Source organism: Pyrgilauda ruficollis, unplaced genomic scaffold, assembly GCF_017590135.1.
Source record: "Pyrgilauda ruficollis isolate IOZ18807 unplaced genomic scaffold, ASM1759013v1 scaffold148, whole genome shotgun sequence".
NCBI classification, from domain to species: domain Eukaryota; kingdom Metazoa; phylum Chordata; class Aves; order Passeriformes; family Passeridae; genus Pyrgilauda; species Pyrgilauda ruficollis.
Genome location: NW_024513432.1, coordinates 476,791 through 614,962, shown reverse-complemented (window position 1 = coordinate 614,962; position 138,172 = coordinate 476,791). Strand labels below are relative to the sequence as shown.

At 51.3% G+C, this 138,172-nt stretch overlaps 5 protein-coding genes across 10 annotated transcripts; 3 read left to right on the top strand and 2 right to left on the bottom strand.

Moving 5' to 3' along the window:
* Window positions 1-17,569: 17,569 nt before the first annotated feature.
* FEM1A (fem-1 homolog A) lies at window positions 17,570-21,575 on the top strand. The gene has a single exon (XM_041460695.1). The coding sequence runs from the start codon at window positions 17,716-17,718 to the stop codon at window positions 19,708-19,710; it is 1,995 nt and encodes a 664-aa protein (XP_041316629.1). The 5' UTR covers window positions 17,570-17,715; the 3' UTR covers window positions 19,711-21,575.
* Window positions 21,576-23,826: 2,251 nt separating this feature from the next.
* On the bottom strand, window positions 23,827-27,427 carry TICAM1 (toll like receptor adaptor molecule 1). Of its 3 annotated transcripts, none has more exons than XM_041460692.1 (2): window positions 27,370-27,427; window positions 23,827-26,629 (listed from the first exon to the last, which is right to left on the bottom strand). In XM_041460692.1, the coding sequence occupies exon 2, from the start codon at window positions 26,106-26,108 to the stop codon at window positions 24,051-24,053; it is 2,058 nt and encodes a 685-aa protein (XP_041316626.1). In that variant the 5' UTR covers window positions 26,109-26,629; window positions 27,370-27,427; the 3' UTR covers window positions 23,827-24,050. The 3 variants fall into 3 exon arrangements, with proteins under 3 accessions (XP_041316626.1, XP_041316627.1, XP_041316628.1); XM_041460693.1 differs by having other exon boundaries at window positions 23,827-26,428; window positions 27,370-27,410; XM_041460694.1 differs by having other exon boundaries at window positions 23,827-26,277; window positions 27,370-27,400.
* Window positions 27,428-28,824: 1,397 nt separating this feature from the next.
* Window positions 28,825-41,939, bottom strand: LOC121349901 (perilipin-3-like). Its single transcript, XM_041460736.1, has 10 exons — window positions 41,666-41,939; window positions 33,257-33,333; window positions 32,657-32,852; window positions 32,001-32,083; window positions 31,640-31,714; window positions 30,713-30,838; window positions 30,499-30,595; window positions 29,891-30,090; window positions 29,578-29,706; window positions 28,825-29,385 (listed from the first exon to the last, which is right to left on the bottom strand). Exons 1-10 carry the CDS (start codon window positions 41,937-41,939, stop codon window positions 28,825-28,827), a joined length of 1,818 nt encoding a protein of 605 aa, XP_041316670.1.
* A 1,658-nt stretch (window positions 41,940-43,597) lies between these two features.
* On the top strand, window positions 43,598-55,895 carry UHRF1 (ubiquitin like with PHD and ring finger domains 1). Of its 2 annotated transcripts, XM_041460769.1 has the most exons (16): window positions 43,598-43,781; window positions 46,274-46,537; window positions 47,285-47,454; window positions 47,849-48,064; window positions 48,803-48,909; window positions 49,079-49,265; window positions 49,969-50,092; window positions 50,167-50,274; window positions 51,044-51,148; window positions 51,633-51,739; window positions 52,241-52,403; window positions 52,494-52,631; window positions 53,001-53,112; window positions 53,223-53,380; window positions 53,637-53,735; window positions 54,494-55,895. In XM_041460769.1, the coding sequence occupies exons 1-16, from the start codon at window positions 43,629-43,631 to the stop codon at window positions 54,638-54,640; spliced, it is 2,358 nt and encodes a 785-aa protein (XP_041316703.1). In that variant the 5' UTR covers window positions 43,598-43,628; the 3' UTR covers window positions 54,641-55,895. The 2 variants fall into 2 exon arrangements, with proteins under 2 accessions (XP_041316703.1, XP_041316704.1); XM_041460770.1 differs by lacking the exon at window positions 51,044-51,148.
* Window positions 55,896-66,132: 10,237 nt separating this feature from the next.
* On the top strand, window positions 66,133-128,753 carry KDM4B (lysine demethylase 4B). Of its 3 annotated transcripts, none has more exons than XM_041460713.1 (22): window positions 66,133-67,662; window positions 69,096-69,271; window positions 70,606-70,720; window positions 71,978-72,171; window positions 86,947-86,996; window positions 89,210-89,313; window positions 91,862-91,999; window positions 101,413-101,609; window positions 102,075-102,107; window positions 105,033-105,202; window positions 109,916-110,367; window positions 111,207-111,327; window positions 113,640-113,818; window positions 115,094-115,316; window positions 118,108-118,184; window positions 118,366-118,421; window positions 118,896-119,004; window positions 124,264-124,449; window positions 124,889-125,053; window positions 125,752-125,871; window positions 126,691-126,783; window positions 127,464-128,753. In XM_041460713.1, the coding sequence occupies exons 1-22, from the start codon at window positions 67,522-67,524 to the stop codon at window positions 127,647-127,649; spliced, it is 3,285 nt and encodes a 1,094-aa protein (XP_041316647.1). In that variant the 5' UTR covers window positions 66,133-67,521; the 3' UTR covers window positions 127,650-128,753. The 3 variants fall into 3 exon arrangements, with proteins under 3 accessions (XP_041316647.1, XP_041316646.1, XP_041316649.1); XM_041460712.1 differs by having other exon boundaries at window positions 109,913-110,367; XM_041460715.1 differs by lacking the exon at window positions 102,075-102,107 and having other exon boundaries at window positions 109,913-110,367.
* Window positions 128,754-138,172: the final 9,419 nt, after the last annotated feature.

Genomic DNA, 138,172 nt, shown 5'->3' with positions numbered 1-138,172 from the left:
CGGCACCGGAGCGGCAAGCCCGGTCACCTGCGCGCAGGTACCCGCGGCCGGACACGGCTGTGCCCATCCCTGCCCCAGGCGGACACCGGGCCGGAGCCGTGCCGCTGCCCCGAGCGCCGCACTCGGGCTCTGCCTCCGAGCCAGGGCCGGGCGAGGTGGGAAGGGACGGTGGGATGGGTGCGTTTGCCAAACATCCCTGCCGGCCTCAGGTGAGACGCGCTCACAGCCTCGGGTAGCGCAGGGAATGAAAACGTTTGGGAAGCACGGTGTGATTGCATGAATCCAAATGTAACCTGCACTTCACAGCTGCTCGACATCAAAGCTTTATGCTGGAAAACCCAGCACTCGTGTTTTGAAAATGTGTCTGACTGGTAGTTAATGTGTAAAGTTGCTCTTAAAATTCCCTAGTTTGTAGGAAAAACAAGACATTTCACCAAGGCACTGTTGGGAGATGATGCTTCATGAGCAGTTATTTGGAATCATTTTTTCTCCATGGCTGATTCTATCTGACTACTCAAAATCTGCCTTGCAGTAGTGGCACACTTTGGGTCCATTGACACATTGTGTTATCTCGAAGTGCTTGATGGCTAAATCAGAGTAGGTTTTTTTCCCACAATGCTCACCTCCAGAGAAAAGAAATTAAAAATTGAGTGTGATCAAATTAAACAAAGTGGTTGATTTTTGGTTTTAATTTTGACAAAATTAAAACAAAGTATTTATCTCTGGCTCACACTGGAATAAAACATTATTTTCTCTTTAGATTATTTAACCAAGGATCTAATCTAGAAAATAAAAAAGATAAAATGTTCAAGTGTTTGAGCACTTTGGAAATTAAGCATTTCACAGAGCTATTGCCAGCTGAAGTGATTTACTGCATTTGTTTTATCTCCGTGTTTGGAAGCTGGGATATTCCCTGAATGCATCCCTGTTCACTGGAAATTCTCCCCCAGCTCTGCTAAATGTGTATTTAAACACTTTGCTGAACAGAGGCTCAAGGTGATTTAATCCAGGCTCAGCCTGGCCACATCTCCTGTCCTTACACTTGTATTTTTCCTGAGTGATGTTGGCCTCTCAGAGGAAAAGGAAACAAACTGTTCTCCATCCTGGAGCCACTCCTATTTTTTTTTTTAATTTTTTTTTTAATTTTTTTTTTTTTTTTACTTCAGAATTAATTATTTTTGGGGAAAAAAGAAAAAAAAAACACTTGAAAAGAAAGTTATTTCCTTTCAGGCCTTGACTATCCACAGAGCCTTTAAACATATTTTTATAGACACTGAACAAAGTAAGGGTGGTAATATTTCCCTGTGGAACTGGAGTGGAGAGATATCTTTGTTATCTCTCTGTAAATCTTCCAACATCTCCCATCAGTTCTGTGTGCACACAGTGACTCTGATCTGTCCTGAATGCAACACTGCTGAGGTTCAGTCTGGGCAGTGCCTTCTCTCTGCCAACACCAATATCAGGCTTTTCTCCTTGGTGTTCAGCTGTAAAATAAGGGGAAAAAAATCCCTTATTGTTCACCTCCTGCCCCAAAAAACCGTGCAGAAGAAGCCAGAAAATGATATTACAACAAATACCTATTCCTGCTTTTATGGGTTTATCCCCACATTCTGGGAAATTACCTAATCAATTTCATATTTAATATAAAAAATAGTAGGACAGATGATATCATATCCTCAAAACTAACTAAATTTTGTATTGTGCAGTCTTGCTTAATCAAAGTTTCATTTCCATTTATTCAGGCCATATTTTGTCACTCTTTTTTTTATTGGCAATTTTCTGTAGATCTCATAGATGGATCCAACCCAGAGGTCTCTGAAGAACAGGGGACTCAGGGTAAGGTCTGAACTTAATTCAGTTTAATTCCTGACCCTTTAAGTATTCCTCACAATGAGTAAACTGCAAATGAATTTGGCAGAAGGGTCCCATGTCACCTGCTGGAAACAAATATTTGAAGTTTTGCTAGAAACAAACACCATGCAGACATCCAGATTTTTGTTGTTTGAAATTCAACAGAAATAAAGCCTGTTACAGGCAGGATCCTTGTTGCCCTCTCCCCTCCCAGCACACAGACAATGTTCCAGGCTCCTGGCTCTGTGTGCCTTGCACAAATATTTGTCTGTGTGTCGCTGCCACTCCACTGCAATCGTGGCATCTGGTAGTAGCTGGGAGACTGGGAGGTGCTTGGGAATCTCAGCAGGAAAAAGAGAGTGGATTTCAGACACAAGATCTGCGGCAGCTTTAGAGCCTGGATAAACAGGGTGAGGTTGTTGTGCCTTTGGCAGGGATTTGTTCTGCCCCAGCCACCTGCAGGGGTTCACCTCCAGCCTCCCTCAAACGCTGCACTGGGGACACAGCCCCTGTCCCACCTACAGCCACCCCAGCCCTGCAGGCTTCAGCCAGAGTGAGAGCTCAGGGAAGTCTGAGCAAAGGATTTGGTTTTTCTGCTCACACAAATCATAGAATCACAGAATGGTTTGGGTTGGCAGGGACCTTAAAGCTCCTTGGGACATGGAAATTGTGTTCCACGTGTGTTCAGCTCTTAAAGATTCTGACTCTGGGACTCTGGCTCAGGGGTTTAGGAAGGGCAAAGAAAGATCTTTCATGGCACACAGAGTCTGTGGCTCTGCAGGTGAACACATGGACCTGCAGCAAGCCAGCAAACCCTGTGTGTCCTCGAGAAGAGAACTTTGCCTTTTGATTTATTTTAATCTGGAGACTCGGAATTTTTCATAAACCTACAGTAGCTTACACAATGTCAGGCTCCACTTCAGGAGAATACAAATGCACTTGCACAAACTTCAGCTCTGAACTCCCTCAGGAATCAAACTGAAGTCAGGCACTTGGCTGCACTGAGGATTAAAGGATGTTTCCATAATGTTATGCAAAGATCTCTTTATCCTGTGTTACTTAAGGCTGTACATTCTTCCCAAGTCATGTTCAGAAACATAACTCCCTCCCCTGTGATTTTCCAAAGCATTTGACTGTTTTCAGGTGCTCAGCATGACATATTCCAATTAATCCTGATTTTCAGGGACTTCTAAGCACCTGCCTTTTGTAATCGGTCCCTTTCAGAGTGTCTCAAACACAAACATAAGGTGTCCAAAATTGCTAACTTCTTTTGAAAATCCAGAGCCATGATGAACAGTCCACCTACCAGATTCCAGCCCAGGTGAAAATTGCATGGATTCAAGCCCCCCAAAATCAGAGGCAGTAGTCAATACCTGCTCCTGTGGGATGACAATGCACCCTGCCATTAGAGCAAAGTTTCTCTTAGAAAGGAGAAAATTGCACCATTCCCAGTGAGAACAAGTGCAAATCTTTTCAGTTCAGCTCACAAAATTATTAATGCTGTGGTCTGTAATTCTGGCTAATCAAATATTCCGTTGCTCTGTGTTGCCAGTCGAATGTTCATGGAGAAATCAATGCCACAAAGAGATTGAAAACTTGTCCTGAGCTCCTCTCCTCAGACAAGGAGTCCCCATCGGGGCCAAGGGCTCCAGCAAAGGGCAGTGCTTTGCAGGCTCAGACCTTGCATGCATCAGGAGCAATGGGAATTTCTCAGGAGCAAGGAGAGCAAATGCCAGTTCAGACAAACCCTTTCCCAAGTGGGAAAGAGCTCAGAATGTTTAAAGAGTTTTCAGTTGCTCCAAAGGGTTGTTTAGATCTGCTCAGAGGTAATCTGTAGCCTGAAAGCAGAGGGGACAGGAGGACAGGGCAGGGCTGAATCCAGATGCCACCAGGATCTGGAGCAGCAGCAGAGCCGTGCCCTTGCACAGTGCCTGGCCCTGGTGACAGGGACAGGGACAGCCCTGGGACAGGACAGGACTGGCTCCCACTCTGGCTCAGCTGGGAAAAGGTGGCTGCAGCTCTGGTTTGACCAGCTCCTCCTCGGCCCTGCCCGAGGCACAGCGAGAGAGGAGAAACTAAGAAAAGGCAATGGTCTGACTGACTTTTGCAATCCTAATCAGAAACCTGAAGCCATTCCTAAATGAGGCACCTCAAATCCCTTGTCCATAAAGGCAGACCTAGTGATCCCCATTTCCAGGGTACCAGAAAACCAAATTGAGTGATATCTGTAAAGCTGTGGTGATCTGAGAGCACATGGAACCAGAGAACAGAAAAAGGTGATTATCCTGTCAGGTTTGGCCTGGGAGGAAGATTATCCATCTATCTTGCCAGACCTATTTATCATCTGATTTTCTCCTGGCTTAGCTTTTATCACCTTTCTAATCCTCCCCATCTAATTCAGACAACATTTCATCTCAGCAGTTCTCAGCCAGTGCTGACCACGGTGGGCTTGGAGCTCTGGGCAGGTTTTACGTGACCTCACGAGGGGCTGCACAGGTGGGTGGAACATTAATTGCCAGCTAATGAGTTCACAACTTTCAAAAATAAATGAGCTGGTATATTTTTCTAGAAGAGCAGTGTTACATCTCTCTGCAGGTCTGTAAGTGAGGGAATGGGTTTGGAAGAACTCCTTTTCCAGAATTTTAAAAGAATGGACTAATTCCATGTAACACAAATCTAAATGTGTGTGTGTGTACCTATACCTGTTGTACAGTGTGTATTTAAGTGGATGTGAGGTATGAAATCGGTTTCTGGGATGGGAAGTCCTGGGATGCATCATTTGAATCAAGCAGGACTCAAAGATAAATTTGAGGCAGATGATGTTTTTTGAGTATCGCTCATGGTTTGAACCCACTCAGAGAAAACAATGAAATTCCAGGGCTCCCAGTCCCTCACAGGGCTCAAGACCCAAATCCCAGTGAGATGGAGGTTTCTCTGGATACCACAGCCCTTCCCCTTTTCCCTTTGCATCCCAAATCAACAGGCACTTTCCCCACCTTGTTGCTGGTGAATGCATTAGGGGCTAAACTTGATCATGTCCGCAGCGGTTCCTGGAATAGCTGCAAGCTGAGCACTTGGTTAGGGCCAGCCAGGAGGCTGGGAGAGATGATTACCTTCAGGCAGCCTCCGTGGAACATCCCAGGGTTCCTTCAGGCACAGCCTAATGCGGGATTTAGGATGCTGAACAGACTCCCATTACAGGGCCAGCCATCTCCACACTTCCACACGGAGAGAGCTCCTCGTTAACATGCACACCAGTGGCTCCAGAACACAGCAGCCCAGTCGGGGCTCATTAAGGGCAAAATCATTCCAAGGGACATTGTTTCAGAAAGGAAAGAATTTAATTTCTCTCAGGGCTGGGGCCGAGTTGCAGAGAGCCTGGGGGTTTTGCTCAGGGTTGTGTTGGAAGCTGTCTTGGGGTGTGGAGCTTGGCTGTGCCAGAGGCTGTGGTGGGGTGACCTTGGGAGGGACCCACAGCATCTGCCCCACAGGGACCCTGCCTCACCTCAGGGGCACATGAAAATAATTCTTGGTTAAAAAGGTGACTTAAAAGCCTGCGTGTCCTCTGGGAATCAGCAGCTGAGGTGGGAATTGCTCAGGTGAGCCACAGGCTCTGCTGATGGAGGCTCTGTGTGCCTGGTTCTGCTCTGTCCCTGCCCCAGAGCTGCAAAGCTTTGGGACCAGGAGGGGCACTTGTGATGGGGAAATCTCAGTCCACTTTTATCAGCAGGTATTAAAAACCCCTAAGGATTATCACTAGTAGATACAAATGAGTCACTGCACAGCTCAAATGTCCACTTTCCTGTTTACCATGGAACAATCCACTAGAACACACAAGACGTCCAATGCTTTGGTAATACACTCCAAATAAACATCTAATTATCAGGTCTGAGAGGGGAAGGACTAAAAAGCAACAAGGATGAAGCCATTTGTCATGTCAGTTTGATTTCCTGTACAGAGTCCTGCACAAGGTGTGCTGGTAGCTCTCCTCTCCCACGTGTGCCACTGTTCCTCTGGAAGAACTCTGATGCCTGTTCTTTCAAAGCTCAGCTCTATTTTAAAAATCTACTCTCTCTGAAAGGGCTGTCTTTAAAAAAACCAAAAAATTGTACAGGAAAAAGGACAAAATTGCTTCTCAACAAAGGGGCTTATCAACAGCCTGTCAATAATGTGCCAAAGGCCAGAACCTGCCTTTCAAAGAGGCTCTGAAGCCTCGACGTGTACTTTGAGAGCAATTAAGGGATGTAAGCAACATGATTATTATCTCATGGGTGACATTTTCATCGGCTCTTTGGGAAAAAGAAGAGATGGGCTTGAGATGGCTGTGATCAATGTTCATCCCAGTCCTGCAGAAATGGCAGGAAAACATGTGGTAGATGGGCCTGGAAGTCAAAATGCACAAGGAAAGAAGGGTGGGAGGAAGAGGTGATGAAGGCAGAAGGATTTTAAATGACAGAAGCTGAAAGAACGAGTTACATGAGAAGGAGAGAACTTGAGAAATGTGAGTGGGAACCTGTGACTTCCTTTTCCCACCTCAGGCCAGGTCTTGCACCTCTTCACTCGTCAGGGCACAGCTCCATCCTGAGGAAAGAGGAACAGACCATTCCCAGGGACTGGTGGTGCCCCAGGGCTGGTGAGGGTTGTGGTGGGAACCTGAGAGTCCCACTGCCCGGGATAATGCCCGAGGGGTGAGAGGAGCCCGGCCGTGCCCCGGGAGCAGGGGCTGGCTCGGGGGGATGATCCCGGGTGGGCTGGGGGCACAGAGCCCACGTGGACTCTGCTGCCAGCAGCAGGCCAGGACAGAAGCCAAGCAGAAGCTCAGATCTTGCACATACCCAGCTGTTTTGGAGCTAGGCAAAATGTTTCATGGAAAACACATCTGCAAAAGCCCATTTGGCTGCAAGATTTCCCCAGTTTTGTTGAATTACTTGTTGAGGAAAACAAACTTAATTGCAGCAGAACAAAATGTTGCTTAATTTGCTATAAAAAAAATCTCCTTCCTACATTTCATTTTATGAAAAAAAAATTAGAAATGTTAATGTTGAGTGAAAGAAATTATTTTTAAATGTTTGGAAACCTCCCTTGTCCCAGAAGATCCTGTTATATTCCCAGCTCCTCTCTGCATGTATCATCTCAGAGGAGCACATATCCAAATTTCTGTGTGCATCCCCACAAGTGTGCACTCACACCCTGGGCAAACAATTCCAGGCAGTCCTGACAGGCATAAGCTGCTCTGCATTCTCCAGAAGTGCCTTTTGAAGAGGATCTTAATAATAAAAATAATGTTATGTTACTAGTTAAACACTGGGAATAATTCCTCCGTCACAGGCAAACTGTGCTGCAGCCAGGAATGAACCCACACGTTCCCTGGCAGGAATCCCCAGGGTCCCGGCAGGATGCATTAACAGCACGTCTCTCCAGTGAGCCGTGATGGGAAGAGCACGGAGCAAAAAAAAAGGTAAAGTGGTTAAAAACAACTTGTATTTTTAGAGCCCAGTCTCCCACAGAAATCTTCCGAGATGCTGAGCTCTCCACTTCTGATTTGCAAGGAATAATAGTTTGGAAGCCCAGCTGAGACTCCTGGGCTGTAAATGTTCTGTAATGTTTTTCTCCAGACCCATTTGCTGTCCTGCTAATTAATCCAGGTAATGGCTGGGTTGTTTTTTTCCCTTCAGCAGCAGTTTTCCTTTTTGTTAACATGAACAGAGAAGCGAAGAACCGATCTCTCGAAGGATCCTGGCTGGCAGCAGTATCACCATCTGACTGAAGAGAGCCCAGACACAGGCATAATCCTGGGGAAAATTCATCTCCACCTCCCGCAGACCCCGGTGAGAGCCCTTGAAGTGGTAATTAAAGTCTATTGAGTGGCAACTGCACCTGTTTAGAGAGGAGAGTGCGGGTAAGAGGTGCACAAAGGGAGATGAGCAGCGCCGAGAGAGGAGCCGCTGCAGGCGGGGAGGAAGAGAAGTGGAAAGAAGGGGGTAAAAGGTGTTTGTTGAAGTCGATCCAATCAGTTGTGCACTTCCATCCCGCCCTAGATTCGCTCCCTCCCCGCTCTCGCAGCCACTGATGGAAGCTCCGGGGGGTTTCCTGCCAGCCCCGCTGCTCCCGCGGTGGGAACCCGCAGTTCCGCAGGTCCTGGAGGGCTCGCAGCATCCCCGGCTCAGGGATACCGCTCACCCCGTCCCGGGGTCGCTCAGCAGCAGCCCCGGCTCAGGGATACCGCTCACCCCGTCCCAGGGACGCTCAGCAGCAGCCCCGGCTCAGGGATACCGCTCACCCCCTTCCAGGGACGCTCAGCAGCATCCCCGGCTCAGGGATACCGCTCACCCCGTCCCAGGGACGCTCAGCAGCATCCCCGGCTCAGAAATACCGCTCACCCCGTCCCGGGGTCGCTCAGCAGCAGCCCCGGCTCCTCGGGCTGGCCCTGGGACGTGCCGGCTCTTGTCGCCGTGTCCCAGAGAGAGCAGGTCGGTGTGACAGCCCGCAAAGCTCGCAGCAGCGCCGCAGGGAACCACAGGCGTTTGTGGCTCTGGCAGATGGGGCTGAGAGCAGGGTCCAGGCAGGAACAGAGGGACATGGAAAGGACTGGAGAGGGGAATGCCTGTTCCAGTAAAGAGGCTGGGTTTGCCCACATCCATGGCTCCCAGGTGTTCTGACACAGTGTCACCTCAGATGTCCCCACGCTCTGTAGGAGAGGCCATGCAAAATACATTTATTCATAAATTTTATTCATGGATTTTTACAAGGGCCAGAGAGCCAGAGACCAGTGCTGCAGAGTGATCTAGGGGCAGGCTCCAGAGAAATTTTCATTCTGAGACCCGTGGCTTGATCACAGAACTCCTGGCTCCTTCTGCCACAATCCCAGTGTGACCTTGGAGGGCAGCAAACAGGGTCCCAGGCTATCTGCCCTACAGATGAGGCTCTAAAACCTAAGATCCCTGCAAAAGCTTTTTATTGTAGGACTAAATAATCACCCCTTCCACTCCACACAGGCACTACTGATAGCCTTGACTCCCCTGATCCAAACCCAAAATCAGTTTTGTTTGTTTTAGGTGGCACTAGAACAGTAATGTGGGCTTTGTCCCTTGTCACTACAATTCCGTGTGTGCCCCAGAATGAACTGGGCTGCACCAGGATTCCTGGGGTGGGAACAGGAGGGGCCAGAGGTTCATCCTGAGAGCACCCCGAGGCTGAGCTGAGCAAACGAGTCAGGCAGAAGAATTCCACTGGTGCTGGCAAATTCTTCTCTCTCACTGGGCTTGATGGCAGCCAGTCCCCTGTGAATCCCTGACCTTCACACTCCACAGGCTGCCTGGGATGGCTCACAGAAACCACAGGGGATTTTTTCCTGTTCCTGATTGTCAGAGCACACAGCAATTCTGGTGTGAATGTTGTTGCATCTGCTTTGGACAAGTCCTGTCAGCAGCACCTCTGCAGCTTCCCAAAACTGTGCCAGGACATGCTTTGGGGTGTGAATGAGGATAGGCAAGGACTTGCACTCAGAGAGGCACAGAATCCCAAATGGTTTGGGCTGGAAGGACCACGAAGCCCATCCAGTGGCACTGCTGCCATGGCCAGGGACACCTCCCACTGTCCCAGGCTGCTCCAAGCCCCGTCCAGCTCCCCTGACTGTCCCAGGTGGGGTTTGAAGTTAGTTGGGTGTCTGACCCAACCATTTGGCTGCAGTTTGTGGAGACAGACAGACATCCCTGGACAACAGGATAACCTGCCAGTCAAGTCCTGTCCCAGGGTGAGAGGAATTGTTGTGCCAGCTGGGCAGGGAGGCTGCATGGCAGCACTGAAAGCCCAGCTGCCATAGAATCCTCCCTGAAATACCCTCCTTGCCTCTTCAACTCCAGTCCTGTGCATTAACCAACTCACTGGGTGGAAGGGCACCATGTGATAACTCACCTTGTTTCTGCCTTTTGACTCCCAAACACTCCTCTCTCATTTTTCCCTTTTAGCCCTTCTGTCCCTCGGCCCTTTTCTCTCTCCACCTTCCCTCTGATTGCTGAGCAGCTTTTTGACTTTTCCATCAATAAGTCTAAAGAGCATTTGAACCGCTCTGGTCCCCCTTCTCTCCTCCCTCCAGTTCCAAATCAGGCAAGCTCATCGATCAGAGGAGCTCAGGAAATATCTGGTGTTTTGTTGTCAGGCTGATAATAACATTGCAGTTGTGAATGGGCTGCTGCAGGCCTGATCATGGACACCTGCAGGGTTTGTTTAATTGCATTTAATGACAAATCCTATACAGAGGAGCATTGCCAGAGAGATTTATTATCCACCAAAGAGGCAAAGCACAACAGCTCAAAATATAATTTGCACTGAGCATTTTTCCCCCTGCCTCTCTTTAAAGCACGGTAATAAATGACAAATCGGGTAAAGTGGGAGACACGGGGCTGGGGAGGAGGTGGAGGGCAGAGGACAGAGATGGAAACCAAAGGAAATAACAGCAATAAGGCCACATTGTTCTCTCTGCCCTCCCTGTGGTCTGGTGTGGAGGAAATTCTGTTTGTTTAATTTACAGCCTGGAAGTGCAGCTGGGGATCTCTCCGTGATGAGCCTGGTTGCAGATAGCTGGAGGCTAAGAGTCCCCACTCTTTCCAGACAGGCTTTTTCCCATCTTCTGGAGCTAAGTTCACCTCCCATCCACAGAAATAATTCCCGAGGAGCCTCCCAGTGCTGGGGAGAGGGACGAGGTCCAGCTGCCACCAGGACAAGGAGCCACGTCCCTGAAATCTCTGGGACAAAGCACAAGTGGCAGATCCCTTCCTGACAAAAACCACACAGAGAAACACAGCCCCACAGAGACAGTCGAGACAAAAACCTCACGTGACCCTGAGCCTGCAATTTATGTTTCCTGCTGAACACCTCTGAACGGGGAATGGCTGGGTGTGAAACCAAGAGAGGAGCTCTTGCTCACCTGTCTCTGTCTTGATTTTTACCTGACTGTCTGGCAGTGATTTGTGGTAAATCCCTTTGTGGAGTTATGTCCCAGAACAAGGCTGAAAAGTGTCCTGGTCACCTGGAAGTCCAGTCCAGTTTAGCACTTCCCAAACTGTCTTCTCTCTCAAATTCATTCTTCTTTACAATTCATCCTCTCTTCCAGTTATCTTGGGCCAAAGACTGAATTGTCCTGAATTTCTATTCTAAATATTGTCTCACTCCCCAGATGTTTTCACTGCATACCCACTACTGTTCCACTTAAATATTCAGATTAGAATCACAGAATATCCTGAGTTGTAAAGGACTCACAAGGATCATCCAAGTTCAGCTCCTGGTTAAATTTCACCCGGGAGGTTTGGGGTGACAGCAGTCCTGTACAAGAACACATCCCCTGTGTTCAGCAGCTGGCTCTGTCCTTACACAAATAGGGTGTTGGGTAACACCTGGACCCGTTTTTATCTGATTTCCTGGACAATGGCAGTATCACTAATGCTCCCTGTTAAATAAGACCACCTGGACATCTCCTGCTATCAGCCCCAGCTATCACAAACACTCCTGCTACCTAGGCCAGCACAAAGGGCTGTTATCTCGGAGCAGCACAAATCCCCAGACTGAAACACCCATCTGGAGTTGGAATGAAGAGTCCATAGAAAGCACATCTGTTATAAAAAGGAGAGGGAGGGATGGGACTGCTCCCCATGAGCTCCTGCAGGGCACAGCGCCTGCCAGCAGCAGCAAACCCAAACCCTTCCTGTTGCTGCCCACCCTTCATCCTCCCACGGCAGGAGCAGCCAAGGCTGCTGAGGAATGGTTTTGGTTCTTTCCCTTTCCCCCCCTCTGCTTACAAAAGTACCCACAACAGCTGGTGAAGATGGGAAGAGGCTGTTCCCTGCCTGATTTCAGTGGCTGGGGTGAGCAAAGCCCTGCTGGACAAGGAATAAAATCAGATCCCTCCCGTGGCTGTGAGCCAGCACTGTCCTTCCACACCTCATCCAGTGAGGGATTAACAGAGAAAACCTGGGCAGTGAAAGAAGAGCTGGACCTCAACCAAAGATTGCTCATCAGCAAATCCAGAGAAAGGGAACAGCAAAAGGGGTTTGTTTTCCTTGCTTAAATCAGCCTCTCAGTGGGATTCCAGGAAACTCGGCACTATCTTTATCTTTCTCTTTGCAGAGTCCTTTTCTCCAGTGTTCCCCAGCATATATTGCATTTGCTGCTTGTAGTCAGACTCAAATACAGCTGGGAGACAGTTGACAGAGCACTCGTGGAGAAGCTGATCCCCAGGTAAGGCAGGAGGAGCCCCTGCTGAGCCCTGATGTCCCTGCAGAGTCTCTGGAGCCAGAAAATGGAGCAGAAACTCAGGGGAACAGCACAAATTGGAGAGATGATTACAGGGAGATTTGATGTGGTCTCAGGAGGAACGCTGCAAAGGGCAGCATCCATCCCTGAAGGAGTGACAGGAACAAGGATTACAGGATGAGAAGGACTGAGGAAGATGCTGGGAGCAGACGTGCAGGAGGACGTCCCTGAGGAGGAAGCGCTGCTCTCCTGGCCTGGCTCTGTGTGGAAGACTAGTGATTTTGTTGTTGTGTTTGTAAAGGTGACAACAAATCATAGCCTGCCATACAGCCCAGGCTGCCACGGCCCAGGTGTGCAAGTGTTTTGGGGTGCTGGAGCTCCTGTCGTGGCTTATCTGCTCCTCAGTCCAAATGTTCCCCAATTCCTTCTCTGGCCCCATTTACATCCTGAGCATGATGTCCTGGTCTGGAACATCCCTGGGGTCAGTCCCAGGCGCCCCCAGCCCCTCCCCAGCGTGGCTGGACAAGGACAGGAAAGGCCTTGGCTCCAAATGAGCTCAGCAAGAACAAAAACATCTCTGAGTTACCAGCCCTGTGCTCAGCACAAACCCAAACACAGCCCCAGAGCAGGCACTGAGAAGGAAATTCACTGTGCCCCAGCTGAAAGCAGCACAGGACCCAAGGAACCCACCCCAAACACAGCAGAGCAGGGTCAGGGCACTCGGAGCCCTGGGACTCCAGTGCCTGGCAGGGCTTGTTTGGAGAGCTGAGCCCTTTGATTCCAACAGGGCCTTCAAATATAAAATGGACAAATTTTCAACACCACTCAGAGCCTCCATTCTCAAAGGTATTTAGGTGTGAAAATGAAACTCTTGAATCCTGCCGAGGCCAGTGGTAAAAGCACTGAAATATCTTTAATAATTTGGGTTGTTCCTGCTGTCGAGCACTTTTCTCTTTTTTCTCTTTTTTTTTTTTTTTAACTCACCAGGCTCAGCATTGTCCACATCACTGGTACTATGGCAGATGTGATTTAGGAATCACAGAATGGTTTGGCTTGGAAGGACCTTAGAGCTCTGCCAGTGCCACCCCTGCCATGGGCAGGACACCTTCCCCCATCCCCAATGTCCAGCCTGGCCTTGGACATTCCAGGGATGCAGGGACAGCCATAAATCTGCTGCCAGAAGAGTTTTAAACCTGTACAAATCGCTGTCATTTGATAGTGCCTGAAAGGAAAGATCCAGGTTTCATAAACCACAACAGCTCTCCCCTCTCTTTTACTTCCCCTCTGACAGATTAAATCCACACAGAATTCGGAGGGCAGCAGTGCAGCCATCAGTGCTGCAATGGCCAGGCTGGTGGCTGATGTAAATGAAACTTTGATTTAGTGTTCCCCCAGAAGCCTCCCCAGTGTTCATCCTCTGCGGGCTGATCAAAATCCTCCCTCCCAGGACCCCCCGGCCTCGTGCCCCACACCAGCACAGAAAATAATGTCATCAGAGCCCTGCTGATGGAGGCACTTACAGGACAAAGGCCCTGCAGCAAGGTGGGGATTGGGTCATCGTTCCTGCTAATGTCACGGTGCCATTTCTCCCTATTTTTAGAATTGTTCCCTTTGTAGAGCAAATTGCTTAACTATAGAGACAATCTGGTGTTCGCTGGCTCTGGGAGCAGGACCCATCTTTCCTGCCTTCAGGAAATCACACAAACTGCTGAAAGCTGGAGATGGATAAAACCTGGCTGCACAGGAGCCTGCAAACCCCAATTTACACTGAAAAACCTGAGGAGCTGCTGCAGCCTTGACTGAGCACAAAGGAAATTTCTGCAGGTTTTTAAATGATCCACTCTCTGCTTCAGAAGGAACTCAGGGATTCAATAAATCGTATGGACTCTGCTCCTAAATTATTTTGATGCTTTTGGAACTCTTAGCACAGCTCCAAACTTCTCCACATTTTGAGGGAAGAGATGGGGAGCAATGGATTAGAATTGTGGAGCCTCTCACACTGAGGATGTTCCAAACCATCCATCCCAGCCCTTTGTTGTTCTCCACACTGCACACCGTGGTTGTCCCAGACACCTCAGCATGGACTGAAGCTCTTTGGCTTCAAAGCACAGCAAACACGAGCTGTAAATTCCGAGCCTGCAGCCTAAATAAGCCAGGCAGGCAGAGAACAGTTATTATTCCTGTGTTATTGGCAGGGAATTGAGACACAGGAAGATTAAATGACTGGCCCAAGGTCACCAAAGGAGCCTTCTGTAAAGGTGAGGGCTCAGCCTGGATTTCTGAAGTCTCTGCCCAGTACTTCAGCCATCCATTCACTTGCTCTTTAAGTACCCTGTCATTATTTCTGTGAAGGAAATTATGCTCCTCCTGCAGCAGCCAGCACCGTGTAATTCTGCTTGTCTGAAAGGGAATATGAAATGGCAGTTTCACAAAAAATTAACCCTGCTGCCACGCAGCCTGGCAGCCCTGTCACAACGTCTCACTTTTTATCTGCTCTTCCTCCCGTGGGGATTTAACTCCCCTCTTATCCCCACAACTCTCGCTGGGGCTTTTTCTGTGTTATCCCCAAAACCCTACCCAGGTGTCCCCTGTGGGGTCTGCAGGGCAGGCATGGGGGGCTCGGAGCCCCTCGTTCCTGCCCCAGCGTGGGATTCACCCAGCTCTGAGCTGCTGCTGGCACGGGGAGCATCCCGGGAGGAGCAGCAGCAGCTGGAGCTCAGCAGGAGCAGCTGGGAGCAGCCACGACCCTGGCACCCTCAGGGGATGGCACGGGTCACAGGGGAGTCCCTGGCACCCTCAGGGGATGGCACAGGTCACAGGGGAGTCCCTGGCACCCTCGGGGGATGGCACAGGTCACAGGGGAGTCCCTGGCACCCTCGGGGGATGGCACAGGTCACAGGGGAGTCCCTGGCACCCTCGGGATGGCACAGGTCACAGGGGAGTCCCTGGCACCCTCAGGGGATGGCACAGGTCAGAGAGGGAGTCCCTGGCATCCTCAGGGGATGGCACAGGTCACAGGGGAGTCCCTGGCACCCTCGGGATGGCACAGGTCACAGGGGAGTCCCTGCCACCCTCAGGGGATGGCACGGGTCACAGGGGAGTGCCTGGCACCGTCAGGGGATGGCACAGGTCACAGGGGAGTCCCTGGCACCCTCAGGGGATGGCACAGGTCACAGGGGAGTGCCTGGCACCCTCGGGATGGCACAGTCAGAGGGGAGCAGCCACACCTCCAGGGGTGAAGGGGCTCCAGGAGAGCTGCAGACAGACTTTGGCCAAGGGATGGAGGGACAGGACCCAGGGAATGGCTCCCAGTGCCAGGGGGCAGGGATGGATGGGGTGTTGTGCAGGAATTCCTGGCTGGGAGGACGGGCAGGCCTGGCACAGGGTGCCCAGAGCAGCTGGGGCTGCCCCTGACCCCTGGCAGTGCCCAGGGCCAGGCTGGACAGGGCTGGGAGTGGTCTGTAAAAGGTTTGGGGTGAGCTCCTGAGGCTCCAGCACGTTCCACACCCGGGGATCTGCAGGGAGAGGCTGCTGTGACACTTCTCCTCCTGCTCTTTATTCCCTCATTACTGAGAAATTTCTTATTAATGGAAAAGCCATTTCCAGCAGCTGCACTTTGCCCCACGATGTCCCTGAGCCCACCCAGGAACGGGGGCGGGCTCCGAGCTGGGCTTGGGACCTAAAACCTGTGCGGTGTTCTGGTGAATTCCTAATGGATTCTATGGAGGGGAAATTAATAGGAAGCTTTGGTTAATAGATACTTCAGATAAAAGAGTGAGTGCATCTGGTCACCATGGCAACACGAGAGCCAGCGGGGAGAGGAAATGTCACCGTGGCTGTGCCTTGACCTGCAGCACAAAGAGCCAGGAGCTGGGGCTGCACTGCCCGCTCACAGGGGACAGGGACACCCAGCCCTGCCACCCCCACGGGCTGCAGGCCCTCAGGTGCCACTCGTGGGGCTGTTTTGGGTGAGAACACGAAGAACTCGTGCCCAGAGTTGTGTGTCTGCACAGCCCCGAGGGACAGCCTGGACTTGGTGGTCCTGGAGGGCTTCTCCGAGCTGAAGGATTGCGTGGTTCCTCGTGCCCCGACGTGCAGGGAGCTGCCCTGGCACAGCACAGACACCCTGCAGGTGTTTGAGGGACTTTGCCCCTTTTCTTCTTAAACACAAAATCCCTGTGCCGCAGAATTCCAGGAGGGTTTGGGCTGGAGGGACCTCCGAGCCCACCCAGCCCACCCCTGCCATGGCAGGGACAGCTCCCACTGCCCAGGTGCTCCCAGCCCTGCCAGCCTGGCCTGGGCACTGCCAGGGATCAGGGGCAGCCCCAGCTGCTCTGGGAATTCCAGCCCAGCAGGGAACAATCCCCGGGCACAGACCTCGTGTGGGAATTCTGCCACGGACACTCTGCTGCAGGAGCTGCTGCTGCTCCCGGGGACTCGCAGAAGCTGCTGGAGTGAAAATTGGGCTCCTGCTGCCTGTTATGCAAAAGCAGTTTCTTAGCAACAAAAGTGATATTCTGTGTGAAGGCAACGGGCAGCAGTGGGATAATCCACTGTAATTCCAGACAAGACCTAAAACGGGTGGATGGACTGAATAATAATAATCATGACAGACAGAATAATAACAATGGAAATAATGAGACTAAGCTTATTTCCCTGGGTAGGAGAAACCCAGCTATAAATAAAATACAATGGGAGAAACCCTGTGCCAGTTCTCTGTATAAAGATTAGGGACACCTAAACTCAATTTATGCCCTAAAAATAGACTCTGGTGACTAAAGCTTGCTCATCTAAGCCGAGCTATTTATTGCTTGAGTGTTTTCCCTCACTCTGGGCAGGTATTGTCGCTCAGGGATGGAGTGAGCTGGACCTAATGCCCCGTGGGGGGATTGGAGCGAATAAACGTGTGTTCGCTGCTGGGGACGAGGCTTTGCCACCTCCAAGGCAGGAAACTCGAACTTCAGAACGCAGCGCCAGACCTGTGCAGGGCCCTGGACCGGCCTGCGCCATCCATGCGGCTCCGTTACAGCCCAGGACATTATGACTTCATAAAACCTGCAATTAAACCACGTCAGATTAACGCTGTGCAGCCGCTGTGTTTTGAAGTGCCATAACATCGAGGAATTTAAGAGAAATAAAACCGCTATGAAACCAGCACACGCCGGGAGCCACAGACACCCCGGACAGCGCCTGGTCCGCGCGGGGCGCACTGGGAAGTGTAGTCCCGGCGCTGGTGAAATCCCGTTAGCGGCGCTGCCCGCAGCAGGCCAGGAAGACTACATTACCCAGCATACCCTGCAAGGAGAGGGTGCACATCCTTCCCGCCTCTCCCCCCCACCCGCTCTGCCTTCTGGGAAACAGAGTGCGCACGGTGCGGCGCCGAGCGAGCAGTGCCGCTCCCGGGACTACAATTCCCATCATCCACCGCGCGTGCCGCTCCGCCCCGCACGGCGCCATTTTGTTCCGCGGCGCAGCCTGAGATGGCGGCCGGGCCCGGGCGGTGAAGGTCCCGCCGCGCTGAGGGCAGGGGGGTCCCGCCGCCCCCCGCCCGCCCCGCGCCGCGCTGGGGCCGCGCCGCCGCCGCCGGTCCATGGCCTGGAGGCGGCCGCTGGCGCCATGGACCTGCGCACGGCCGTGTACAATGCGGCCCGCGACGGGAAGCTGAAGCTGCTGCAGAAGCTGCTGGGCAGCCGCAGCCGGGAGGAGCTGGAGGCACTGACGGCCGGGCCCGGCGGCGGGGGCGGCCCCGGGGCCGGCAGCACCCCGCTGCTGATCGCGGCGCGGCACGGACACCTGGAGGTGGTGGAGTACCTGCTGGATCACTGCGGGGCCCGCGTGGAGGAGGGCGGCTCCGTCAGCTTCGACGGTGAGACCATCGAGGGGGCCCCGCCGCTGTGGGCGGCCTCGGCTGCGGGGCACCTGGGCGTGGTGCGGAGCCTGCTGGACCACGGCGCCTCGGTGAACCAGACCACGCTGACCAACTCCACCCCGCTGCGGGCCGCCTGCTTCGATGGGCACCTGGAGATCGTGCGGTACCTGGTGGGCGAACGCGGGGCCGACCTGGAGGTGGCCAACCGGCACGGCCACACGTGCTTGATGATTTCCTGCTACAAAGGGCACCGGGAGATCGCCCGCTACTTGCTGGAGAAAGGGGCCGATGTGAACCGGCGCAGCGTGAAGGGAAACACGGCCTTGCACGACTGCGCCGAGTCGGGCAGCCTGGAGATCCTGCAGCTGCTGCTCCGCTCCAAGGCCCGCATGGAGAAGGACGGCTATGGCATGACCCCTCTGCTCGCTGCCAGCGTCACCGGCCACACCAACATCGTGGAGTACCTGATCCAGGGGGGGCTGCAGCAGGACGAGGCTGCGGGGACCTGCGCCTCAGCTGGGAGCCATCAGAGGGGCTGCAGTGAAGAGGGCTGTGAGGGCTGCGGTGCTTCAGCTTCCGCTCAGGACGAGGTCCCGAACGTGTTCTGCACTCGAGAGGCTGCTGTGGAAGCGCTGGAGCTGCTGGGCGCCACGTTTGTGGACAAGAAACGAGACCTGTTGGGAGCCCACAAGTACTGGCGCAGGGCGATGGAGCTGCGCTGCGAGGGCGGGAAGTACCTGCCTAAGCCCGAGCCCCGGCAGCTGGTGCTGGCCTACGACTACTCGCGGGAGGTGAGCTCTCTGGAGGAGCTGGAAGCGCTGATCACGGACCCCGACGAGATGCGCATGCAGGCGCTGCTGATCCGGGAGCGCATCCTGGGCCCTTCCCACCCCGACACCTCCTACTACATCCGTTACCGCGGGGCCGTCTACGCCGACTCCGGCAACTTCGAGCGCTGCATCAACCTGTGGAAGTACGCCCTGGACATGCAGCAAGGCAACCTGGAGCCCCTCAGCCCCATGACTGCCAGCAGTTTCCTTTCCTTCGCCGAGCTTTACTCCTACGTGCTCCAGGACCGTTCCAAAGGCACTTTAGCCACCCACCTGGGCTTCTCCGACCTCATCGGGGTGCTGAGCAAGGGGGTCCGGGAGGTGGAGAGGGCCCTGGTGCACGGCAAGGACCCCGTGGCCGACTCGGCGCAGTTCACCAAGACGTTGGCCATCATCCTGCACCTGGTTTTCCTGCTGGAGAAGGTGGAGTGCACCCCGGAGCAGGAGCACCAGAAGCGCCAGACCATCTACCGCCTGCTCAAGTGCAGCCCCCGCGCCAAGAACGGCTTCACCCTCCTGCACATGGCCGTGGACAAAGACACCACGACGGTGGGGCGGTACCCCGTGGGCAAATTCCCATCCCTGCACGTGGTGAACTTGCTGCTGGAGTGCGGGGCGGACCCGGACAGCCGGGACTATGACAACAACACCCCCCTGCACGTGGCTGCCCGCAACAACTGCCCGCTGATCATGAGCGCCCTGATGGAGGCCGGGGCGCACATGGACGCCACCAACGCCTTCAAGCAGACGGCCTACGAGCTGCTGGACGAGAAGCTGCTCACCAAGAGCACCATGCAGCCCTTCAACTACATCACCCTCCAGTGCCTTGCTGCTCGCGCCCTGGACAAGCACAAGATTCCCTACAAGGGATTCATCCCCGAGGAGCTGGAAGCCTTCATTGAGCTGCACTAGGGTGTGACAGACGACGGTGCCCAGCCTGTCCCACCCCGCTGAGGTTGTGCAGCTGGAGGGCTCGGGCTGGCTGTGCCAAAGTGCCCAGGGCTGTCGCTGTGCTGAGCTTTGTCCCCATCTGTCACCACCCAGCTGGCGTGTCGGGGCAGGGGAGGAGGAGGCCCTAGAGCTCGTGGCTGTCCCTCGTTGTCACCTTCAGGTACCAGCTCTCTCCAGTGCACTCTGTCCACAGAGGCCACAGCCCCTGCCCTTCCCCAAGCCACCGTCGTGTCCTGAGAAGGAAGGAAATGGAGATTCCCTGGGACCTGCTGCCTGTCCCGTTAGTGCTGGATTAACTCAGTGTTCAGCTTTGGAGCAGCTACACATCCCCCACGTGCTCTGGCCCTTCCCACCCCACACACAACAGATAGAAAGTGAGTGAGGAATGAAACACCCTCCAGTTAATCCCTTCCCCTCCCTCCTGTCAGGTTTGGGACAGCCCATGCCCAACAGCCGAGGGGCTCGTGCTCTGCCCAGGGATGGCACAGGGCTGGGTGTGCTGAGGATGGGGTTTGTCTCTCTCTTGGTTGGCCAAGTAGCACATGGTGTTAAAGGCCTGAGATTTCCATGATTGTGCATAAAGCTGGGATGTTTTTTCTCTCGTAGAGCCAGGCCCTATCTATGCTGCAAGACTTCTTCAATGCTGTAAGATAGAGGAAGGTCAGTTCTGGTTATACAGTTTCATCCATAGATGTTGTAGTTTATGAATGGGGAGGAAAAAACTACTTTAAGAACAAAATCCTGATGTGGTGTTCAGGCCCTTGGCTTGTCCATTCCACACCCGTTTGCTCCATTCCCAGCACGTACGTGCTTTGGCTCCAGAGGGCAGCAGGGACTGAGCTGCAAGGGTGGATGGTTTGGGAGCCAAAACAGCACATTTTGAGCTATTTTCAGAGCTGAGCTCTTGCAAGCCCTTTAGGCCAGGAGGCACCTGCAGTGTGGAGGTGCTTGGAGGGGTTATGGAAGCAGGTGAGTGTCTGTGGTGGGTTTGCACCAGGATGGGCTGAAGGAAGAAGCAAGAAATGAAAGTTTAAGGTGCCTCCTTGTCCTTCTGAGGTTTTAGTGTCATGTGCTTGGGCTCTGTTACTGCCCCATTCTGAAACCTCATGCAGTGGGTTCTTAGCAGCTGGTTTGGGCTTTTGAGTCTTCTTTTTTCTTTTTTTTCTTTTTTTTTTTTTTTTTTTTTTTTTGGTAACTTCCCTGAGGATGGTGCTACTTCCAAGGTGGAATTTGAAATCTCACCTGGCTGCTGTTTGGACAAGCTCCTTCCTTTGATGAGGATCTGCACACACTTTGTTTTTAACTCTGTAGTCTCAGGGCAGGTTTTTGCCTCTGTGAGCAGACCCCTCTGTGGTGGAAAACAAAGAGTTTCCAGCAGTTTGTCCTTGTGCAGGCGGTGATGGGCAGCCTGTGGCTCCTTCCCTGGCCCTGGGCAGGCTGGGAAGCACAGCTGAGGGGGGAAGCAGCTGCCTGGAGCTCTGGGAAAGGTCCACCTGGGAGAGCAGACCCCTGGCCCCACCCTTGCTCTCTGTGCTACTGAAGCTTCTCCACTTGTATTTATCAGCCTCAATAACCACGCTCTGCCCCTTCCAGATATTGTAGATCTGCCAGTACATTTTGCAGTGTTAACTATAACATTTATTTATAAAGCGAGGAGGTTTAACTTGAATTGAGCTGTAAAGTGCAGAGTTAGTTTAGCTGCCTTCTATTTTTTTTTTTTCCTTTTGGCTGAAACCTGAACTAAACTGCAGGAATGGGATTTGTTCCTTTGTGAGCTGATGAGCGCTCTTAACTTTAAATAATAAAACAAAAAATGGCTGCTAGAATGCAAGTGCCTTGGACTTCTTGCTGATAAGCCTCTATATTCAGGTGTTTTCCTCTGTTTTCAGTTTGTTTCCCAGAGATGGGACACTGTGGGTATGGAATCCTGGGGTGTTTGCAATTAAACAGGTGTGATTGGTTCACTTCATGGTTACTCCTGTGAAAAACCGATCTGTGCTGCACTGACAAACTTCCCCTGGAAAAGAGTAACACTGACACTGCAATGACACCTCCTCTTCGATGTTTTGCCTTATATTTTGGTGCAAATCAAACAGCGTGAGAGGATCTGTGTTGACTTGGTGTTACCTGCCTTACACGTGGGGACAGGGGACACAGCAAGCAGGAAGAGGGACGCTGTCATCAGTTTGGTTTCCAACCCCAAGTCCATCAGGGATGGTAAAAACAGAGGAATTAATGGTACTGGAGTTAGTTCCACACAGGGACCTGGATCCCAAAACTGCTAGGTCTTCCCCAGGGAGGGTGGGTGGATAAAATACTGGATGTTTGTCCTGTCGTTTATTGCTCCATCCTTAGTTCTTGATGCCCTGATGAAGGATGGTGCCTTTGTGCTAAGAATGCCACAGGAGCAGTGTCTCTAGAGCCTGGGCACCTGCTCCTCCCAGGCAGACGTCCCTCCTGTGCTGCAGGTGATCTCCAGCTGTGGAGAGCAGCTGCCAGGAGCCAGGTGGCCTCAGGGCAATTCCATCTGCACCCACGGCTGCTGGCAGGAGAGAGGTGGCAGGGAAGGGAGTTAATCCAGGCAGGAGCAGCTCTGGAGCTGGGCTCTTGTGCTCAGGGAGCTGGGGGATCCAGTCAGGTGCAGCAGCCCCAAGGAGGAGAATATTCTGTGTGACGGAAGAGGCTTCACTTTTTTTAAACACATAAATAATCTGTAATTACATAGAGGGCCCAGCAATTAAATGTTGATAGTAATTACAGGGTGGAAGAAATCACTGCATGATTTAGGGGTAATTACACTGAACAGGCCTGATTGACTGTAGGGCCAGCTCCATGTGGGCAAAACACAGAGTTGTGGGGAGCAGGGCAATGTTTCAGTGATTATTTTGTTAATTCTTGGACAGAGAGGAGCTTTTTCTCCTCTGTGGTGGCTGCAGAGCCTCGTGTACCCCAGACACAGCTCTCCCTCCCCGTGTGTGATCCAAGCACGCTGGATGTGCCTGTGCTGAGGTTGTTTACAAGCTGGAGCAGCTTCCAGCTGACTAATTTTGCATGATTATTTATAGTAGGAGAGGAGCTGGGAGAGGAGGGATGTGGGAGTGCTCCCAAGGGGAGGGACTGTCCTGCACCAGCGGCAGGGGACAGGAACTGCAGTGACACAACAACTCTTAATGCTCTATGGGGGAGAGAAACCAGGAGAATAAAAGGAGTTCGAGCACTTGGAGGATGCCAGCAGGCTCTGGAAGGAGTGGATGAGTTAATCCGTGGTCACTGGGTCCTGCAGAGTTAAAATCCAATCTTTGGGAGCTGGAAGGCGAGAGTTGTGGGCAGCTCAGAGCCTCCTGCAAGGATTTAATAACATCTGCCTCACTCAGGGGTTGGCTTGGGGCTCAGAGGGCTCTGGGACCAAGGCTGCAGTCTGGAATGGGCCTGACAGGACCCAGCTCGGGCAGGGATGAGCTCGGATCCTCCTGGAACCTGCTGGGGAAGCCACGGAGTGCCACGAGCACACACAGCCCTGCAGGGACACCTGGAATGGGGTCACTTCAGGGGGCCCCAGGGGCATCACCTGAACTCCCGAGGAGCCCGGGGCTGTGCCCTGCTCCTGGCACGGGCTGAGCTCCCTCTGGGCTCTGCCCCGGGAGGGAACAGCCCCATTCCGGTCTCGGTGGCTTTGGGGTGACCTCTGCTGACGATCAGGAAAATGGCTGTGCTGGAGCCTGGGAGGAGGAGCGAGGGCCTTGCTCCAGGTGCCCTCCTGGTGTTAAAGCTCAGATCCCTTGCTCAGATCCTGCAAAATTTCCCCTCCCACTCTCCGTTCCTGGGTTTCTCCACCCTTCTGCACTATTCTGCTCACTGCTTTTGCTGTTTCATTCTGCTCTTTCCTGAAAGGCAGTTTCCCAAAGCATCCCTTGCAGATTTTCCCTCAAATCATTTGGTCAGTGCCATCTCCCAGCCCCTCCAGCCAACATGCACAATAGTTTTCCATATATCCCTGACTATCCCTTTTCTAATTCTGCAGGAAAGAAGCAGAGGAACACAAATAAATTAATTAAAAATTATTTATAAAATCTTCAAGTAGTTCCAGACAATCAGGAAAATAATTTTCTCAGTTACTTGAAAATAAGCACAAGGAAAAACAGTTTCAAGAAATCACAACATCATTTTTCCAACAAAAAATGAAGAATTTTCTTTTGTGCTTCAGGAAAATGGCACTCATGATGTATAGAATAATAGTCCCAGTCCCAGCAGAATCACTCTAATCCAGGATTTGAAATGAATTTTGTCTTTGGCTGCCCCAGTCAGAGGCTGTGCCTGGATTGCTCCTGGCTGTGCCCTGGCCCAGCTGGGGCAGTTTCCACCTGCATCACGTTGTGGTTCCCGATCTGAACCATGCGGGCGTGCTGGATGATCAGGGGTGCCATCCCTGCCTGGCCTGCTGTCAGGCTGTAGTGGCCTGGGGGCAGCTGTGCGTGGCAAGGGGGAGGACCCCTCTGAGCAGGGGGGGGGTCCATCGGGGCAGGGGGACACCAGGGCTGGGCTGGTGGCCCTGGTGGCCCTGGCCATGGCGCTGCTGGTGGCCCCCAGGGAGGGGAGCCCAGGCTCAGGGCAGCCAGCTTCTGCTGGGCTTGCTGCTGTTCCCAGCGTGCCTGGAGCTTCCTTCTCTGCAGCTGGTCCCACATGGCTTTCTTCTCCCTGATCTTCTCGGGGTTAAAAGTCTTGTGCACTTTCCTGGGGAAGAGAGGAGAGCTCTCATTCAGGGTGACGAGCACACTGAGCATCCTGGGGATCTGGCTGCTCTCCAGGGCGTTTGCCTTGGGTAGAAATGGGATGACTGAGTCTTGCTTGGAGGGGTCCAGGATGGACTGCATCAGAGCAGTGTCTGTCTGGTACAGGCACAGGTTGCAGGGAAAGTTCTTGGTCAGCAGCAGGATCATGAAGGCAGAGTTTTCCATGGCCTCCTGGAAGCAAATCATGTGGCTGCGCCCAGCAATGAAGAAATCCTCACTGAGGGTGGCACCGTTGGACACCCCCATGCTCTCCAGCAGGTTCTTGACCTGGTGGGCCACAATCTCATCTTCACTGGCGTGCAGGACAACAAACGTGAAGAACTTGGCACCATCTGGCTCTGATGGATCCATGGCTGGGGGAGCAGGAGGCCTGGCTGGAGAGGGGGATGAGTGCAAGGGAGAGGGATATGATGGTTTGGGGGGGGATTCCTGGAGAGGAGGAAGAGTTGAGGAGAAGGAATAAGTAGGAGGAGGAAGGGAACAGGTTGAAGTAGAAGCAGGTGCAGAGTTGCTGGGAATGCCTGCTGGAATGTGGGAGTCCTGTATGGACACGAGGGCAGGAGCAGTATCCACTGCAGCCCTTGAGTCAGGGACATCAGCAGATAATTGCTTTTCATCCTGCTTTTTATCCTGCCTTTCATCCTGCTTTTCTCTTGGCATGTGAGGCTCTGTCACTGTGCTGGACACGTCACTGCTTTGGGCAGGCTCCGAGGGCAGCGGTGTTGGAATGGGGAGAGGGCTGGGCTGGCAGGGACTGACCTGCAGAACCTCCTCTGCCTGGGGCCCTTGGGCAGCTGTGTCCTGCCCAGGGGGAGCGCTGGGTGTGCTGGCCCAGCTGCATTCCTGGGGGCCGTGGCTCTGTGTGTCCCCAGCACGGCTGGGCCAGGGGACACGCTCGGGGACAGAGGGCTGGGTGTGAAAAGCAACTGTTGGTGATGCACTGATCTCCAAACAGCTGGACAGGGAGGAGCTCCCCACAGAGCACAGGGTCCGTGGGCCTGAAAGGTCTGAGCTGCCCCTGATCTCCACTGGTGAGCTCCTCACCCTGGTGTGAGGAAATCCTGCATCCTCGTGGGATCTCAGCGTCCCAAACCTGTCCCCTGAGCCCCCGCTGGCTGCAGAGCCCTGCTCCTGTTCCTTGCGTGGGATGTTGTTGAGTGTCCCCTGCTGAGTGTCCTTGCTGGCGTGGCAGGCTTTGTCCCTGGCCTGAGGACTGCAGAGCTGTTCCTGTGCCAGCACAGTGTACACCTGTGCCAGCAGTGCCACGGCTCCTGCATCCAGCTGGGGAGGCTGCAGCTCCTCCCCATCTTCCCGCACTCCTGCAGCACCCAGTTTGATCTGGTGGACGTACTGGGCTGCCTGGTTATCCCTCAAGGCATCCAGACAAATTCTCGCCTCCGTTTCTTGCCCCAGAGTGAGCAGGACCATAGCTTGCAGTAACTTGCTGCAGGGCCCAGGTATCAGGTGCTTCAGTCTGAGTTTGAGGCTCAGCAGTTTCTCGGGCGGGGCCTGGGACAGAATGTTGAACACGGCCTCGAAGCTGGGCTGCAGCTCAGCGCTCTGTGCCATCTCAGCAGCTGCTGGCCCCGACCACGGACTGGAGCAGGGATGGGAAAAGCATCTTACGGCCAAGGGCTGTGTGCCTGTGGGGCTGGGGGTGCCCCGCTCGCACTCCTCGCTCCACCAGGCCTGCGCTGCCCGGCTCTGCTCGGAGCTGGGGCCTCTCAGTGCTGGGAGTCTGCAGGAGAACAGAGCACAGCGGTCACAGGGCTGCTGCGGCCACGGGGGATGCTCCTGGAGCTCACAGGCTGGCTCTCACACCTCCCAAATTATTTTTGCAGCTGTTCCGTGCTTGCAGCTGTGCCAGTGCTCTGTGCATTATTCCAACTCTGTGATTAAGCAAAGAGCACATTATTCGCGTTCATTTCACATTAATTACAACTGGTTTAAGATAATTGATGAAATAATGCTATATTTAGGTAAATCCAAGTGTCTCCTCCAGGCAGCTGGTTCCAGGGTTCTCACAGGCTCCTTGTGATGGCAGTTGAGGAGTAAAACAGGTGTAGAGGAAACCCTTTCCAGCCGATAACCTGTGTTATCAGGGAAGACTCACAGGAAAGAATTCCTTCCCAATCTCCCACCCAGCCCTGCCCTCTGGCAGTGGCAGCCATTCCCTGTGTCCTGTCCCTCCAGCCTTGTCCCCAGTCCCTCTGCAGCTCTCCTGGAGCCCCTTCAGGCCCTGGCAGGGCTCTGAGCTCTCCCTGGAGCCTTCTCCTCTCCAGGTGAGCACCCCAGCTCTGCCAGCCTGGCTCTAGCCCTGGAGCAGCTCCGTGGCCTCCTGTGGACTCTGTCCCAGCAGCTCCACGTCCTTCTTTCATTGGGAGACTTTTATATCCCCATCCACAGGTGATCCCTGAGCCCCTGCACTCACCCCAGGCCTCTGATGGGATTTTAATTAAACAACAGGAGTGTCGGGAGGGGAGGAGCGGGCTCCGCTGGGACACTCGCTGCTGCAGGCGCTGCCTGAGCCCGCTGCAGAAACTTTCCCTATTTAAAGGCAGCCCCAGCAAACGCCCCGAAATAACTCTCAACTGGGGAAAGTTTCCAAGCTCAGTTTTGTTTTCATGTCTCATGAAAACCCTGCAATTGCCCAATGGGCCTCGCTGCCCGGGCCGGGCCAGCCCTGCCCTGTGTGCCCGATGGGCACGGGGGTGGCACGGCCGGGCTGGAGGCGCTGGAGCGCGGGCCGGGGCGAGTCCCGAGCCCGGGAAGGGCAGGGGTCGGCCGGGAAGGGAAGTGGGGGATCGGCCGGGAAGGGAGGGGAGCGTACCTGCGGCCGGTGCCCGGGGCAGGCGGAAGCGGCGCGGGCCGCTGAGCGCGGGCGGGGCGGAGCAGGAACCGCGCACCGGAGGGCACGGCCCGGGCTCGGGAACCGGGGCACGGCCCGGGCTCGGGAGCCGCGGCACGGGGACCCCGGCCGGGTGAGCCACCCCAGCCCGGCCCGCTGTGCCCGCGTGAGCAGCCGGAGGTGACACAGAGCGCTGGGGACAGGCAGGGCCCGAGCTCTCCCTGCGGGCAGTGTGTTGGGAAGGGCTGGAATAGGGACGGGCAGTGCACAGCCCTGGAGCCAGGGGTGGCAGAGGCAGCTGCGGGTGAGGAGGAGCAGTGCGGCATGGACAGATGCACCCGAGCCTCAGGGGTACAGGCAGAAGTCAGGGAAACAAAATGATGAAGGCATTTTTCTGGATAAGCATGGAACCTACTAAAGCCAGGGGGGTTTTCGGTTTTTTCCCTCCAGCAAGGGCAGGGAACAGACAGGCTGGCCAGGGACAAGATTTGGTAAATGCAAGGCTTCATCACAGCTCAGGTAAGGGGAGAGCACAACCCTGCAGCTTTAGGTACACACAAACACACATGGTTTTGAACACAGGTCACGCTTTATTCCAGTGTCTGCTCACCAGCCCTGGCACAGGGACAATGCCAGGAACAGTTACCAAAATAAGTTACACTCAAAATTATTACAAAGTAGCATTTTCTGGGAAAGAACCAGCACCTGGATTAAAATCCCCCCTATTTTAATAACAGGATATCCTAATCCCATGGCAGAGTAACTCCTGGGAAAAGCTGCCTCATTTAATGGCTGTGAAGTGCTTCACACATGGAGTTACTCACAGATAATCCTTGAAGTCATTCACAGAAATAGGAAAGATTAAAGAAAACCCCACACTGCCGAGTGCTTCTCCATGAAGGAAGAAAAGTTTGGCTGATCCATGAAATCTCTTCTTGAGAAGCAGCTCCTTGCCCCCAGCTGTGCCAGATGTGCTGCAGGGCTGAGCCTCCCCAGAAGCACAACAGGCACAAAGGAAGTTGTGTCTGGAACTTGTATTTTTAAATGTGGAGAAGGTGGGAGATGGTATCAAAGGTCAAGCATAGCATCTTCTCAAGAGTTCCACAGCTTGGGCAAATTAAAAACAAATCCAGCATTAAAAATAAGTTGAGATCACTTCTCTACCACAACTTGTCTCAGCAAGATTTAGCCACTCACAGCCACAGCTGGGCTGAGTTAAAAAGCTGCAGTGCAGGTCCCATCTCCCCTTTCAGCACAGCAGTTGGATTTAAAAACAGTACATCAAGATTCAGAATCTCCCCACCTTGGTTATCATACCTCCTTACTACATCTGACTCTAAATCCAGAGAGCAGACACTCATGGCACAAGTGGGCACACAACTAGAAGATCCAGAGCTGTTCTAGCCCAGCAGCCTTGGCCAGAAGAGCTGGGATTTATCAGAGATCTTCCTCTGCTGCACTGGTTTTTATCTCCTTTGCAGCCAGGGCCACCTCTGTGTCCTTCCCTACCTTCTCCTCCAGCTTCTCTAGCACTTCACACCATTTTTCTGAGAGCCTGTTGGTTCCCTTTGGTTCTTCAGGTGCCTTTGTCACCTTCTGTGATAGTGGAGCCTTCTCCAACTTGGGTAATTTTATATCACTCCTCATCTCTCTCTTCTTGTGCTTTCTGCTGTCCTGTGCCACCTTAGCCATGGCCCTGAAGGGCCCCACAATCCAGTTCAGAGGGGTGTTGTGAGTGACATACTCAAAGAGGACATCGAGGGACCTCCGGGCCTCCGCCACGCGCTCCTGGCTCCGGGCCAGGGTGGTTCTGGAGAGGTCCTGGAAGGACACGGCCCTGGAAAAAGAGCTGTGGAGCTTGTGGATGTGTCGAGTGGCCCGAGACACAGCTTCCTGGATGCTGCTGGGGAGGCCGTGGATGCTGAGCTTGAGGCTGTGGTAGGCGGGCTGGAGCTGCTGGGTGATGATCCTCAGCATGGCCAGAGTGCGCGGCTCCACCTGCCGGGAGAGGAGAGCTCAGGGGGGCTCCGGCTGCCGGGACAGGACAGCTCGGGGAGAGAACAGCTCGGGGAGAGAACAGCTCGGGGAGAGAACAGCTCGGGGAGGCTCCGGCTGCCGGGAGAGAACAGCTCGGGGAGGCTCCGGCTGCCGGGACAGGACAGCTCAGCTCGGGGAGGCTCCAGGGGGTACCTCTGGCTGGCTCGCAGTTCTGACTTGGTTTCCTTTGGGCTGCGTCAGGCTCCAGTCCACCCACAGCTGATGGAGCTTCTCCCGCCCTTCCAGCAGCTTCTGGCCAACCTCCTGTTTCACAGATTCAATCTGATAGGAAAAATGAGAGGAAAGGTTGTACTGCAAGCACACACAGAGAGGCACAAGGGCTTCCCTGCCAGGGAAGGATCCAAGGTGACACAGAGCTGGTGTGGGATGGAGGAAGAGCTTCCAGCCAGATAGCAGGGCAGGAAGGGCTACAGACAGGAGGAGGAAGGGCAGAGCGTGTTGGTACCAGTTTTATTGCCAGCTGCAGCCGTGAGAGGGTGTCCTGGGTGCGGTGTCTGAAGCCCTGCAGCTTGGCCAGGGAGTGCTGGTAGGCTCGGTGCCGGACCCTGCCCGACAGCGAGCCCAGGCGCACAAAGTAACTCTGCTGCCTCTTCTGCTCCTCCACGGAGGCCACGCCAAAGCCCTGCACCGTGGTGGCCAGCTGACCTGGAGGAAACAAGAACAGAGTGCAGCTGGGCCCACTGCCAGCTCAGAGGGGTGGAAGAGGTTGGATCAGCCGTTGGAAAACACGAAGGCTGAAGCTTGCTGTAGTAGCAGGAGCTCATGTGTTAAAGGCAGGTTAGTCCCTGCTCAATCTTCAGGTAAGCAGACTTGGAGAGGTTGAAGCATGAACCCATATATTTATTTACTTTGAGGCTGATGGACAAGGACCAGCCAGCAAATGCTTGAACTCTGTCCCATGCCATGTGGCAATTTGGTGTTGACAGCCAGCAACTTTGTGACAAATTCAGAGCTACCTGTCCGCTTCAGAAGCTGAGTCTTGCTGTGTCAGGTGCTCTCTACTCACATGGGAAAGGACTTGCACCTACAAGCGCCAGGTAAGTATTTTCTTACCTAGTTCCTCCTCGGTCACTGGGAGGTAATGATCCACCAGATCTTCTGACATTCCCAGGACAGATTCCACACCTCCAGCCACTGCCTGGCTCACTGCCTTGGCTTTGCTTATGCTGTTGGTCACCACTGAGTTGGTCATCTCCACGCCCTCCTGGAGAACCTCCCTGCCCTGCTCCAGGGCTGTGCTGATCTTGCTGGTGATGGTGCCATAGGCAGCATCCAGAGCTGTACTGACTGTAGAGGTGACCACAGATTTGGTCTTCTCAACGCTGTCTTGAACAGCCCCTTTGGTCAGGTCCACTGCTTCGGTCACCTTGTTGGCCACCAGGTCCTTGGCCCCCTGGGCAGCCCCCACAGCTGCAGTGATGGTGGAAGCAACAGCAGACTTGGTCCTGTCAATGCTGTCCTCCACCGTGTGCTTGGTGACATCCACGGCCTCTGTCACCTTGTTGGTCACCAGCTCCTTGGCACCCTGGGCAGCCTCCACGGCATTGACAATTGTAGAGGCAACTGCAGACTTGGTCAGGTCAACACTGTCTTCTACGATGTGCTTACTGAGGTCCACTGCCTTGGTCACCTTGTCTGTCACCAGCTCCTTGGCCCCTTGAGCAGCCTCCACAGCGCTGACAATCGTGGAAGCAACTGCAGACTTGGTCAGGTCAACACTGTCCTCCACCACGTGCTTGGTGACATCCACGGCTTTGGTGACCTTGTCCACAGCATCTGTCACCTTGTTGGTCACCAGCTCCTTGGCTCCCTGGGCAGCCCCTACAGCTGCAGTGATGGTGGAAGTCACAGCAGACTTGGTTCTGTCAACACTGTCCTCCACAAGGTGCTTACTGAGGTCCACAGCCTCTGTCACCTTGCAGGTCACCAGCTCCTTGGCACCCTGGGCAGCCTCCACAGCGCTGACAATCGTAGAGGCAACAGCAGACTTGGTCCTGTCAACACTGTCCTCCACCATGTGCTTGGTGACATCCACAGCCTCTGTCACCTTGTTGGTCACCAGCTCCTTGGCACCCTGGGCAGCCTCCACGGCACTGCTGACAGTGGAGGTGACCACAGACCTGGTCAGCTTGACACTGTCCCCCACAACATTTTTAGTGAGGTCCACAGCCTCAGTGACTTTGTCAGCCACCACTTCCTTGGCCTCGCAGGCAGCGTCCATAGCAGATGTCACTTTGGTGGACACCAGCTGCTTGGTGTCTGAGATTACCTGCATCAGGGAGAGGCAGAGAAAGATTTTTTTTTTTTGTGGTTGTCCCAAAATACGTTTTCCCTCCCTGAAAAAGCTTTTCCACTTGGGTTAGTCGTGCTTGCAGTGTGTGGGAGGGCCAGGGAGGTGAGCACACCTGTACTGACATGGACACGTTCACTCCTGCATGCTGAGGGCTCCTCTCTAGCTTTCCCTGCTGCTGAGCTTTCTTTATTTCCCCGTATTCTTCTGTACCCATAACACTTCCATCAAGCCATGGCTTCCCCAGGAAAAGCCTTTCCCTTACCTTGTCTGCTGGCTGCTGCAGGAAGGGCAAGTTCTCCTCCAGCTGATCCAGACCTTTACAGGCATATTCATTCACAAGAGCGACTGGAAGAGACAACAGGCACCAGTTTATTCTTACATTTGGGGATGGGTTTTTGACCTTACAATGCCAGCTCAGGATACACTCATGAAAACAAGCCCCAGAAGAATAAATCCCCATTCTAGGGTGGGATGTGTGCGGGCATCTTGTTAAAAGTGAACAAACACTAAAATTCGGCAGGTTCAAATAATCTCCATTTTGCCTTCCCAGCTTTCTAACAGTGGACTTGAATCCAACTGCACTGTAGCACCTGCCCTTGGTGGGTAGGACATTGGGTTTAAAGGGTTGAAAAGTGTTGGGATAAGCCAGACTGAGCTCCGTTCCAGGCTGACACAGCTCCTGGGATGGTCAGAACTTGCAGTGAGAGCCAGCGAGCAGGGAGTAACTCAGCAACCTCAAGAAATCAAACTCTGCTTCTCCTGGAAGCAGTTTCACACCCAGGCAGCTCAGTGTCCGGGAGCTGCTGGGTGGGAGGCCCAGTGCTAGAGGAGAAGGTGCTGTGGGAGGTGGGGTCACCCTACAGGCACAGGAGCCCCCCTGCCCTCCTGCCCCAAGGGTCCCCCCAGCCCTGCACTTACTCTGTGGCTCGAGCTGGCTCAGGATGGGCTGTGCCCCTCCGACCACGCTGCCCACAGCCACGGCAGCCACGGTCTCAGCCACGCTGCAGACACCACTGAGGCAGGGGTGGGACTCCTTGGTGTGGTTGTAGGCAGAGGAGACCAGGTTGAAGGCAGAATTGAGCAAGGGCAGGCTGGTGACTCGGTTGACAGCGCTCTAAACCCAAGAGAAACCCTGACATTAGAGCCCAGCCCGAGCTGGTGGGTGAACACAGCCATGTGTCTGTCCAGAAAGGTCCCAGCAAATCCATCTCCTCATCCTTCAACTCATCCAGAGGCCTCCAACAAGCCAGGGTTAAGAACTCTGAGTTTCAGCACCAAACCAGGCATGGAAGTAGGACCTGTAACAGCTCCTGTTTCAGAACTACTTACATTATTTGGCCAGCCCTGAAGTTGTCTCTTGAGCAAAACAATTACCTTCTGTACTGAGGGGGTTTTGATTTGGTCACAGCTTCACAGGGCTAATCTTTCTGTCCCCCCAGCCAGGTTTTGGGGTGCTGGCAGAGGTTTACCAGCACGTGTCAGTGGGTGATTTAACTGCTGTGGTGCCCTGGCACCTACCACACTCTGCTGCTCCTCAGCCTTCAGCAGCTCTGGGGTTGGGGTCTTTCCTGAGGCCATACTGACTTCAGCTGCAGCTGGAAGGAAAAACAGGAGTATCATGAGCATTTCCTCCAAAGAAATAAAATCCAGCCAGGACAGGGGAAAAGCAGCAGGCAACAAAGCTGGGATCTGTCATTCAGCTGCTCCCAGAAAGGTTCAGGTTAGAAATAGGGAGAACTATTTTATCTGTCTTCTGTTTTCTCTGTGGGGTGGGATGACCCTGCCTGGACACCAGGTACCCACTAAAACAACTCCATCACCCCCTCCTCAGCTGGACAGGGAAAAAAAAAACATAACAATATAGCCAGTCTGGGAAGGACATGAGAATCCTGAGGAGTTCCCCCCGGAGGATGAGCCAGGTTTCCCAGCTGCAGCATTCCATGGCTACCTGGAGACTTGCCTTCACATCCTACTGACCAGCAAGGCAGGAAATCTCACTTCCTGTGAAACCAAGGCTCAGAGGCATTCTCATGACATAATGGGATTGAAGAAGTATAAAATGTTGCAATAATCTGAGCGGGTATTGGTCCCCCAGCACAGATCTCCTGTGCTATCTGGACTCTCCTGTATTGGTAATAAACCCAGGATTACTCTGAGCCTTAGTCAGGCACAGCAGGGATTTCAGCACATTTGTTCTTTGGGACAGAGTCTGCTTTTCTCTTCTTTGCCCGTTAATTCCTATTCTTAGATTTGCTGTGACATTTTCCAGTGGAAAACCCTCAAATGAAAATTCCTCCCAAACTGGATTTCCAAGCCATGCACTGCTCCAGGCTCACTGGCAGACTCTTCCCAAAAAAGCTTGCCATCTGAGTTGTGGTGGAGCCTATTGTCTTGTTTCTTGTGTTCTTTGCTTCGTGCAAGGTTTTGATTTTGCTGAGAAACAGGAACAGAGAGATGGAGAGAAGTAGTGAAACCAGCATTTGTGAGCCCTGGACTGGGCTCTGCCACTGGCCATGCACATCTCAGGAGATGACTTGGCAAAACACCAAATATTGCTGCATTAACCACTGAATTAGTCAGAATTCAGTGAGAATTGAGCAGGGCAGGGATGCAGAGTGCCACATGCTTGTAGCAAAAGTGTCACCCACGTTGTCACCTCCATCTTCTCCAGTGAGAGACTGGGAGCCCTCCCCACTCATCTGCACAGCAAAAACACCCATGGATCCCCACCAGGCTGGGAGAAGTTGTAAAAAGCTGCTCCAAAGAAAGCAAGGCTGAATGGGAGTCCCAAAGTCCAGGTTTGCTGCAGGGGCTGTCACTCCTGCCCTGCCTCAGGGCAGGTTTGTTATTTCTTTGGAGCCAGGCAGGGCTGACTTAGGGGCAAAGCACAGCTCTTTCAACACCACCACAAACAACCCCTTGGCTCAGTTATTTTACTTCTGGACAGGTGGAAAAAGCTCAGACTGTGGAGTTTGACACTGTGGTGGCCTTGGTGTCAGGGCCAGCACAGAGACACAGCAGCAAAAGCAAGAGGGGGGACTCTGGTTAGAATAATTCAGGAGTAACTTCTTGGCTGCTGTTAAAACTGCTGTAAGGTTAGATCAGCCTCTGAATACAGGGATCCCATGTTAATTATGGATACAGCCTGGCAGGGACAATACTTCAGCAGTCATGTTGGAACAAGGTTTGTTCTCCATGGTGGAGGAGAAATCCATGTTTTGCAACACCCAGATCTGCAGTGTGGGCAGATCTCCACAGCATGGTTTTATTTTCTCTTTTCTGCAAAGTGCTGAGCAGCCCTTGCTTTGCTTCAGAGATTGCAGGAAAGCCCAGTGCTTGGCAACTCTGGGTCAGGTGGTTCTGAATCCTTTGGAGAAGCCACAGCCAAGCCAGGATGGCTGGGAGTGGAAATCCCAGTGGGCAGAGGAACAGAAACAGCAGCATTTGTTTTGGTTGTGGTTTCCTTCATATGAAAGTGATGATCAGATGACTTCACACCATTGCTACATCTGAAATATTAGGTCACTGCTGGAGAAAGCTCTTGAAAAGGTGGTTTCAGAAGGATGAAACTTCAGTGCTCTTTTCTAGCACCAAGGTCAAGAGATTTTCTGGGACCAGGAGCTGAACTGATCCTTGCCCATTTGGAGTCAGTGAGGGAGCAAGGGCTGGCTCCCTGATTTCTGGCACTGGCAGTGACCAGTTCATGTAAAACAGGTTCTTTACTCCCCTTGGCTGGAAGGTTTCCCTGCAGGAAGCAGCTCAGCTCCATGAGAACAGGCTGCTGGTGTGTGCTCCTGTAGCATCTTCATGCTCAGGAAGCTCCTCTCCTGCCAAGGGATTTCACCTTGGGAGAAACTGAGCCACAGCCAGCTTGGCTGGTTCAGTGGCTTAACTGGCAATTCCTTAATGACCTCTGAGGAAAACACAGCTAAATTTAGTGCTTTAGATGTGAGCAGGGAGGGCTAATCAGGGCACAGGAATTCAATTGTGGTTCAAGCACCTATTTACATTCTTTTCGAGATTTGCCACTGATACCCGGCTCCCAAAAATGCAGAACTGGGTCATGGGATGTCTGTGGGGAATGGGCTGCAAATGCTCTGAGGACAGAATTAGTTTTAGGAGGAAAATCAAATGATTCCCAGCTTTGACCTGAGGACAGCAGTTCGGGGGCTGGCAGAGGTGCCCATCTCACCTTTCTGGACAAACCAGCAGCACTAGGAAACCTCAAAGATCAAAGGCACCCTTGCTGATGGATGCAGGGCTTCCCCACACACCTCCAGCAGAAATGAAACACCACAGCCAGTGGCCACCCCTGGGTCAGTAACTGCTTGGAACACAGACATTTTAGGAAAGAAGAGAGGAAGTTTTAACTGAAACAGCCTCTCAGTGCCTCCCAATCTTTCCATGAGGACAGCGTTCTGGGTTTCCTCTGGAAGCTGTAACTTGCAGAGCAAGCAGCTCAGCACGTTTCCATCTGGAATTTTCAGCAGAACCAGCTACAGAAACTGAAATCCTTCCCAGCCATCCACAGCTCAGGGTAGTCATGACCACATTTAAAGCCTTGCTAGTCTTGAGAAGCACTAATCCAGTTTGCCAAGGCTCCCTGTGGGGGCTGGCAGAGCCCTGCAGGGACAGGGTGCTCCTGAGCAGTGTCACTCGGCTCTCGTGCCTCCACCAGAGGATCACGAGAAACAGCCCCGGGCAGGGCTGGCAGCGCTGTCACACGAAGGGAATGCCCGGCAGGTCACCTGCGCGCTGTCCCCGGGGTGTCACCTGCCCCCGGAGCATCCACCTTGTCCCCACCATCCCCAAACACAGCGCTGTGCAGGTGACTGGTGGGAGTCACCTCCTGTGGGCCCCCCAGCAAACAAGAAGCAGAAAAGAGCTTTTAAACCCCAGGCTGCTCAATCACAGATCCACGGAGTCACCAAGGAGTCATCCCAAAGCTGGGAAGGAGCCTTTAGGGAATTGTGTGACTCCCACCACGGTTTGGGTTGGAAAGGACCTTAGAGATCAGCTGGTTCCACCCCCAGCCTCAGGTGTTACCCAAGGCAGACACATCACCACAGCAGAAAATGTCACCTTTGCCCTCAGAGAGCAAAGCCCCCCAACACACAGGAAAGGCAGGGGCACAGCGGGGACACAGCGGGGACACAGCTCCTGCGGTGCCGGGCTGCTGAAGGGCCCCGTGGCACAGCCGGCTCCCCCCGAGGGAGCTCCGAGCCACAGCCCCGGCACCCGCCCGGGCTGCAGAGCCCGGGGAGGCACCCCGAGCCCCAGGCAAGTCACAGACCCCCCGAGCTCCCACACCTTGCCCACCCCTCAGCGCAGCCTTACCTGCCTCCTCCGCGCCCGGCTCTGGTGAGACTCAGACTGGGAGCACTGGCGGCACTGGGAGCTCTGGGAACACTGGCGGCACTGGGAGCTCTGGTGAGACTGGGAGCACTGGCGGCACTGGGAGCTCTGGTGAGACTGGGAGCACTGGCGGCACTGGGAGCTCTAGGAACACTGGCGGCACTGGGAGCGCTGGCAGGACTGGGAGCACCGGGCGCCGCCCGGTTAAATAGCCCGCGGGGTGATTGGCAGCGCGGGGCTGGGGGAGCGGGGGCCGGCCGGGCCAATGGGGACAGCGCTGGGCTGGGTGGGGCCGCAGGTGAGGGGCCGGGGTCCCCAGGTGAGGGGCCGGGGTCCCCTCGGGGCCGTGGAGCTGCTGTTTGTCCCCCCCAGGAGGGACAGACCTGGCAGGGTGTGCAGGGCATCTCTCAGAGGGTGTCCCATCCCCTGGTGCTTTGGTCGTGGCGCACCCTGAGTTGGGAGGGGCCCACAGGGATCCCCTGGCCCTGCACAGCCCCCCCAGCAATCCCCCCCTGCCTGGGGGCTGTTCCTGCAAAGAGCTGCTCATGGAGGTCAAGCACTGCAGCTGCTTGGAGCAGGGTGCTGGGACAGGAGCTGTCCCCCTGTCTGTCCCCCAGCTGGGGGCACAGGGGCTGCCCTGGGGCTGTCATTGCAGGGGGTCACAGATGTTGTCACCAAGTCCCAGAGGAGCAGGACATGGTGTTTGTTTCGTGAACCATCATCATCATCATCATCATCATTCTGATGTTTTTTGGCAAAGCTCCCCTCCCCACATGGGGCTGCTGTGCCTCCCCGAGGAGTCAGACGTGCTGTCCCACCTCAGCCCGTGCCAGGCCCCAGCAGACACCTGAGGATGAGCCCTTCTGCTTCTCCTGTTTGCTGGGATTTTCAGGGTAGGACTTGATTTATGTTTTCATCCTCGCAGAGGGCCCAGCAGTGCAGGACTCCAGGGAGCTCAGGGCTTTTTAACAGCTATAACAAATACTGAAAACTCCAGTTAATGCTTTTCTTTTCTATTTGTGCCTTTTCATCTTCAGCTCTCAAAAACTGGTTTGAAAACATCAATTAAGCTTCCTGTTGTCTGTTTTCAAGATCAGCGGGGGAGGAAACTGAGGCACAGGTAAAAATTATCTGAAGTCTTCTAACACTATTACAGTGATTGAGTCACCTTGTTTTGGGCCATGGATGTAGGAGACCTTGGCTCTGTTTCTGTATTGCCATTCAGGCAGGGGGGTGCCAGTGGTTTTTGAAAAATGTGCTGTTAAGCTGACAAAAATGTAGACAATTGTCACTCCTGAGCTTTGGGGCTGGAAGGAATCCTCATCCTGAGGCTGGCTTAGCTGGGAGTGCTGGCTGGAAAGGCCTCTGGAGCTCAGGCACTCGTGGAGAGCTGGGAGCTGGCTGAGTCTGGGATCTCCCAGGGATGCAGATCTCCCACGGCCTCTCTGGCTGTTGGCCCTCTGGGTCTGGATGTTGCATTAATGGAGAAGCTGCTCCCAATGTCCACTCTGAGCCTCTCCAGTACAAATTGTGGCTTTTGTCTCTGGTTTGATCACCTGCACTGCTGGAAAGAGTCCTTGTGCATTTGTCTGTGTGACATGAACTCCATATTCATCACCTGGGAGCCTGTCACAGAGTCACAGGACCCAGAATGGTCTGGGTGGGAAGGACCTTAAGTTTTTGACGCAGTTCTCAAGTGTTTGATAGCTTGTACTAAAACTGAAGGGAGCTTTAACAATTATGATGTTTGTAAGGGAAATAAAAATTGTTTGTCCTGTGAAGAATTGATGAAATGAAGGTTTTTTTACAGGAACAGGGAATCAAGAAATGAGTCCTGTGTATTTTGGAGTGTTGGCCTGACATGGCCAGTGCTGCATCCTCAGGTAAGGTGTCAGTGATCCAGCTGCCAGGTGGCTCCTGGGTGTGAAGTGCCCCTGTGGGTCAGTTGCTGTGGGGATGGGGAAAGTCTCATGGGTCAGGTTCAATTTCATCCCCTAAGTGAGTGAAACAGCACTGTCTGCAGGATGCCCCTCCTGTGGCTGTGGTGGGGCACGGGGGAATGTGAGAAGTGATAGCCAGTAATTAAAATTAACCAGGCAGTGTTTAATATCTAATGTGTGGCTTTGATATTAGGGTAAAATGCCAGTGCTGGGATTTCCTGCTGGGTGGCAGAACTGCCTGCAGGCTCAGGACGCTGGATTTGGGGGATTGCAGTGCCAGAGCAAAGGCTTGCACAATTGTTTCTGTGACCCTTGGTGCTGTATGAAAGACACAGATTTAAATCCGAGATAAAATCGTCATAAGAGGTTTGGTGGGGTGGGAAGAGCGTGGGAGGAAGTGGAGAAACACGTTTGGGGAAGGGAGAGGAGCTGTGCTGCTTGCAGCATGGCAGCCCTGTGCAGCCCTGAGCAAACCCAGGGCAGGATCCTTCAGGTGTGAACCCCACCTCTGCTCCAGGAGCCCCTGTCCCTCAGCCCTGCTCCTTCAACTGCCTCCTGGCTCCTTCATCTGCCCCTGGCTCCTTCAGCTCCCCTGGCTCCTTCATCTGCCCCTGGCTCCTTCAGCTGCCCCTGGCTCCTTCAGCTGCCCCTGGCTCCTTCAGCTCCCCTGGCTCCTTCATCTGCCCCTGGCTCTGCCTGGGGACGAGGCCTCAGCCTGGAGCTTCTCACTTGTCCCATCCTGGTTTCTGTTGAGTGCAAACCTGCAGGTGTGTGGGGGATCTGGAGGGTTGGACCCCTGTGTTGGGAGCCATTCCTTTCCCTGCTCTTGGTGTGTCACAGCTCAGCATTGTTCCTTTGGGGCCCAGAGGCCACACGTGACACTGGAGTTCCCACTGCAAATGTTCATCTGCTGCAGAGGAAATCATCCTGCTGCTCTCTCAGGGCACTGCTGCATGAGTAACCTGCCACTGTGCCACGGTCACCTTCCCCGTGTCACCTCCCCTGGGGCAGGCACAGGCACGAGAAGTGATGAGAATGATGATTCAGGGCTGGGGCACGAGGAGCTTTGGTTCTGTTCCTCGGGGAAGCGAAGCACAGCCCTTGGCTTCCAGAGCTGCCTGGGCAGCTCTGCAGGGCCCACAGAGGGCACAGCTCTGGGTCATTGTCACTCCCTGCTGTGCCAAGCCCACCAACCTTCCTGCTCCCCCTGAGCCTTCCGAGCACTCTCCTGGGTCAGGACCTGCTGCAGGTCTGTGCTGCCTCCCTCTGCACCAGCCCAGCAGCTCCCTCCTGTCTCCTGTGCTCAGCTCACCTCGAGGTGAGCCCCTCCTGCTCCCCTTCCAGCAGCTCCCTGGGCTCCCCAGCCCCTGTTCCCCCTCCAGGCTCTGCTCCCCTTCCAGCCTTTGCACTCACAGCAGGGAACAGCCTGATGGTTCCTGGCTGCTCTCCCAAAATTCCAGTTCACCTTTCTGTTGCTTTTTCAGGCTGTAGGATGGTTTTGTGCGTGCCTGGCTGCTCCTCCCTCTGCTGCTGCTGTCTTGCCTGAGGTAGAGGTGAGCTGGGGTGGTGTAATGCTGCTTGGTTTTGGTAGATGGGAGAGGGGATGTCTCCTGGCCTGCTAAATGTGTCCCCTCCATCCTCAGCTCCTGCTTCCCCAGAGGCACAGGCCTCCTTTGCCCTCCCCAGCCTGGGCTTTGGCCAGCTTTACCCCTGTAAACTGCTGCTTGTTCAGAGTTTTGCGTGGAGGGAGGGGAACACGGGATCCAGAGAGCTCCTGGGTGCAGCATGGCTCTGGATCATCCCAGAGCTCGTGGGGCTGGAGCAGCCTGCACTGCCCCCCTGCCCTGCAGCCCCACTGCCTCACCTGGGACAGGCCTCTGGCTGTGCTGTGTGTGACGGCCTCAGCCATCACCTGTCCTTGAACAGCTATGCAGGGAGTAGTTAGTTATGCACATAAAAGCATAAATGCCAGCGCCTGTCTCCTGGGTTTGGCTGGGATAGTGTTAATTTTCTTCCCAGTAGCTGGTCCAGGGCTGTGTTTTGGATTTAGCATGGGAATAGTGTTGATAACAACCGATGTTGTGGTTGTGGCTGAGTTGTGCTTACTCCACATCAAGGACTTTTCAGTTTCCCAGTGAGCAGGGGCACAAGGAGCTGGGTGAGAGCATGGCCAGAGAGCTGGCCTGGAGTGGCCAGAGGGATATTCCATTCCACAGAACATCTGCCAGTACAGAAACTGGGGGGTGGCACCTGTCTGTCACTGCTGTGGGACGGGCTGGGTCAGGGTGGTGAAGGACTGTGTTGGGCAGCTCTGGCAGGGAGGAATCCCTGCCCAGTATCCCAGAACCCTCCCAGGCTGCAGGAAGTGCTGCGGTGGCTCCAGGTTAATCCTCCAGTACCTCCACAAGGGCAAGAAATGACTTTGTGTCAGGGCAGAGCCTTCAGCCCGGGCAGGAAACGCAGCCTGGCCGCTGCAGGCTGCCTGAGTGCCCCGACACCCCCAGCCCCCAGCCCATCCGGGCCTCCGGCCAGCCCCTGACCCATCCGTGGGGTCCATGGTGGCTCCAAGGACGGAGTGGGACGCGGCAGAGGCGCTGCCCTGCGTGTCCCCCGCGTGTCCCCCGCGGCACACCGGGGCGGGAGGGCACCGCGTCCCGCTGCTGGCTGTGTTCTAGAGCCGGGGGAGGCCGCGGGGGCGGGGAGGGGAGCACGGGAAGCGGGGTGTGCCGGGCCTTGCCGCGGCCTCCCGGCCTCGTGCTCCTTTGTCCGCGGCTGTTCCGGCCCAGCCGCGCCATCCCCGCGGCCCCGGCCCGGCCTCTCTCCCTCACAAACGCCAATGCTCGGCCTTTCACCCTTCCCTTGGAGCAGCCTTCTCTCAGGGGCCTCTTGGCCACGCTTTCCGCCATCCAACGGTTGTTTTAAGCAAATATTGTCATTTTTAGTTTCCTCACGGCATCGGTGGTTTTGGGGACAAACATCCTGCTGGATCTGCTCGTTCTGTCGGCTCACGCGGCCACGCCGCGGCCCTGCAGTGTCACCCAGGCCACGTTGTCACCAGTGGGGCCCTGCACAGCGCCATGAGTCCCCCTGGAGCTAACGGCCTGGGGGGTTAGAGCCCTTTTGCGGATTGTCCGGTTTATTTGGATGTCTTTGTTTATTCGGTTATTCGGATTATTCGGTTTATTCGCATCATTCGGATTATTCGGTTTATTCGCATCAGGGTAGAGCCTGGAGCCCCCCAGGGGGACAAAAGCCCTCCTGGAGCCCCCCGGGGGATCAGGACCCCTGGGGGAAGGGTGGCTGTCATAGGGGGGTCATTGGCGTCTCCTCTCCCGCTGGGGCTCACCAGGTTTAGGACAATACCCGGTACCGTGCCCACGGCCCCGGGGGTTCGGGGCTGATGGAGCCCTTGGGCATTCGGGGGGTTTTGCCCCCAGCATCGCAGCGGAGCGGGGGGCGCCGGGCCGGGTCACTGGCGGGGGATCCCCGCTGTCGCCCCCGGTTCCAGGGGGTGTTTTCCCGGTCCCGTTTCCCGGCCAGGGCCCCCCCGGCCCCGGGAGGCGGCGGCGGCCCCGCCCCTCCCCGCCCTGCCCGAGCGGTGCGGGAAGCGGCGGGAGCGCTCGGCGATGCCCGGGCGGTGACAGCTGGGTCTGGTGCCCCGGAGGGGTCGCGTCGCTCGGGGCTGCGACAGCGGGACCGACCCCCGCCCCCGAACGGGCCCGCGGGAGGGGGTGTGGCCGTCAGGGGCGGTGCCGGCGGCACCGGTGCCCTACGGGCCCGGGGAGTGGCATCGCCCCGGGGGCTGCGCGGGGATGACGCGGGCGGGCTGGGGCGGGTCCGGGCGCGGCGGGGGTCGCTGACACCCCCCATTCCCGTCCTGTCCCGGGCGGGCGCGGGTGACGGCCCCTTTAAGACCACGCGCTTCCCCCCCACCTTTCTCCCTTCTCTCATTTGCATGATCGCGCGAGACTTGGCGCGTGGGCGCGGCGGGCGGGTTTCAATTGTGGCGCGAGACACGGCCGGCGCGAGCGGAGCCGTTAGGCTCCCGCGTGGGGGGGCGGGGCCGTCCCCGCCACGCAGCCAATCAGCGGCCGAGCCGGCCGGGCCGGCGGCCAATGGCGGGCGGCGGGCGCGTGAGGGCGGCGCGGCCGCGGGCGGCGGGCCCGCCCCGCCGGTGCCGCCGCCTGAGCGCGGGCCCATTCCCGGGGCAGCGCCGGCGCCATGTGGATCCAGGTGCGCACCATGGACGGCAGCCAGACGCACCGCGTGGACTCCCTCTCCAAGCTCACCAAGGTGGAGGGGCTGCGCCTGCGGATACACGAGGTGTTCGGCGTGGAGCCCCACCGGCAGCGGCTCTTCTACCGCGGCATTTCAATTGTGGCGCGAGACACGGCCGGCGCGAGCGGAGCCGTTAGGCTCCCGCGTGGGGGGGCGGGGCCATCCCCGCCACGCAGCCAATCAGCGGCCGAGCCGGCCGGGCCGGCGGCCAATGGCGGGCGGCGGGCGCGTGAGGGCGGCGCGGCCGCGGGCGGCGGGCCCGCCCCGCCGGTGCCGCCGCCTGAGCGCGGGCCCATTCCCGGGGCAGCGCCGGCGCCATGTGGATCCAGGTGCGCACCATGGACGGCAGCCAGACGCACCGCGTGGACTCCCTCTCCAAGCTCACCAAGGTGGAGGGGCTGCGCCTGCGGATACACGAGGTGTTCGGCGTGGAGCCCCACCGGCAGCGGCTCTTCTACCGCGGCAAGCAGGTACGGGCGCGGCGCGGGCACTGACAGCCTCGGAGCGGCGGCGGCGCGGTGCCGGACACCCCCGCCCGGCCCCGTGCTCCCCTCCCGCTGAGGACGCGCGTTTTAATTTATTTATTTTTAATTGCGTGGAAAGGAGGGGCTGTGCTGCCATCTAGTGATCCCGGCTCCCTCCCGCGCTGCCCCGTCCGGGTCTGCAGGGAGAGCTGCCAGCCGCAGAGCAGCCTTTAGTCTTGCTTTCTTTGCTATTTTCCACCTAACGTGTTGCTCTTCTGCCTTGACATCGCCTTTATGAAGTGTCTGGCAATTACCGGTGGTTTTATGGTCTTTAAAGTGCTTCATGTTTTTGAGCCTTGCGAGTTTCACCGCTCTGAAAGCCGTGAAGATCTCATTTTCCTTTGTAAATTGGGAAAAGCACCTCGTGATTCTGAAGTTCTTCAGCTCTGATATCAAATTCTCGCTAGGTACAGAACACTTGAGTGGCTGAGTGCTGTGTTATGTTCTCAGTAATACGTTTGCAATTGCTGTCGTACAACTGTTTCATTCCCTGTGAGTTAATAATGTAACTAAATTAGCACCGAAGTCAGTCAAAACCATTTAAAAATACAATTGTTGTATTCTGCCTGGTCCTGTGCTGCTAAACCTTCGTGCTAGAGAAACTCCTGCTCTGTGTTTGGTTGGTCACAGGATTAATTTCAGGAAAAGCAGTGGGATGCTGAGTTGGCTGCAGATGGACAATTTTTCTGGCTGCTCTTCTTTCTGTTTTAGGCAGTCTTGAGCTGACTGTACTCTGTAATTAGCAGGTGTGGCTGTAAAACATGGAAATGCACCTGGACTAGCCTCAGTCTAAGCTCAGGTACCAGTTCTAGCTTAAAGAGAGGCCTGTAGGATGGTGTAACATCTCTGAAGGGCTGTTTGTAACCCACTTTTCTGTGGGGTTGTGTAGATTTGGACGCCTTGATGACCCGTTTGTGTTGTAAATGAAGTGACGAGGGGCGTTGCTTCAGGGCAGGTGCCACCTGTCAGCCTTTCCCTGAGCTGTGCAGACAGCCAGGCTTAAGCAGATTTCAGAAGTGGTGACTTCAGGGTGCCCTCCAAAGGATCCCCTCCTCCTGCAGTTCCAGGGCTCCTTGGCTCAGGCAGGAACGTGACCCAGCCTCTCACAGGCCTTGTTCCCACTGTGCTTTGTCTGCCTCTTGGAATCCCTGCAAATGTTCCATTTCTTACTCGTGAACGTTTTTCAGTGGGTTAGAAAATTAGCTGTTGGTTCAAACTTGCCTCCTTTGTTGGAGGTTTGTCCTCAGCCCCGGGCTCTTCTTCCTGGCTGCTTTGAGCTCCTGTGGTTTCCTGTCCCGTTCCTGTGCTCTTCCATTTCACTCTGCACCTGTTGTCACTCGTGTCCTCTGCTGCTGCTGTCCCCGTGTTTGTGACACTGTCCTGGCTGAGAAGAAACAACCAATTTCTGGTGTGTTCTTAGGCACCTCGAGGGGTTTTCATCTCTAAACCAGCAAAAAGCTCAGACCTCTTCCTGTGCAGCCAGATTTCCAGGGATTGTTCCACAGCCATTGGATGCCATAAATCAGAATTGAATTATCATAGTGATTCCTGTGAAGTGTAAATTTTTGTGGTTTTGCTCTGCTTCCCCCTGATAGAGAACAAAGCTCCAGGGATTGCTTTTTCTGGTGGTTTAGGCTGGAAAGGGATGATCATTTCCTGTATAATTTCTTAGTCAGACCTTAAATATGTGGGGAAGCTTGTCTGAACTTCTGACTGCTCCGTGGGCTCCAGCCTTGCATGTTAACTCTAAAATGCTTGTGCTCCTCAGAGCTCTTGAGAGGTTTTTGAGGGGCCTCTTTCTCCCTCTGCACTCCTCTTCTGCAGGGGCAGGGTCTCGGTTTGACTACAAACCGTGCCAGATAAACTCTTAGAATTAGAGAGAGTGTGAAATTAGGACAGGCCTGGCTACGCTAAAGAGCGATCGAGTAGTTTCAAGTTGAATTGAATCTTTTCTGATTTGACTTTCAGTGGAAAAAATGTGTGATTAACTCTGGCTTCTGCTTAATGCTACGAATAATGGAGATGGTGTAACAATATTCTGATCACACACAATTAGAATATGAAGACAGTCTGCATTAGGATTTGGGATGGGTATGAATTGAGGAAGAAATAATTTCCCTTTGTGTTTGTAGGTAATGTGGAATTATCTCTGAATCCTGACGGGAATGTGGGGGGTCTGTAGTTGTTTCATTGGTGTTTCTAGGGAACGTGCTGCAAACTTTTCCAGATCTCCTAGAGGCTGGGTAGCAATCCAGAGCAGCATGGAAGCCGTGCTGTTGCAGATTGCGGGTGATTGAAAAAAGAGCGTTTAGATAGCAGGACGGAGAGAGAAGAAGGGCCCAGAGCTGGCTGATAACGGTTCCAGAGCCACGTGGTGGATGTTGGCGGGCAGGGCGGCGATGGGAGGCTGACCGGCTGCCTTGCTGCTTTCCCTGCAGATGGAAGATGGGCACTCCCTGTTCGACTACAGCGTGGGGCTGAACGATATTGTTCAGCTGCTGGTCAGACAAAGCCCGGCCCTGCTGCCTGCCGGGAGCAAGGACAAGGACCCGGAGCTCTCGGACAGCGACTCCGGCTGCGGCTCCGGCCCCAGCGAGTCCGACAAGAGCTCCCACAACGGGGAGGCTGCCCTGGAGCTGGAGGGCCAGCCCGGCACGGCAGCTCAGCCCGACTGGGCCGACCCCTGCTTCGGCCTCTACAAGGTGGGTGCTCAGCGCTGGGAGCCCCAGACCCGCCTGCCCAGGGGACTTGTTCTCTGTGCTGGAGCGTTGCTGAAAATCCTTCACACTCCAGTTGTGTGGGCAGTTCCTTTCTTCCTCTCAAACCCTCCAACAACAAAGACAGAAATGCCAACCAACCCACAAACCAATTCAATGCAACATGCTGTAGGTCAAAATACTTCATTTTTTCATTTTGTTCTTTGAACTAAAACTACAATACATAAATTTTTTAAAAAAAAAGTATTCAGAGTGTCTGGTTTGGTTTTTTTTTACAAATTTTCCCAATGTTTTTGCTTGGAGTCACTACATTTGTCAAAGCTGAAACGTTCTTGAATGAACAAAAGAAAATCTTGAGCAGCTGTTCAGAATAATTTTATTCTTTTGTTTCAATGGGTTTTATTACAGATCTAGTGAAGTCTTTGCCAGGTTATGAGCAAGACACTTTGAAACTCATTACAGACTAACCAGTAATGGTTTGGGCCTGGTAACAAGGCTGGGTTTACATGTGCTGTGTAGAATGGATTTATAACCTTACAAATTCAACCTAAGCAGACTGTAGGGCTGCACAACAGGACCAGGAGGGCAGAGGAAATCTTAATTTTTAAGGTGATCAGTTAAATATCCTGATAATGGTGCAGTTCTTGAGGTGGTTAAATCTTTAAGTAGATTGGAAATGAGTGCCTTATTTGCAGATCCCTTTTGGTGAGCTGTGCTCTTTGCCCTGTTCAGATCAATGACTTGGTGGATGCTCGGGACACGGACATGGGAGCGTGGTTTGAAGCCACAGTTGTGAATGTAACCAGGAAAAAACCCACCAGTGATGCTGAGAGATGCACAGATCCTGACCAGCCCACAGCTGTCCCTGAAGAAGATGTAATTTATCATGTGAAATATGATGAGTGAGTTTGGTTTTGTTGCCCTTCTTGGCCAATAAAGTCATTCGGGTCGCGATGTTGATGGGAAATTTTATTGCAGATACTGCACAAATTAAAACAGAGCTGGGCAGTGACACAGTAATTATGTCATTGGGCCCTGGCAGCTGTCAGGTTGTTTTGCAGTTGGAATTCCAGGGGGCTGGAATCATGTTTTTATGGACACCAGCATTTATAGGAAATGCTGGTGTCCAAGTGTTAAAGGGAGGCAATAGTAGCAGAGCCAGACTGGTTCTGGCTGTGTGTGTGGGAGGAGATTTTATCCTTGATGGTGTTCTTGTGTTGCACAGCAAAATCAGCCTGTGTGTTCCTCCCCAGAGCTGGTGCTGAATCTGATTTCTGTGTGGTTCCTCCCTTCAAGCTACCCCGAGAACGGCGTGGTGCAGATGAGCTCGGGGAACGTGCGCGCTCGGGCACGCACCATCCTCAAGTGGCAGCAGCTGGAGGTGGGGCAGGTGGTGATGGTCAACTACAACCCTGACGAGCCCAAGGAGAGGGGCTTCTGGTATGATGCTGAGATCCTGCAGAAAAGGGAAACGAAAATGACCAGGGAGCTCAATGCAAAGATACTGCTTGGGTAAGCTGTTCGTGTGGAGTAAATGGAATTCTCCTGCTCTGCTTCAGCTTCCTGAGGTCTGAGTGACTCTGCTGGCAAAAAATGGTGCAACAGTAGTGCTGGGGACAGATGAAAAGGGGCCTGTCCTTTTTGGGTGATTAACCTCAGCATTCTGCAGTTCTGATTAACTTCCACTGAGGAGTTGGACACTTTAAGGAATGCTGATCCATGATTCACTTAATGCTGAAAGGATGCAAAGCCCCATATTCACCATGAGGCAAATTATTGTGTATGTGTTAATTATCCATGATGGCTTTACAAAAACTGCACTGTAATATTTTCTGGAGATAGAATGATGTAGAATGAACTCTCACTTTATAAAGGTGATGAAAAATTATTCCAGTTCTCTGCTGAAGGAGACTCTCAACTTCAGGAAGAAAAGGATATATTTTTTTTAAATTTCAGGTAATTTTCACGGAGTTGATAAAGTATTCCTCCTTTTTCCTCTCACCACACTGATTTTGACTTTTAAACTATAAAATATGAGAAGCATTAGTCTGAAATATATTTGGGGGCAGGGAGAACGGTCACTCTTGATAATTGAAATGCTGCAAGTGCCTGGATTCTCCCTGAGACAAGATGGGGTTAATTCTACTTGCATGAAAATGATTTGATTTTTAATGGCAGAGCAGTCTGATGCAGAGCTGTGAACTCGAGCTGCGGGATACTCCCAAACTCTGATCTTTCCTCAACTTCTAGGGAAGCTGGTGATTCCTTGAATGACTGCACAATTATATTAGTGGATGAAATCTATAAAATTGAAGAGCCAGGCACTGCTTCTCCCATCAGTACTGGAACCCCAAAACGTGAGTCTGATGTGGAGTTCTTGCATGTCTGAATTACCTGGTCATGTCCTGCCAGTTGTTTCTGTGAGGATCCAAGGTTTAAGGGTCCAAGACACGTTCAGTTGTGCCTCCTTTGACCATTTCCAGTGGATCTTGGCACTCGCTGAGTGTGGTTTGTGTTTGCCCACAGGACAGAGTGGACCCGTGTGTAAAGCCTGCAAGGACAACCCAAACAAGACCTGCAGGGTCTGTGCTTGTCACATCTGTGGGGGGAAGCAGGATCCAGAGAAGCAGCTCATGTGTGACGAGTGTGACATGGCCTTCCACATCTACTGCCTCAACCCTCCCCTCAGCAGAATCCCAGATGATGAGGACTGGTAGGTTCTCAGGAGGTGTGTGGGGTGCCACAGGTACATCTAATTAGGAACAGGCATATGTGTGTTTTGGGTTTTTTGTTTTGTTTTTTTTGTAAAACTTCACAGCTTTTCTTGAGCTTAATGGGAGTAGGTTTTAAGCCCATGGCTTGCACACTCCTTTTCCTGGTTTTGGGATCTAGATGCCTTTTTTGTGTACCTGCCTAAGGCCAGGGCTTGGAGCATCCTGGGATAGAGCAGGGTGTCCCTGCCATGGCAGGGCATGGAATGAGATGAGCTTTAAGGTCCTTCCAGCCCAAGCCTGGGATCCAAAGAGAACCAGATGAGAACCTGATGCTTGGAGGCTTCAGCTGGGCAGAGGCTTTTGTGGGTCACTGCAGGCAGCCCCATCACCAGATCAGGCATGGGATATGTGCAGTGGGTAGTGAAATACATCTTTGAATAGACACAGAGTTAGTGAAATGCACTGGTTTATTCCCTCTGCCCTGTTTCTACCCTCTATACAATGATTTTATGGCACAGCTGTTTCCTGACACATCTGCAGTGGCTGGTGCCAGGACAGGAGCTGTTGTAGGTTAAGTTCCAGTGTGGAGAGTGTGTCCATGTCCTGTCTGGTTTCACACGGAGGAGTTGTAACGTAACTCACTATGTTTGGAGGAAATGCTCCTAACTGAAGGCTTTTCTACTTAATTTTCACTGACTTTAGGTATTGCCCTGAGTGTCGAAATGATGCAAGTGAGGTGGTTTTAGCAGGAGAGAAATTAAAAGAAAGTAAAAAGAAACAAAAGATGGCATCTGCTAATTCCTCCTCCCGGAGAGACTGGGGCAAGGTCAGTCCAAATCTGTTTTACTTGGAATTGTGTTTGTTCCCTTGGGCCCTTGGCTGATCCTGCTCTCTGCCCAGGGCATGGCGTGTGTTGGGCGCACCAAGGAATGCACCATTGTCCCCTCCAACCACTACGGACCAATTCCTGGCATCCCTGTTGGCACCATGTGGAAGTTCAGAGTCCAGGTATGGAGCTGAACCCTGGCCTGAGCTGCTGTGGGGGAAAATGGGAGTGATCCAGCTCCTGCAAGAAACCTGAAACAGTTAATGTGGAAGTGTGTGTGTCACTGGATGTATGGAAGTGCAGAAGGAAAAGAATTCTGGCTTTGTCTGGATCAAGTGTTCCATAACTAATGCTGCATTGTTGGGCCCATCAAGTGCTGGTTTATTTTGTTTTAGTGCTCTTTTTGGTAACTCAAAAACCCCAAAGCAAGCAGATTTGTTCCCAGCAGTTTGTCCTGGAGGTGTGTAGTGTGCCCTGGCAAGGGTGTCTCAAATATCCACGTGCATGAAACAGAAAGTTTCTCGTGCTGTTAGAAAGTTGGGGCAGAAAAAAGCACTGGCCTATCCAGATCTTGCTTTCAGGTACTGAGGGAAGGTTGCTATTACAACTCTTTCAAGACTTTATACAAATATTTAATATCTGTATTATTCTTAAATACCTGGAGCCTTTAATAAGCAATTTCAGTAAGAAATATCCAAATAAGTAGATTTGCACACAAACCTTATCCATGTGCTAAATTTACTGATACAGTCAGTGCCTTGTTTTTTTAGATGCATTTTTATTTTTCTTTTTTCTGCTTGGAGCTTTTTGGAGCGTGCTGGTGAGAGCAGCTTCCCCCTGTGATACGTGCAAAGCAAATGTGAAGCAGCACAGTTGGTTCAGCCCCAAGCCCAGTGCTGTGTGGGGCCTGTTGAGGGCAGGTGCCTCCACACACAGCTGGTTTTCCTGCAGGTGAGCGAGTCTGGGGTGCACAGGCCCCACGTGGCGGGGATCCACGGCAGGAGCAACGATGGGGCCTATTCCTTGGTGCTGGCAGGAGGATATGAAGATGACATCGTGAGTGGATTCTGATTATTTATGCACAGAACCAAACAAACTTGTTAAAACTCCACACCGAACACTTGCCCACCTTCACCCATTTCCTTCAGAAGCGAACGAGGCGAGGAAAAACTGCAGTGATCTGTGCCAGCCCAACCCAGTTTAATATTCCTGTGCCAGCTTCTGATCCCAGAGTTGTGACTTTTCAAGGTCTGCCTTACACCCACAGCTGGAGCAGTCCCGTGGGCTGTGCTGCCAGCTGTTCACTTCCAGCAGATCCTGTGGCAGCCTGGGCTACTCAGGGGTGTGACAAGACAACATTGTCACCTGGCCTGTCCTGGCAGCCTGAGACACAGCCAGAGACTGGCCCAGTCTGGGAGATTAAATACAGGAAGCATCTTTCCTTTCTGAGGCTGCCCTGCTAAACCTACCTGATTGAACGACTCTCCTGCTTTTGTTGAATTCTTCCTGTGACTGTGCAAACCATCCGTGCTCATTTCAGGATCACGGGAATTCCTTCACCTACACAGGGAGTGGGGGCCGGGACCTCTCCGGGAACAAGCGCACGGCGGAGCAGTCCTGTGATCAGAAACTCACCAACATGAACAGGTTGGCAACGTCTGTGCTCCCTTCCAGCCTCAGCACCTGGCTGGCTGGCAGCACGAGGGTCGCTGGGGCTGTTTGCATCCAGGGAAGCTGGCTAAGCTTTGGGAAAAGGGCTGGAATTGGGTCTGGGCTGTGGTTTAGGCTGCGGGTCAGTTGCACATTGGGAATGCTCCTTCCAGTAATGGGACAGAACTGTGGGTGGGGTTGGTGTCACCTGCAATACTGGCTGAAGCTTAAGGAGCAGAGCAGCAAATTGGTGGAGGAGTTCTCCTTTGCAGCCAGTGGTTGCTTTGGCAGGCCAGACCATTTGTAATTCTGAACTGTTATCACAGATAAGCCTGGACTTGAGTGGAGGAAGTGCTCTGGGCTGGGTCATGCCATGAGCAACCAGCTGTCCAGAATGTGCCCGCTCAGGAGGCTCCCTGAGTGCAGTGTCAGTGTCACACAGGTTACAGGGCAGGGCTGCATTCAGGCAGACTCCCTGAACTCTGGCCTCTCCTGCAGAGCCCTGGCTCTGAACTGCAGTGCCCCCATCAACGACAAGCACGGGGCTGAGGCCAAGGACTGGCGGGCGGGGAAGCCGGTGCGGGTGGTCAGGAACGTCAAGGGAGGCAAGCACAGCAAGTACGCTCCTCTGGAGGGCAACAGATACGACGGCATCTACAAGGTAAGGAGGGCTGGCTGAGCTGCCAAAACAGCATGTGGTTATGGCCAGGGGTTTTTGCAGAGTGTGATGGACTTGCTCTGGCTTTTCCAGGTTGTGAAATACTGGCCTGAGACAGGGAAGTCTGGGTTTCTGGTGTGGCGTTACCTGCTTAGGAGGGATGATGAAGAGCCTGCTCCTTGGACCAAAGAGGGAAAGGACAGGATGAAAAAGCTTGGTCTGACAATGCAGGTACTGCCCTGGGACATCGCCTGGACTCTCAGCTTGATGGAGAGCAGGGATTTTTCTGTTATGTGCTCTTGTATGTACTGAAGATGATCCTTAGCTAAAAATTGAGACTAAGGGGGGACGTAAATGCTTCCAGTCTGCTGGGTTGTTTGTTTTTATACATCAAGAGGCTAAAAGGACAAAACTCACTTTATTTCTGGTGTGGGATTTCTATAGGCTGTGAAGTACTTCCCTATAGCAGGGATCTGTTGCTTAAAATAGATTAAAGGTGTCCCTGGAGCAGTTCTCCAGAGGTCACTCTTGGACCTGTCTTGGTCTGCAGCTCTCACCAGCGTGTCTGCACTGAGTGCTCTTTGTTTTGTTTCCCTGCAGTATCCTGAAGGATATTTGGAAGCTGTTGCAAACAAAGACAAGGAAAAAGAAAATAATGGAGATGATGAGTTTGATACCCCAGGGAAAGGGAAGAGGAAAAGGAAATCAGCAGGTTTGTGGAGTAGGCAAGTGGATATAGAAAGCCTTGGAGATTTTTGTGCATTTTACTCTTTTGTGGTGGTTTTTTGGTTTTTAAAAAAAAATCTTTGTGTTTTCTTTCAGGTGGGGAGGAAACACCCGTCACCTCTCCAGCAGGGACTCCAAAGAAAACTAAAGTTGAGCCATACAAGCTGACATCCCAGCAGAAATCTCTTATAAAAAGTGATGAAGCCAACGAAAAACTGTGGAATGAAGTCCTGGAGGCTCTCAAAGATGGGCCGGTGCGTTGGGCTTTTCCTGCTGTAGTTGTGCTGTCCCCAGGCACAAACTCTTGGCTGAGTTAAAGAACAGCCTCAGACCTAAAATGATCTTATTTTAGCATAAACACCCCACTAGGTTTATTGGGACAGGTTTTGCTTATTAAGATTTGTTGAGAATCTTCCTATATTCCAAGTAATCCCTTGCATTTAATGGTGGGGGTTTGGGTTAATTTGTGTGTCTTTCAGCATGAAGTTGATTCAGACGTTCTCTTTGCAGAAATTTCTGAACAAAGTGGAGGAGGCCTTTCTGTGCATTTGCTGCCAGGAGGTCGTGTTCCGGCCAGTCACCACCGTGTGCCAGCACAACGTCTGCAAGGTGGGCTGGGCTCTGCTGGGCTGGGCCGGGCTGGGCTGGGCTGGGCTCTGCTGGGCTGGGCTGGGCTCTGCTGGGCCGGGCTGGGCTCTGCTGGGCCGGGCTGGGCTCTGCTGGGCCGGGCTGGGCTCTGCTGGGCCGGGCTGGGCTCTGCTGGGCCGGGCTGGGCTCTGCTGGGCCGGGCTGGGCTCTGCTGGGCCGGGCTGGGCTCTGCTGGGCCGGGCTGGGCTCTGCTGGGCCGGGCTGGGCTCTGCTGGGCCGGGCTGGGCTCTGCTGGGCCGGGCTGGGCTCTGCTGGGCCGGGCTGGGCTCTGCTGGGCCGGGCTGGGCTCTGCTGGGCCGGGCTGGGCGGCTGGGCTCTGCTGGGCTGGGCTCTGCTGGGCTGGGCTCGGCTGGGCTGGGCCGGGCTTGGCTTTTCTGGGCTGGGCTGGGCAGGAATTGTTCCCTGGGAGGGTGGTGAGGCCCTGGAGTGGAATTCCCAGAGCAGCTGTGGCTGCCCGGATCCCTGGCAGTGGGCAGGGCTGGAGCAGCCGGGGGCAGTGGGGGGTGTCCCTGCCATGGCAGGGGTGGCTCTGGGGGGGATTTGAGTTCCCCCCATCCCCAGCCAGGCTGGAATTCCCTGGTCCCTGCCGTGCCCAGCAGCAGTGCCCTCGGTGGGGAGTGCAGTGCCCCTGCTCTCTCAGGTCCCTGCCCGGGAAGCTCGGGGCTGTGCCAGAGGAGCCCAGCTGCCCGTCCCTGAGCCCTGCTGCCTTCTGTCCCCAGGACTGCCTGGACAGGTCCTTCAAGGCCTCGGTGTTCAGCTGCCCCGCGTGCCGCTACGAGCTGGGCCGCAGCTACAGCATGGAGGTGAACGAGGCGCTGCAGAGCGTCCTGGCCCAGCTCTTCCCCGGCTACGGCAGCGGCCGGTGATCCCCCGCAGCACTTCTCCCTCCCCACACCTTCCCCGGGCTTAATTTAAAACAAAAAAAAAGGTTAGTCTGTGTTTCCTCCCACCCCCCGCAAAAATGGTTTGAAGTCTTCCTCGTTTTAAAAAAAAAAAACCTGTTCCAATCCCACTCCAAGGATTATCCTTTTGTATGTGCGTGGATTTTGGTTTTGTTCTCTATGTTGAACTTTGCATTTGTGGGTTTTTTTCATCCCCTCAAACCTGCCATTCATCAGCACAGAGTTATTTGTTTCTAATGGACTGAAAGTGCTTCCGGTGAGGCTGCTAACGATGAGGAACGTTCTCAGAGTGCCCCTGTGCCCCCTTTGTTTTTATTTTTTATTCCAAAAATGGCTTGGTTGCTAGAACAATCTTCACTGTCTGGGGATTTGGCCATCAAGGTAGACTTGTGCATCACCTTGGCAGCATTTTGATACTCAATTTGTACAAGATGGTTCCTGGCTTTGTACCACGAGTGGGTTTTTACTGTTTTTTGTAAGAACTGGGTTTTATACATTTGACAAAAAGCCATTTCCTGCTAATTTTGTATCTCAGAACCAGAAGGCTGCTTGCTTAGAGCCAAGTGGTTGGAGCAATATGAAGTACTACCTCACTGGACTTCTCTTAGGGCAGGATTTGTTCAGCTGGGCGCTGTCCCCTGTCCCGAAATGCCATTGTGGAATTTCCTAAAGCCATTCTTAAGTGCCTTTTGTCCTTTGCTGAAGACTGGGCTCTGAATCACCATCAAGGTCTCCTTTTTTTCCTAAGCACTGAATTGTTGGGACTTGCCAGCCGGGTTCTTTGGGAGCGTGGATCACTGTAGCTGTGTGTGATTAGTGGGGATTTGCAGAGGATCAGGTTTCCTAGTTATAGCTGTGTTATAGGGGAGTTTTTTTCTTTGTTTCACTGCATTTCTACCTGGAAACGAAAAATAACCAATTCTGGCTTTTTTTTTTGTATTGGCCATGCCTGGAGAAGGCTCCTGGGTTTCCCTCTGCCATGACCAAAGTTTGCAGTTTGATACCTCAGCAGGACAGGGATGTTTTTAATCACACTTCTCTGCAGACAGACTGGAACAAATGTGCCTAACATTGGTTTCCTCACCTCTTGCCCTTTGGAAAGTGATTATGTTAATATGTTAGGGAAAAAGACCCCGCAACATTTTATATGTTTTTTGGTGAATTTGTCAATTTTTTGTATAATGTGCAAGTCGATGTTCTCAAAATAAATATCTTTTCAGATTAATTGTTGACTGTTCTCCTTCAATTCTTTTGGTCCAAAGTGGGTTTCCAGCCCCAGTTCCTTGTGCAGGAATTTGAATTTATGTCCCTTTCTCTAAGGGCTGTGATTTTCATTGTGATTTTTCACTGCAAATTTGGAGAACCCTCATTTGCTGTTCTTCACCAGAATTGCTTCTAGGCACTAGTGAGGGCAGGTGGTAGGTTCAGGATTCCCCAAACTTTTCTTTTAACTTGCACTGGGTTTCCACTGCTCCAGAATCACAAATTCCAACTGGCAGTGGGAATTGTTTGTCCATTTAATGAATGAACTCCAAAACTGTTGCAAAGGCCAAGTCCTGCATCATATTTGAGGTGTTACAGGAGCAAGAGTGAGCTTCTCCACAAACCAGAGGAATGAATTCAGCCACTGAGGTTCTCACAAATGCAGATGAAGGAAATAAAGCGACACTAAGGTGGTAAAAACAAAATCTGTGAAATTAAGCAGCACTAGCACCATCTGCCCTCTTTAAAATAAGTTTATTTTAAGGTCGTTGTTCCTTTAAACACTTTCAGATATTTAGATGTCATTGAAAATGTCCCTTGCATGTTTTATTCTGTGTTGTGAGGGGAAGAATTGGGGGTGAGTGAGTGAAAGTGAGGAAGTGTTTCTGCACTTAAACTGCAATAACTGCAATGACTTCCTTCGTTTATTGCTTTTGTTGTTATTTGGAACTTGAAAAACAAACTCTGTTTCCTCCGTAGGTGCCAGTGCACTGTTCTGTTGGGGGCTTTTGTAAGCAGCAATTGCAATTCTCTGCAGACTGGACACTTGCTGTCCCCCCAATCCCCTCTGTCCCCCCCATTCCGCTCTGTCCCGGTCCCCGCTGTCCCGCTCCCGCCATTCCCCGCCCGGCCGCGCGGGGGCGCGCGCGCTCGCCGCTCCCCCATTGGCGCAGCGCGGCCGCAGCGCCCCCGCCCCGCGCTGTGCGGGTCCTCACGTCCTCACCGCCCCGCCCCGCGCCCGACGGGCACTGCGCGCCACCAATCAGCGTCCGCCCGGCGCCCGCCTCGCCCAATGGTCGCTGGGGGCGGGCCGCCGGTTGCAGAAGGCCCACCCCATTGGCGGAAAGCGCCTGAGCGACGGGAGCGCTCCCCGCTGCCCCGCCCGTCGGTGGGCGGGCCGTCGCTCCGCTCCACCGGCCAATCAGTGCCCGCGCTCGCCTTGTTATTCGGCGATCGGCCTCGCCACTGGCTGGACCCGCCGTCCGTCCCTGGCGGCGCGGCCAATGGGCACGAGGGCGGTGCCGCGCGCTTCCAATGGGAGCGGCAGGGAGGCGGGCGCAGGTGGTGGCCGCGGGGCGCTGCTCTCGCCTGGGCGCCCCCCCTTCGCTGCGCCCCCCGCGCCGCCGCTGCCGCTCCCTTCCGGGCCCGCGGCCCCCGCGCGGCCTCCCCGCAGGGCCCGCCGCCGGCCCCGCCGCGCTTTGTGTGGGTGGCACCCGGGGGTCCCGGTGCCCCGGAGCTCCCCGCGGGGTTTGGGCCACAAACGGGCACGAATGGCGATTTATCCCGGGGTTCGGCGCGGGGCCGGGGCTGGGGGCGAGCAGAAGCTGCCGCCGGCTCCGTGATTGGGTGCGGGCGCTGCGTGCGGGGAAAACCGGGGGCAGGAACGTGACAGCGGCCGGGTTCGAGTGTTTTATCCGTGCTTTCCTCCTCCGGAGCCTGTCAGAGTCTGGGGCCCAGCCCAAGCGCTTCCCTTCCGTTCCTCTGAATTCCTGTGGTGCTTGTGCCTGTGTGCGTGTGACCGGCGTGAGGGGACCGGCACAGCCCGGTGTGACCGGCCTGAGGGGACCGGCACGGCCCGGTGTGACCGGCCTGAGGGGACCGGCACAGCCCTGGGGAGCGGGCACAGCCCCGGTGTCCCGGCCCGGGGAGCGGCACAGCTCCGGGGAGCGGGCACAGCCCCGGTGTCCGGGCTGGGGACCCGGCACGGCCCGGTGTGACCGGCCTGAGGGGACCGGCAGAGCCCTGGGGAGCGGGCACAGCCCCGGTGTCCCGGCCCCGGGAGCGGGCACAGCCCCGGCAGCTGCGGGGTTTGTGTGCCCAGGCTCGCTCGGAGCCTGCCCCGGTTCCAGCTGCTGGTGTTGGCAGCAGCAGGAGATGGAGGGGACGCGGTGGAAGGGGAAGCCTTCAGGAAACCCTTCCTGGGGGTCTGCAGAGGGGACAGGAGCCCAGGGAGGGCTGGAGTGTGCCAGGTTCTTCCCCATGGTGCTGGCACTGCCCAGGCTCCCCAGGGCATGGCAGAGCTCCAGGGGTGCCCAGGGTGGGATTTTGGGGGTCTCTGCAGCACCGGGGGCTGCACTGGGTTCTCCTGTGGGTCCCTCCCAGTTCGGGACGTTCTGGGATTCACCCAAAGGTGGTTCTTGGCTTTCCTGGAGCTCTTGGCTTGAGGCTGTTCAGGAGCCAGGGGTGTTGCAGAGAGGCAGCTTTGGACCCCTCTGTACTGAGGAATGAAGCCACCAGGCAGGTTCGGTTTGATCCCTGCTCCTCGGTGCTGTGATGAAGCTGCTGCAGGGCTGGGCTCTCACAGGGGCTGTGCTGCTGCTGCTCTGCCCTGGGACACTGCATTTGTGCTGGGCCACTGTAAATCTGTGCTACAGCAAGCATGACCCTCCCTAAACTAAGTTTCCTTTAACCAAAAAGAGTTAATTTTAAGGAGCTCTGTCCATCTGAAACATGATAGCATTTCACCCACAACATCGCTTATTTCCTGGGAACTTTTGCTTTTTTTCTCATCACTTTCCTTTTCCTGTTTCACTGAAATTCACAGAGTCAGGGAAACCTTCAGCCTGGAGTCTCAGACTTACAGTTACATTGCAGCAATTGCATCAAGTAACTGTTGGAGCACCCAGTAATTGCTCTGTGACAGCAAGTTCCCAATTCTTGAGCTTCCCTGTAACAAGAGGAGGAAGTTGGGGCGGGCTGACCAACTCCTGCAGTGCCAGGAGGAATCCTGGAGGAATCCTGGAGGAATCCTGGAGGAATCCACGGCTGTTCCTGCCTGGTGAGAGGCAGCAGTCCCTCCCATGCAAAGGAGATGTAGGTGGATATAAAGTGATTCCTTGTTGCAGAGCTGATGTTCATGGATGAAACATTCACTGGAACATCTTTTGACAGGAAAATTCTGTCTAACACTCCGTGGTGGATTGTTCTGTTTATGCTGATTGGAAAGAGATAATTGCCTTGAGTGGCCCAGTGGGACCAGAATAGACATGATCCTGTATATGAACATGATGTATGAGATATGTAATAGATATACAAAAGGACATAAAATATATTTATATTTATATAAAATATATGGAAGGAGTCACTTTTGTCAGTAAGTCAGAACACTTTGGTAAAGACCCAAGGAACACAGGTGTCACGTTCCAAGTTTGGCTTTAGGATGAATGTGGGCTTTTATAAATAAAAATAAATGAGAGGTTCAGCAGCTTTTGATGGGAAGTCAAGAGCACAATTCTCTTTCAGGGAGAATCCCACCCATGTCCTGTAGACAATCCTGGCTGTTGCTCGTGGGAGGTGCTCAGCTGCTCCCCCGAGCTGTGGGGACAGTGCTGCTCTCACTGGGAGCTGGCCTCAGCTCCTCTCATCCACAGCTCTGCAGGTCTTTTAGATCACCCAAAATACAGACAGCTCCTGAAAACTCGGAGCTATTTCCATATGAAAGATCATAAGAAATTTGATGTGAGTTGGGCAAACCAGTCTGGCCAGCCCTGCTGGAAGGAACTCTGTGGGGATTTCACATTTATGCAGGGCTGTGTTTTATTTCCTCCTGGGATGTCCAGCTGCACTACAGCCAACAGTGTCAGCATCAGGGGGCTCTGATTCACCTTGCAGCTTTAAATCTCATTTTTGAGAGCAGGCAATCCACCTGAGAGCAGAAATAATCGTTGTGAGCTGCAGGCTGAGCCACCCAGGCAGCAGGGGAGGGAAGGCTCTTGGCAGCCAGGAGAAACTTGGTGTTCCTTAATTAATTCTGGGCGGTCAGGAGGACTCGGGACTGGTGGATTTCCCCTTCCTGACTCATCCAGGGCTCAGGGTGTGCTGTGGGGAAGGGTTTGCAGAGCCTCTGCTGCTCCACGTTCCTTCGCTGGAGCATCTGTTAATAGCAAAGATGGATGACAGCTAAATATGTCACCACAAGTGAGGGATTTGCTTAATGGGTTTGGATGCCACTGGGATCCTCCGGGGCTGCACGGGCGCTGCTGGAAATAATTATTTGTCATCTGGTAAAGAATTCAAGAGGGTTTGTCCGTTTGCAGTAGCAACTGAAATCCTGGAGCACTGCAGAATTTGGCAGAAATCCTGTCATTTCTCACAGCCTGGGGTTATTAATGACTTATCACTGTGGGATATGAAAGGTGTTTTTCCTTTTTCAGTGTTCTCCGCTAACCTGATTGTTGCTTAATAAGATTTTCTCTTTTTAACCTTTGTTCTGGACCAAATATGTTCTGTCTTGTCACAACTTAGGGGTAGAGCCATTTGCTACCATGGCTTAATTAAGGTACTTATTTTCATTTATATTTTCATAGGGTCAGTCACTCTCCTTTATAAATGAGGCAGCTCCTCAGTCATGCTCTGGTTACACAGGAGAGCACATTTGTATTCTGCCCTTCCTTGGTCTGGGTGTGCCTCACTCATGGCAGAAGTGACCTGAAGCTTCATTATTTTTATGTTTGTAAGGCTCGTGAACAATCCACAGTTCCCAGATCCTTAGAGAATACAGGATTGGCCTTTTGTTCCTAAATCTGTTAGAAATCCTGCTTTTGAACATGGCCCAAGAAGTGAATGTTGGAAGTTGGTGGGGGGCTGAGGTGATTTCTGAGTTTTTCTGATATTCCTTCACAATTTTGGATACACCCCAGGGCAATGGAGAGGCCTTTGGTGAGGTTTTGGTGCAGATGAGGAGTTTTTATGAAGTTCCCATATTTGATCTCAGGTCTGCTGGCAGAACAAGCAGCACAGCTTTGCCTGGGAGGGGTGTGTCAAGTTTGGAGCTGCAGCTTCCAGAGAGACCGGGATGGAACCGAGCTGCGAGAGATCCAAATTGTCTCATTTCACCTTGAAGCTCTGGGTTTAATTTAGGCTCTAAATTGTCACTCCTCGAGTTGCAGGTTTGGCTGAAAGGTGTGAGATGGCTGCGAGCTGGGGGAAGCCTGGGGGGAATGAGGTTCCTGGGGGTTCCTGGGGGTTCCTGGGGGTACCTGGGGGTACCTGGCCAGGTGAGCTGCAGTTCTGCAGGGCTGTGCTGGGCTGAGGTTCCTGGGGGTACCTGGGGGTTCCTGGGGGTACCTGGCCAGGTGAGCTGCAGTTCTGCAGGGCTGTGCCAGGCTGAGGTACCTGGGGTTACCTGGGGGTACCTGGCCAGGTGAGCTGCAGTTCTGCAGGCAGTGCTGGGCTGAGGTTCCTGGGGGTTCCTGGGGGTTCCTGGGGGTACCTGGCCAGGTGAGCTGCAGTTCTGCAGGGCTGTGCTGGGCTGAGGTTCCTGGGGGTACCTGGGGGTTCCTGGGGGTACCTGGCCAGGTGAGCTGCAGTTCTGCAGGCAGTGCTGGGCTGAGGTTCCTGGGGGTTCCTGGGGGTTCCTGGGGGTACCTGGGGGTACCTGGCCAGGTGAGCTGCAGTTCTGCAGGGCTGTGCCAGGCTGAGGTACCTGGGGTTACCTGGGGGTACCTGGCCAGGTGAGCTGCAGGTCTGCAGGCAGTGCCGGGCTGAGGTTCCTGGGGGTTCCTGGGGGTTCCTGGGGGTACCTGGGGGTACCTGGCCAGGTGAGCTGCAGGTCTGCAGGCAGTGCCAGCCTCGCTGCTCCTCTGCCCGAGCTCCAGGATTGCTGGCATGTGCTGGCAGCTGGAACTGGGTCAGTGTGTCACACCCAGCCCGGGCATTGCCTCGGGCACAAAACCAGCCCAGGGCTTCCTTTTGTACATCTGAAAACGGGCAGGATGGTTAAAAACTCCTCCACTGCCCCGCTTGTTGAGGGGTTTTGTTATCAAAATCTAAAGGAGCTTAGAGAAGTGGAGGAAGCTGCTGGGAACTCCAGGCTTTCTGTTCTGGCAGGGTTGTGGAAGGAAAACTGGGAGCTGATCCTTGTTAAGGGGTTATCTGATGCAGGAATCACCTTTTGGCCCAAGCACTGCAGCAGTCGAGGCTCCTGCTTGCTCTGCAAGGTCTCTGATGTCCTTTCCTGCAGGAATAATCACTGTGGGATGCTTTATTTTAACTTCTGCAGTGCTGCTGCCCTGGATTGAGGTGCCATGGGTTAAAATTGGAATTCCTGTTAGATTCAGCAGCCCAGTCCATATGAAGTGCCGTTTATAATATTGAAGTTGTTTTGGAAAGCTGCCTTGCAGTGCATGCAGTGAGGATAACAAATGCAGCAGAGAGAGCTCGTGCCATGCAGCAAACTGGGGCTCCTGCAGCCCTTGGGAAGGCTGGGCTCAGCAGTGCTTCCTGAACTGATTTCTGTGGGTTTAGGGTGAGTTTATCTTGTCTCTGCAGTCAAACTTCTGAGTTTTTGAGGTCCTGATCTGGATTTAGTCAGAAATAACCATTACATGTTAACTACCTTGCCTCAGGCAATAATAAACTGTTTTAAAGTCATCCAGATTTATTGCTCTTAAATGTAACCACCTTTTTTGTTTTCCTTTTAAATACTGTTTGTGACTAAATAATTTTGTTAGAGAAATGTGTGAGTAACTGTGCACTTCTACAGCAAAGAGGGTGTTTTGGGGGAAAATTTTATTTTCCCTTAATGAGCTGCATATGCTGATTGATTTCAAGTACAGGAGGATCTGGAATTGTGGAGGAGTCTTGTGGAGTGCAAAATTTAATAGAAAATAACTCCCAATTTGTCAAATCCCAAGCACTGTAAATCTTCATCCCTGTGCTGGATGGGAATTTGTCTCTGTTCCTCTTTCCCAAATATTTCCTCTGTTGTGTTTTCTTGGTCTTTATGGAGGATATACAAAACTCAAAGCAATTTGAATGTTAAAAATGGCATTAATTGAATATATAAATATTTGGGGGGGAAAGGTGTTAGTTTAAATCCTTGCTGTAATTGTACAGTTGTTTAAAACTGGGCTGAGCAACTGCAAACTTCAAACTTAAAAAATTACATTTTGTTTGTCTAAGTGCTGGAATCTGATTCCTGGGAATAGAGGGGAAGGGAGGAAAGTTGTCTCAGATATCCTTACACCACATAACCATTGTAGTTTTAATATATATGTAAATACATATAGCTTTTAGTAGTCTGCTTTGTACACAGAGCTGATGTCTTGCAGAAGTTTGTCTGTGGTTCTGCAAAGAGACTTTGGCTAGAGCCTGATCCGTGAGAATTGATGGAAATCAGAGTAATTTGTTGGCTTTGAGGGAAAGGAAGTGGATGGAAATAGAAGAATCTGTCCTTTGTGTTGCAGCCTCATTCATCTAAAAATGCCATGTCAGATAAACACATGAGGTTTCCATTAATATTTGTGTGCAGGACTCAGTAGTTAAATAGTGAGTTAAGAGCAAGGTTAAAGGAGTTCTTCACGAGCAGGGCTCTCATTATTGCTGGGGAAATGCCTCAGACACTGAGTGAGGCAGGAGAAGCTCATCCAGGCACGCCTGAAATCTGCATTTTGTTGGTGGCATTTTGTGGCAGGTGCCTGGCACTGGGGGGCTGTGCCCATTGCCCTGGCAGTGCCCAGCCCTGGAGCCAGAGCCATGCCAGCTCATCCCCTGGCACAGCAGAGGGACAGACAGCCAGGGGCAGGGCTGTGCCCCTCCAGGCTGGGAGATTTCCCCCTGCTCCCAGCTTGGTTCATCCCCTGGAATTCAGGTGTGGGGTTCTGCTCCCTGAGCAGGGCGTGCTGCCAGTCTGTGCCCACCTCCTGTGAGCCCACCTGTGTGCTCTGCTGGGGCTGGCAGCGTTTCCACGGGCCTTTCCAGCCCTCTCCATGTGTCTGCAGCATTTCCATGTGTCTTTAGCATTTCCATGTGTTTTTCCAGCCCTTTCCATGTGTCTTTTTAGCCCTTTCCATGTGTCTTTAGCCTTTTCCATGTGTCTTTTTAGCCCTTTCCGTGTGTCTTTAGCACTTCCATGTGTCTTTTTAGCCCTTTCCAGCACAGCCCCAGGGAAATCCTCGGGGTGCTGTGGGGTCAGGGGTGGGTTTGTTGCAGCTGGAGCTGTCCCAGGGCAGCAGGGTCCCCATCACCTGGGCACAGGTCTACCCTGACACCTGCAGCCTTCTCCAGAGGTCTCTGAGGAGCTCCCGTTGTGGTCAAACTGAGCATTGACTTTGTTTAGCAAGATCAGAAGGGTTTCGTGGTGCTGCTGTGCCCTCAGTGCTGCCAGGTGGGTGCTGGCACTCCCAGTGGTGTCCCTGGCCTGGCACTGGGCACGGGGTGGGCCCCAGGGCTGCTGCCTGAAGCCACGTTTGTCCCACAGCAGGCACTGTTCTTCACCCAGGCCAGTGAGCTGGCATTACTGGCCCTGCAGAGATCAGCAGTGGGGCAGCAGCAGGAGCTGCTCAGAAATCCCAAACCTTCTCTGGAGGAAGGATTCCCAGTCCTGTCAGTGCTGCAGCAAGCTCGATCACTGATCTCAGCTGGGTGTCCTGGGCTTTTTCTCCTCTCTACAAAGGTTTCAGTCAACAGGTGCAGGCTTTCAGTCACAAAAGTGTCTTGGTTCACGTCAGTTTTGGAAGGGAAAAGTCTCATGTAAAAGTCATTGAAATGAAAACTCAGTTCTTTGTGTGCACCGAGATCGTCCCTCTGGAGACAAGTTTTTGTGCTTCCTCACAATGGCTGAAAATTAGAAGGTTTTCATAATATTTCAGGTTGTTACTCTCCCACAAAGAAACAGAATGTATCCAGCTGAGAAAAATACCTTCACTGTTCTTTTCAGGAGCTGATGGGGGCTCTGAGTGCAGAATCCTTCTCAGTATGGAGAGAAGGGTTTGTTCCCATCTGGCCCTCGCCTGCAGCCCTGCAGAAGGGGCTGGGAGGGGCTCTCAGCGTTCTCACAACACTCAGAGTCTGCTCTGGAACCTGAAAACCCCAGATGGAGCTGCAGCCCTGTCCTGCTGCCTTGGCTGTGTGTCCTGTGTGATCCCAGGAGCTGGGACAGAGCTGGCCACGGCTCCTGGCACTTCCAAAACTTCAGTGCTGCCACGTGGGAAGAGCTTGGGAAGGAAATTCTCTTCTCCCCCAGCTTTCCCTGGGCCTGGGTGTTCCCAGCTCCTTGGGGGAAGCTCCCACATCTCCCTGAGGTCATGGACCTGGTTCCCCCTTCCCATGAGCTCTGTGGCCATTTTATTGTAATGGCTGAATTAGTTTGATTAGCTAAATGTACATTATCTAGGGTGGGTGCTGAAATGCTCTTTAGATGGGACTGCACATGGAAAAATCTCGTGTTTTGCTGTCTCTGGACTAAAGAATTCCAGAGTGCCACGTGATGCTGCTTGTACTGAGGCAGTAAACCTTTTAATTAATTAATTAAGCTTTGCAGGAAGTAGTTTTATCCTTTAATTAATTGATTAAGCTTTGCATGAAGTCGTTTTTGATCTCCCTTCCTTACCGGAGCATGTATTTTCACTCTTTGCTCTGAATTTATCGACTGAAAATTGGAATTTTGGAAAAGTGGAATTTTGTGAGAGAATCTTGAGGGAAGGATGGGCTGGAGCCTGGCTTTGCCTGTTTGTTTTGGCCCCGGTTGTGGGTAGAGCTGCAGGAGCCTCTCAGGAGCAGATGGTGCTGGCAGGGCTCCTGCTCAGGACGGAATTCACTGTGAGCCAGCTCCTGCCGGGATCCTGGCGGGCTCCCCCGGCCGTGGCACTGCCAGAGCTGCTCCAGAGCAGCCCCACCATTCCCGGGGGGCTGTGCCAGCCTTTGGGGTGCTCTCTGTCCCTGTCCCACTGCCACAGCCCAGCCCTGTGTTCATGGGGGTTGGAGCAAAGCTCTGGCAGATGGGTGCCCGGCTCCCCTGGCTCATCCCAGGGATTTCCTCCCTGTGTTCCTGCAGAACATTTGTGTAGGAAAGCCTTCCCATGGGCACGGACCAATCTGCTGCTTCTCCTCCAGTGCTGACCCCAAAACTGCAGTTTTTGTTCTCAGAAGGCAATTTTTGTTCCTTGTTTGGGAATCTCCTTGGGCAGGGCCACCCTGAAGATGGAGGGCTTGGTTAAATGGCCCTTTTGTTTCCAAACTTCAGCGATTCCTGTTGGAGATGGGGAGTGTCTTGGGGTGAAATGGTATTTTTCTCCCTCAATTGGTTTTGCTCTGGGATTTCCTGCAATACTGGGATTCATCATTTGATTTTCTTCTGGATTGGGTTCTGCATCTCTGGCTCCTGGCTTGGGAAGGGCTTTTCTGCCTGTGAGAAGCTGTGATTTTATGCATAAAACTCCTTTAAAGGCTCCTTGGGGAAGGACATAAGACTTGCAGATCCTTGTTTTGAAACAAATGTGCATAAAAGTTACTGTGTAAACTTCTGATGTTTTCTAGCTTCTAAAATTTCACTCAGAACTGTTCATGTGCCTTTGAAATGAAAAGTTTTATCCAGTCAAAATGAAACCTTGGTGCCCTGGGTGTGGAATGTGCCCACTTTAGCTGGCTTTAATTCCAGGAGCTGGGAGCACTGGCTGTGCCACACTCACCCGTTCAAACACAGACCTGGGAGCACTCCCTGCTTCGTTTTGTGTTTTCCTAACACCACGGGTACTTCCAGGAGCGTCTGCAATACTTCTTGGCTGCTTTGAAATCGGTTTAAACACACTTTAAATGCTTTTTTTGCATGTAAAAGTCTGGCAGGAGCCGTTTTCCTGCAGTTCATCCTCCACAGCCCAGCACTGCCATCTCGTGAGCACTCGGGGTGTGGAGCTGCTGCAGCTCCTGGCATGGAGAACTCCTTCGTGGGGATACGTGCAGCTGAAACGCCACTGAAACCTTTTATTTCCCTTACAGATTTCCAGCATTACCTTAAAAAAAGTCTATTTTAAAACTGTGGTTTCATCCTGAATGGTTTGAGAGTTTGTTTGGGATGTTTTGGAGTTGTGCAATTGTACAATACATTGCAAATACAAAGTATAATGAAGCTACATTAAAAAAAAAAAAAAAAAAAAAACTTAATTTTATAATTTTTGGTGCAAGCTAGCACATGAAAAAACCCCAAACTGGAGATAGCTGTTGGGTTTGAACCTAAACAGAAAATGGTGAAGCATTTTGGTGGAAAGCTCGTGGGGTGGCAAGCTCTGCACTGACAGCTGAAGGTGCTGAGAAGCTGTTATTTTTGTGGCAGGATCCTGAGGAGGCACCACTTTCTGTGGTGAGCTGGGGCAGATGTTCAGCCCTGCTCTATATTTAGCCCCTTCCGAGCTCTCGGGTGATCCTGGGGTCAGGAGTTCCTGACTGAGTGGGTTTTTGGTGGGGAGCCCCTCCTGTCCGTGTTAGAGGTACTTTCACAAACCCCCTTGCAGGAATAGAAGGAGGAAATGAAAAATCTCCCCAGGCTTTCTGTGGAGCTGCCTGGAGCTGGGAGTTAAACACCAGAGGTTTTAAGCAGAGTCTTTCGTGCCCCTTCCCTTCCCGTGTGCCCCTGCAGGACTGGAGCTATGGGGTCGGAACACCCGAGCCCGCAGAACCCTGGCTGCAAGATCATGACCTTCCGGCCCTCGCTGGACGAGTTCCGCGACTTCGGCAGGTTCATCGCCTTCATGGAGTCCCAGGGGGCCCACCGGGCTGGGCTGGCCAAGGTGAGGGCTGGGCTGGCCAGGGTGAGGGCTGGGCAGGGTGAGGGGCTGGGATGGCCAAGGTGAGGGCTGGGCTGGCCAGGGTGAGGGCTGGGATGGGCGAGGTGAGGGGCTGGGCAAGGTGAGGGCTGGGCAAGGTGAGGGCTGGCCAGGGTGAGGGCTGGGCTGGCCAGGGTGAGGGCTGGGATGGGCGAGGTGAGGGGCTGGGCAAGGTGAGGGCTGGGCAAGGTGAGGGCTGGCCAGGGTGAGGGCTGGGCTGGCCAGGGTGAGGGCTGGGCAAGGTGAAGGGCTGGGCAAGGTGAGAGAGGTGAGGGGCTGGACAAGGTGAGGGGCTGGACAAGGTGAGGGGCTGGCTTGAGGTAAAGGCTGCTCAGGGGCTGGAGCTGCCTTCCAAGGGCCCAAGATCTTGTTTGTGTCCCTGGAGCTGAGCACAGTGTGCCTTTTGGAGCACTGTGCCTGGAATCTCTGGTTTGGTTACGGAGGGAGGAAAGGAGAGGAATGTCCTGAGTTGGGAGGGACCCACAGGATCATCCAGTGCAGCCCCTGACCCCAACAATCCCACCCTGGGCACCCCTGAGGGCAGCCTCAGGGCTGGGACCATTCTCTGGGGAGCCTGGCAGTGCCCAGCACCCTCTGGTGATGAGAACTTTCCATGTGAAGCTTCTAAGTTCCAGTGCCTGACACGGAACTGCTTGGGAAACTCCAGGACTAAGTGATTAGAAGAGGTATTTCTGTGGCCATGTCAGCACAGGCTGATGGGATCATTTGCTCTGACAAGGACTTGTTAGGAGTGGTGTTTAGCTGGCCTTAATAAAGCACAGTGGAGAAATAAAGCTGTTAGGCATGAAATAATTCTTATTTCTTCTAAAACACAGGTCAATTACTGGGTTTATTGCTGCTCTAAAGAGAGCTGGCTATTGATGAAGAGCTCTCCGTGGAATGTTTCCTTGTCCACTCAAGTGTACAAGCAATTACCTTCCAGGACTCTGCTAGGGAGATTATTTTAATAGAGCTTGTTGGTGACTTCCAGATATTGTAAAGAAATTACTTGTAGGATTAATCTGAGCGTTCCAGGTCAGTTTTGTGTCTCTTGCAGCTGCACTTCAGAGCCCTGTAGGGGAAGTGGAGCCCCTCGTGCCCACCAAACCCCCAGCTCCAGTGTCTGTAACAGTTCCATGTTTTTGTTGTCCCTGTTGCAGGTGATTGTTATATGAGTTTCCTTGGGCCAGGTCTCATAAGCTCTTGGGGGGTCTATAACACACCCAAGATAGCTCAGCTACCCTTGGAGGCATAAAAATCAGCAGGACGGCTTCTGCTGCAGTGCTGGAAACAAAAAGCTTTAACAAAAGGCAGAATAACAGACAGAAAAACCGATGCAGGTGCAGGAGGTCTTTGTGCATTAGCTCACAAAAGCCGTTCATTTTCTTGGGGCACAGGTGATCCCCCCCAAGGAGTGGAAGCCGCGGCGCACGTACGACGACATCGATGACATGGTGATCCCGGCGCCCATCCAGCAGGTGGTCACGGGCCAGTCGGGGCTCTTCACCCAGTACAACATCCAGAAGAAGCCCATGAGCGTGGGCGAGTACCGGCGCCTGGCCAACAGCGAGAAGTGCGTGCTGCAGGGCTGGGCTGGGCACAGGGGGCACAGAGGGCGGGGAGGGCTCCGGGGACAGCAGGGGGCCAATTCATTGCTTTATTATGCTCTGTTATACATTCTATCTAAACCGAATCTGCCCTGCACTCAGCCTTGCTCACAACTGCACAGAGCTGCTCTCCTCTCTGATTCTCATGACTGTCCATGATAGTCCAACACACACACACACACACACACACACACACACACACACTCTCCTGGCCCTGACAGGCCAAAGGAACAAAACATCCCCACTTTGGATAAACAATCTCCATATTGCATTCTGCTTTGGCACAACACAGGCGCAGCAAACGAGATAAGAGTTGTATTTTCTTTCTCGGATGTTCAGAGAATGTGAAACACAGAAATATTCTTGGGAAGAATTGGGCCTTGCTTTTCTCTGTGAAGAGAAATGTGGCAACAGGGCAGCTCCTGGGAAGCTTTTCTTCCCAGAAACTAGCTGACAAGAAAATGCAGCCACGTTAAATGTGAGGCATTTTGGGGGAAACTGCTTTTCCTTGAGTCTCAAACACGTTTGTGGCTTGGTGGGTGTTGGTATATCTGGGATCTATTTCTGAGAGCTGGTATAGAAGGATTGTTCAAGGTCGGTATTTGGCTGAGGAGCTTCCTGAAAAGAATGGCTTGGGACCAAAAGAGGATCTCTTGGCTCTTCTGGAGAAGGTGTTCCATGGCTGGGGTAGAAATCCAAACACCTTGGGGTGCTTGGGCTGATGCTGGTGGCACGAGTGTCTTGCAGAGTGCCCAGGGACTCTGCAGGGCACTTCAGTCAGCTGGGGTGTGCCAGCTGCAGTCTCATCCTGCTTCCAGAGTCTGCAGCTCTGCAGAGTTTTAATCAGGACTGAGTTTATGCAGTCGTGGCTTTAAGCTGAAGGAGGGTGGAGTGAGGTAGGATATTGGAAGGAGTTCATCCCTGGGAGGGTGTGAGACCCTGGCACAGGTGCCCAGAGCAGCTGGGGCTGCCCCTGCATCCCTGGCAGTGCCCCAGGCCAGGCTGGGACAGTGGAATGTGGCCCTGCCATGGCAGGGGTGGCACTGGGTGGGATTTAAATTCCCTTCCAAGCCAAACCATTCCAGGATAACCAGCTTTGGAGCTTTCCTGGCACCTGAGAGCTGTGGGATAACCTCAGCTCACGTTTCCTTGGGGTGGGGATGTGGTGCTGCATGTCCTGTCAGTCAGCCTGCCCCGAGGTGGAGAAGGCTGCATTTCAGTGAGTTAAAGGTGAAATGCAGCCTCAGAGCTGCTGTGCTGGCTGCTCCCAGGGCTCCTGACACCCCTGTGTCCCTGGCAGGTACTGCACCCCTCGGCACCAGGACTTTGAGGACCTGGAGCGCAAGTACTGGAAGAACCTCACCTTCGTGTCTCCCATTTATGGGGCTGACATCAGCGGCTCCCTCTACGATGCAGTAAGTGCAGAGCTTCTCCTTTATTTATTTCAGACACAGACCTGACTTCCTTATTGCACTTTTCTCATTGAGGAGCAGGAATTCAGGATTTCATTGATGTAGCCACCCTAAAAAAACCGCAATACTTTTGTGTTTGTCCCCTCTTTACAAAAGTGGGACTAAACTTCCCCTGAAATTTGGAGTAATAGTCAGTGGAAGCTGTGAAAAGCTGACTTTTAGTAGAAAAATGAGGAAAAGTGTGATTTAAAGAAATTCTTTTGCAGACTGTAGCAAAAAAATTGTCTATACCTTGGGTTTTGTTTCTTTTTTAAGGGAATGAAATGGAGATTCCTGCTGAAGCCCCTTAGAATCAAGAAAAAAAACAGCATTTCAAGGAAGTGGTGCTTCATCAAAAATATTTTTTGATTCTTAACATAAATAATTTGCATTTGGATTTTAAATTATTTACATTTGGATTTTAAATTATTTGCATTTGGATCTTTTCCTTGTAGGCAGCTCCATTAGGATACAATGCACCTGCACACTGAATTATTTTACAATTCAAATTGTTTAAGCTTTTCCATGGTAAAATTTCATCCTCTGCTTCGAGTAATTCTGTAAATGATAAATGTTTCTCTCTTCTTACTCTTTTTAGGCAGATAATTTAAATCTCTTCCTCTGTAGTTTTCTTTTGAGTGGGAAGTGGCCTTCTTTGGAGTGTTGTCTGATTGTGTGTGAATGTACAAGTGTCTTTTTATTATCAGTGTGGTTTAATATGGATTAATTAGAGTAAGCAGAGATATCTGAGCTGCTCAGAGCCATGCACATCTCAGGGGTGCAGGGGATTTGGTGCTTGGGTGGGAGAATCCCCTCCTTTCCTGCTGGGATCAGGGTGGGACACAGCCAGGAGCAGCACAGCTGTTCTCAGGTGCGTTCCTGTTTTTACCTGAAGCTCTGAGCTGAGGCAGAAGGTTCTGCCCCTTTTTCACCCTGGGGTGTTTCTGATCAGGGGAAGAACATCTGAGAGGAGTGTGCTTTACCCTGAGTGTTCATTACCAGGATAGTTAATTACTGGGGTAATTACACAGTGCAGGAGCCTCTTCAGGGTGCTGGAGCTCCCTCCTGCCCGTGGTCAGAGAGGAGCACCAAAGAAACCTTCCTGGAAGCAGAGAGTGTTCAGCTAATGCAGGTGACACCAGCACCTGCCCCCTGGGGCTCTGCAGGGGGCTGAGGGCTGGCTCTCCCAGTACAAACCAGTACAAACCATTTCTGTTCCAGGACGTGGATGAGTGGAACATTGGCAACCTGAACACCCTTCTGGACATGGTGGAGCACGAGTGTGGCATCATCATCGAGGGTGTGAACACTCCCTACCTCTACTTTGGGATGTGGAAGACAACTTTTGCTTGGCACACAGAGGACATGGATCTCTACAGCATCAACTACTTGCATTTTGGGGAGCCCAAATCCTGGTGAGTGAGGGCTCTTGGACACCACTGGAACACCCTTTCCCCAGCTCTGCCAAATTCCATCAGGTTTACCTAATCTCTCAGTTCCCATTTTTTCTCTCCTCTTCCCTCCTAGTTTACATTTAAAAGCAATTTCACTTTCTTTCATGCTGGCTTGCTCAGAGGCCCAATTCCTGACTTGCAGCAGGATTAGGCAGACTTGTTGACATCACGATTAAAACCAGATTTCAGCACTTGGGGATTTTTGCAAACTAATGCACAGGAGAGCAAATGGGGATGGGAATGTGTGGATGCTCCAGAGGCACTGTAATAGTGGAGCACTGTTGTTCTTGCTCTGTGCTCTAGGCAGGAAACATCTGTTACTTTCAGATTTCCATTATTTAAATACATAAATATGTTCACAGCTCCAGGGACAAGTTAAGTGAAAAGGTTACTTTTCCATGGTCATTTTTTGGCGTGATGGTAAAGCATTTTTCAACACTGTTGATGCATAGATTCCTTGGAAATAACTTCCCACAAAAACAGTAGAGAGTTAGGGATAAAATAAAGAATGTAGGGAGTCTGGAATAAGTTACCAAGAGCCAATATGCTTCTTTTTAAATCAATTTAAAAGTATAAGTGCAGAGACTCGGCAGCCCAGGGGAGCTTTGCTGAAGATCTTGATGTGACTAATAAATATTGACATTTGCGTGCAAATTAGAGCAGAAATGTCACAGGGAGGCTCTGCTGTCACCGTGCCCTGGCAGTGGCAGACGAGGTCCTCCCACCTCTCAGGGCTACGGCTCCCTGGGGGCTCTGGCTCTTGGTGCCTGTGGCACATAAAAGCCCCCAGGAGCCAGGGGGCTGTAAATGAATGGCTCCAGTGCTCTTTTCCAGGCCTGGGAAGGGGTGGAGGGAGGGGCTGACTCTGGAACATGAATGGGAATTTTTAAAATCCTTCCAACACGTCATGAAATCTGTTTCCCAGCATTCCTGGTCCTTGGGCTCGCCGTCCAAGGCAGATGCAGGAGGATTTTGCAGAATCTCTTGTGATACCTCTGGTAAACAAGGTGGAGCTCCAGAAATGTGGTTCTGGATTGTGCCTGGGGTGTGACTGATCCCAGGGAAAGGTTCTTCCCCCAGAGGCACTGCCCAGGGAATGGTCCCAGCCCCAGGGCTGCCAGAGCTCCAGGAGTGTTTGGACACTGCTCTGGGACAGGGTGGGATTGTTGGGGTGTCTGTGCAGGGTCAGGGCTTGGACAGATGATCCTGTGGCTTTCCAGCTCGGAATATGATGCAGTTTGGATCCTGTCAGTTCTTCCTCCAGAATCCCTTAATTCCAACACATTTTCCTGGTGCCATCTCCAGCAGATGGTGCCACAGCCCATGGGAAGCTCCTCATCCCCTTTGCCCATGGAGCTCAGGGACCCCAGCACAGTCCAGCAGGAGCTCAGGGACCCCAGCAGGAGCTCAGAGACCCCAGCAGGAGCTCAGGAGCCCCAGCACAGTCCCAGCAGGCCTGGGCTGCTCCAGGAGGGGTGGCAGCAGCTGGCCTGAGCTTTGGGTTGGGTTGTTCCATCCCTTCTCCAGCCATCCTGTGTTTGTGGGAGTCACTCCTTCTCTAAAGTGAGGGTTTTGAAGACAGGCCATGTTTGCAGCAGAAGCTTTTCCCTTTCAGTGGAGTTTCCATGGCTGGTGACAGAGGGTGACACAGGATGGGCTGGGTTGTGACAGGATGCCACTGCAGGTTTGGCAGGGCCTCCCTGCTCTTCCCTGGAGCAGCAGGCAGGAGTTTGCCGCTTCCCAAGGCACTCCTTGTTCTGCACCACGGCAGCTCCTCTTAAGGGTTCTCCAGCTCTTCTCTGAACAAGCACTGGCTGCAGAGGGTGACTGAATCCCCTTGGAGCAGATCTGGAACTTTCCAGGTACCTGAGCTGTTCTGGCAGTGACTGCAGCTGTCCCAGAGCTCAGCTGGGGGAGCTCTTGGTCTGCACTGCTGGAATTCCAGGGCTGCAGCCTGGCTTTGCTCAGGGATGGCTGAAATGTTCGTTCTGTTTTGCTGGCACCACCTCTGTGGAAATTTCCCAGCTTCCTTCATCCTTTTTATAGACTCTGACTCTGACAGTGATCATCTTGGAAGCACCTCAGGGAATAGCAGGAGTGTGGAGAGTTACAAAGTCTACCAGTTTGGGGTTGAGCTCTAAAATAAGAGGCAGAGTTATTGTTTGGCTGTCAGAGATATTTATTCAGTGGAACCAAGGACTCTGTATATTGGTAGTATCTGCCTCAAAATTGCTCGTTAAAAACCATAACTCTTTCTTCATGTCTCCCATAAATTATCTGGGGGTGCTTCTGTCCAGGCTGTGGGAGGGGTGAGGAGCCACCAGCCCTGCTGCCTTCTGAAGGGAAGGGGAGAGAGGAGCTGCTTCCCTCACACACCTCCTTTGAGTGGGTTTTAGGAAAAATCTGTGTTTGTTTCACAGAATCCCAGAATTGTTTGGGTTGGAAGGGACCTCTGGGGACCCCCCAGTCCAACCCATGCCAGGTGGGGTCACCTGGAGCAGGTGACACAGGAATATGTCCAGGTGGGTTTGGGGAGGCTCCATGGGCAGCTGGCCCAGAGCTCTGCCACCCTCCATGGAAAGAAATCCTTCCTCAGGTTGGGGTGGGCACCATCCCCTGACACCTTAGGGTTGTTGGCATGGACTGATGAGGTGTTGGTGTGGATTGCTGGGATCCTCTCTCAGCCTTCCCTTCCCCAGACTGTCCAGGCCCAGCTCCTGCACTCCCTGCTCAAGGCAGAGCTGTGGGAAAGCTGAAATCCCTCCTCAGAGAGCTCTGGGTGGAAAGTTTGGACCACAAAGAACCATCTCTGGGTGGCAGAGGAATTGTTCTCCTGGGCCAGGGGGATCATTACTGAGCATTTCGTGTCTCTCATTTCTGTGTTGGCAATTTTGTGTTTTCCCCCCTACCAAAGAGTTGTTCTGGGCCTGTTGGGATTGCAGGTAAAGTCCATGTGTGGCTTCATCAGCTGAAAGTGGCTTCTCTGTGCAGGCTGCAGGGCATCTGCCTGCTGTGACAAGGCTGTGTGAGTGTCCCTGTCACTGCAGAGGTGCCAGCCCCCCCGGCTGGCTCTGCCCTGGCTGCAGCACTGGCGGGCCCTGGGATGGAAGCACTGCAGAGCTCTGAGCCCCAGGAGAAGCAGCAGGGCAGTGGGAGGTCACCCAGGGATGAGGGAGGCAAGGGGTAATGGCACACAGCCCTTTTCCTGCTGGCAGCCTCATGGCGTGATTTATCTGTGCTGTAGATTGCATTTGTTTATTGAGCTCCGTTGCTGTAGCAGGGCTGTTGGTGTTCATCCCACCCCAGCCCTTTCCAGGGGGATTTTCCTGGGGGATGTGCAGTCCCAGGCACAGGCTCTGCTCCTCACCCTTCTCACACTGCAGCTGCAGATTCGGTCTGACAGCTGGGGCAGCGCCCCGGGAGGGGTGGGCAGCACCCGGGCTGGGAGCAGTTGTGTAACCTCGTGTGAAGCCCTCAGGCAGGAGCTGCCAGATCCAGCCTTTCACTTGCTTTTTTTCCTCAAATTACAGTAAAACGTCCCTCTCGCATTAGGAATTTAATTGCCACCTTTTCACAGTCTCAAACTTTTGAAATAACTGAAATGTATTTAATTCTGCAGCCCCATATTCAACCTCTGGTGGTGGGAATTTTTGCTGTATCAATTATACATATTGTGTATAATTACCTCATACACTCCTGTGTGAGATCTAAAATTGAGCATATTGTCAAACGGTGCAAGCAGAGACTGATTTTATAATGACAGAAGCAACAAAGCTGAGTGCCAGGCCTCATTCTTCATGGTTATTATGGCATTTTATTGAGGAGTGGATGTGGCTCAGCTTTTGCAGTTCCAGAATATTTTTAGACACTGAGGTGCTCCACCAGCCTCCTTTTATCTCCATAAAGATGTGCAGTCCCTACCTGGAGGCTTCCTGTTGTGGGGAAGTGCTGCAGGAAACTTTGAACCTGAGTCCTGTGAATTTGCCTGATACACTTTAGGAGTGTAACAACTTGTTTTGTCATTACCACCTGACTGGGTGATACAGTTCTTTTTCTTGGCTATTTTGTGATCTTGCTGTACAGTAACAGTGTTTGATTTACCTTCCCTGAGTGCTGGTGGGATGTTACACTCTCCCTTCTCCCAGAAACCTCAGGTGTTAAACCAGACTGACACTGAGGAAGGTAATTGATTTTTATAAAATGTCCCTTTTCCCTTATCATGATGGATGTTTAATCCCCTTTAATTAAAACAGGGAGCCAGCTTTAGCTTTTAAGTTATATCATCTCTTCTCCAAAACACTCCCTGGCTGGAAGTGGATCATGCCTAATCTGTTTGACTTTGATATCACAAAGTACACTTTATGCCAGAACAGCAGTTTGTGTGGAATTAAGGACAAATTACCAAAGGAACTTTAAAATAATGTGATTAGTTGGGAGCACTGGTCACAGATACAATTACATTCCAGAAACACTTCTGGAATTCTGTCCCGTGAAAGTCTGGGGACTGCAAACCTGAGAGTTCACAGAGTTACCCCTAACCTTTGTTGGTTAAAATATTTTGGAATTTCTGCTTTCTTCCCTCCAGGTGCCCAGCGAGGCTCCCTGTGTGGGGCAATCCAGTCAAGGAGCAGGCAGGGAGGGCAAATCCTCCTTGTGGCTGTCCCTGGATCCCTGGCAGTGCCCAAGGCCAGGCTGGGCTGGGCTGGGAGCACCTGGGGCAGTGGGAGGTGTCCCTGCCATGGCAGGGGGGGCACTGGGTGGGATTTAATGTCCCTTCCAAGCCAAACCAGTCAGGGGTTCCATGGCTCTCTTGTAACATCTACAGTTTAATGCATTTGTAGTATCTGGCAGTGCTGCTCACCTTCCCTAACAGCCTGTGTGGGGGGTTCCAGCCAGGACTGGCTGCTCCCTCGGCAGGGGTGCTCCAAGGGGCCCTCTCTGGCCTTGGCTGAGAGCCCCTCTGAACAGCAGCAGATCTGGAGTGCTGAGCATCTCCCTGGTTTTCTTTCTCACTCTGGTCTGCAAGAGCTGCAGCTTTCTTGGCTGAACTCTTGTCCTGTCCTCCCCTCAGGACAGGAAATGTTAATCCCTGGAAAACTGCCTTGGAGGAGGAAAATATCCTAATGCAGTCATGGATCTTAGCTCTGCCAGCCTCTCTGCCCATTTGCCGTGCAGGAAGCTGCCCCTCACCCCTCTCACCATCCCTGCCCTGCCTTCACACCCTCCCAGGTGTTCCCTGGGCTCTGGTAATCCCCCTGCAGGCAGCTGCTGTCCTGTTGGGTGCAGAGCTGTGCCTGCAGGGCAGGCCATTGTCCCTCCAGCATTGCCTCCCCTCAGGGCTCTGGAGTCACTGCAGGGGTCTGGTGTCACTGCCTGTGCTGCCCCTGGGGCTCTCAGCAGCCCTTGCAGCCTGGAGATGCTGAGATTCCTTAGGTGCATTGCTGGAATCACAGCTGAGAGTTGCCCTTGAGGGAGCTGGTGCTCCACACTGAGAATTTTTATTTTTCTGAGTTTTGCTTTTCCTGTTTCTTGGTGTTAGGGAATTCAGGAGAAGATTCTGCATCATCTTCCATGGGAAGTGTGTGAGGTGTCCTTGCTCCTAAAAGTGTTCCAGGCCTGGCAGCAGAGGTTTGGAGGCTTTCTGGGTGGAGTGGGGAGAAAAGAGAAGCAGGGAAGGCCATTTGGCTGTGGTGGCAGCTCCTCACAGCTCCCAGATTTCCTTCCTGCCTCTGCTGTCCCATGTAATCTGTTTTACAGCTCTGCTGTTTTGGATGGAGAAAGAGCAGAATTTATGGTGATGGTTGATTTATAGATTAACTGCAACACCATTTGCTCTCAGGCAGATTTGGCAGAGCAAGACCCTTTTCTGTTGATAAAAGGGAGAGAGAAAGGAACAGGGATATTCATTAAAAGGGATAAAAGGAAAGTGAGATAAAGTATGGCCAGGCAGAATAGCTTTTCACTCTCCTGACTTTTCTAAAATGAAGGTGAAATCTGCTTTGGAATGGGCTTTCTGCACTGTGTGCATGTGGGTTTGCTGGGAGGTGCATGGCAGGAGGGATGAGCTGGGGTGCAGAGCTGTGTCCCCTGTAGTTCCCTGATAACTGAGAGCAGAGTCATTAATCCAGCCCTGCAGTCATTAGTTAATCAACAGCAGCACTCCCAGCCCAGCTCCCCATCCTGGAGAGCTGTGGGAGCAGGATGAGGGGGTCCCTCAGGAGGGGGACAGTGCTCACTGCTGGATTGCTGTCAGAACCCATGGGGTCACCACATTGTCCAGGGCCTGAATGAGCTCTGCCTTGGATTATCTTCCCAGTCAGGTGCTGCAACTGGAATAGTGGAGATTTCTCTTTTTAATAGACTCCGGTTTTTGTGGTCTTTCATTAGGCTGTTGTAGACAGATTATTTAAAGGTCATTTTTCTGCTGCAGAGGAGGCACAGGATTTGGGGAGTTAGGACTCAAGTATTGCCTTTCTTCATCCACCCTCATCTAACTGAGAGAAAATGCCATGGAGGTCAAGCCAGCCTCTGGGATTGATGGAATCAGCTGTGGGACTTGAGGAGGCACAGATGGATTGATCTCAGCCTCAGCACCCCTTTCACTCAGCTCTCTGCTGTTTGTGCTGCCCCTCCAGAGCCCTCTTTGGATTTTATTCTCACCCAAACCCGCTGCAAAAGGCATGGAATTATTTTGTGCTTTGCTGCCATTTCACTTTTCAGTCTGTGCATTTTATGTCCCTCTTCACTGAGCCTGTTCCGGTGGTTGAAAATAGAAATCTCAGAGGTTGGGGTTGATCTGTGAGTTACTGTACCTGACCCAGCAAAGAGCAGACCCTTCCCACCTGTGCTTCCTCTTGGCACTTTCCAGAATGATTCCAGCAGGAGAAGGTGCTGACCTGGGGTCTCATCCCACTCCCAGCAGCATCCTGGGTTGTCCTGCTGGACTGAGAGGAGCAGCTCTTGGATCCAGGAAGGCTCCAACCCATTCCTGCCTTCTGGAAGTGTCTGCTCGGAGCTCAGGCCTGGTTTGAAATGAAGATCTGTGGAAGTCTGACAGGATCACAGATTGGTTTAATAACAGAGGCTTCTGAGCAGAGCCCTGGGGCTGGAGGGGGGAGCTGTGCTTCCATGCTCCATCTCATGCTTCAGCCTGAGCTGACTCCCCGTGGGACAGTGAGCCTGCAGAGTCCAGCCTGGCACAGGGCTGGAAGCAGGGCTTGGGAAGGCTGGGAGGCAGCAGCAGTGGTGCTGCAGGGCTTTGTCTTTATTCACATTTTGTTAACACGTTGGCAGAAATCAGCGGGGATTTTTTTTCTCTTTACTCAGCAGGGAAAATTGTCGAGGGGTGATGCCAAGTGCAGCACAAGTGAGGTTTAAAATAAGAGGAGCCCGTAGTAATGACAGCACTTAAATAGCACTCGGTGCTGTCTGAGAGCTGTGCACTCCTTAACCCCTTCATGCCCCAAGGAATAAATGTGCTGGGTTTGCAGCCTCTCCGTTTCCAGCTGCCCAATCAGCCGCAGAAAGGGGATCAAACAGGAGAAATAAAGGAAACTTTACAAACTGTGTCAGTGATCTTTATCAAATCTCAGCTACAACACTTGTGGCTTTGATGCTGACAAGAACACAGCTCTCACTTCAAAGCAGTTGTAGTTGGGAACGGTGCAGTTTGATGGATGAGGAGCATGAAACCTTTGGAATGCTGGATTTTTTCTCCTCAGAAAAGAAGAGAGTGTGTGTGTGTAGAGGCATTGCACCTCTAGCACAAGGGGTTTCCTCATCTCAGAATATCCTTCATTACTCATGAGCAAATTTCTTTTGTTCTGCTGGAGGCAATTACCCAGTTTTTTTCAGGAATACGTGTTGCTGTGCCCGGTGAGGGAGGCAGCTCACACAGGTCACTTGGTACAAGGCACAGATAGCTCTGATCTCCCCTGGTTACCTTTCTTCTCCTTGCTTCTGGACCTGAAATGAGCTATTATTTTAGAATACAGGCTCTTTGAAGCATAATCTTTGCTTTTCTTTCTATTTGTATGGTATCCACTACAAAAACAACCAGTAATTAATATTCTGATTGCCAGTTTAGGGAAATAAATCTGATGTGAACAGGTTCTTCCAAACAAATAACGGGGAATGGCAAGGGGATGAATATTGTAGTCATTCATCTCTGTTGAGTTGTGTACTAATTATCTTCTTGGCTAAACTGAATGAGTAAATGACTTCATAATGTTTTTCCCCAAACACCTTTTCTCAGTAAAATGGCTCCTTCATGCTGCTCATTCACTGCAGGCAGAGGCAGGCTGTGGGTTATTTTTACACGTGGAGGGAGAGACTCCAATGTGCTCTGCAATTTTCTGCTTTGTGACTGGCACTTGTGCTGTGGAGCTGACTGGACTGGGGCACTGAGAGCCCTTCCAAGAGCAGATGGTTGTTCACATTAAATTCTCTGCTTTAAAAAAAAAATGTATTTGAAAATTGCATTTGGAGTTCTGGAAAAATCTCTTTGTGTTCGTTGTGTCGGGGTTAGTGAGTCACAGTGAAAGTAGCCCAGTGTGCTAATCTTGGAGCTCAGTTGTACCTCTTGAAAATTCATATTGCTTTAAAATCAGAATTTTAAAAAGCTCCTGTCTAATGTCACTTCTTGAAACTAATGGCTCTTTAATCCTATTTCTAGCTCAAGGCAACTCTGAGGGTTGGAGAGTCTGTCAGAAGTGCATGATTGGCACAAGTTAGCCTTGACTCAAATCTTCCAATACTCAATCTCCAGGGATTTGATCCCAGCTTCAGAGTAACCTGAGATATTCTGCCCATCCTTACTGGAAAACAAATGGGGAGTTTGCAGTCACAACTTCAGTTTCTTTGGGGAAGGAGGAAGTTTTTCATCCTGCTGTTCTGTTGGCAGCAAAATCGCTGCCATTTGTTCATGTTGTGGATAATGAGGAGGTTCTGTGTGTGGAAAGGGATTATCTGCAGTGAGATGGGGCTGTGGGTGAGTGCTGGGTGTCTTTGGTGTGCCCAGGCCCTTCTGAGCAGGTTTGCTCTGATTTCCTGCCTGTGCTGCTTGCCCAGGGGCTGCACTGAGCAGCTGAGGGAGGCAGGTGGGTTTGGTGTGCTTTGGGCTTGTCATTTGGTCCTGTCATTACCTGTTTGCTCCTAATTGTGGCTTTAGGAGCTGATACTCCCCAGCCTCCGTGTTTATCTCTCACTCTGGGTGTATTTCAGTAAAAATGCCGTTATTTGAAATCATTGACACTGCTGGTTAAAGATCCTGAATTCCATCGGCCGTTGTCCTGGGAAGTGATCCATTCCAGATAAACCCGCAGGCACTGATAAAGGCTCTCTCCTGGAACGAGGAGCTCTCTGCTCCCGGTGTGATCTTATCTCCAGGCAGGGTTTGCAGTGCTGATGGGAGGGAGCCACAGCAGAAGGGGAGAGGAAGGGAGGCCAGGATTCTCCTTTCCTAACCAGGGTCTTGAGAAGGGAAGTGGGAGATTTCCAGCCCATTCAGCGTGGGCCAGCCTCAGATTTGATGAGGAGAAGAAAGGGAGCTGATATTTCAGTATTTTAACAAACTGTTGGGAGAGAGGGATGAAGGGAGGTGAATTATGGAGGAGGGTAGAGGGGAGGAAAAGAGAGGTGACCGTGGAAGGGAGGTGGCAGTGCTACCAGCAAAGGAGCAACCTGTTCTTCTTGTTGAAATACCTTTTTTCTTTTCTCATACAGGCAAAACAGCTTGAAAATAGTGTTGCACAGCAGGATTCCTGTGTGTCCCTTCCAGCTCAGGATATTCTGGGAGATTCTAGCATGGAAACCCACACTTCTACCCTGAGCTGTGCTCTGACACAGTGAGGAGATGTTGTTTAATGTTTTACCTTGTAGAAAAATGAGGCCTCAGGAGCAGGATGTGAACTTTGCAGGGAGGGACCACCCCGTGCTAATGCTAGTTCTTAATGCTTCTGTTGGTGATAAATATTCCTGATGGACCAAGGGGTTTTCTTTGGAGGCTTTGCTGCTGCCATGGGGGTGCAGATGTTGAAGGTCAGGGTTCAGATTCTGGGTTTATGGGCACCCTTTGCCTTACAGAGACTGAAATAGCAGCTTTTCATTCTGCCTGTCGTGGCTGAGAGCAGGTTGGCATTTGAATCTTAAAGGGTCACTGTTCTTGGCACAATTAAATCTGCTTTGAAGACAGATAACTCACCCCAGCTCGACACGTTGGCCTGGGCATTTGAAATGTGCTGCTCCCGTTCTGTTCCTGTTCCTCATTCCATAATTGTGGTGTGTTAAACTGTGTGGGGCCTGCTTGGGCAGACCTTGTGCAGACACTGTGAAATTGAGTTTCTTACCTTCTCCCAGGAATGGCACTGAAGTGACATTTCCAGAGTCTTGTGGTTGAACCTCCCCCTGCCCATGGCTCCCCGAGAGCGGGGTGTGGGATTTGTGAACTAATCACTGCTTAATTGCTCTGTGTTGGTGCAAGAGAGTGTAAATGAGGTGTGGAACAAGGTGTAACTGGCAAAAACTCTGGGAGTGACAGCTGGAGTGGGAAAAGGTCTTGGAAGCTTTGGGGGAAGGGACAGGATGGTCTGGTCCTCTGCCAAAGGTAGGGGTGGCTTCAGGTGAGAAAAATTCCTCTTAAACAAGCAGAAAACAGCTGTGAGCAGGCCTTTGCTGTGGATGAAGTTTTAGGTTTTTGGCCACTGGAAGCCAAAACTGAGCTTGAGTCCCTTTGAGGAGGCAGCAGGGAGGGGAGAACCTGGGGCTGGGAGGTCCCTGAGCAGCCCCTGGTGCTGGAGGCTGCCCAGTGAATTCCCTCTTACATCACTCCTTGGTGGTCCCCAAGGGCATCCCTGCATCCCAGGCTGGCCTGAGTGCTCCCTTTTACTGACACACTTGTTTAATTCTTAATTCACAAGACATTTGCTTATTTATTCTCATTGTTCCTGATAATAATTCTAAACCATTAGAGGGGAAAATTGTATTCAGAAATGCTGTTTCACACTTTATTTGTTTGATGATTTAGAGCGATAGAAAATAGCACATTTACTGGCTTTTATAGTCTGATAATTATCCACATCCATCAAGCCCCATTCCAGGGGAATAAACAAAACACCAAGAAAATTACTCTATTAATGATATCCTGTGATGGCAAATAGGACAGACCTCTCTCTGTGTTAAGGATGGAGAGGGGACTGTCCAGTTAAACTCATGTTGGGAAGGAATTCCTCCCTGGCAGGGTGGGCAGGCCTGGCACAGGTGCCCAGAGCAGCTGGGGCTGCCCCTGATCCCTGGCAGTGCCAAAGCCAGGCTGGACAGGGCTGGGAGAGCCTGGGACAGTGGGAGGTGTCCCTGCCATGGCAGGGGTGGAAATGGATATTTAAGATCTCTTCCAACCCAAACCATTTTGGGATTCCATGATTCCATATTAACAAAAGCAAGCCACCACTCCAGGAAGATAATTTTCTAACTCATTTATAGCTTTGGGGCAAAACCTTTTGGACTTGTGATTCTGACTCAAGAACTCAGAAAATTGCATGGAAGTAGAGATCAGAAGTGCTGGAATTAGGTTTCATGAAATAAGTTTGGAAGCTGAGAGTCTTTCCCACAGAACAGCAAGTTCTAGATGTGTACAAGTGGTACTTGATCCACTTCAGGGATTTTCTGTTGTTTTGGTGGAAAGTAGAAAAAGGTAATTTAAAAGGCTCAGTATATTACTTTCAGGTTGTTGACTTGGGGGTGAGATGACATTTGAGTCAGAGAGCTATAACTTTTTTTATCTCAAGCTGTTTTTTCTTTCCCCATTGTGTAAATCTCCTGCTCCCTGGCAGAGCAGCAGCACATTTTTCCTGCTGGAATCCCCAGACTGCTGAGTGGCAGGGTTTTGGGGGCAGCCTGGCCCTTTGTCTTGGTCACTCTGTGCAAGGCTGGAGGCAGGTTTGCACGCCCGGTGCCTTGGGGGTTTGATTTGTGTCCCCCCAGCTGCTGCTTTGGCTCTGTGGCCATCAGTGTCCCTTGTCCTGGGGCCAGGCTGAGCCACAGGGACACGTCCAGCTCAGTGTCCCCAGCTCAGGGGGCTCTGGGAGCCTGTAGGAAAGGAGATCACTGGGTGTTTTTCACCTGTGGAATGGGGGTTTGGCAGCTGGGCTGGGCTGGGCTGGGCTGAGCTGAGCTGAGCTCTGGGGATGTGCCCAGCTGTGCTGAGGGACACCAGGGCTGCTGGGTCACACAGAGCAGGGGCACCAGTGGCACCCAGAGCCAGCCCGTGCTGGGTGCTCGTGGCTCAGTGACTGCAGCGATTTTTCATCTTTCCGTTGTTGTTGTCCCTCGTAATCAATCATTTGTGTGTAGATGGAGCTCAGTCTGTGCCATACGTGCAGGAGCCTTCTGCTTCTCTTCCTGGTTTTAAATAGCAGCCCAAATTCTGTCTTTATTGCCTAGCTTTATGTAAATCAGTCAGATTTGAGAGCATAACTTAAAGCAGAATTTGACCTACTTTTAATTCTCTTCTGCAGTTAATATTTTGAATTCCTAAGAATAAATGCAGAGGGATGTGTAGGCTCTGCTTCCTAAAGACTGGCCCAAAGAAAAAAAGTTAATTTCTAAAATTGGAGTCAGCTATTACCATTCTGTGCTGGGGTATTTTGATTTGTATATTATTACATATAGTTCTTTTTTATAAGCTGGAAATTCCTCCTCTCTGGCTGGTTTCTATCCAAGCAAGTCTTTTTTCTTTGTCTCTCCATGGGCTGCTCTCTGAAGCCTCACTTGGCTTTTTGCAGGCTGCAGTTTCAGATAACACAATAACTGTGTTCCAATGTATTAAACTTTTAACATCCTCAAGATTCAATTAATCTTATCTTTACAACTCCCAATTACAGGCACTAATTAAGTGAAGGTTGCATTGTAGACTGGGGATATTACATTAATCATCAGCAGCCTTGTAGCCATAAATTGGTTCTTTCCCAATCCTTCAGCGTTTTTCCCAGAAGGACTGGAATGTCTCATTTCCCTGTTTTAAGGGACATTAATCCCACAAAGGAGCTTTGGATCGGGATTAGTTTTATCACATTTATGTAAGTGATGAATGGTCTTTGTAAAATAAAAGCCACTAGCTTTGTCCCAGACAAATGAAATTGAATTGTTTGATAATTATGCAATTTAAGGCACTGTCAAACTTTGGTCAGGGAATGTTGGGAGTCCATTGCTGCATTTATTATTTTACAAGATTAGGTGCTACACAGTGTTTTACCTTAAATTTTTTCCAAGCCATCAGTTCAAATCAGCTTAGTGCCTAAAGCCTGAAGGCCCCTGGGTGGGATTTGTGTGCTGTCATCCCCTGCCAGGCCAGCCCAGGTGTGCTTGATTTCCTGGCACAGAAATGCAGAATTTGTCTGGCTGAAACCCCCCAAAAGCAGGTGCATTCTGAGCCCCCAGCCCAGGAGGGGCAGTGCTGGGCTCCTGTTGCTGAGTCCCCTCCTGCAAGATCCTGATCCCAGCGTGGGATAATGGGAATGATGGGTTTGACATCTTTACTGGAAATAGCAAAAATAATGCATTTTTTATTATTCACTTTGAAGAGAAGTTATAGCTGGCAATAAATGCCATTCCCACAAATGTAAATTCTCAGAATTCTCTGTCACAAGAAGCAGGGAGAGCTGTATTTAATTTGTTGCAGAATGTAACCAACGATTTAGAAATTTCCATTGGCAATGTTATTGTGTGTCATCATGTTAAACACGTTTAAATGTGTCCTGGTGTTCAGTTCCCTTCTTATAACCTGAACACATAAATCTTTGTCACCTGGGCTTTGCTCCTGAGAATATTGTGGAGCTCAAAGCACTAAGAGAACTAACAGCTTTTGGGAAGAAAAAGCCATTTGAAACTTCCCTGGTGTTTGTACGTGCTGGGCACACCCAGCCCTGTGCCTGGGAGCTGAGGGACAGTTGATTGTTTTCCCAGAATTACATTCAATAATTTGCACTCCAAAAAAATTCCACTCAAATTCTTTTGCACTTTACTGACCCCAAATCTAAGAAAACTGTCTTTAGGAAGTGTGGAAGTTGTTCCCTACACCCTTTAATGATGTTTTCATCAGCAGACCCTGCATTTTCAGGGTCACCTCATAAAGAAAATTATTGAACACTTGAATTCCATTATTTCACATCAGACAATAAAATCCAGCAGGGGCATCAGGACTGAGCCATGAGTGCTTGGGCTGTGCTGAAGAATATTTACTTTTTTGAATAAAATGAAAGCTGTTTGCACAGAAGAAGGTTTATTCTTTTCCAAAGCACACAGACCCTCCTTCACACCTTTTCAGCCCATCTGTTTCTTGCTTATTAATATTTAGCACAGTTTTATTTTGCAGATATTTTCCCCATGGAGAGCACACCTGCTGTTCCCTGCACTCTCTTATTTCTGGGGTTTCCAGTGCTGTATCATCACCTTGTCTTCTCCATTTTCCTTCTACCTGGTGAAATCTTGTGATGCTGTTTGAGGAGGTGCCAGGAAAGCACACACTTCACGTAACACGTCCGGGGACTTTCACGCAATGCTGTTTTTCCCGTGGATTGTGTGTTACTGACGCCTGTCAGATGTACAGAATGTTGGTTTTATTGCCAGCCGTGTGTGCTGTGCTGAGGGTTATTGCCCCTCTTGTTCCTAGCCTTTCCCCTCACTGTTTTTCCACCAAAGGCTGACATTGTGCTCTCTGTCTGTTCTGTTCCCTCCTCCCAGGTACGCCATTCCCCCGGAGCACGGCAAGAGGCTGGAACGCCTGGCAAAAGGTGAGCCTGGCTCTGGGCTGGGCTCAGGGAGGACTGGCACTCCCTGAGCCTGCTGGGGACTGCTGGGGAGCAGCTGCAGAGCCAGAGAACTTGTCAGGGTTTCCCTTCCAGCTCTTCCCTCCAAGCCTCGGGCTCCTGGCATGGCCTGACCTGGACTAAACAGAGCTAAACCTGACCTGAGCTAAGATTCCTTAAAAAAACCTTGGATTTTGAGGCATTGAGGCCAAACCCTCCCAGGTCTGGGTTTAATCCACAAGGGTTTGGGTTGGAAAGGACCCTAAAAATCCTTTCACTGCTGTGGGCAGGGGCACCTTGCACTGGGCCAGGAATGCTGCCAGGGCTGGGGCAGCCAGAGCCTGTTCCAGGGTCTCACCACCTCACAGCAGGCATTTTCTGGCTGATATTGAACCTAAATTTCCCCTCTTACAGTTTGTAGCCATTGCTCCTTTACCCTATAAATACATTCTGTATTTGGTGGTTTTCCTTTTATTTTAGCCTCATCCTCCTTTATTTTTCAGTGCCATAAAATTCATATTAAAAAGAAAGAAAAAATGAAAGGGAGGGAAACAGAAAAGGAAAATGGAAGTGGGGGGAAGGGAGAGTTACTTTGAGCTGTGGCAAACTCCCACCACTCAAGCTTCAGGGAAGATGTCTGGCTGCAGAAGTGGATATGTTTTAATTTGTTGGTGTTGTTTCTATTTTTGTTCACTTGCAAATGTTCAAGGAGCTGCCCAGCTAAAAAAAGCTGCTGGGCCAGAATAATTAGCTCCAAATCTCCAGCGAGGCAAGTGGGGTGGTTTAAATCTGGTGGTGAAGGTAGGAGCAGGCAGGAAATCTGGAAGGTTCTGCTCTGATGCAAAAGCAAAGAACTCCTAATGCTGATTTCCCAGAAAACAGGCAAATTCCTGTGCTGCCTTTCCCTGCTCAGCACACTCCAGGGTAAGGGGAGCAGCTGATTGTGTGGGGTAAATGCAGAATAGATGGGGATGAGTGTCCTGGGGCTGGGCTCTCCTGGGCACTGAGCACCATGATCCCGAAATACAAATACCACTGGAAATGGCTGCTCAAAAATGTTGCGTTTCGAAGCCACAGCTCAGTAATTTGCCAGGCTTTAATAGGTGAAAAAAGTAATTTTTATAAGAAGTCAATCAATCAGATGACTTGTGTTCTGCAGACTCTGAAATACCACTCCAAGTCTGACAGGAGCAATAATAAGTTTCTTGCTGTTTGTAACTAATTTTTACGGATGATCAATTTTGAGGCATGGAGATGGTTTGTGCTGTAAAACCAGGAGCAAATTATCAATGATCTGGTCTTTATTTTAGTTTCCTCTCTCTGGAAGCTTGGTGGGTGATGATTTAACTCTGCAAAGAGCCAGAATTGCTGCCTGGCCATTCCCCTGTCCTGTGCATCAGTGGGGAGAAGTTTACCATGGAGAAATGAGTGTGCAATTAATATGGAAAATGAATAGCTGAGCTGTAAATGGGCTCACTGGGAGAGCCATGGAGCCCATGGAGAGAATGTTAATGTGTTGCCATGTTATTGGTGCTAATCACTTAAAATGTGCTTCTTTATTAGTGGCTTTAATGAGAGCCACTTAAACTGTGCATTAAAAAGAGGAACTGCAGAGAGGGACGACAGACTGGGTAGCAGACAGTCATAATTTGAATTGAAATGCTTTTAGTACAAAAATATAAGTAAACCTGGAATCCAGTAATCCTTTTGACTTTCTGAAACCCCTTCCATTATGTCTCATCAATTAGTTTTGGTTCCAGAGCTTGGGTTATTTGTTTTCCAAAGCTGTGATGGGTTTGAGTTCCTACAAACACACAGTTTGTTATGGAATCAGCCACTTGGAGGGAAAGACATGATCACGAGGAAAATTGGGTTCCATTGGCTGAGCTGCCTTTGGGGGGTGTGGGCAGTGTTTACCACTGTTTTACTTTTCTTAATTATTTGTGATTTGTTTTAATAACTCAGTGGCAGAATTTAACCCTTAGGGGTGCTGAGGTGCTGACTGGGTCAGGTCCTGCTGCACTTGTTGGTGACCACTGTGAACGTGTCCCTCGAGCCACTGCCTGGGATGGACACCTTTCCTTTCCCTCAGTATTACCATTTTTTCCTTTAGGCAGTGATGTGTGGGGCAGATTGATGTGGAATTGTTTCCCAAGGACAGTCCTGTAGTGATGCTCCTCCTCTGAATGTCTCCACAGGATTTTTCCCAGGAAGCTCTCAGGGATGCGATGCTTTCCTCCGTCACAAGATGACCCTCATTTCTCCCTCCATCCTGAAGAAGTATGGGATTCCCTTTGACAGGGTAGGTCCTGCAGGCTGTCCTGCACAGCTCCTCTCTCCTGAGGAGTCAGTCCAGCAGAGCCATGGGGGAAATTGGCTTCATTTCCAGGGCATTGATGTGCTGAGTGCCGCCTGGGGTTCAGACCAGCTCTGCTGCAAAAGGGGGGTTTGGGCTTTGGCTGAGACACAGGAGAGAAGAAAAGCTGTCACTGAACAAGCTCTGGCAATTTGGGAACCTCAGGTAGAGAGGCACAAGCTGATAAGGATGTTCTGGCTCATCAAGGGGCAGCAAAACCCTGCTGGTGACTCAGAAACACTTTTTTATTTTCTCATGGATCCAGTGCGACCCAAAGTGGAGCTGGCTGTGCTGGTTCCCTGTTGTGTAAGTGTTCATGCTGCTCTAAGCCTGGAAGGATCCCTGCAGCTCTTAAGCCCTGATTTGAAAAGAGGGGTCATGTTTATTTGGTATGATCGTTTTAATGTGCTTATTCTTAAAGTCTTGTGGCAAGAAGTAAATCTCCTCAGCCAGGGGTGGTTACAGGGATTTGTATCTGTGCAGAATCACTCAAACTGCTGCTGCTGCTGCTGCTGCTGCTGCTGCTGCTGCTGGGTGTTCCAGCACACGAGGCCAGAGCTGCCTGTGGATGTGGGAAGTGTCAGAGGCCTGCTCCAAAATGGTTTCATGGAATCACGGCGTGGGAAGGGACCTTGAATCCCACCCAGTCCCACCCCTGCCATGGGCAGGGACACCTTCCAGTGTCCCAAAGTCCAAGCCCTGTCCTGAAGCAGTGGCTGTTGGAGGAGGATCAGTGTTATTCACAAACAGGGGACAAGTGCCATTTGTCCTGAGCAGCAGAGATAGGATCCCTTCATCCAAATCCTTGGCAGATTTCAATGAAGTTGAAATAGGCAGCATTTATAAATCTCTATAATGCTGTTCTGGAAAAAAAAGAAACAGATCAATACTAGGGCTTTTTAATAATTAAAAATGTGTATTTCTGTAATCTCCTATTGATTTCTCCATTTATTCCTCAAGAGCTTGCAGAAGTCAGTAAATTTGGGGCTTTCTTCATGAGTGGCAGTTTGTGCTGGCTTTCCTTCAATAGTTATTACTTTTCTGCATGGCCTATCCATCATCTGGAGTGTTTTCTAATTTATTGTGGGATAATGTTGACAGCAGTGCCATGGATGATGTGGGCTTGAAATGGAGACACCAGGATGTGCATTCACTGCCAGAAACATCATCTCTTCATCTCTGGAGCCAGCAGAGTAGCACTGCTGGGGTTTGTGGAGGGGATGACGCAGGGTGCTCCTGCTGAAATCCTGCAGGAGCTGCTTGTGTATCACAGCAGCTTTTATTCCCTCTTTCTTCAATTATTCTTCTAGTGTTAATGGCATCTGCAAGTTCAGAGGGAGGGAGGGAGGAGTGTTTGAACTTCTGTGTGTTTACATTTTGCATTTGGCCCCATCCCTGTGTTGGGAAGCGCAGTGCCCTGGAGTCTCTGTGGGCTCAGAGCTGCTGGGGGGTGGGTTGTGGCTGTGGGAAGGAATCCAGGCAGCATTCTGGGCCTGTGGCAGCTGTGAGAGCTCTGTCAGCACTGCTGGCTGGAAGGACAGGCAAGACCAAGCTTTGCCTCTTCCACACCCCGTGGAGGGGAGGTGCTGCTGCATGAGGGGCAACTGGGCTGGGAGCTGCTCCCATGGTTCAGTGTTGGGAAGCGCAGTGCCCTGGAGTCTCTGTGGGCTCAGAGCTGCTGGGGGGTGGGTTGTGGCTGTGGGAAGGAATCCAGGCAGCATTCTGGGCCTGTGGCAGCTGTGAGAGCTCTGTCAGCACTGCTGGCTGGAAGGACAGGCAAGACCAAGCTTTGCCTCTTCCACACCCCGTGGAGGGGAGGTGCTGCTGCATGAGGGGCAGCTGGGCTGGGAGCTGCTCCTGTGGCCATGCTCTTAACAATTAAGCTTATTTTATTCCAAATGATTTTTCTGCACAAGATATAAAAAGGGGTTTTTATTTTTGAAGCATCAAGATTGATTTGCCTCTGATTCTAGCTGTGATCTGTAGAGTTCAACCCTTATTAATAATGTCCATACTGCTTATTGTTATTTTAATTTCATTGAAGTCGAGTCACAGGGTGGTTTGTGGTGAAGGGGACATTAAAGCTCATCCAGTGCCACCCCTGCCATGCAGAGGGACTGTTAGGAGGGAAATCCAGAGCTCTTGGGGGTGGGAATGAAGGTTTGGAGCTGCCATGAGCCAAAGTGGTCGCATCAGAGATTTATTGATCTTTTGGAATGTTGCAGCCTGAGACCCCTTTGTAACTGGAGCAGGTATAAATAGCTCAGGTTATGGGACCCCTTCCCATCCACTGTTCTGAGTTTTTCCCTTAAGAGAAATCCTTGAGTATTCCTGCAGTTCACCAGGAATGTTCCAGCCCAGCCCAGAGCTGCCCATGGCTGCTCTGCCTCCAGTGGGAAGAGGTTTCATCAGTGGGGTTTTTAATGGGTCTGTTCTCAAGCTGCTGCACTAAGTGACCTGTGGGGTGTCTCCTCCTTTTTCCTGTGTTTTCCAGATCACCCAGGAGGCCGGGGAGTTCATGATCACATTTCCCTACGGGTACCACGCTGGCTTCAATCACGGCTTCAACTGCGCCGAGTCCACCAACTTCGCCACCCTGCGCTGGATCGACTACGGCAAGATGGCAACGCAGGTGGGCAGCTGGCAGGGCTGGGCACTCCTGCAGTGCCCCCGGTGTCCCCACTCCTGAGCAGAGCACGAAATGCCTCTGCTCTGGGAGGTGCTCTCTCGCTGTCCCACGCCGCTGGGTTTGCCTCTCGATAATTTGTGGAGTCCAGCCCAGCCCCAGCAGCTCAGCTGAGCCCTGGCCCCCTGTGCCACATCCAGGCTTTGTTAAACACCCCCAGGGATGGTGACTGCACCACCTCCCCGGGCAGAACATTCCAGAACTTTATCACCCTTCCTGTAAAACACTTTTCCCCCATATCCAACCTGTATTCCCTTGGTGCAGCCTGAGGCTGTGTGCTCTGGCTCTGTCAGCTCCTGGAGAAGGAGCCCAGCCCCAGCTGAGCACAGGCACCTTTCAGGAGGTGTGCAGAGTGAGGAGGGCACTCTGAGTCTCCTTTTCTCCAGGTGAGCACCCCCAGCTCCATTTTATTCTGAGGGTGCAGGAGTGGTTTTCTCAAGTGTTGCATTCAGGTTCTGATCAGGTTGTTTTGGGTTTGGTAAGTTGGAATTAGTTTTCTGGTGCATCCAAACTGCATTTCACAGTGGATGAGGTGACTGATGTAACTGAACACAACTCATTAGGTACACACTGGAGGGGAAGGAATAAGCTGGAAATACTTTTGAGCTTTAATAACACTATGGTAATAACACTGAAAATACCTGAATTCCTCTAATCTGTGCACTCAGTTAAGTTTGGAGAGTTCTGTTTGTCTGGTTATTTCTCATTAGGGCAGATTCCTGGTGTACTCTGGTTTGTGGCAGCTCTCCTGATTTGAAGTCTGCAGAATAACTGACCAGCAAAGCTCATTCAGCAGAATCTGGGAAGTTTTGCCATGGGCAGGGACACCTTCCACCATCCCAGCTTGCTCCAGGCCCTGTCCAGCCTGGCCTTGGACACTTCCAGGGATGGGTCAGACATTTGGATTTGTTCTGGAGTTAAGGGATGGTAAGAAAAACCTTAAACTGTAAGAGACCTCAAATCAGTGTCAGGTGTCTGAAACTCAAAAATAGCCAAGCAGTCTTGGTTTAGAAATGTAAAAAGTGGTGTTTGTCTGCTGTGACCTTGTAAAGCAGGTGTTTGTGTAGTGAGTGGTCATGGTATTACACCCCAGAAAATGGGGTTTATCATGGAAATTCAGACAGACCCTTAACTACAACAGAGCCAGCAGGCACCACTCGAATATTAAAAGCAATTTTGGGTTCAGCCATGTGTTCACAAACAAGTGACATTTGGGAAGTGCAGTTTTAGATGGAGCCTCCATGCTTACATTGTTAGGCAGCGTAGCGTGAAATTACTGAACAAGCAGCAGCAGAGCAGGAGCAGATCTGGGGACACAAAGTGGAAGTGTGGAAGGAGATGCCCAATTTATTCCCGTTGCACTCCGTGGCACTTGTCTGTTCTGAGCCTCCTGGTTCATTCTGCTCCAAAGCAGGTGTTAATTAACCTGGGGTGCCTGGCTGGGGTCCCAGCTGAGGGGGAGTTTGTTACACTGTGAGGACAAAGCTTTGTTTAAATCTCATTTGAGGTTAAGCAGGGACCTAAGGAGTGGTCAGGGTGTGCACTGGGAGCTGCCTCGCCTCTGTGGGGAGAGAATTCCTGGAGAGACAGCAGGAGGAAATCCCTCCCTGGCAGGGCGGGCAGCCCTGGCACAGTGCCCAGAGCAGCTGGGGCTGCCCCTGATCCCTGGCAGTGCCCAGGGCCAGGCTGGGCATTCCAGGCAGTGGAAGGAGTCCCTGCCATGGCAGGGGTGAGGTGAGATGAGATTTCAGGTCCCTCCCAACCCACACCATTCCCGAGTTTGTGATTTTTAGTTAACACTACAGCTTTCCTGTATTTCAAACACGGCTTCATTGATTTATGTGCTCCCAGGCACAATTAGATTATCCTTGCTCACATGCAGGCAGGTTGGGTTTTTTTTTTCCTTACCATATACTCATTTATAGAAGTTCTTGGGAAGTCTGAGCTGGGCAAAGCTCTGCAGGCACTGCTGCTCCTGCAGTGACCCCTGCCTGGGGTGATCCCCTCCTTCCTTGGGCTGCCAGCACAGCTTCTTGTCCTGCCTGCCCTCAGGAGAATGGGGACAAGGCAAGGTTCATAATTAGCCAGTTGTAATGCTCTCCTGGACATTATTCTGGGGAGGAGATGTGGCTTCTGCTGGGAGCTGTGTGTCAGTGCTGCAGTGCAGGAGAGGAAGGTGATGGTTCACCTCGGAGAGCAGAGCTGTGCTAATTGCCTGCCAGATGGGTGCAATGTTCTGCATCCCACAGAGAACCTGCCTGGCCTGTAAAAAACACAGAATCACCAGCCTGGAGTGTAAAGATCAACTGCTGAGACACTGGTCCTGCTCTAATTGTAGAACAAGTGTCAGGATTAGAAAAAAAAAAAAATAAAAAAAATAGCAATGGCTGCAGAGTAGTGTGGGAAACTATCAGTGGGTAAATCCACTTGTATCTGTAAATGAGTAGCCAGGATGGGCAGATCCTCAGAATTCCAGTGGAAATTGGTTTGGTGAATACCAAGTGAATAATCTGAGCTGTCCTGCTTGGTTCAAAGCTTTTTGAGAACATGAAGTCTTTCTCTCCTCGGGTTTTTAGCTAGAACAGATGCTTTTGCCCCTTGGGTCTGATTTGCTGATCCTCCTGCTAATTGCTCCTCCAGCCACAGTGCTGGGTGTGGTTTGTGACAGACAAATTCCACAAACTGTGTTTTGTGATGTGCAGAAATCTCCAGGGCTGCTTCTCTGTGCTCTGAGCCAGGGTCAGCTCCAGAGGAAGGGTCTGGATCCTTCCCAGCCTGGAGGGTGCCCCAGTGGGAGGTGGATGTCCCCTGGACAGTGGCCCAGAAGGAAGAGCAGCTTTTAGCAGCTCTGCATGTGCTGCTGTGTCCCCGTGGGCTGGAGGAGCCTCTGCTGCAGCTCAGTCCCTCCCAGGGACAGCCAGGGTGGGCTGAGGCCAGCCCAGCTCCCCCCTTGCACCTTCAGGGATGGCAGAGACCTGCAGCTGATCCTGCAGGGATGGTCCATGTGCCCCTCCCAGCCCTGCTGGGGGCCCGTGCAGCACGCAGAGCTCTGCAGAGCCCGGGCAGGGATGCTCCTTGGCAGCTGGCTGTCACTGGCACAGGGCTCAGCACGAGGACACCCAGAGAAAGGAGCTCAGAGGGCTTTGCACAGCCTTGGAGATCCTGGCACAGTGTTTCAGAGTCAGCTGTAATCCAAATATTTGCTTTGGACTTCAGCATTCCTGATTCAGCTGAGGGATGGTTTATTTGTATAAACTACAGTTAATGTTTGCCTGCATAGGCAGAGCTTAGGAATTAGGGAGAAATATTTCCCTTTGTTCCCTGTAGCTGGAGTTCCTCAGTCATTTGTCTTCCATTTGTCATATTTTTTTTCTGTTTGGTTGTTGAAAAAAGCTGCTGAGTGAAAGCCAGGAAATTATAATTTTCATTCCTTACCATCTTTTTTATTAAATTTCTTTTTATTTTGCACCACGACCCTGCAGTTCCTGCCTGCACTCCTGGTTTTTTGTTTCTGTAAACCCTTGGATGCCAGCACCAGAGGATTTTAGCAGCTGTGTCTTTGCCCAAAGAGCCCTTTTAAACCAGGGGCTTCAGGAAATGCCCTCCCTGTAGCTGAGGTGGCCTCTGAGCCTCCTGCTATTCAGAGACCCTTTCAGAGTGCAGAGATTTAGCAGAAATTCAAATCCCAGCTCAGCTTTTCTATTTCTTTGGCAAACTGGACTGAAAATAAGTGGGTGGGAGTGGAACAATTTCTGCACTTTCCCTTCCATGAAGTGCAGCCACTCCTGGAGAGGGTCTGGGGTCCTGCTGGCTGCCACTTCCCTTCCTGCATCTCCTGTTTACTCCACAAAAACTGCTGGAATTCTCTCTCTCGGCATAAAACGGGCTCAGGCTGCCCCTCCTGCCCGAGTGCTGCATGTTGGGCTCTGAACTAAAACAGCTTTCCCCTCATCCCAGGCAGCTCTGGGAGGGGCACAGGGAAAACTTCCTTGGCTTTCCTGGTCTGCCAAGAGAAGGGACCTTTTGGATCCCACCTAGGATCCTCTCCGTGGCTTCCTGCTTCTAAACCTTCTGCTCACTCTTCTTTCTGTGCTGCATATGTAATATAGAAATAATCTCAAATTTACACTCGGAATAGCTGGGGTTTAATGCTGTCTAGCATATCATTTTCCTGCGAAAATTGAAGCTTTCTTCTTACTATTCACATTTCAGTAGATTTTTTTTTCCCCTTCAATGTGTCTGTATTTCCCAAGAAAATCAAAATTGTGAGGTTTTTGCAGCAACCTGTTTGGTAATACTGCAAAATTGGTCCCCAAAATAAGGCAAATCAGAACTGTATTTTTGCATTACTTTGTGTCTATGCCTCAACTGACTCTAATTAGACCTTTTTAAGCTTAGAACACATAAAAAAATCTATTATGAAATAGCATTTCCATAGTTTATTTTTGTCAGACGTTCAAAATTGCTCTTTTACTCTAATTAGACCTTTTAAGCTTAGAATACATTAAAGAAATCTATTATGGAATAACATTTCCATGGTTTATTTTCGTCAGACAGATTCAAAATTGCTCTTGTACAAATTCTTCCACCTTTCTTCATACTTATTTTCTTGTAATATTTGTAAACACCCCTAATGCTCTTGATTCTGTGCAAGAAAAAGGAACTTTTGCAGCTTTTTTTTCGTGCTGAGGTGGAAAGGGAATGGTTATTTTTTGGGAACTCTCTGGAAGCTTTGTTTTTTCAGCTCTTTTCCAGGCTCCTCTCCCGAAGTTGTGGCTGGGAGGTTCTGGGCACGACTTTTGTTGCTGAATAAACCCAGGTGTGGCTCTGTGAGCAGAACGAAGCCCGGATTTGCTGGGGTTTGCAGGTTCCAGTGCTGGGCTGGCTGCCTGTCCCGGGGGGATCAGTGCCTCCAGCTCCTTCTGGCTGTTGGCCTGGGTTATTGATCGATTCATTTCATTTATTGATTACTTTTACCCCGGCTGGGGCTGCCCCCAGAATGCTGTGTGTGCAGGGAGGGGGCTCTGGGGCAGGCAGGAATGGTGCCCTGCACTCCATGGGAATCTTCCCTGATTGTTGTGTTTGTGGAGCTCCGGGAAGGGTTTCCAGGAGCTTTGCTAATGAGCTGCTTTGCTGTCGATACCGCTAATTACTCTGCAGACGGGGGGGTCAAGGCTCATCTTCCTCCCCACGAGCTTCCAGGCACAGCCACTGAACACACAGACTGTGCTTCTCCCCCTCCCCGGGGCCCAGCTCCTCTTCCTCACAGAATCGCTGCCGTCCATCTCTCAGGAGCTTGCCTGGACTGCCTGAGCCCAGGAGAAGGAACCTGGAGCCCAGGCTGGTTCTGCTGTGCTGGGGGATGCCAGTGGCACAGCTGTGACATGGGAACACGCTGGATTGCTGCTTGCAAGCCCTGGTGGTGCTGGGGGCTTCTTCCTCCCCGAGCTGGAGCTCTGCTTGGTGCTGGGAGTGCCCAGCGAGAGGCTGAGCTGTTTTCTGTGCTCTGTGCCAGCCAGGGTTCCTCTGCTGCCCTGTCCCAGAACCACCCCTCCTTCCAGGAACTTGCTTTTGCCTTCGTTTTTGTCAGAAAGCAGGTAGAAAGGCTTTAAGCAAAGATTTTGGTCTGGCATTTAAAAGCTGAAAGAGCTTCAATTTCGAGCATGTTGGGTTTTGTGATGGATAAATTTCCAAAGTGGGAGGCTCAGCTGAGTCTTACCAGCTGCTTTCATCTGAATGTGAAGGGTTTTGTCCATGCAAACCAGCAGTGCCACTTTAAATGTGTAATTTTGGTGACTATTTCTGCATAAGGAAAAGGTTTCTTTTCCATTAGCCTTTCCTTGATGGAACTGCTGAGGTTCAGTTCAGTGTTAATAGTTGGGAATTGAGGGAAATATCCTCACTGTTGCTGAAGGTTGAAGTTGAATGAGTCTGCACTTGTCCATAAATCATTTGGTTTTATGACTTCAAGGAGACAGTCATTTTATTTGACTGTTATTTTATAGAGACTTATTTGTGTTTTCGTGTTAAAAAATATTGCAAATAAGATAATGGTTGTACATTCCATAGCCACAAATTCCCCCCTATCAGTCCTGGAGTTGGAATTGATGGGACAGGGCTCCTGCTGTGGTCACATATTTTACCACAGCCCCCAAATTAGAGTTGCAGTTAATAAAATAATGAGGAAAGGAAGAATGTTGGGGTTTTAGGCTGGAAAAAGGTTTAATTGTGCATTTCCTTACAGTATTTTTCCATGTGCTTAATAAAATAGTTAATAAAACCATTAACTTATGGAAAGGGAGAGGTGAGGCTGGGAAAAGCCTTCAGAAGGCGGAATAAGTGAAGTTCCTGCAGATTTGGTGAATGTGGAAACTCCTCTCCTGTTGCTCTTTTGGGTCTCAGCTCCCCTGTGACTGAAGGCACAGCACTGACCCTAAAGCTGTGGATTTTTGGCTTGGTTTGTTCCCATTCCATGTTCAGGACTTGCAGTGGTCCTTGGAGGTGGCAGTGGTGAATATCCTGTGTTTGTTCTGGTGTTTGATCTGTGGCCCTGCTGCTCCCTGGGGGGGTCTGGCCAGCCTGGGGGGGGGAGAGGGGATCTCAGGGCTCCTGGGATTTGGACAAAACGTTCGTGTTGCCATTCAGTCCTGTGCTTTGGGTGATCCCATCACCCTGAAATCCTTCTCAGGGCTGGTGATCCCTAGGAATTCTGTGAATTCCCTGACTGGAGCTTTGTGGTTCAGTTTTGCCTCATGTAAAGGAAATGAGGTTTCAGATCTCTCCTTACTGGTGGTGTTTGAGTGTTGACATGTTCATTTTTTTTTTCTATAAAGTTTAATGATAGTGGAATATAAAAGTGTTAGAATTGGAGGGAATTTGGGAGGATATATTCTGCAGAAATTGGGGTAGGGAGAGACAGAGATGGGGGTGTAGGCATAATGTCTTCTAGGAAATACATTGTTTATGACCACAGTGAAACTCTTTGAAAGCAATGCAGCTCTGTGTGTGTGGAAGGGGGAAGGCAGGGTGTGGGACTGGAGATCATTGCCAGGAAACAACCTTGCTGCTTCTGTCCTGCTGGACTGGATTGCAAAGGCAGTTCCTCACCCTTCTCCACCCTCCCTCTCCTCCTGCTCTGCCCCATTCTCCCTCTCCACCTCTCTCACACACACAAGAACATTCCCTTTTCCAGCTGCTGGAAGCATCAGCAGGATCCCACTGCTGTCTGAGGGAGGGGTATGGAAAAATGTCCTGGCCTTGCTGGGAGTGTGGCTGTGACACAACTGCACTGCACGGCCAGAAGGAGCCCAGAGGAAAGGGGCTTTGCAAATTATTCATGCTGGCTGCTGTGAAAGCAATAGAATTAAATTTAAATTGAAATATAAACATGCATCATGGTAGATTTATGGACAGAAAGGAGCTGGGCTGCTGTGGGATGTGGAGGCCACAGTGCCAGTGCTGAGTCCAGCCCAGCAGCATCCCTGGGCTCAGCCTGGGCTTCTGCACCTGGGGGAGGCTTCTTCTGCACCTGGGGGAAGCTTCTTCTGCACCTGGGGGAGCCTCTGGAGCTGCTGGGGGCTGGAAACTGCTCTGGAGACCTCTGGCCCTGAGTGCCTCGGGCTGTGCTGGCAGATTTGAGGGTGTGGGGGTGTCTGTGCTGCACTCTTGGGTCCAGGTCAGGATCACCAAAGGCAGAGCTCCCCTTTGGAGCCATTTTTCAGCCTCTGGGGAGGTCAGTCCCCAGAGCTGTGCTGGGGATGCTCTTCTGTGCTCCTCTTTGTAGCTCTGCCCAGGTGCTTTTAAACTTTCTTAAGGAAAATCTGCTCAGTCCCTGAGGCCAGGGCTGGTGGAGGTGCCCTGGGAAGCTCCTGCCTGGGCCGGGGTTGGAAACTTGGGTGCCCTCTGTGTTCCTGCCTTGCTGTGGCCAAATTGCATTTCCAGCCTTTCTGGCCTCAGCTGGTTTTCATTAAATGGAGTTTTCCTGAAAGTGCCTGTCCATAAATGCTCCTTCCCACTCAGCACACTGGGGTTGTGCACTGCCCCAGCCCCTGCACGGTGAGAAACAGGAGCTGGAGGATGTGGGGTGGTGGAGAACTGTGCAGAAGGACTCTTCTCTCTGCCTCTGTCAGTGAATTCTCAGCTATGGCTATAAATTATTTAGTGATGGTGGTGAAAAGGGAAGGGAGAAAGGGGAGAAGCAGGTTTAATTTAGGCACTTCTGCCAAAAGAATGGATAGAATGGTTTTGAAAAGGTGTGAAGGAAGGGTGGAAAAAACCCCAAATCAATCCTGCAAAGTGGCTCCAATTACCTCAGCCTCAGCCTGGAGTTGAAAAGCAATTTAAGTGCAAGCAAAGCTTTGCACCTGAGAGCAGAACCCCCAAGAGAGCTGTGGCTGCAGCCCCCAGAGGCACCTGGGGAGTTCTGGGTCCTTCTCCATCCTCTGCCTTCTTCTGATGAAGTTTATAAAGGCTGTCTGAGACTGACATCAGTGCCCAGGGTGAGAATCCTCTTGCTGCACTCAGTCTGTTCATTCCTCAGAGCAAAGGGATACATCCAAGGAAAACCACCTGAGAGTGCTCTCTGTGCAATGGCAGGGGTGTAACTCCAGGTTGGTTTTAATGAGCATATGCCAGCTGAAATGAATAAAGCACACTTTCTCCCACCTAATGGTTTGGATGCAGGTTGTAGTTACTGCAGGGTTTTTGTTTCTTCCCTTTTGTGCAGGACTGCTGTGCCATGTCAGGATGTATCATTATGAAGTTTAACTGCCCTGTGCTCCAGGTCAGGCTTTGGCTCCTGTAAGGCTTTTCTGAGCTATGAAGTGGTACCAATAATACCTTTTCAGCCTGGAAAACTCTGCCAGAGAGAGGCTGATGGAGGGAAATGGGCTTGAGGGCAGACTCTGACCTGGGCTGGACCAGACAGAGTAATTGTGTCTGATGCCTGCAGCACAGGACTCGAGCAGCGCCAGTCCCAGCAGGCTTTGTCTTGTTGGGGGGCTTAGAGGGAGAACAAAATCCTTGGGGAAGAGTTTTGCAGCAGCCTTGGAGAGTGCTGGAGTGGCAGCTGGTTCCCCAGGAGCAGCAGAGCCAAGGTGTGAAAAACACCGATCACTTGTTCTTAAAATTTTAAAAAGTTTAATAGTAATAAAATGGTTATAAAAATGGTAATATCATACAGCATAACTTTCTGACATAACACACACAATATTCATTTTAACACTTGCGAAAAGCCGATCATAACCACGCATTTGTCACACGAGGCACTGCCAGCCGTGCCCCCCTGCAGGACCCCCCTGCAGCCGGGGTGGGGGGAGCAGCTGTCCCCTGGGCCCTGTCACCTGCGTGCTCTCTTGCAGTGCACGTGCCGCAAGGACATGGTGAAGATCTCCATGGACGTGTTTGTCAGGGTGCTGCAGCCCGAGCGCTACGAGCTCTGGAAGCAGGGCAAGGACATCGCCGTGCTGGACCACATGAAGCCCACGGCCCTGAGCAGCCCCGAGCTCGACGCCTGGAACGAGACCAAGGCAGAGCTGAAGGCGAAGCTGCTCCGCAGGTAAGCACAGAGGGGGTGGGAGCCCGCCCTGGAGTGAGCTGCTCGCGTTGTAAATGCTGCCTTCTCCACTGGAGATAGTTCAGACTCTTTTGTTTTCTTCCTTTGTTCTTTTCGTGCAGTTCCTCGTGCTGTTTGTCTGGGTAATGTGTCCCTCGTGCTCCTGTTTCCTTCCCACGTTATAAAAGCACGTGCTTTTCAAAGTGGGACACTTTGTGCTCCCTCAAATCTCATCTCTTATCCTGGAAGACAAAAAATATCTGTAGTGAACATTTAGAGCTTCACTGATCAGAAAGCAGGAGTTTAAAAAAGCCCATCAGTTGCAAAGGGGATTTTGTGCATGCCTTTCTGTGCTTCCTTTGATCTTTGTATTAATTTTCTACAAGTCTGTGATTTTTGTGTGTTACAGCATGCTTGAATTGAAAATTTGGCATGCTAACCTTTTCCTGTTGGAATCTTGCTTTATAGGATAGGAGATGAGGAAGAGGACAGCAAACACCGGTATGTGACTTCCCTCAGCAACGTCAGTCCCTTCATTCTTTTTCCTGGCAAGTTTCTTAAACAGCAGCTCTGGGACTCTTCCTCACTCACTGAGTTTTTTGTGAAAGCCCCCAGGAAATCTTCAGGCCTTGAGGTTCCTCAGGTTTCATCTTGGTTTGGATTTCTGTGATCTCCATCACTGGAGAACCTCAACTGTCTCATGGCTCTCGAGCTGCTCTCCTGGGCTGGCAGGGATGTGTGCTGTAGCTGGGGCTGGGGAAAGGGAGCTGCTCACTCCCTTTTTTTGCAGTTTTGTGGCTGCTCAGGGTTCCTGGTGGAGCTGATGTGTGCAGGGTAAGGTACTGTATGAACACCAAGGATTATTTTCCCTCCCTGAGCCTATTACCCAGCAGAGAAGCCTCTCTCAGCCTGAGCCTATTGCAAAAGATCCAGGTACTTTTTTGCTTATCTGTTCAGTGTTTCCTGGATTATTCCAGCGTTATCCTGGAGCAGTTTTGAAGCTGTTCAGTACTCCTTAGCTGTACTTTCTCCTGTGCTTATGTCTTTCCAAGACATCGTTTTACTTGAAGCCTGACTTTTCTCAGCAGGATGGAGGGATGGGATTCACCTCTGCCCAAACCTTCACAGTTGTAGCTACTTAATTTAAGTCACTTTGTGGTCTGTTCTTCAAAGAGTACAAACGCTGCTTTTTTGTCAGCTCTCTTGGAAAAATGGAGCTTTTAAACTCTGCAGAAGGTGTTATTTCTTCTCTAAGGTCAGTCAGACTTGGTTACCTTAAAAAACCCAACTTTGTTTACTTTATGGCTTCAGCAAGAGACAGTTTTAGTCCAGTCCCCATTTCATTTCTGGTGTGTGAATTCTGTCAGACACAGAACAGCTTCACTTCTGGAAGTGCTCAGCCTTCAGCCTGTAGTTCTGGAAGCACTTTCTTTAAATGCTGAGCTTTCTGCCTCTCTCCCCCACAACCCCTGAGTGAGAAGAGCGCTGCAAAACAGATCTTTTTTTTTCCCTCCTGTGAGTATAAAGCTCTGTGCTGTAATTTTTGCCTGGCACTTCCACACCACAGGAATAAAACACACTTTGCTAAAACCAGCTTGTAGCACTTGACTCTACTCCTCCTTCGGCTACAGAACATTCCAGCTGCAGTGGCAAAGTCTTACAGCTTTATCTCCACCTCCCACCCTCCACTCCCCTGCCAGGGAAGGTGGTGTGTTCTTGGAACACGGGTGAAGAGCAGAGCTGATCCTTCTGGGCTCAGCCCTGCTAATGACTGTCCTGCAGGTGTGAAGGCACCAGCTCTTCTTGGGGCCACCATCTGCTCAGAGTCTGGCAATTAGAGCTCCCTGTGCATATGGATCAACTTGCTTTCCTATTCATCATTCATCCCAGGTTGAATTTTTTTCTCCCTTCTTTGTCAGTTTAAAGGCTGATTTAGGGCTCTTTAACTCTGTTGTGCTCCAAATGTAATTAGCAGCTGAGTTTTCTGGGCTCTGAGGATGGGGAGCTGCTTTTTAGCTTTTCTAGACTTTGGGACTGATGAGTAAAGTGTGTTTTAGTTTTGTCACATGATGATGGATGTGAGGCCATAAGGAAAATGCAGCTTTCAACCAAAGAAGAAGTGTCTACATGCTAAAAATGGGGTAAAAATCGCAAGGTTCTGAATCAGTCCTTTTGGAAAAGGAGGGCTTGTTAGATTTAAATGTGAAATTCAAGAAGCAGTTCTGCAGATTCTGCAAAGCCCTGTGCTGGGGCTGGCTGGGATGGAGTGACTGGGATTTGGGGCTGCACCAGTGCTCACAAAGCTCTGAAGTTTTGCCTGTTGCTTGCACAGTGTCAAAGCTTTATCTTGTCCCACTGTGGCCCAGTGGGACCCTGGGGGTGGCTGAGAAGGGACCCAGCTGGCCCCGAGTGGCCAGGGGGAAATTCTGTGCCATAAAATGTTATGGGGAGCAATAAAAACTGGGGGAGAGGAGGAAGGAGGGGTTTGGCTTCTGAGGTGCTGTTCTTGGGGACTGGCTGGGCATTGCTCTGCCTGGGGAGGTGGTGAGTGGATTTCCTGGGCCTCTTTCTTTCTTTCTTAATTCTTTTCTTCATCTGTTAAACTGCATTTGTCTTGACTTACAACTTCCTGGCTCTTGTTCTTGCAGTTTTCCCTCCCTGTCCCTCCTGAGCAGTGGGGAGTGTCTGTGAGGGTACAATTCCCAACCCAAAAATCTTGTTCTGACTTCTGAATTTCCATTTCTCTTTGCATTGTGGCTCCTTAGTGGCATTGACTTTAAGAAGAATGAACAGCATTGCTATTGCCTCGTTAGTATTTGTCTGTTCTTATTAATATGCATATTTTTTAGTTAGATTTCTTCAAGGCCTTGGACCTTCTGAATTTACTGGTGAAAAATCATAGACTGCCTGTTGATTTTGCTGTGAGCATTCATTACTGTGTGTTTTTGGGAACTGGCAGTGCTGGGTAATGTCTCAGAGCTGGAAGATGATGTTTTGCAGACTTCCAGCAGTTTGCCAAAGGGAGGCACGGACAGAATGAAAAGAAATAATGGAATGGAGGCAGAGGATGAAAGAGAGATTTAAACAAGTTTTCATCTGTATTTTGAAATACAAGCGAAATAGATTGAAAACACAATTAAAATCACTTTAACTGCAGCTTGTGAGCTTACATTAGTAATGGTAGGAAAAAGCTCTTCAGGAAACCCAGGCAATTAATGGCTGCTGTGAATGGATCTTAAATGTTGTGTTATGCAAGGTTCATCTGCTCCCTTTCAGATATCTCTTTTGCCCTGTAGCTATTTTAGCTACCTTGTGTTTTCTCTCCAAAGAAGATCCTTTTGTTTTTTATTCAGCTTTTTAAGTCAGTGATGGTTTTCTATTTTGAAGGCTGTTCTTTTATGTCAAATCACACTTCTGTGCTTTCAGGTCTCACCGAAAAAGGAGTCAGCCCAGAAGACACAAAACAGAGGATCAGAAGTCTCTTGGGGATGTCATGGCTATTGAAACTGCCTTGGAAGATGTGAAAGTAAAAGAGGAGCTGAAAAGGGGGCCGGATCTGGAGGAAGAGGAGAGAGGCAAAGGGCCGGAGGGAGAAGGTGAGGCCAGAGCAGTGAGGAGCTCTAAAACACCTCTGTGAATAACTTGTCTGCTGCTGTTGATTTCTGTTGAGATATCAGCAGAGTTTTCCCCAGTATTAAAAACTCACTGAAATATGTCATCATCCACAGCAGCAATTGATTTTTGCCTCCCTTTAAGGATTCAATCCAAATAGCTTTTTTGGCAGGGCTTGAAAATTCTAGAGGCTCAAACTATTACAGGATTGTAAAAAATATATATTATGTGAGGAATATTTTAAAGTATTTCATAGAGAAACAAATAGATGTATTTTTGTGTCCTGCTCTGAAAAAGAATGATTTGTGCACTGCCTTGTGCAATTCATTTCCTCTTCCCCTCCCTTTGTTCCCATTTTTCAGAGACTGAATCCAGAGAGCTCAGTTTGGGTGGGATCCACAGCTGCTGCACGAGTCCCACTTGGGTTTCTTCAAGTTTAGCTGGAGCAGGGAAGCTTTTCAGCTTCCTCTGCATGAAATATAAAACCTTTGCTGGAAATAAAAGCAGGCCATGACAGCTCCCAGTCCTTTGGGATTCCTTCTGCACATCCAGTCCCCAGGCCTGGGCACACCCTCTGTGCAGGGGGCTCTTTCTGTGGCACCTTTTTCTTGGCTGTGTAGAAAAGGTTGGAGTTCTTGCTGGGAAAAATCTGCTTTTTCCCCCCTGATGTGTGGTGAAGTGGTTTTTGTGTCTGTGACACACTCACTCCCTCTCTGAGGCCTCTCCAGCACTGCTTGCAGGGAGTTAATTTACATCTATTGTATATATCCATTATTTGTTTAGCATTTGGAAAAACTGATGCTGCAAACTGTTTAGAGAACCTCGATAATGATCATAAAGGAAATCTGTGGAAGCTCAGGGAAGAGGAATGAGGGCTTTGTTCAGTCTCTCAGCTAGACAGTGTATTTTCTCTTTTTGTGGGAAATAAGGAGTTGGAAAACCATTGTTGCACAGTGCAGATACTTAATTTCTATTGCCCTAAGCTTGAGAGCATCAGCAGTGTGTTAAATTGTCTGCTCTTAGCTCTTGTACAAGTTTAACACTTGATGCTTGTAATAAATGGCCTGAAAATGCTGATTTTTCTTCAGAGACGAGAGATAAGTGACAAGGACAGATCTGAGATCATTAGAATGGCCAAGGAATAATAAAAACTCTGTTCTAGCTGAATGCCTTCCAAATCATACACTTCCACTACTTCTTAAGAGCTCTGTAGCTGTTGGCTCAGGAGGGAAAAGCTCATTTTCAGCACCATTGCAGAAGTGCCACTGGAGCAAACTCCAGCTTGGTGTGGCTGCTTGCAAATGTTCAGCTTTCCTACTGCAATACAGCAATTAAATCCCAATGGCTTCTCTAGTTTTCCACATGCTGCTGTCTGCATTGCCTCTCACCAGTGTCTTAGGGTTTCATCCTGAAGAAGAAAACAGCATCTGTTTGGATGGCCCTGCTTGTGGTAATTCTGCTCCCACCCCCTCCTGCACTTCCTTTCTTTATTTTCCTGGTTTTAATTTGACTTCATTTTCTATTACACCAGAAGACATGACCTTGAGGAGAAAGCATGAGATTTCAAAGTAGTCATGGTTCCAAAGTAGGTCTTGTGCTTTGTCTTGGTTATTTGGACAAGCTGAGTATTTATAACTCGAGGTTTTCAGGATTTCTGACCCAGATCCCTTATGGTGTTTACTTTTGGTTTTTATGACTCAGCTTTATATTCATAATTTATTATGTTGCTATTAATATATTTAGAATTTTAGCAGGTTGTCTTGGGAAGTTAGGAAGGAGAGTGTTGAGGCTTTGCCCTTGTCTGGGCATGCTGAGCAGCAGAAATCCTCTGGTGAGTCAGCAGGGGAACTGCAAACCTGAGTGCCACCTGCAGGGCTGGGGCTCCAAACCTCCCTGGCAGCCCCTTCCAAGCTTTCCCTCCCTTTCCAGGGAGGAATTCCTGCTGGTGTCCAGCCTGACCCTCCCCTGGTGCAGTGTGAGCTGTTCCCTCCTGTCCCTGTTCCCTGGAGCAGAGCCCGACCCCCTGGCTGTCCCCTCCTGGCAGGAGCTGTGCAGAGCCACAAGGTCCCCCTGAGCCTCCTGTGCTCCAGCTGAGCCCCCTCCCAGCTCCCTCAGCTGCTCCTCAGTTCCCTGAGCTCTGCTGAGGACTCAGATTGTCCCTGGGCAGGCAGCACAGCACTGCCACTCGTGTTCCTTGTGTCACCTTGTGTCACCTGCAGTTCCTGTGTCCCACCCACAGCTGCCATCCTCCTGCAGTGCAGGGGCAGGAAAGACATTCCTCTGTTAACCCACCTGTGCATGTGTGCCTTCAGATCCTTTTCCTTCCTGGAAGAGTTCAGGATAGCCAGATAGGCTCTTGGAATTTTTCCTCCTTTTTCCTGGCTTCTGATTCCATAGATTCACTTGCAAACTCGTTTGTTCATCTTAATGCAAAAACTTTCAAGCACAGTTCTCAGTGCCAGCTGCTGTCAAATTACCCTTTAGAAGTCAATAAAGCTGGTGAATGGCATTTGTGGTGCTGTTGGGGAGAGAATTCTTGGAGTGTATAGAGAGTAAATATGATCTGGTTTTGTGCAACTGGGGAGAAATCCAATTTGCCTTTCATTCAATATGTTTGTTTCTCTAAGGAAATTCAATATTCCTTTCTCTGTGATAGAACAAACCAGTTTATCTGAGGGACTGCCTACATGAGTACAACTATAATTATTGGAGCTGGACTTGTTCCCATTTTTGTAAGTTAGTGTGAATTGTAAATAAAGTGATCAGGCTTCTGGGGAATGCTGGGGTTAAGGTGATCCCTAGGGGATTTGAGCAGGGATTTTGGCACTTTATCCTATTGTGGGATTATTCACCCTTCTTCATGCAGAAACCTCCATTGTGTGATGGTTGTTTTGGTTTTCCATTCATGGGTTGGGCTGGTCAGGTTTGGTGTAGCCTGAAGTGGAGGGGTCTGGGTGGGTTGGGGTTGGTGGAACTTCTTCCCTGGGGTGAGCAGCTGTCCCTGATGGTCCCAGCCTGGAGACTCCCCCTCAGTGGAGAGGAGGAATTCTAATCCCTGCTGTAAAATGGGAGTGTGTGAATCCCTTCACAGGGAGGAGAGGTGGGGAAACTCTCACGGGGCAGTTCTGCCTCTGGTGACAATAGTGAGATGTTTATCTGCTCAAGAAGTGTCACATCCACAGGGCTGTGCAGATAAACTGAGTGACAGTGGGCTGGGAGAAACAAGGACATGGCTGTGAGTAAAGGATATCTCAGGATCCAGCTGAGCTCTGTGCTGCACCTGATTTATGCTTTAAAAGCATTTTTTAAAAAAGCTTGATAGCAGAAATCTTTGGGTAATAATGATTCAAGTGTCTTTTTTCAGTTCTTCATTTCCTGGGGCTGTTGGGTGCGTTGACACACAGTAATACCCAGATAAGAGCTGTGCTTGTAAACACAGGGAGCAGCAAACTACTGATAGAGAATGGGGGGTCTCCAAACTCTTGATTGCACCTCCTTATCAGCAAAAAAAAAAAAAATCTGAGCACACCTCCTGATGTATGTCTTTATTTATATACACATTTATTCATATGTAGCACAGAAATACACATGTACACGTGCACTTCTGTGCTAATATGAATATACAGAAAAACAGAGATTAGAAAAGGAAGGCATAAAGATAAAAAAAATACTGTTTCAAATATTTATTTTATTAATGGTACAAAAATATTTCATTCCTGCACCCCAGTGGATGGTTTTGTGCCCCTGGCTTTGGAGGACAAAAAACTTGGAGCACAGAGTCATGGCTAATGTGACATATTACAGATTTTTGGCACAGTGTCCAGTTTCCTAGGGATTTAGATATCTTCCCTCCAGGAAACGTTGCTTTTAGCAGCCTTTGTGTTCCAGTCAGGAGTTTAACAGTCCATAGAAATGACACAAGTATTTTCCTTCTGAAGTGGCTTCTCTAGGTCAGTGCTGAGGCACAGCTGAGTGTGTGCAGCTTTCAGAGCACCCGTTGGAAAGCAGTAATTCCATGGTGGAATGTGCTGGCCAAGAGAGGAGCTCTGGGAAGGGAAGTAAATGCTGAATTCCATGGTGGAATGTGCTAGCCCAGCATGGACCTCTGGGAAGAGAAAGCAGTAATTCCATGATGGAATGTGCTAGGCCAGAATGGAGCTCTGGGAAGGGAGAGAAGGCAGTGTAATTCCATGATGGAATGTGCTAGCCCAGCACAGAGCTCTGAGAAGAGAAAGCAGTATTTTCATAGTGGAACGTGCTGGCCAAGAGAGGAGCTCTGGGAAGGGAAGTAAATGCTGGATTCCATGGTGGAATGTGCTAGCCCAGCATGGACCTCTGGGAAGAGAAAGCAGTAATTCCATGGTGGAATGTGCTAGCCCAGCATGGACCTCTGGGAAGGGAGAGAAGGCAGTAATTCCATGACAGACTGTGCTAGCCCAGCACGGAGCTCCGAGGAGGGAGGGAAATGCTGAATTCCATGACAGACTGTGCTAGGCCAGCACGGAGCTCCGAGGAGGGAGGGAAATGCTGAATTCCATGACAGACTGTGCTAGGCCAGCACGGAGCTCCGAGGAGGGAGGGAAATGCTGAATTCCATGACAGACTGTGCTAGGCCAGCACGGAGCTCCGAGGAGGGAGGGAATCGCTGCGTTCCCAGAACGTGGCGCGGGGCTCAGCGTCGCCTTTCTCTCCAGCAGGCGAGTGCAAGGCCAAGGCGCGGCCCGCCAAGGCCAAGGGCGAGCGGAAGAAGAAGCAGCCGTTCCCCCCTCAGCCGCCGGGGCCGCCCCCGGGGCCCGTCCCGGCCCCCCAGCCCTGTCCCGAGGCCGGCCCGGGCCCGGCACGGCCGCCGGGGCCCCCCTCGGCCCCGGGCGCGGAGCAGGGCCGGCCCGCGGCCGCGCTGAACGTGGTGCAGCCCTCGGAGGCGCCGGCCGAGGAGGACGACTTCAAGCCGCGGCCCATCATCCCCATGCTGTACGTGGTGCCCCGCAGCAAGAAGGTGGTGTTCGACAAGGAGCACATGTCCTGCCAGCAGGCCTTCGAGCAGTTCGCCACGCAGAAGGGGCTGGGCTGGCGCGAGCAGGGCCCGCCGCAGGGCCCCGGCAAGGAGCAGGACGGCGCCGAGGCCGAGCGCGCCCCGCTCGCCGCCGAGGTCAGTTACGGTGTGCCGGGGGGAATGGTGGGTCTGACTCCGTGTTCTTCAAGGCTAATTTGTTATTTTACGATACTAAACTATACTGAAGGATACAGAAAGGATACTTACAGAAGGGTAACAAGATAATAATGAAAACTCGTGACTCATTCCCGAGCCCCGACACAGCTTGGCCAATAAGTCAAAACAATTCACATGAACCCAATGAAACAATCACCTGTTGGTAAACAATCTCCAAACACATTCCAAAGCAGCACAACACAGGAGAAGCAATGAGATCATATTGTTTTCCTTTTTCTCTGTGGCTTCTCAGCTTCCCAGGAGAGAAATCCTGGGCGAAGGGATTTTTCCAGAAGGTGTGACTGTGACAGTGGCTCGCAGGCTGTGGTGCTGGCTGAGGACAGCTCCAAGGCCAGGCTGGGTGCAAGCACCCCCTGGTCTCGAGGTCTGCAGCCCCGTGGCAGGGGTGGAACTGGATGGGCTTTGGGGTCCCTGCCAACCCAGCCCAGTCTGGGATTCCACGAGTCACGATTTCCGCGGGGTTCCCGGCTGTGTATGTGGTTGAGCAGACTTTTCATGAGCTGATGGAATTGGCAGCTTGCAGATGTTCTGAGGCTGTCCTGATTTGAAGAAAACTCTGTAGTTTACCCAACTTCCTAAGAGTTGGTGTTGGCTTTTATCTGCTCCAGGAACTGGCTCGGAAGGCTTCGGTGGTTCAGCCAAAAGGCAGAGAAAAGTTTTCTGTGTGAATCCAGGAACTCTCTTTGACAGGGGCTCTGCCTCTCTTGTCCTGTTCCCTCCTTTGGGGTGCCCATCCAGCTTGTTGTGCTTCTTTCCAGGCTGCTTCTGCCTTCTCCAAGATGAAGATGGAGATCAAGAAGAGCCGCCGGCACCCGCTGGGCAAGCCCCCGACGCGCTCCCCGCTGTCCGTGGTCAAACAGGAGACCTCGAGTGACGAGGGTGAGCGAGCAGCACCAGGGACCTGGGCACCTCCTGTCTGCCCCAGGGAATTGCTGAAGCCTTTGGCAAAACTGGGTGGCCTGAAAGTCTGTGTTACACAGAGCTGGTAGGAAAGGCAGCGTGTTCCCGTTTTGATAACCCAGCTGGAAGCAAAACTCCTCTGTGGGAGGTGTCGCTTCTCACCTCCCACCCTTTTTTCACTCAAGAAAAATATTTTGCTGGCTGCAGAATGAGGCAGCATTTTGGGCAAAGGGAAAAAAAGAGTTTGCAGAAAATAATGTCTTAAAGGCAAAGCTCTGTCTTGGATATTGAAGTGGGATGAGAGCTGGTCCTTGGAGGCAGTGGAGGTCAGATCTCCTCTCGTGTGTGTGAGGAAAGTCAGTTCTAACCTTTTGCTTGCCTCCTAATTCACATCAGTGTTGGGGTCCAGCTTTCCTTGGCAGAGGCAGAAATGAGAATTTAAATGTTTTTTGGTGTTTAACTGTACATCACTGATTCTTCTTTCCCCCATTCCAGTCCCCAACAGTCTGGACCAAGGGGAAAGAAAAGATTCTTACCTCTCACACTGTTTTGTGGAGTAATCTCCCACTTTGAGGTCTTTTCCACATTACTCAGAATAGGGACAATGCCCCAGTAATGGGCTTTTGTGTGCTGGGTCTGGCACGTGGGTGTAGCTGGCAGTCCCTGCTCACAGCTCCTCATTCCAAAGGCCATCATCTTTCCCGTTCACCCTCCTTCAGGAGTGCATCCATTGATTTTAGAGCAGCCTCCTGCAGGAAAGGCTTCTCCTGAGCTCACAGAGCTCCTTTCCTCACCAAGGAGGATGCATTTGATGCCTTCCAAGTGTGTAACACGGAGTGAAGTGTGCAGAGGCAGCTGAGACTTGTTATCTTGTTTTGGTGTGAGACCTTGGAACCAGCTCTGGAACCAGCTGCCTCATTAGGCAGATTCTTCTCACTGCTTTGACTTGTTGGATGCTGTTTGGGGACTTGGCTGGTGGAGCAGGAGCAGCTTTTGTGGAAGCTGGCATTTCTTGGGAACTGATTTACAGCTCTGCTGGGCAAAATCTGATCAAACAGATTCTTCCCTCCCCACCAGGGAATAGAGGCAGCCCTCTGCACCCCAGGCTTTCTCAGGGAATGATGTGCAGGATGATCTGCAGGCTGCAGGAGCAACAGTGAGCATGTAAATTAGAGGAGGGCACGTGTTACACAAAGATTGAGCCCAGACAAGTTGTTTGCAATGTGGGAGCCATCCTGAATGCCTTGTGTCCCCCGGGATCCATCCTGGGAGGAGCCAAGGTGACAGCACACACCAGTCATTCCCTTTCTTCTCTCCCTCTGTCACTCTGGATTAGGCTGCTGTTCCCCTGATTTCACTGGTGTCATAAATCCTGGTCTGTCACCTGATGTGCCTCGACTGAAATTTGGAGAAATGTGGATTTTGATTCATGTCTCATAAATAAACACTTTTTAAAGGGTAACCCTCATATGAAATGTGACAGAGCCACACACCCAGCACTCATCACCTCAAAAAAGGGATTCATCAAACATAATAAAATTTCCACGTTGTCTGACAAATATGTTATGGGCAACATTTAAAATCTGAGATGTAAACCCAGCCATTAACATTTTACTCCCAAGTTCCTTTTATCCTTTCAGGTAACCCAAGAGTCAGAAAATCTTCAAAGGGAGGGAGAACTGGGGAGGAGACTTAGACTTGCAGAGCAGAACATAAACTGCTTATTTCCAGTAATTAACAGTGAAGCAGTGAACAATTTGGTTTAATGTGCTGAGCTCTGGGGATAATGTTCTTCCAAGATGTTTTTGAGTTCCCTGTTCTTTTGGAAACTTTGCAGATTGGTGATGCAGGGAATGATTTACATTCAGCCTTGTGTGGAAAATGTCTTTAACACTTACAGTGACTCAAAACTCCTTCATAAGGAAGGGTAAGAAACTGGGACCCCCAGACTGCCACAAATGGATTCGGCAGTGGTTTAATCGTGAAATGCCAAGGACCTTTTAAAGGTTTATAAAATAAAGAATTAGCAAACTAATTAGCAGGAGCAGCTGCTGGCAGAGCTCTGGCAGAGGGAGGGATGGTGGGGAGTGCAGTGGGAGGCTCAGAGCTGTGGGAATGGCTGTACCAGAACACTGAACCAGGGCACCCCCAGCCAGGGTTGCTGTGTGCAGGGCAGCTCTGGGAGGCACCTCGGGCTGTTTAACTCACCCTTGCTCCTTTTGCCTCTGCTCTTTTGCCTTTACTGACTGCTCATTGTTTTGGGATTTCTTTTTTTTTCCTTTTCATTCTAGAAATGTTTCCATTTTCTGGAGAGGAAGAGATGAGTGATCCAGAGGCTTTGAAATCTTTACTTTCCTTCCAGTGGAAGAACAAAGCACTTAATTTCCCAGCTGAAAGGAAGTTCAATGCAGCTGCTGCCCTGAGTGAGCCATACTGTGCTGTCTGCACCCTCTTCTACCCCTATAACCAGGTAATTCCTCATCACAGAGTCAGGGGATCATTAAGGCTGGAAAAGAGCTCTAGGATCAAGTCCAGCTGTCAGTCCCCCACCACTGAGTTCACCCCAAAGCCACGTCCCCCACTCTGTCTCCATGTGTTCTGTATGCACGTGTGTTTTGGGATGCTGACCCCACCAGTTCTCTGGGCAGCCTGACCACACCTTCCATGGAGAGATTCCCCTAATACCTCACCCAAACCTCTGACATGCTCAGATGGATGAGTTAGGATGCAGACATCTCTGATACAGACAAACCCATACAAATTTGCACACCAAAGAAATGTGTTTGGGTTTGGCAGTGGCTGGAGCCTTTTTTGTTATCTTTCCTGGCTTCTCTGGCTTGCTCAGTGTTCATTTTGAAATCACACTGAAAGAGCTTTGCAAACACTGTTCCATGCAGAGAAAAGTCACACCAGGCTCCTGTTTCCATACGGGCCTGAGTTGCTGAATTTATGCAAACAAGCCACAAAATAAAAATTTACTGAGTAAGCACATCCATCACCTTTTTTTGGAAACTACCAATATGCTTTGGGATATGTTATAAGCAGAAAGGCAAAATTCATCAGATGAATTAGTTATTTGTGCAGTTGTGCATTGATTTGTTCTCACATAAAGCCAAATCTGGCTTTGTGTGCCCACCAGGAATTCGTGTCTTAGATACTTGTAGCCGTGTTGGAAGCTTTTCCTGAGGAAAGCAGAACCCACCTCCCCCTTCAATAAAATCTCATGATTTATTATACAGACTGAAAATAAAATATCTGTTCTGATTGCTGGCTGTTGTGAGGAAAACTGGGTGCAGCTGAGCTGTTTTATCCATTGCTATTAACTCTGTCAGCTACCAGAAACCTTGAAATGTCCTTCAGGAGAACTTCTTGCAGGAGAAGTAGGGAAGGATGCCAAGGGGATGGGAGAGGGAGGGAGGGAGGGAAGGCCTTGCTTTTAGTAATGTTTTCCTTTTTATTTTTCCTTGGTGTTTTCAGCTGCAATTTAGAAATTTAGATTTTTGCAGAAGAAAACCAGGAAAAGCTGCTCGTTATTCTAATGCTTCTTTGAGCTTCCAGAACAAATTACAGACCCCAGTCGGTGCCTGAGGAAGAGGGGGAGCAGCAAGGGGGAGCCAGGATTTTGGGCTGTCTGTTGGCAGTTTGGTGTCAGGTGTTGGGTGCCCTTTTTGCAAGGGCAGTGCTCAGGTGGGCAGTGCAAGCCGTGGCCAGGAGGAGGTGGTGCCAGTGACGGGTTTCTCTGCAGTCCTCACAGGTGGAGAAGGAAGCCGCCCCGCTCTCCGCAGGGGAGCCGCCCTCCTTCCTGCACCTTTCCAAGTGTGGCCAGAGGAGCAAGCCCCTGATCCCAGAGATGTGCTTTACCTCAAGTGGAGAAAACACCGAGCCCCTTCCTTCAAATTCCTACATCGGAGAGGATGGAACCAGTCCCCTGATATCCTGTGCCAAATGCTGCCTGCAGGTTCATGCTAGTGAGTGTTTCACCTTCCCCAAAGCCTTTGGGACCCCAGAAACTCAGGAGTTTGTGTGCTGCTGTGTTTGAGTTCCTTCTTGGCAGGTTTGTATCCTGTCACTCCCGTTTTTATCTTCCTTGGTACAAGGACATCAGGAATCCCAGAAAGGTTTGGGCTGGAAGGAGCTTAAAGCTCATCCAGCTCCCATCCCCTGCCATGGGCAGGGAACCTTTCTCTCAAAGCACATCTGTGTATTCAAGTCCATCTTGGCAGCCACTGATCTTAAAAATACACACCAATATTCTTTTTAGTGCTTATTTTGTTGGCTGGTTCGTCTCTGTCTCACAGAAAAGATTCTTTCTTTTGATACCTTTCATTTTTTGTAATAAAGCAGAACTCAAAGGCTTTATTGCACTCTTTTCTCTCACATATTTTGTTCCAATATTGTTCTGCTGGGGGAGGCTATATTGTTCCTGCATGCAGCAGAGATTATGGAGTAGTTTGAGATATATTTTATTAGTGTCTGTGATAGTGTTTGTAGTAATGGCACTTGATTACAAAAGGGAACATATGTCTGTTTGCTTTCCTGATAGTTATGTCTAAAAGAAGATCTGATTAATCCTGGTGGAGTGTACCTTCAGTGGAGATTGTAGAGCATCCAGTTAGCATTTGTGACGAATTACTGTTCAGCTGTTTGATCTTGACAGATGGAGAATCTTATTTGACTTGCATCAGCTGGAATTACTTTTGTTGTTCCAATTTTAGAGTCTGCAGGTCCCCGTGCAGCTCAGCAGGGCTGGGAACTGGAAGGCAACTTTTGTTTCTGTGCTGAATCCCTGATTATGGTCATTTCTGGCTAATCAGGCCATGGGATGCACAGTGGGTGTGAGGAGGAAGACTTCATCCTGCCTTCACAGTTCAGGGCTCCTGCACCTTGTCCATCCTTAGGCCTGCAGTAGTCCAGTCTGTCAGGATGGTTTCTGTGGCCAAATTCTGTTTAAGGACAGAGGGGTGTGGGCAAGATGATGTTAATCTGCAGGCTCAGAACTGAGACCCATCTTTTTTTAGAGCAACTCAGTTTTATATTTTGGCTGTACTCTCCCCTTGAGGGTAGGGCAGGACAGGTGTTAAATCTGATGGAGGCTCAGGCTGGAGTGCCTGCTTGTTGCCTTGTGCTCTGTGACATCCCTTTGACTTTGCTGCAGACAATCCATTTGCTTTTATTGCAGGATTGCAGTGGTGAGGTGTATTTTGGCTGACTGTAAAACCAGCTGGCAGCCTGTGTGTTCTTGGGAAGTGCCCTCTCAGCCTGTGCTGGCTTCCAGCAGCCAGGCCCTGCGGAGAGGGGAAGCTTGGGGAAGGTTTCTGGGCTTTTGAGGCACTGACAAAATCCATAAAAAGAGCATATTTTTCTTGGATTATCCTTATGGAACAGCCTGGGGTTCAGTAAATGGGATTGTTCTGCCCTCACAGAGTCACTGAGGTGGGGAAAGGCCTTTAAGGGCATCACGTCCAAACGTCAGCCCAGCACCACCCCCTGCCCACCACTGCCCGTGTCCCCAGGTGCCACATCCATGGATGTTTTTAACACTTCCAGAGATGGTGATTCCACCTCTGCCCTGGGCAGGCTGTTCCAATGCTTTACAACCCTTTCCATCAAGATATTTTCCCTGATTTTCAATCTAAACCTGCCCTGGTGCAGCTTGAGGCTGAGCTCAGGGTCTGGCTCTCCTTCAGCTCAGTTTTGGACTGAACTCCCCTGTCCCTGTTCTAGGCCTGGGTGCATTTGCTGCCCTGATTTGCCATATGATGAAAAGAGACCTCAGATGTGGAGAGCAGCTGCAGATCCATAGTATTGACTTTTTTTGACATGCTGTTTATCTGGTTAAGTGGATGATATTTATAAATCAGGCTGTGGTGGCAATCCCAGTGCTTTCTGAATGTCTTCTTTTGAGTCTAATTCAGTAATTTGAGACTGTTGTTCCCAGCTGAAATTTTCTGTTCAGTTTGTGAGGACAGGTGAAGGCTGGATGAGATTTTGTTAGGAGGGATGGAGGCTGTGGGTAATGAGCTGTGTGTTAGTTGAGATGCTTATCTTCAATTTTCCACTCACTTTACAAGCTTGCAGGAATCACATAGATCTACTTTTCCAAAACTGTGTTTGTGTCTTTTCCCCATTGTTTTCAGTGACAAACCTCAGTGCCTTTTATAGAATTTTAAGGACTTTTTTTGTTCTTATTTCCCAGCCTTTATAATGGGCATAATACCACTTTACTATTTTGGTGGTGTTGTAGGAGGATTTGGTGTTTGCATGTTACAGTAATTGATGCTCTGTGAAGTGAAATGTTTTTAACACTTTCTATAACCATAAATTAAATACTGTTAACCGTGTGGACTGCAGGTATTTCATTTCCTTGCAGTATTATTGGCCTTGTCCTTCCTCATAACACCACTCAGCAAAAGTAACTGCTTCAGTCTTGCCAAAATTCAGTGCCCTTCCCTCATCTGATGTGTGAGTGCACTCCAGCAGTGGTGGCATCACCTTGGAGCCCAGTTCCTGCCTAAAGAAACAAAGTCTTGCTATTGTAGTCCTTGGAAAAGTGAAAAACAAATGTGAGGGTTACCTGTGGAGGGCTTTTGGTTGGTTTGCTTTCAGACCTGCTGGTCCCAGCTCCCATTTTGGCGGAGCCTGTGGAATACAGTTCCTCAGATGCTCTCAGAGCTGCTTCTGAGCTGGAGAGTCCCGGAGTGAAGCTAGGAAGGGCTGTGGCAGGGCTGCTCTGAGGGGCTGTGGCTCTGTTTCTTGCAGGCTGTTACGGGATACGCCCGGAGCTGGTGAACGAGAGCTGGTCGTGCTCGCGGTGCTCGGCCGGCGCCTGGGCAGCGGTAAGGAGTGCCCACAGCACACCCCTGGCACTGCTGGCACCCCCAGCTGCTCCACGGGCACGGGGGGAGGAGGCTTCAGGGTGCCTTGGATATCCCAGCCGGGGTGTGGTGGCTTTCTGGGGAGGGTGAACGGCCTGGCAGAGCTTTTGGGTCCCGTTCTGAAGGAGTTGTGTTCCCGCAGGAATGTTGCCTGTGCAATCTCAGGGGAGGAGCTCTCCAGATGACCACTGATGGCCGGTGAGTGCTGGTTCTGAGTGTGTTTTCCTTCCATGCTGCTCCTAGTCTCCCTGTCTTGTGACTTTGGTTTTAATGCTCAGTGTAGCAGCAAGCTTTGGGGTTCTGGAGGGAACTGCTCCTCGTTGACTTGGCAGGATGAGCCCAGGTGACTGTGCTGCCCTACGCTGCACCAGGCTGCTCGACAGCAGAGCTTCTGAACTCCTGCTGAATGTGGCTGTTTCTCAGAGAAAAGTCTTCTCAGAGAATGTTTAGCATTGTGCAGTATCAGGTGTAGGGGAAGGTTGGTCTCTGTTGTTCCAGAGACATTTACCTTGTGCCACCCTGATTAACAGTCGACTGGGGACATTGCCAAGGCTGCCAACCCCTGGAAACGTGCCTCGATGCTGAGGGAGGCAGGGAAATGTTAACTGCCCTCCTGAGCATTTCATTCAAATGATGGCAGGCCCTGATTTGTGTCTTCACTTTGCTCCCCAGGTGGGTCCATGTAATCTGTGCTATCGCTGTCCCCGAGGCGCGCTTCCTCAATGTCATAGAGCGTCACCCTGTGGATATCAGCGCCATCCCCGAGCAGAGGTGGAAACTGGTGGGTGTCTTTTACCTGGGACAGTGTTTGGGAACAAGAGCCAGAGGGAAAAGCTGTGACCAGACAGAAAATCATTGTGTGGGTTTGTGAGGCAGCTGAGGTTGGAGGTGATCTCGCTCTCATTTCCAAACAAAAGCTGCGTCGTTTGTGTCTGCTGGGCCCTCTCAGTGCTTTGACACACAACCAGCTCTGATTTCCAGATGTTCCTTTACTCTCTGGGAGTGTGCTGTACCCTGGGCAGAGCCTGGGACTCCTTCCCACCTGCAGTCAGGTGTAAAGTGCCTGAAAGCTCCGTTTACTCCAAGTACTGCACAGCAGGAGTGCAGAGGGACATGGTGACTAGAGAGAAGCTGACTTGTTCATCTCTAATTCACCTTTCCTTACAACATTTCTGTTTTTCTATCAAGAAATCTCTTGTAGAAATGAATAAACATTTCTGTGACCCTGGCTGCAAGGCAAGACTGCAAGGATTTTAATACAAGCCCAGCTCCAAGTTGTTATTTAGCTGTGTGGCCTCATCCGAGGGATTAGTAATGGACGATTCATTAGCTCAGAGCAATTTATCTTAATGTTAGTTAATGCTCCATCACTATAGTGTGTTATTGCAAAATAAATTGTGCTTTTGCTGCTTTTTTTGGTACAGAAGTCAGCTGGGTGACAGTGTGGGATGGGGAAGGTGCTGGAGCAGTGATAGATGGGTTGTGCTGATGGATTCGTTAACAGAGCTGCTACTTAGTGCAGCGAGCCCGGGTGAGAGATTAGGAGGAACCTATCCCTGCTTCCAGAGTTATTTCTCTGTTGTGCAAATGGGTTTTGTACACAAATGTGAATGTAAAAAGCATTCATTATTCAGCAGGAGTGATGGGGCAGTGCAGTGCCGGGGTGATAAATCTTGCAGCGGTGGCTCTTTATGGATCAGCTGACACTTCCAACGTGCATCCTCTTCATTACCAGCACTTGTAACGCTGAACTTAAAATCCTTTTACACAACACTCACTTGTATTGCTTAATGGAGCCCCACAAGGAAACATGACTTAATTCTTTAACCCTTCCTTGGCTGCCTGGCAGTCCTGCAGAGCCAGGGCAGTGTCTGTGTGTGTCTGGCTCTGCTGCTTTGCTCTGCTCCAAAGCAGAGCCTGTGCCTGCCAGAGCCTCTGCACGGACCCACTGCACCCATTTCTCCTCATTCCTCAACTCAAACTGCAAAGTTTCCTAGAATCCCAGAATATCCTGGGTTGGGAGGGTCCCCACAGGCCATCAGTCCAACTCCTGGCCCTGCACAGACACCCCAGCAATCCACCCTGAGAGCATTGTCCAAACGCTCCTGGAGCTCTGGAAAGAAACTGTGTTTGATTTCTTCTGCTGTACTCCATCTGCACCTCGTGTTTTCTCCCTTTCTCAGGGAACCTGGAGAATTCTTACATGAAGTGCCTAACTTACACAGGCCAGTGTTGGAATTTACAGGCACATATTCCTTATGCTGCTCTTAGCCAGAGCCTGGCTTGTAGCTCAAATGTCAAAGCCTGGCTTTAAGCCCTTCACTTGGAAAGTTTTAGAGTTATCAGTTAGGTAAGGATTAAACAATTAAATTGGATGGCAGACTGCAGAGGCAGTGGGGCTGTGCTGTGGGGTGTGAGGTACAAAGGGAGTGTAAATTGGATGAGATTGTGTGCAGAGACTCATGAGCCATGGTGGGGAGTTTTAGGATTCTTCATGGGAATTTGCAGGTAATTCCTGGAGCACGTGGGGAGTCACTGGAGGAGCTGGGGGCTGAGTGCTTTGGAGGTGAGCAGCTGCAGTTGGGAAGATAAACTGAGGGAGACTAAAAGGTGATGGCACTGGAGCTCCTGACTTTGGCAATGATGGGCTTGGTGCAGTACTTGATGAAATTGGGAAGATGACCTTTGTGGCTGGAAAAGATGGAAAAGGAGAGAAGGAATGATGTGAAGGGTGAGGACAGCTGATGTAAATAGATGATGGTAGTGGAGGAGAGAGGGGGTAGGGGTTATCCATGGTTATAATTTGGTTTTTTAATATGTTTTTATTGTTTTAAGTTCCTTGTGATGAGGGCTGAGGTGCCAAGGAGTGGCGGTGATCTGGTGAAAGGAACATCCTGTTCTCTAAGCTTGGACCAGGTCTCCCTGTGCAAGCACAGACTTTTCAGTCCATTTGTGGGTATGGCACCATTTTCAGGACTGCAGTTTCCTGCTCCCAGATTGATGGCACATTACAGGCCTGTGCACGTAAATTATTTATGACGTGGAAATTTGGAATAATTAGCTGTCATTCCTCAGTGGAGTAAATGAATTGCAGTGTTCATCATGCAGCAGACAGCCCATTTCTTACTCTCAGCAGTGACCTGACTCTGCTGTGCATTTTATCCCGAAGATTTCTCTCCTGTGCTTTGGACTCTTTTCCCTCCTACAGAAAATGCTTTTAAATCTCCTTGTGCAGCTTTCCCACAGCACTTGGCACTGGTGTTTCTGTCCATCCCATCTCCCACACTTCCAGATCTGCATTTTCATACGATCCCAGACTGGTTCGGGTTGGAAGGGGCCTTAAATCCCCTTCAGTGCCACCCCTGCCGTGGCAGGGGCACCTCCCACTGTCCAGCCTGGCCCTGGGCACTGCCAGGGATGGAGCAGCCACAGCTGCCCTGGGCACCCTGTGCCAGTGTTTCACCACCCTCACAGCCAAGAACTGTCACTTCCTCCATCACTCCTTCCACATCAGGCTCACTGTCACTCACATTTATCTTCTGATCATATTTGCCTGAGCTCTTGTGCCTGTCACAGGGAGTTTGTGTGGGCACAGGGTGGCACTGGCTGTGTGCTGGTCCTGCCTTGGCAGAGTGCTGCTGGCATCAGGAGGGGCAGGTTCCTGCCCTGGGAGGGTTAATGCTCCCCGAGCCCCCTGTGTGTCAGCAGCTGTCCCCACTGCTGGGACAAGGGGATATCGACAGGTTCACAATGGCATCAGTGCTGCTGGCTCCCCTCAGTCCTGCTGGGCACTTTCCTGGTGCTTATCAGCCTCTGGAACATGGTTTGCAGAGTGATAAAAGCTCAGCTTATTAAAGGCTAAACCCATGTTCTGGCAGCTCTCGGGCTCTGGCTTTGAATTTCCTGGCTTTTGTTCGTTTGTGTAAAAAGGCCAAATGAATCTTTGGTGTAAACAAAGTGCCTTCAGTTAATTCATGGGGCTTATTTCATACAAATGTGGGGCAGAGCCCAGGCAGGGAGGGGGGTGTTGCACAGGAATAAGGAAGAGCAAATCTCCTGTTCTTTGGCATCTTTTGCTTTCAGGGAAGAGAAGTGTTCCTGGAGAAGGAGTCACAGAATCCCAGAATGGTTTGGGCTGGATGGGACCTTCAAGGTTTTGGAGTTCCACCCCCTGCCATGGTCAGGGACACCTTTCGTTCATTTTAATCCTGAAAGGCACATTTGTCTCATGTGTTTGATATTAATTTTGCCCTGATTTGCCTTGTGCCAGCCTCAGGTAAGGTAAAGAAGCTGCTCCACCCCTGGAAGTGCCCCAAGGCCAGGCTGGATGGGGCTGGATGATTGGGATGAGCTTTAAGGTCCTTCCAGCCCAAACCATTCTGGGATTTGCTGATCAGTGACAGATTCCTGGAAATGTTAAAAACTGAGGGGTGTTTCCAAATGGATCCCTGGAAACATTATGCAAGAATCCATTCTTTAGACTGGGATTCCCAAAATCTCCTTTTCTGTATTTCTGAGGGGATGGAAACAAGAATTGGTGCTGTTATAGGGAGTGAGGAAATTTGTCTTGTTCCCACTACAGCTCCTGCTCACTGTCAGTGCCATCAGGCTCAGGATTTTTAGCTTTGAGAAAATGTAATTTCTTTTTAAAGCAGTCACACGCCTTACATCGATTTACCTCATAACTGGGTCTGCTTTGCAGAAAATGAGTGTGAAAATGTCTCTGAGATTTCAGACCTTTTCCCCAATAATTCTTGGTTTTTTTCGTACAATGTTTTTATTTCCTTTGTTTGCAAAACTGACTGAATTATCTACAGTGGCTCATCTGACATGGATGCCAATAAAATATTTATGGTTGATATGCTTATGCATCTAGAATAAACACACAGTATTTTTGTTCCATTATGTGATTTTATATTCCATGAGATCTGATCAATACAATGTCCCATTAAATATAATCGAGCAAATTGCCACCCAGTTACTGCGTTCTGTTCCTTCAGAAAAATGGAAATGTTATTTTCCAGCAGTGCACCTGTGAGGATCCAGTGCTGTTGGAATGAATGAAGTGTAGGTGCAGTTTGTGTGAGCAGGGTGAGGGTGCAGCAGTTCTCTGGTGCCATGCTGGGTGTTTGGCCAGTCCCAACTGGGTCCAGTCTGTGTGTGCCCAGTGCAGCTCTGCAGGGCTGAGTGACTGGAGTGCTGAGGTAGGGGATGAAACATCTGCTGGATTTGGCTTGGAGAGATCCTGAGGGGTTCACATGGACAGTCCTGGCCGTGTGAGCCCGACCCCTTGGCACAGAACACCACTTGGGCTGTGGCACTGCAGCCACAGGCTCTGTGCCCTGTGCCAGTCCTGTGGGGGCTGCGGGGTCTCTGCAGGGCTCCAGGCTCTGCTCCTTGAGAGAGCTGAGCTCTGGCTGTGTTCCCTGGCAGAGGGGTGACCCCAGCTGTGTTCCCTGGCAGCTGGGTGACCCCAGCTGTGTTCCCTTGCTGAGGGGTGATTCCAGCTGTGTTCCCTTGCAGGGGTGACCCCAGCTGTGTTCTCTGGCAGAGCTGGGTGACCCCAGCTATGTTCCCTTGCTGAGGTGACCCCAGCTGTGTTCCCTTGCAGGTGTGACTCCAGCTGTGTTCCCTGGCAGGGGTGACACCAGCTGTGTTCTCTGGCAGAGCTGGGTGACCCCAGCTGTGTTCCCTGGCAGAGCTGGCTGTCACCCCAGCTGTGTTCCCTTGCTGAGGGGTGATTCCAGCTGTGTTCCCTTGCAGGGGTGACCCCAGCTGTGTTCTCTGGCAGAGCTGGGTGACCCCAGCTATGTTCCCTTGCTGAGGTGACCCCAGCTGTGTTCCCTTGCAGGTGTGACTCCAGCTGTGTTCCCTGGCAGGGGTGACACCAGCTGTGTTCTCTGGCAGAGCTGGGTGACCCCAGCTGTGTTCCCTGGCAGAGCTGGATGTGACCCCAGCTGTGTTCCCTGGCAGAGCTGGATGTCACCCCAGCTGTGTTCCCTGGCAGAGCTGGCTGTGACCAAGCTGTGTTCCCTTGCAGAGGTGTGTGTACTGCAGGAAGAGGATGAAGAAGGTGTCTGGGGCCTGTGTGCAGTGCTCCTACGAGCACTGCTCCACGTCCTTCCACGTGACGTGCGCGCACGCGGCCGGCGTGCCCATGGAGCCCGACGACTGGCCCTACGTCGTGTCCATCACCTGCTTCAAGCACAAAGCAGCAAACCAGAACGTAGGTTTTGGGCTGGGCTGGGGGGTTGGACTGGGGGATTTGGGATTTTTGGTTTCTGGAGTTTTTTACAATAGTTTCTCCCCACCTGTGTTGGCTCAAAACATTTTGTGCTTTTAATGCAGAAGGTTGTCCAGGAAGCCATTGTTGGGGTTGGCTTTAATCTGCAGGAGGGCTGGTTTGGATGGGATATTGGGAAAGAACTCTATGAAGAGAGTAGAGCACTGGCACAGGTGCCCAGAGCAGCTGTGGCTGCCCCTGGATCCCTGGCAATGCCTAAGGCCAGGCTGGGCAGGGCTGGGAGCACAGTGGGAGGTGTCCCTGCCATGGCAGGGGTGGCACTGGGTGGGATTTAAGGTCCTTCCCACCCAAACCATTCCATGATTCCATGGAATTTTGGAGCCAGCTGCGGCTGGCAGCTGACCCTGCCGTGTCCCTGCAGGTGCCGTTGCGCAGGGAGGTGGCCCTGGGGCAGACAGTGATCACCAAGAACAGGAACGGGCTCTACTACCGCTGCAGGGTCATCGGCACCAGCACCCAGACCTTCTACGAAGTCAACTTCGACGACGGCTCCTACAGCGACAACGTCTACCCCGAGAGCATCATTGTAAGGCAGCCTGGGGACACTGCTGTGTCACAGGCAGTGCACACTGTGAGCTGTGCCTCGGGCTGGAGCAGCAAAGCACATCTGAACTTTTTCATTTTAATTTTTGAGTTGCTGCTTGCCTAGAAAATCTCATCCCGCTCTTCACGACAGATCTTGTTTCTGACATTATCTCATTTATTTTTTGGTTGCTTTACAAAGATGTGATCTTGCTGAATGCAGATGACTTCACAGAAAGCAGTGTTTGTTCTAAATTTCATCCTATTTGTTTTGTGGTTGAATAATCTTATTTTTCAACTGACAAGTGTGATTCATGGGGGAAGCAGATTGTTCGTAAGCACTTCTGGTTCAAAACAGGGAATTCACTTAATAGAGGGAATGTCTGGAAGAGGCTGATTTGTCAGCTCATGCATTGCCTTCCTGATTGTGCCACTGATTCAGTGAGTTGCCCTGCTTGTTTTTGAGATACAGGAGATGTGATGCAGTGGGATTTGTAATGAGAAATGAGCTGGGTGCTGGCAGCAGAAGGAGCTGCCAGAGTCCATTGCTGCTCTCTCAGGCTGGTTTTGTTTGAGATGCCCACAATTAATCACAAGTGCAGAAATGTGTCCTGCTGCTCATTACCATGTGATTTTTAGCACACCTCTGGCTCCTGAGCTCTGCTGGAGCTGTGTCTCTGACCTCTCTCTCTGTGTCCTCAGAGCAGGGACTGCATCCAGATGGGGCCCCCTCCCGAGGGGGAGCTGGTGCAGCTGCAGTGGACGGATGGGATCATCTACAAGGCCAAGTTCATTGCAGCCCAGATCAGCCAGATTTACCAGGTGAGTGGCACAGGGGTCCCTGGGGTGTGCTCAGGATGGGAGAGCTGAGCCTGCACCAGGGATGGGCTGCTGCAGCTGGGGGAGCAGGAGGGGGATTTGGGAGCAGATGATTTCTTCCCTCTGAGTTTGTCCAGCCTGAACTTGTCACCTCTATTAAACTGTGCTCTGTGTCCTTCTGCTTCATGCAGAAAAGTGTATTAAAGTCTTGGGCAAAGGAAATAAGAATCCCTTAAAAACTTTTAATAGTTTTAACATTTTGCTGTGCACGTTTCCATGAATAAACATCCCTGGAACATCAGATGCATAATTCATGATATAATCAGTGCTTAGCAAAAAGGGTTTCATGGGAGGAGTTTTTTGTACCTGGCTGACTATTTCTGCTGCTTGAAATACAAATGTACTTTAGTAGCTGGAGTTGTTTCCTTGTGACCTGTAAAAATGCTTTGTTTAAGATGAAAGAATTCTTATTACCATATTGGCCTGAATAGAGGGCTGCTTTTATTATAAGTGAAAAGCTGCTTTTTGCAGGATATGAATCAAAAATCAGTAGAAATGTGAGGTGCTGGGCCAGCTGGAGTACAGATATTTTGGGATCCACAGAGCACTGAATGAATCCACTTGGATAAGACAGAGGTGCCTGAACAGCACTGGAAGCAGCACTTTTGGGCTCAGCATCCTCCCCAGAGCTTGGGAGTGCTCATTGCACAGCAGCCCTGCAGACATCCCTGGGGGCTGGCCCCTGGTGCTGCCTGGCTGTTCTGGAGGATGGGAATGGGCTGTTCAGTGCTGGCTCTGAGTTCATCTTCTGCCTCCCTGCAGGTGGAGTTTGAGGATGGCTCTCAGCTGATGGTGAAGAGAGGGGATATTTATACCTTGGAGGAAGAGCTTCCCAAGAGAGTCAAGTCTCGCCTGGTGGGTACCAAAATAGCAAACAATAAACCAGCTGCAGCTTGCAGAGCCCCTTCACATTTTCTTCATGTATTTTTTAGACATTAGGTGAATGCAGCCTCCTTTCTGTGGCTGTAAAACTGCTTGTCATTCCCAAAACACACAGAGTGGAAGAAATCCTGGCCATGGATGCTCGAGAGGCACAGAAATGATTTCCCCTTGCACGTGTTCAGCTCAGAGTTTTATTTTCTCTGGTTAAAAGATTACATTCAGATCATTTTACACCATGTGAATTCAGTTATGTGGAGTCATCCTGTCCAAGGGTGAGGTGAGCTGCAGCTTAGCTCGGGGTTTCTGGAGAGCTGATGATCACCGTGGGACCAAACCCCTTTTCTCACCAAACTGGAGATTTAGAGTGCGGCTCTTACCTATAAATCTCTTAATCTACACAAGATCAGGCTGTCTTTAAGTGCATACAGTGCAGTTACTGAGCCTAGGAAAGATGAGGGATTTATTTCATAGCTTTTTTTTTTGGTTCAAGACCTGCTGGGTGTTTTCAGACCTGGTGCTTTACCCCTTAAAGCCATTTCATTTAACCAGGTGATGGGGCTGGGGGTGCCCAGGTTGTTCCCAGCCCGAGGGGTCTGGGGGTCTCTCCCTGTGCTCCTGCTGTGCCCCTAATGGTTGTTTTGTGTCTCCTGCAGTCCCTCAGCACTGGGGCCCCTCAGGAAGATGTATTTTCAGGAGATGAAGTGAGAGCAGCCAAGCGTCCCCGGCTGGGGAATCCAAGGAATCCTGAGGAATATGGACAAAGCCCAGATTACTTGGCCTTTATGGAGAGCCTGTTGCAGACACAGTACCAGCCTGGGACTCAGAGCAACATGTTTTAACCAGGATTCATTCAAAATATTCAATTAACCCTTTTTGAGTTAGCGGAAAAATAAATAGGAAACTGTGGAACGGAAGACCAGCCCTGTGCAATAGCCTGCTGTGAATTTCTTTCATCTCCTCTTGGTTTGGACTGCAGGAAATAAATCCCTGTCTGGCTGCTACCTCGACCTTGCCAGGAGTTGCTGACCAAGAGCTGGGGAGCTTGGAAACCCTTCAGCTTTTCACACGGAGACTTTGGAAGAGTTTCTACAGATGGAGCTTTGTGACTGGTTCTTTTTTACGAGGAAAGGGTTAAAATTTAACAAAATGACTTTTTCAGATCTGTCAAACTTTTGTCTTTCAAGGTGCTATTACATTGACTACTGAAGCAGCCTTTGGAATCGTGTTTTCTGTACATAGACGTCACCTTTGTGAAGTTTTCTATGAATGAGCATTATTAAAAAAAAAAAGCAAGCAAAAATAGGAAAATGAAAGTTTCCACAAAACATTTTTCTAGATTATGGCTTTAAAACAGAAAATAAATGAAATCCTCCCCCCTCACCCCCAGACGAATTGTGACTGATGTTACAGCGGGGAGAGGGAGAGCAAGAGCAGATGTCCTGGAATGTTCTGGGTTCTTCTTTTGTAAAGAAACACAATCTTTGTAAGCCGGGGAAGGTGGGGGAGGAGGTGTTCACCGCTGGGATGTTTCTGCCGTTGGCTCTCTCACGCCCTGGGCTGGATGTTGGCATCGCCGCCGTGTCCCCAGGGAGGGGCTTAGGGAAGAAATGGCCACGTTTGGGTCATCCCTGTCATCTTCCTTCCCCACCTTTGCCATCGTAGTTGCTTTCTAGTTCAGGATCAGCATGGCTTGAGTTCCAGTGTGCCACCCTGGTTTGGCAGTGTTCTGTTGCTGCTTGTGTTAGCTCCCCACGAGCGAGAGGCTCCCCAGCAGCACTTCTCCCTTAGCACTTATCCTTTCTCTTTCCTTTGTCTCTTTATTTTTTAATTTTTTTTTTTTTTTTGAGTTGTGCTCCTTACAGTGTGAGAATCATTCCATGACAGAAGCTTGGGAGGTGTTTGTATGTTTTTCTTTTATCCTATTAAAGAAGAAATTCCTCAAACATCTGATTGTCGTGACATCCTTTCCTTAAGCAAAGACTGAGCCTGTGAGTTGCTCCTGGGGAAGAGGAGTGCCAGCCCTGCCTTTGGTGGACTCAGCTCACTGAGGACTGAAGGAGCATCAAAGGCAGACCCCGGCCCTGAAGTGCTGAGCGGGCAGCTCCCAGCTGGACGTCTGGGAATGCCCTGGGGCTGAAGAGCTGCTTGGGAAGGAGCCTGATCCAAGCCCTGCTGCAGTCACTGGAAAGTCTTCCAGCTCCTTGGAGGACCTGAGTAGTTCAGAGGGACAGAAGGAGGCAGGGCTGGTGCTGAGCTGGGACAGAGCTGGGGAGGTTCAGGGCCAGGGGAGAGCAGAGGGCACCCGGAGCCTGCCCTCCCTGCGCCCCAGCTGGGCCAGCCAGCAACCTGCAATGCTGCACTGCAATCTTTTCCACTTAGTTCCCTGATATGACTGGATGGAGAGAGACAATGTTCTTGTTTTTATTCTGATTTGTGAGCCCCTTTGCGAGGTGGCCGTTGTTCCGGGGGGAGGCCGTTAAGCAACGCTCTGGATCTTCAAGGGAATAAGTGGGAAGGATTTGTGGGCTAGCAGATGGCAGATTAGCATCTTAAGAGACTCCACGGGTATTAAACTGTCCTAGTGAAAGAGTGGAGATAGAATAAAGCAATGTAATTCCTTTTTTACTTTGGTTTTGTTCTCCCTTGGGGACTGGAGGTGCCGTCCCCTCTCCTGCCTCCGCCCCGGGCCCTTCCGTGCGCGTGGCTGAGCGTGCGTGGGGGGAGGCCTTGGAAACACGGTTCTGCTTTTGGGGTTTTTTTATTTCTGAGTTTTTGACGTTTTCAGTAGATGTCTCCACAAATAAAACCAAACTGAGACTAATAAAAGTTTAAAAAATTGGCAAGGTTCTCCCAGCCTCGGTTGTTCCTCCCACAGAGCTGTCTCCTGTCGGTTGAAATGTGATTAAACAGAAAACTTGCTGTATAAAAGACTAAGAATGTTGCCAGGCCACGAGAGAAATATTTAAAACAATTGAAAGAGAAATTTAACCAGCAGAGGAATTTTTTTGGAGGTGGGAGGGAAGGGTGGGATGGGATGAGTGGTTGTGAGCGACGGGGAATTTCCTCTGCATGTTCGAGTCCTGCAGTAGCTGTAGCCATGTGTAGTTCCTTCCCCAAATACTATTTATATTGTAAAAACACAAGTGTGTTTCCTCACCCCATATTCAGATGCTGAGTTATGTTAAACATGAACCTGGAACTGTCAAATGCCCTTCCTTGGTGCAAGGCTTTTCTCTCTTTTTGTTGATTTTTAAATCCCTCGTTTTGCTGTAGGAATGACTTGTGCAGATTCAGGATGTGGCCGTACTGATGGCCCCTGGGCACCAGCCTATTGAAAGGAAATAGCAAATGCACATTCCTACCCCTTCCTCCAGTGAAATATATTTGTGTCTGATTATGTGCTATAAAAATAATGATTTTTTTTTCTTTCTTTCTCCCCTTAGATTAAGGCTGTGATGTATTTTTTGCCTATTTTTTTTTCTCTGCCTCTAGGTTCAAAATGAATTAAAAGCTGTTGAGCATTTCAGAATGACACTTTTTGGGGGGTTGAAGTCTCTTCATTTCTAAGTTTAAAGTCTTGTGCAGCAGGAGGTCACTGAACCTCCTCAAACAGCATCTCCCTGGAACTTCATTTGAACACCTTTAATTTCCCACCCGGAGCTTTCAGGTCATCTCTTGTTCCTTGTCCCAGGAGCGACTGTGCTGGCACAGGCACACAAAAAAGCAGTTTTGGCACAATCCTGAGACTCCAATGAGCTGGAGCTGTTGACACAGAATTATTTGGCAGCTTTGGTAGCAGAAGAAGAGAAGTCCTTGGGTTACTTGCTCACCAACAGAAAATCACTGGGAGTTATTTATTCTGCATGAGAGCAGCAAAACAATTAAATTTTTGGTTTCCAACAGGGGAAATGTAAAGGCCACTGTGCAAATACTGTTTGGAATTGCACAGTGAGCACAGTTTAACCACTTTTCCTGTGGAACAAACAGGATTTTGGCTCAGTTTCAGCACAGTTCACTTTGGCTCTGCCATTTCAGATGCCAGCTGCTGACATCCCCTAGCAAACGAGCCAGTGTCCCTGAAGCAGGAGTGATCCCTCCCCTGTGCCCCAGACCATGGTTTAAAAATAAAGAAATGGCCAGATCCTCTGCTCATCTGCTTCATTTGACTGCAGCCATCTCTGGAAAGTGCAGCAAATGCTCTTTGCTGAGGAGGGACAGGGATGCTCAGGCAGGCAGGAGTGCCCGCCCAGGGCAGGGAGCATCTGCTGAGCAGAGATGTCGGAGCTGGTGCTGGGGGTCCCGGGCACTTCTGTCCCTGCAGAGGTGGGAGAGGAGCTCTGGTGTGAGTGCGAGCTCCTCGAGGCTCTGCCCAGGGCTGGGGTTCCCTTCTCTGTCACCTGAAGAGCTCGGAGCCTCTTGGGGCCGAGCCTGGTTAATCCGGGCTTCAGCTGTGGCACGGAATTAACTCTGCAGCTTTGTGGCTGCCTCGGGTGATCGGGGTGAGATTTTTGTCAGCACGAAGTGAAAAATCTGCCCGAGCACGGCTTCGTGAGGTGCCTGTGCTCAGGGAGGGCTCTGGGCTCCATTTCCCGTCCCTTTCTCACCGATTCAGCTCAAGTTGGCTGCTCAAGTGAAGCTGCAATTCCTCTCCCTCTGTGCTGCTCCCAAAGCGAGGCCTTGGCCCCTTTTGTCCGGAGGAATCTCCCTGCAGTTTTCCTCAGGAGGGAGAGATGTCCTCGCGTTTCCCTGGCTGCAGGGGTCTGTGCTCAGCCCCGAGGGGTGGCACAGGTGGCACAGGGTGACAGACGGTGACACAAGGTGACACAGGGTGACACAGGATGGCACAGGGTGACACAGGGGTGGCACAGGGATGACACAGGGTGGCACAGGTGGCACAGGGTGACAGACGGTGACACAAGGTGACACAGGGATGACACAGGGTGACACAGGTGACACAGGGTGACACAGGTGACACAGGGATGACACAGGGTGGCACAGGGATGACAATGCCTCCAGCACCACACCTGGGACCTGCCAGCCTGGAACAGGGATCAGCCTGTCCCGGGAGCTGCCGCCCTGCTGGAGCTTCCTAGCACTGATGTTCCTTCCCTTTTCCCTTTTCCCTTTTCCCTTTTCCCTTTTCCCTTTTCCCTTTTCCCTTTTCCCTTTTCCCTCATATTCCCTTTTCCCTGCCCCCTTTTCCCTCATTTTTCTTTTTCCCTTTCCCTTTCCCTGCAGTGCAGTCTCTCTGTGCCACTTCCCAGGCCCATGGTTAGAATCTGGTTTTCTCCTGCCATCCTCCTCCTCCTTATTTTTATGTCAGTGCTCGGTGGGGGAAGTTCTCCCTTTTGTGCAGCTTTGCTTTCAGTTTAACAGCTCTGCTTTCCTGCAGAAATTGCAAATAGCCTCTCCCACTGCTTTGTTCCATTCTCTCCTCAGGATTTGGCTGCACTGTGCTGGGAGAGGAGGAGAATTCCTTCCCTGAGCAGGCTCCAGCTCAAGGAGCCTCTGGCGTTTCCCTTGGGGCTTCCTCCAGTCCAGAGCAAGGAAAACAAATTAAAACCAAGGTGGTGGAACCCACCAGAATATTTGACACTTATTTTGGTGATTCATTAACTCCAGAGTGTTTGGGGAAATTTATGGCGTTGTGTTTTTGTGTTGTTGGAGCATCCTGTGTGCATAATTCGGGGTAAGATTAATTCCTGTGTGATAAAGGAATAAAAAACCACAGTGAAGTCAGGCTGGTGCCCTGGAAATGGTTTCCAGCCTTTGGTAGAACACACTGAAACAAGATAATGGGGAAAATAATGGGAAATGTGGTTTGCTGTGTAATCTCTGGCCTCTGGAGATTTCATTTTGGTGACTCAGCAGACACAGAAATGAAAACTGGAGGCATTTGGCCACTGCCAAGGTCGTGGTTGCTGCTCTCCCAGCAGGGTTTGAAGTTTCACAATAAATTTGGTGCAAAAAGGAGAATTCCAAGTGTTGCTGGCACCCTTGGCAGTGTGTGCAGGCAGGGACCTGGGCCTGCAGGGACCTTAGGAACGGCTGCAATTACCCCAGGTGCTGAATTTCTTTAGGGTGATGATTTGTTTCAGTCAGCTCTGCCCTGCTCTGCCCAGCACTTCCAAAGAGTGGATTAAAACAAACCAGGGAGGCTTTTGGGGTCCCTCTCGGGTGCTGTGAGCTGAGGTGTGGGAGTGCCTTTGGCACAGCTCCAGCATCCCCCCCTCCCAGGGGTGCTCAGGGGCTCCAGACAGGGACAGGGGCACAGCCAGGACAGGGAGGGAGCTCTGGGGCTGTCCTGGGGCTCTGGGGCTGCTCTGGAGCTCTGGGGGCTGCTCTGGAACTCTGGGGGCTGCTCTGGAGCTCTGGGGCTGTCCTGGGGCTCTGGGGGCTGTCCTGGAGCTTTGGGGGCTGTCCTGGGGCTCTGGGGCTGTCCTGGAGCTCTGGGGCTGCTCTGGAGCCTGGCACGGGGTGCTGCTCTGCTCCATCCATTTCTCAGGGATGCTCTGCTCATCCATTTTTTGGTGCTGCCCTGCTCCACCCCTCCCTGGCAGGCTGGGGCAGGGGGAGCCAGCCCAGGGCTCGGCAGGGACCCCCAGCAGGGACCCCCAGCAGGGACCCCCAGCCCGGACCCCCAGCAGGACCCCCAGCAGGACCCCCAGCTCTGCCTCCTGGCAGACCCAGCCGAGATTCGACGGCGGAGCCTGCCTGGAGCAGCTGTCTGCTGACAAGTGTAATGCACTGTATTAATGGTGTCATTATTATTCCCTAATTAAAAGCTAATAACTAAGAGTTAATTGCCTTTAAAAGATGAAGCAGTGCCGTGGCAGGGATTTATCTCTGTTTTTCTTTGCTCGCCTGGCTGTGCTGATATTTTCAGGCTAATTAATTGAATCAAATCTTACTGAAAACTAATAATCTCCCTGTGTCGATTCAGCCGATTGAATTAAAAGGTGTTTGCTGTGCTCCAAGGAGCCTCCCGGATTTACAGACGGGGTCTGGGGGTGTGCTGTCACCTCGGGCCGCGGGGACACGGGACACGGGACACAGGATAGCAGGACACAGGACACAGCAGGACACAGGACACAGGACACGGGACACGGGACACGGGACATGGGACACGGGACATAGGACACAGGACATGGGACACAGGACACAGGGCAGAGGACACAGGATACAGGACAGCAGGACACGGAACATGGGACACGGGACAGCAGGACACGGGACACAGGACACAGGACACGGGACACGGGACACGGGACACAGGATAGCAGGACACAGGACACAGCAGGACACAGGACACAGGACACAGGACACAGAAGGACACAGGACACAGGACACGGGACACAGGACACAGGACACAGAAGGACACAGGACACAGGACACAGGACACAGGACATGGGACACCGGACACAGGACACAGGACACAGGACACAGGACAGCAGGACACAGGACACAGGACACAGGATAGCAGGACAGAGGACACGGGACACAGGACACAGGACACAGGACACAGGACACGGGACACAGGACACGGGACACGGGACACGGGACACAGGACACCCCTCAGAGGGACATTCAGGGCTCAGTTTTCCCTGAAAAGGAACTTTCCCTTTTGCAGGAAAGGTTCCTCTGGTGCTCAGAGCAGGGACACGGACATTCCCCCAGCCGGGGGGGCTGGGTGGGATTTTGGGAGGGAATTCCTGCAGGAGGGGGGGCCCGAGCAGTGCCCGGGCAGGGAGGGGACACTGCCCCTCCGGAGAGTCTGGGGAGTTTTGGGTGTTTTGGGGTGTTTTGGGGAGTTTTGGGGTGTTTTGGGATGTTTTCGGGGTGTTTTGGGGTGTTTTGGGGAGTTTTGGGGTGTTTTTGGGGTGCTTTGGGGAGTTTTTTGGGTGTTTTTGGGGTGCAGGTGCAGTCACAGACCCGTGTGTGCCCCTCCCCAAAGTGACCCCTCTGCAGCTCCTGGCTCTCGCGTGCTGCCAGCTGGAGGGAACCAAATGTTCTCTCTGGAAATTCACTTTATCACTGTTCATCTTCCGTGTGCAGTAAATGTTATTAACGTTCCCCAAAGAGCAAATTGTAAATTCATTAGGGCCCGTTTTGGACTGCACCTTCTCTCATTTTGGGTGAAAAGGAGATTAGAAGTCATCTGGGCTCCGTGATAATTAAAAAGAAGATGCTCAAACATAATTCTTAATTAAACAGCAATGAGATAAGAACTTGTGTAGTCTGCTTTTGGTGTGTTGGAAAGATGCAGAGGTTCCCATTGTAATTATGTGATTTATGATCTTCCACACAAAGATGTAATTAGTTTTTTCTCCCCCCTTTTTAAAAATTTAAACATTATTTGGATAAAAAAAATTGTGCAGCAATTTGAATCTGCTTTTCCTGAAGGAATAGCAATTTGGTTTGATTTATCTTTAGGCTTTCAACCTAAAAAAAAAATATAAATATTTGTAGCTAAAAGGGGATACCCTAAAATAAAACCCCTCCTGCAAGCTGTGAGGCGAGGGAGGTGGGAGAGGGGGCCCAGGAATTCTGAAAACATTTCTTCCTGCTTAAAAAGGTCAGGTTTGTGTTTCCAGCTGCTGGGGGGGCTGGGGGGTCCTGGGGGGGCTTTGGGGTCTCCTCCAGCCCAGCCCAGTCCCAATCCAGGGATTCGTGTGCTGGGTTGGGGCTGGGGCACCTCTGGGTTCTCAACCTAGCTGTTATTCCCTTTTTATCCCCTTTTTATTCCCTTTTTATTCCCTTTTGTTATTCCCTTTTGTTATCCCCTTTTCTTTTCCCCTGCTGTTATTCCCTGCTGCACCAGGGGCACCCCCAGACCAGGATATTTTGGAGCCCCATCCAGTCTGAGCCTTGAGCAGGGTGTTTGCTGTCCTAAAAAATATAAAAATACCAGAGGTGGGGAACGAAGGGAAACCAGGGGGATAGAGCTGGGCTGGGGGGATGCAGCAAACGCTTGGGGAGAGCGTGGTTATCACACATTATCTATCAATCCATCAATTAATCAATCATCGATTATCAATCAATCAATCAATCAATCACACATTTATCTATCAGTCTATCAATCAATTATCTATCACACATTATCTATCAGTCTATCAATCAATCACATTATCTATCAATCACATCATCTATCACACAGCAGGGTCACTGCTGCTCTGCTGCAGCCCCAGGGCACCCCAGGGACAGGACAGGGACAGGGATGGGACAGGGACAGGGACAGGACAGGGACGGGACAGGGACAGGGATGGGCCAGGACAGGGATAGGGACAGGGACAGGGACACAGGACAGGGACAGGGATGGGACAGGGCTGAGACAGGGACAGGGATGGGCCAGGGCTATGTCAGGGACAGGGACAGGGACAGGACAGGGCCATGGCAGGGACAGGGTTTGGGACAGGGCCAGGGCCATGTCAGGGACACCTTCCCCTGTGCCAGGCTCTCCCAGCCCTGCCCAGCCTGGCCCTGGGCACTGCCAGGGATCAGGGGCAGCCCCGGCTGTCCCTGGGCACTGCCAGGGATCAGGGGCAGCCCCAGCTGCTCTGAGCACCCGTGCCAGGCCTGCCCGCCCTGCCAGGCAGGAATTGTCACCTCCCTGTCCCTGCTGGCTCCCCAGGCCTGTGCTGCTGCTGCAGGGGCTGAGCTTGGCTTTCCCCCCGGGAAATCTGGGAGCAGCTCCCTGTGCCCCCTCCCCGGAGCATGAAGCAATAGTAGGACAATTTGCTCAGCACCTCGGAGGGTGTTTACTTTTTCCATTTCAGTTCTACATCTGTTCACTTGCCGGCTTGGAATTTGCAACCGTCTTATTTAGGAGAAGGAATGGATTTCTCGGTCTGTTACTGCTGCTCTTGGTATAATTAAAGCATATTGCAACGTGAGGAACTTCTCCTGGCCTGGGAGCTGCTTTGCCACTTGGGTAATTCTGTAAACGCAGGAAAGCTTTTCCTTTTGCTCCGGAATGTAAATTACAGCCACGTCAAAGCCTCTGTTCTGCTGCAGGGACCGGGGGCTCGCTTTCGGGCTGAGCAGGGGCCCGGAGCTTTCGCAAACCAACCCCGGGGTTTGGCACCCAGGCTGCTGCAGATTGGGTTTGCAGTTCCCAAACCGGCCGTGCCCAGTGAGGCCGGGACCGGGACCGGGACAGGGACAGGGACAGGCTGCTCCGGGCCGGGAAGGGTTTGCTGGCCCGAGCTCAGCGGCCGCTCCGGCCGGGCCCGGGCCCGGGGCCGGTGCTCGGTGCTCGGTGCTCGGGGCTCGGGCTCGGGGCTCGGGGTCGGGCTCGGGCTCGGGGCTGGGGGCTCGGGGCTCGGGCTCGGGGCTGGGGGCTCGGGGCTCGGGGTCGGGCTCGGGGCTGGGGGCTCGGGCTCGGGTGGGGTCGGGGCCGGCACAGGCCTCGGTCAGACCGCGAGGAGCAGCCCCAGGGCGGGAGCAGCGCTGGCCGGGGCTGCCAGCAGTGCTCCAGCCTGGATCTGCTGCTGGGGCACGCCAGGAGAAGCCGAGCTGGGTGCGGCCCTGCTCTGTCCCTTCCCCACAAAAGCGGCCCTGAGGCCCCGGTGGGGCCTGTCCGTGCCCCCTGCTCCTCTGAGGGACTGGGTCCTGTGGGTCTGCAGCCCCGGGACCCCCGCTCTGAGACAATTCCCTGCAGCCATTTACTCCTTCCCCCTGCTCACTCCTCTAATAAACTCCCTGTCAAAGCTGTCGTTTGGAGCTCATGTGAGAAACGGGAAAATCCCAGGGCTCAATAAGGAACAAGAGCCCTCCCTCCTCCCTCCCATTAATGGGCCATCACTTGGAGTTTAATTAAAACCAAAGTCAGCCCCGTGCCAGGTTTCAGGCTGGGGCTGTCTGGCACAGCAAACTCAGAAAGGCTGAGCTCAGAGCAAGAGTTCCTCTTTCATCTGCCCTTTGCACCTGGGATGGGCACAGGGTGCTCTGGAATCATCTGTGTTATCATTTATTTTATCATTTGTTTTACCATGTATCGATCCCTACCTCAGGCTGCCGCATTCAAAAACTGCAATTCCAGCAACTGCTCCCTGTGAGCCTCACCCGTGCCGGGCACTGCCCGGGCTCCCCAGGAATGGTCCCACCTGAGCTCCAGAACAGGGACAGCGCTCTCAGGGATGCCAGGGTGGGATTTTGGGGTCTGTGCAGGGACACTGATGGTCCCTGTGGGTCTCTTCCAATTCACAATATTCCATGATTCTGTGAAAAGGTTTCATCCTGTATTTGCTTCCCTAACTGGCTTCCTGTGGAGCTGGTTGGGATTTTTTGAAAGATTTACTCAGCTCCCAGCTGCTGTTCCAATTCTCCTTGCCACTCACCTTCCTGTGCTCTGTGTGGAATTTAT

Coding starts and splice junctions, on each gene's coding strand:
- FEM1A (XM_041460695.1), top strand. CDS start 17,716: ATGGACCTGCGCACGGCCGTGTACAATGCGGCCCGCGACGGGAAGCTG.
- TICAM1 (XM_041460692.1), bottom strand. CDS start 26,108: ATGGCACAGAGCGCTGAGCTGCAGCCCAGCTTCGAGGCCGTGTTCAAC.
- LOC121349901 (XM_041460736.1), bottom strand. CDS start 41,939: ATGGCGGAAAGCGTGGCCAAGAGGCCCCTGAGAGAAGGCTGCTCCAAG. Junction 32,853..33,256: donor CTGAGGAGCAGCAGAGTGTG/GTAGGTGCCAGG, acceptor TCTTGGGTTTAG/AGCGCTGTCAACCGAGTCAC. Junction 32,084..32,656: donor GAGCCAGCTCGAGCCACAGA/GTAAGTGCAGGG, acceptor TGTCTCTTCCAG/TCGCTCTTGTGAATGAATAT.
- UHRF1 (XM_041460769.1), top strand. CDS start 43,629: ATGTGGATCCAGGTGCGCACCATGGACGGCAGCCAGACGCACCGCGTG. Junction 50,093..50,166: donor CCCGGAGAGACTGGGGCAAG/GTCAGTCCAAAT, acceptor CTCTCTGCCCAG/GGCATGGCGTGTGTTGGGCG. Junction 51,740..52,240: donor AAACTCACCAACATGAACAG/GTTGGCAACGTC, acceptor CCTCTCCTGCAG/AGCCCTGGCTCTGAACTGCA.
- KDM4B (XM_041460712.1), top strand. CDS start 67,522: ATGGGGTCGGAACACCCGAGCCCGCAGAACCCTGGCTGCAAGATCATG. Junction 86,997..89,209: donor GCTGGAACGCCTGGCAAAAG/GTGAGCCTGGCT, acceptor ATGTCTCCACAG/GATTTTTCCCAGGAAGCTCT. Junction 89,314..91,861: donor ATGGGATTCCCTTTGACAGG/GTAGGTCCTGCA, acceptor TGTGTTTTCCAG/ATCACCCAGGAGGCCGGGGA.